We start from the raw sequence: 133,816 nt of genomic DNA, 5'->3' as shown, positions 1-133,816 counted from the left end.
CGCCACGGCCGCCATCTTCGAAGTCTCTTCCTCATCCCGCGTACACTCTTAGAAAAAAACGGGTATCGGTGGTCCTCCCTAAGGGGCGGAACGGTCTTGTAACTTATGTTGTTCTAGAAAGGAGGAAGCTTTCGCCCTTTAAGCAGGGGAACAAAGTTCCTCCGTCGCCATATACTCATTATGGCGGCCCCGAATCGAGCAAATTGAGCTCAATAAGGCTTAAAGGGGTGATGCGGCGATTTTTTGAGCTACCTCAACGAACTATATTTTCTGACTCCCCGGGCTTTACCCTTTCCGGTATGAAATATAGTATCGCGACATTCATAATAGTTACCGTCGAATCGGCAAATGAAAATGATGCGGAAACCAACATTCAAATATACCCGCACTTTTCAGTGCCGTGACGTCAGTGGCGGGCAGGCTTGCCAGTCGAGCGAGCAGTCTAAAAAATGGAATATGCCAATCATTTGTTCCGTGCTGCAGCGCGGGTTCTGGAGCGAGCTTCCAAAGCATTCATTTGACACCATGAAACTGCTTCGAATCAGTTGGGAACAAATTCTACAGTCCAAAGAGTGAACCACTCCACTTCCACTGACGTCACATTTTGTTGTTGCCAGTAGAGACTTTCGGTTTGGAAAACACGGTGAGGACCAAAATTGTAAATTCAATAACTTCGTGAAAAAAAGTTATTTACCTAATATTTGGAATACTACTTTAGCGATGTTGTTTGGCGAGTTTAGCAAAATTTCAAGCAAATCGGGGACCATGAAGAAATCGCCGGAGTACCCCTTTAACAGTGCCGCTTCGTGTCTTGTACGGGACGAGAGGAGAGGCAAATAAAAGTGTAACACGAGCTTTCCGCGAACTGTGTTTATTTCCGAGGTCAGCTTCCTACCGCAGGTAAAGACACTTGTGTTTCAAAAGCAGTTACTCAGTCTTCTCGTGAACAGCACTTCGATGTTGAACGGAGACACCGAATACCCAGTTATGTCAGGCACTTTACGTCTTACCTTTGCTATTCCTCGAGTCAATTCATTCGTCAACCGCATATCACGGAGGAATGGTAAACTAGTCCGCGATACCAAAAGCCGCTCTCAAAAGAACATACCCGAAACCGCTGTCGCACGGTAACCAGAAATTATCGTGTAGCGTGATAAAAGGTTAAATTGCTTGCCACCAGACGGCAGAGTCAAGCAGAGTAATTGCAAGTAGCTAGACTAGGTGGCGCTAGTTACCGCCCAATTCATGATCTACAAAAAATGTTTTTATCAATTAGGTGGACGACCTACGTCATGACTGCGTCGGATGTCACGTGCTCTAAGCTGGGCCTTCCCCGAGCGCTTGCCGAGAGGGGGCCGTCTATAACCAAAAATACAGCCGCCAGGCTCAAAATACAAACGAGCGATTGTCATTTACGAATATTGTGGATCATATTAAACCTATTTTTGAACACGACGGACGTATTTCAAATTTTGTTGAAGTATCCCTTTAACGGGCAAGTAAAACTCCCGAAAGCATGAGGTATCAGATGAGGAAAGGAGGAAGTACCAAAGATTATGCTAAATTCGTTCAGGCCGCAGCAGAGCACGAGCCGCGACGTGGATACATTACTAACAGAATTGTTCGTTATGCAAGGCTTGTTTGTTAAAATTCCTTATTCCCTTCTGGTCATTGTTTCAGTTAACGCCCAATTTATTACCTAAAAAAAGACACATTATTTTATTATGAGTCATACGGATACATTTTCTCGAAATTCTTTTGGCGTTGGAATTGACCGTTTTCCAGTAAGCTTCTGCGCATGCCTACACCCCCTCCCCTGGCTTTGCTTCCCGCTGTCGCCATTTTCGGAGGGCAAAGTTACGGCCAACCAACATATTTAGCACCTATCTTTTTGGTGGTGGTGGTGAACAACTTTTATTTGCAAGCAACCAGCAGTTGGCGGTAGCCCGTCCACACGCAGGTGGTGGTGACTAAGCGCGACGCGGCACGACCCCCTCGGCTATTCCCCTCCCACCAGCCCTCGGCCCCGGGCGCGCCCCTTTTCTCTCCGGGGCCGAGAGGGGGAGCCCATCGGACCTCCGCGAGCTCCCTCACCTCCCCCATCATCCCTTGCCCGTTGCCTATCTAGAGCGGTTGTGATCAGCCGGACGGCCCTATACGCTGAACCTCTAATTCACAGCTCCGCGCCGCGTGTTCGAACTGCGGGGGAATCGTCGTCTTCTCGCTTGCCTCTCTTGGCTTGAGTTCACACTCCCACAACAGGTACGACGCGGTGGCCCTCGCCTTCTTGCAAAGTCCACATGGGTCGTCCCCGTAAAGTCCTGGATATATGTGTTTAGCTAGCACCGGTGTTATTAGCGACCCTGTCTGTAATTGTCTAAAAATCACAGCCTCCTCACGTTTTAGCTCGGAATGAGGGGGAGGTACTACTTTCCTTCCTAACCTATACCACTTCACTATTTCGTTATACGTAGTTATGCGGTCCTTCGTACTAAACCACTCTCCACCACTTGAGACTGTCCCGTTTGTCGCCGCCCGGTTGGTGAGTCCTCGCGCTGCGACGTTGGCCGTCTCGTTGTGGTTGGGATTACCGTTCACCGACACTTCACTGCCCGTGTGGGCCGGGATCCACTTGACCACCACTGCACCATCACGATTACGTCCTGTCGTTGTGGCCGCTCGCAAAATGCGAGCCGCCGCACCACACACCCTACCCTTTGCAAAACTAAGCACTGCTGTCCTGGAATCACTGATCACCGTGTCGCAGCCTGGGTCGGCCACAGCTAGAGCTATGGCCACTTCCGCCTGATGCGAGTTGCGAACTTGGGTGCTGGCTGCAGCTCTGGTCGCTCCATTCGATGCGTTCACCACCACCGCCGTGTAGGCCTCTCCTCGGTTCTGGTATTCCGCCGCATCTACGTACACGTATTTCTTTTGCGTATTTTTCTTGCGGATTTCTTCTTTTTTTGCGTATTTCTTCTTTTTGGGCCATTGTTGTGTGATTGCAAGCCAGTCGGGGGCAGAAAAAGCAATTAAGTTCAATACAACCGCATGTTTCCAGTGTATTCTGTTCGTTTGTGGTTCGAAAACAACTCCGTAGACGGTGCTCGTTACTGAAAAGGGTGCATTAACGGGAGGGTGTACTTTTATTTTCAACGAGCCCAATTATTTCCTTGATAGTCTAGGCTTGAACTATTGTCACGACCCACTGATTACTCCAAAGTTAAGCTTTATTTGTGACAGAAAGGCTACAAATGGTAGATTGAGGACAGATGGTACGCCTTCCACTTGGAACCATGTAGTTTCGTCTGCTATTCCGCGCGGTTTTGACTAGGTGCTTTCTCAGATGCAATTTCCATTTGTTTACAATTCTGGTGATTCTTTTTCTAACATATGGAGATACGACTCGCGCTTTCCTTAGAGTAAGAACTTCGGCGGCAAAAGAGATTTATACCTCGTGTTGGCAGTAGATGGAGACAGTATGATAAATAAGTAAGGTTTACATATTAATAAATTACTTTCAAACTAGTAAAATTACTCGTGCAACTGCCTCGTTATAAATGTAAACAACCAATTACAGCCTTGCTCAACCTTGGTTTGAACTTATCTTTCTTAATTTTGTCTAACAACACTCATTTCCTCTAAGAATATAGCTTATATTCCGAATGGAGTTTGAAAGAGCGCAAGATCGGCATCTACTACTTGCCCAACGAACATGCTCACCTACCCAATAATATGCTGGCGATAGTCACAACAGCTAAGTCTAAGTCCCGCCAACTCGTTTCTTCAGTTTGTTGGGAGACAGCATTCGCCCTCTCTTTTGGTATTCACTCCAGACATAAGCATTGAGATTCACCCTGTCATCTCCTTTTTGCCAGTTGTTCAAGTTGATGTGCTATTTGTCCCAAAGAAAATGGACGAGGTTTTTAATTTTTATATTGCAAAAATAAACGACAGATTAGCTAATGCTGAGCCTCTACCGAAAATTATCGTTAGCAATCTAAACAAGATGCCAAAATTTGAGAATTAGTCGTTATCTTATTTAAAAGTTATGTGATTTCGTAAAAGTTCTGATGGAGAGACGGGATCTTTTTTTTTTGTAAGTGTCACCATTTAGCTCCATATATTCGTAGACAACGTCGGCTGCCATTTTCACATTGAAAATTCTAGAAAAGGAGTTACAACTTTTCAATAAGGAAACGGTTAATCCTGAAACTTTGACATTTAAATCGGGCCCTTAGCGCTACATCTGGGCGGAGAATCAGTGTTCGATGAAGCGTAGTTTGTTCTGGGAAAAAAACAAAAAAACCTGGAAGTTTAATTTTGTTACGCAGCAGTTTGAAGTGAAATAACAAAACGTAGAGTCGTGACTCAAATGGATTATGACTAACGAGTGATGGTCCAGCCAATGACAGGGCAACATGTTGCGCTGCAGACGCACAAACACAGCCGCGGCCGCCGTGCTCTCGACCAAGCCTACACTCACGGCCGCTTTGTTCTGAAACAAGGGGTGCGGCCTGCGAAATGCGCTACAAACGGCAAGACGCTCCTAGTTCCCCGCAGAGTGTCGAACCGGAAGCGAACCGAACCAGAAACCGTAACCGAACCGTTATTTTTAGCCGCACCAGGACTGGATCGAACAGAAATCTTCGCCGCTATCTTGGAACTGAACTGGAGCTTAACCGGAAAACAACTATAACGGTAACCGGTTCACAGGTGTTCACTGTTTTTTTTAAATTTTTTTTTACTAAGTTTTTTTTTGGTATCACGAAATATATATTTGAAAACAAACGAATTCGTATTTCTATGCATTGATCAAATCTTCGTATACAGAGTTGAAATGTTCGAGAAACTGGAGGTTTGGTGGCGCTTCAGTATTGGCACAGATTCATCATGTGTCCCTTGACATCATGATGCCAAGGCGTGTTTTCAAGTAATGCCATGTCACATGACCCGTGACGTCACGTGACGTAGTCACAGGGCTCACTGTGTCAAGGCAATATAATTTGATAGTGTCATAATATGTATTAGCTTTATTCGTACTTTGACGTAACCGGACATCACGACTTCGCACCATGACACGCTCAACTGTCAAGAGTTGAACTCGAACTATGTATAAAACTCAGCACATGCCATATGCTTTGCCAGTGACAGCGCATGACTATGATGAACACTGACCGTATATAATTAGCGTCAGATCACGTGGCCGCTTACTCTAGATGCGAGTGGGAGAGGGGACGGCTGTTTTTCTCTTTTTTTTTTTCTGCGTCTGCCATTGCGCGGAGAGGAAAACTAATTGGTGTTTCTGCAAGTTACGAATATCAGGGATTCGTTCTTAGTGGTACTTACTGAGAGCACAAAGTTGTTGCACGACCCACTTTGCATGTACATGTCATTGAAGCACCTATATGTTTTCTTTATTGTAGAACTGCCTCGGAAATTTTCCCCGAGAATAGAGGTACTGAAAGGACTAAATGCGACTTATTAATCCGAGTTCCAGCGCGTACAGCTATAGCTATATGTGTGTACAAGAGGGATACCTGAAAAGAAAGATCCTTATGGCCTCAGAGGGACAGCCATTCTTTGACAGCTGGTCCATGTCTGAAAGAATTGACGTACTTAAAGAGGCTCTGACAGGTGAAAATCATATTTTTTAGATATCTGAATCGGGTGAAAACGATGCATCGATATTACTCACAAATTTCGAAACTTTGGAAACAGGTATTTGTAAAAGAATTTCCCTACGCCGATTTTGAAGTTCCTGCCAAATCCGCGCTAGTGTAGTGACATCAAAGATTGAGTCCTTTTGCAACTCAAGTCTCTCTCATGCCTCCGAACCCTGCAGACCCAAAGTTTTGTGATCGTCCGCGTCCCGCCATCACCACGCTCTTCTCCGTGATTGCCGCCTACCGCTGTGAGGAGACGACGCTTCAATTTCGGGTTTTAAGTTATTTTAGGGCCCTTTCAGCGATTTCAAAATCTTTGAAACGGTGTGAGGTCGAAGAGGACGTGCAGGATACTCTTGTCAGCGACGTGAGGGTCCACGATTCGCCGGTTCTGCGTGAAAGGCTGCGCCGGAAGAGTCAGAATTCAAACTACGGTACAGACACCAAACCCATTTGTTTTGACCGTTTGACGATTTACTTTTAGAAGTCTGAGAGTTCTTCGGGCACCTAAAAACGAGAACTTCGTCGGATTCCCCGAATCACCGATCATCCTCAGTGCTACATGTGCCGAGCTCCGTCAGCGCCGCCATGTTTTCCGAGCGAGGATGAAAAGTGAGGACGCGACATCACTTAGGACTCCGATTTTCGGTGCTACTAAAATAAGGGACGTAGTGCGTTGGAACCACGTTAAAAAAAAGAACAAACATGTTTTACGAATGTCGTTATCAAGTATTAAAGAAATGACGCTTTCAAAGCTTCTAAATTTCGTAATTTTTGACGTCACAGATAAAAAGAAGCGAGGAGGTGAGAAGGGGTAGGGCCCGATGGATTAGGAACGAAGTCTATTAGCGTTTGCGAATGGTAGTTTATTTTAACGGGTAACAAACAGCACAGGGACACGGTCAGAGAAGACGACTGAAGACAATCAAGGTGCTGACTTACACCGGAGTTTTAATGGATCTGACAGCGCGTACAAATACAAAATATTTCTACGCAGTGAATGCCTGCGGCAGATACAACTTTATCGAAGGTGTCCACAACCCACGTCTGCTCTCTGATGACCGTTCGCCTTGCAGTTGATCACGGTGCCTTGAGCTCTCCCTACGATCGACAGAACGGTTGGCTTCATATTGCATCTAACACTGCCTCAGCTTCGAGCAGGCATCCCTAAGACACCGCCTGCAGCTACGAAAAACAAGGTCCACAAGTTGGGAGGCGTCTTCCTTTGGAAGCGAATGGAGCACGTCTTAATTAAGCAATGTGCTCATGTTAGCCGTCGAGCCAAGGAAACCGCTCAGACGAGTGTTGGGACGAGAAATGGAGTGAGCACCGAACATATATGTTGTTGAATGGGAAAACCGAAGCATGCAAACTATGCAAAGGGCTGAATCTAGATAAAGGTGCCCTACCTGTTGATGGGGAGGAAAGGCCTAAATCTAGATTTATTCTTTTCAGCCAAAACACACAAAAACAACCGTCCGCGACGCGTAATAGTATCGGAAAATGGTACCTAGCAAAAATCGGAGGCACTATTTTTGCAGACAGAACTGAACGTTTTATCTAATGACAATCCTTTTCAGGTGAAAAATACAGAACCGATGTAGACTTTCTAAAACGATGCCAGGACCACCGGGTTCTGGCCTGTTCTGTAGACATTAAGGATCTCTACTATTCGATTCCACGCTCGGAGTTTTTAGTGTGCGTTAAAGATTGTGTCGACGACTGCGTATACGTAGCTTCTCAAGATGTCTGTGGTCTAAGGGTGAGCGATTTCATATAGCCTTTAACCTTTGAGGTGAAGTCGACGTTTTTTAGTTGGAATGAAGAAACTTTCATTGAAAGGAACGGCGCGTGTACCGGCTCCTGATTAGCTCCCGCGTTAAACAACATCTACCTCGCGTTTTACGACAGACATTTATCTACGAAACTAAAGGTTCCAAAGCAAAGAATATATTTAGTTTCGTAGATGACGTCTCGGTACTTCTAGACTGTGATTCAAAGCGTTCTGATAATAAAATATCCGTTCTTCTTCCTCTTTTAGTGGATGCTTGGAACCATTCATTCTCACGCACAAATTCCTGGTGAACGGTTACGTAAGACTTCTAGACCTGCAGCACCATTGTCATCTCTCACAAATGTGCTGTCTTCAAGAACCCAGAGGGAACAAATCCCTCTGGGTTCTTCAGCCCATCAGCCCATTGTAAGCTGATGGAAAGGGAAATAATCAACATTTGTTTTAAGAATGCACTACATGAATTTTGCCTTCAATAGGTCAAGAATAGTTTTAAAAATCAGGTAATATGATTCATGGCAGCAAGCTACCCATCGCACCTCCAAACTGGTCTCCCAGAGACTCTGCTAAAGAGAAGACGCATCTAGAACGATGAACATGTTAACAGAAAATGACAGAAATATCACCATACTACCGCGCCTACACTAGGTTACCAACAATCTGAAGAAAGCGGGACGTCGAGTCGCTGCTCATGTGGTCTTCTCGGCTCCGGACAAACTTTCTAGAATGTGCAAAAAAGTGGATTTGCATGTAAAAAAAAAAAAAAAATGCGCGCGTGGACTAAGGAACACCAAAACCAGTTTGTGACAGGCGCTTTGGACGTTGTTTATTCTATTCCCCATCTTGCGCCTCCAGATGCATAGGACAGTCAGGACGCTGTCTTAATGAGCGGTTAAGTGAGCAGAGGTACAATATATCACAGGTGTTGTCGGGGCATCTTGGTGTGCGCTGCCGTGACTGCGGATGTGCTCCAGCCTTTAAAAGATGAACGGTTATGGGTAGACAAAAGGGATAAGCTCACGCGTGACATTATAGAAGTGGGCGCTATCGCACAAACGGGGTCGAAATGTGTTAGTGCCCCGTCACTTGCCTTGTCGGTAAAATTGTGCAAGTTTCTTTGCAGGTTGGAGAGCAGCAGTGTGCGCAGATGACTCCAGAAATACGCGTAGACTTCCTTAAATGTTTTTTCCCCTTCTTTGCGTTTGGTTCGGATAAATTTTGTATTTATACGCGTTGTCAGATCTATTAAAGCTCAGTTGTAAATCAGCGTTGTGTTTGTGTTCCGTCTTCTACTCTTTCGGTGTTTCTGCGCTGTTTGTTACCCGCTAAAATGTATATGACCGAGGTAAACAAATGGATGCTGAGTAGTATAAACATAAAGTTTCCTAACGCAATATTCTGGATTAGCTCGAACATCGAATATGCCTTGTCCCTAGACATGACAGTTCACATAGCATTCGTTTTTGCTTGCTCGTTGAAACCAGTGATGTCTTTTACCTTTTTATGCGTTGTCTCACTGCAACTCGTGATTTCTTAGACGTTAGGTTGTCAAAAATCATATATCTCCTTCATTACCGACTGCGTGCTCACCCGTTACATATAATTGCGCCGACGTTCTGCTAAATGACACACTGAAAATCTGGTTTAGGTTCCGCTTTATTTAAAAAAAAAAACAAGAGTTAGGCATGCACATGACTTCATTAGCTATTATTTTACCACTGACTTCTGGATGCAACGCATGCGTCCGCTAGCCCAGAACACATTCTACCTTGTGTGTGACTTGTCAGCACAAAAGAGCGGCAGCCCTGCTCGCCACGGTTCAACGCTTAAAGGAGCTGTGCAACGATTTTAAAGTTGAAAGAATTGGCATCTTCTACTTTTGACATTGTTTGTCTTGTCACAAAGGACAGCAAACACACCTTCTTCTTTCGAAATGTTGCGATTCCGCCGCGTAATCGCGAGGCAAAAATTAGAATATTCCCCGACCTGCAGCCGCGAGCGGCGGCCATGAGAACCACGCGGCATGACGTCGATGGGGGTCTTGCAGAAAGATAGAAAGTTGTGTAAACACCTGCTCAATAAAAGGTAAATCTTCTATAAATCTTGTTGTTCCAACATGAATATAAATGCGTCAAAAACCTGGTATCATTGACAAAACGTTTATTATAAGAAGTTTTAGTGGCGCCATGTATCCCAGGTCCACGAAACGTCAGGTCTATCTGCTATTGCAAACAGCCGCCAGAAGCCGGAGTGGAAGGGTGACAGAGCCGGAAGAGGGTGGCCGAACCCGGATAAGACTCGTTCTTTCACCACATTGTTCGCGCTGCGCCAGCGCGCGGTCACGCGGTCGGGAGCGGATGAGTTCTCGCTGCTCACTGATGGCTCTAAAGAGAGAGCTTCACCGGAACCCCGTGCGGCCCCCTTTGACGTCACAGCGCACGTGATTCGGAAGATGGTGAAGGAGTGGAGAGGTGCCAAAAACCTCACTCTTTGTCTATTTTTAAGATACAAACTAGGACAAGCAGGCAAAAGCGGCTTTTTGCTCTTTACTTCGGAAAGGTCGTGGCACCAACTCCAAATTATTTAAGCAAGTCACCGAAATTGTTGCACAGCTCCTTTAAGGATTTTTTGTTTAGTTGAAGTTGTTTTATGATGTAATTAACACCTACCATATATGTTTAATCTAACTCCCACATTGGTCAATTAGCAGGCTTAATATTTCTGAAATTTTTAAAGGTTTAGTCTTGGGGAATATTTCAGTGGCACGAAATCTTTAGATTTAGAGTGATGCGTTACATATTCGTTACCGAAAAAGTGACAGCTAATTTTCGCGGTATTTTAAAGTCGTGGAATCAGCATATGTTTACTGCTGGTTGAGGACTAAGTTGTTTACAGCTCGAATCGATAACAAGTTCAAAGAACAATTGGGTAAGTACGACACCACATTAAAGTTAACAAACGGCAACACATACCTTCAGCGCGTTTTGTATTCTAACGTTTTCTTAATGAGTCTTTGCCAATAGCGAGTTAGGCACTTAGTAAGTGTTTTCACTATTAAATTCTAACAGTAATTGGATTGATTTTTTTTTCTTCTTTAAGGTTTACATGTGATGTGTAGAGGCGGAAGTTGAGAGGTGTCTCCAAGAAGTATAAGTTTGTTCATCTCTTATAAAAAAATCAGTTGCCTTTTTTTAGTCGATCGTTCGTCACTTTTTTAATGTGAGGGAAATAGTCTCAGGAAGAACAATCAAGCATGATCCCGTGATGACGTCATCGTCAGTTATATGTGTTTCTTTTTTCATCTTTCAGAAGTCAACGCGCCAGACGCATGGATCAACAATAAAAATACGACCGCGAACGACGTAGGGGAAGGGCTGTTTTGTGTTGTTTTTTTCTTGAAGAAATTACTTAAGTTAGAACATCTGGACAGCTTAGGTCGCACACGGAACTTAAATGTGAAAATCTGATGAGGCACGGCTTCAACATTTTGTCTTCAATTACGCATACCTCGTAAAACACATGCGATGGCAATTGTGTTGGTCCCTACGGCCCCCGCACGGGGCACCTGTGAAAGCAGGTGTTTGGAGAGTGGCGTCTCCACGGACCCCGAGCCATGCGGGTTCGCCCGCCCACGTCTGGCTGTGCGTGGCTTTCCCTCGTCCGGTGAAAAGGGCATCCTGGTGGTTGAGCCAAGCTCGGGGTAGGTTTGGACCCTTCGGGGCCAACCGGGCGAGGCAATACACCACTTCGGCCCCCGCTTCCCGTAGAAGGGTGTTCTGGCTTGGCCCGACCAGGATGATTCAGTCAGTCGCCACTTCTACTATCCCCTCCCTTCTTTCACCCTTGTCTTCTTCTTTTCACTCTCCTCATTTCTCTTATTTCCTTTTTCAACTCCTTTGGAGGCAAGGACTAACCTTGGGTTGCGACAGACAGTGGCGTACCAACTTGTTTTTGAGTGGGGGGCAAACCTGTTCCCCCCCCCCCCCCCCCCCCCCCTGGGTCGCATAGTTTTACTAGTGATGGGCCGAACTTGTGCCGATTCGAAAATTCGGTGCAACTTTTGCCGAACTTTTTTAAAGATTTGGCAATGATCTGGCAAAAATACAATGTTACCAGACTCAACATTGATATTTAGTTTTTTTCTTAAGAAAAAAAATTTGTTTTTTCTTCTTAAAATAAATACAACATGTAGTGCCTATTGAAACAGTTATGACTAAATAAGGTGATATTCTACAATATAATTCTATCGATGCCGCTTTTGAGTGTTTACTGGCAATTTTAGTGTTTGCTTGCAGAAAGTTGCGTGCAACGAGGTTGGGTAGCAGCCGGCGCTGTCACGAATCACGCTACGGGAGTTTTGATTTTGAGGCTTCATCAGCCCACGCCTGCAAGTGTATTTACATTGCTAAAATAAACGCAATCGCTGCGTTCTTACTTTCTCTGGGACTCACAATTTCGTGCGCCAAAACGAATGCAACGATTGCTGAGCCTTCACCAAAAGAGATAGCAATAGTGTAAATATGCATGTTTTTTCGATTTGAGTCACTTGACGTCAGCTTTGCATGAAAGTGTGCGTTCCATATTCGCAACGTGCCGTTTTTAACCTTTAAAATTCCGGTTTCTGGTGCTAGGACACACACGGATGTTTAGGAACATGGGGCTTGTTAGGAATGTTGGATTTGCAACGTCGCGGCATGATAGTTCCGTGTTTAGTTTTATGCAGATACATGAAAATCAAAAAAATTACGCGAACTAAAAAGCAATATTATTCTGTTTTGCACAAACTACTTGAGAGCCGAAAACAGGATTGTTATAATAATAATAATAATAATAATTATAAAAATAATAATTTTATTTGCACATACTGGAAGGGGCCCATGTGGTGGTGCGCGGGGCTAGGCAGATAGGTGAAAACCCTTACGCAGAGCGCCTGTCAGCCAGATTTGTATGTAGTTCAACTACTTTACTCAAGTTGCTGTAGTTTAACTACTTTTCTGGATAGTTTAGTAACTTTCAATTACATTTCTATTTTGGTAATTAGTAGTTTATTTTAACTACTTTTCCGAGTGACTTCCACTAAACTTGCGAATTACTTTTGAATTTTAGTGGTTATTTTGCCCATCAACAGAGATAAAATGTTGGAAGATCAGCTGATATTTGCAGAGGGGGAAGCATGTGGCGTTGAGAAGAGGGGGGGGGGGGGAGGAAGAAAGTGATTTGGATAGTCCACAACCCCCCAAAAATTTAACGAGCCCCCACTGCCACAATACTGCTACGAGGCAGGGCAGTGAACAGACATGACGCAAGCGAGGCTGAGTAACTGTGGGATTATCGCCGAAGACTGGCGTTCCTTTGTACCCCGAAGCTCAAGGAGACGACCCATTTGAAGAAAGCGCTTGTCCCCGCTTTTTCCCAATGTAGGAATTGTTGCCCTCTACAGGAGGTATACACACCACATCCTCGCTCAAAAAAAGTAACAATGTGTAGCAGCCGCTCTGAAGTTGATCTGGTGCTCCTGTATAGCTTGTGCTGTTTTTTGAGACGTCATCTGGTCATTTCTCTGAGTGAAGAAATCGCGGCTATAAAACCGACACAAATGAGTGCCTTATAAGTTGATTGTGTTAAATGGTTCGTCAGCGAGAATAAAGCAATTACTCTTATGCGTATTAGCTGCCGCCATTTTCAAAAAAAAAAAAGAAGAGAAACTGATGCACTTCCGATTTTGCCGCCCTTCCCGAAATAAACAGATGCACCACCGATTTCCCCTAAAGCAATGCACACCGGCCAGAAAAAAACAACAACAACAACAACCGCTGTATAGGGATTGAAAGGGCATTCTGAAAGAGTGTGTTAAAAAGCACTTCTACTTTACTTTGGAAGTTCATTGTATTTAAAGTATGTTCCTTAAAGTACGTTGCACCCTGTGTACTTACTACTTTATATGAAGTACATAACCTCTCATTTACATTGAACTTCCAAGTAGTTTTTAGACGTACTTTACGCAACACTGTAAGCAATCAAACACTGTCTGCAAAATGAAGCTGAGGCGGTGCTAAATCTCAAAGGTGAAATGATACATCCGCAGTACATCCTTGGCTAAAGAGAAGTACACAACAATTAGGCACGCAGAAGCAGAACCAGCTATTAAAGCATTTCTGTGAAAACACGAGCCGCTTTATATTCGGCTAACACAATTTCGCTAACGCATAAATGTAAGTGTATGTAAGTACTTCCTTGTTAGCATGAAAAAAATAAAAGTAACTGTAAAAGTAATTCGCTACTTTTTTACGGTAATTAGCAATTTACTGAATTACTTTCTGTTTGAGTAATTTCTACTCTACTAAAATCACTTTCGAGGCTAATACTCAGTAACTTAACTTAATTACTTTTCTTGGGTAGCTTGTTCATGTGTGCTGCCAGCCCGCCACTACATATGAAAGAACAAAACAGACAAATAAATGTACACAATATACACAGTACAGAAAGTATGTAAAAAGGAAAGAAACGAAGGGAGAAAACATGGATCACAATATGACGAGGATGCCAGCTGCATCTGATGCATTCTGGCAAGCTCTCGTGACTCTGCCCCGTTTGTCGGCAGTGGGCTGCGCACACTGAGCGTAATTGTCAGTTGTCAGTCAATGTTTCAACTAACTCGTTGCATCAATGGAGAGGTCAAATGAAGATCACGTTATCCAGAATGCACCGCATCATTTGTCACTTGCGCAGTGAACTACGTAAATTACTGGTTGATCTTCTGTTCTTTAGGCAGAAAACATTGAATAGAACCACACTCGCAAAAGCTCACAAACGCACACTTACCGTGCAGCCTACTCCAGACCTCGCCGTAACCGCTGGTTGTACTAAACTGTGCGATGGTGACCGCGCGACTGCGCGGCGTCCATTAGCGATCCATGGCCCCGTCGCGTTCGTGCGCGTGCGTAGACATTTGCCAAATTTTTGCCGAATCTTTGCCAAACTTTTTTTCAAAATATCGGCATGTGCGGAACTTTGCCGAATCTGAAGTTCGGCAGATTCAGTCCATCACTAACTTTTACGGCTTGTGTGTGTAGGCATTGTAAAAGAGAGTGTGTGTGTGGGGGGGGGGGGGGAGGGGAGGAGAGGGCCAATTGCGTGTGCGCACTGGGCGCCTTGGTCACTGGCTCCTCTTACGGCGCAGGCGATAGACCCCTTGCAACGACGCTCACGCCGGATTGGCTGCTCGGCAACGCGCGGCAACTTAAATTTCGGATTCGGACGGCGCGTATATCACTCGAAGCGCGTTAACCCACCCCCACGCCTGCGTTCACGCCGATTTGCGGCGACAGTGTGCGACTGCTAATTACAAATCCAGTCGGCAACCCAAGCCCCGCTGTCGCCCATTCACTTCCGTAAATAGAGTCCCATACGACTTAGTCCAGCGATGTTTGGTCAACAACATTCGTTTTTTTCAGTGCTAATCGTAAAAAAGAAATGTCGTAAATATCGCCAAATGCCTCGACAAAACAAAATGTTCGAGAAAAAAAATAAGTAACCCCTACCATAAATAGAACCCGGGTCTGATACGTATGAGGCAGACATCTTACCACGAGGTTACGCTACCTCACTGATCTCTATGACAATTGCTGGATTGCGTTTGCCCGCTCCGCGAATGCGGTCACTGGCGGCCATCTTTAGGTAGAGTTATATCACCTCTAGCCAATGTAAGCTGCTGCAGCCGCTATCATCCATCCATGGCAGATAGCGTTTTGGCAAGTGGGTTGGCAGGCTGCGGTCAAAATAGCGTGGGTGATATTGCGTGCTTGATTAAAATTATTGGACGAAACATGTTTTTGAAACATGGCGTGAACAGTAGTCCGGTTTCTGAGGACCTGGTAAAAGTTTCACGAAATCGCAGCACCGGGAGAAAAGCAGTACAGCACGTATCGAAAGTCGCATCGAAAGAAGCATCGAAAGCACACGACGGTACGGAGTCTGCTTTTGATGCGAGCTGCGCTGCTTTCCGCCGGTGCTGCGCTTTCGTAGAACTTTTTCCGGGTCCTCAAAGATGAGGCTACCGTTCACGCCGGGATTCAAGAATCTGCTTCGTCGAAGAACTTCAATCAAGCACGAAATGTCACCCACGGTACAGTGTACTAGATCTACGGCTATTTTTATGGCAGCCTGCCGCCATTGCACTGTCCGCCATATTCAACGAGGTAGAGGGGCTTAGAGCGATAAACCGGGGTTCCGGTCTGCACTCGAAAGTGACCCCCATAAGGAGGCTGCCATTGTACGCAAATTTGACCACACGTCACATGACCAAACCAAATACGTGACGTCACAGGAAAGATGGCAGCGCCCATGAAGCGGCTGGCCCCAGCTGGGCCGGAGCTTGTCGGATGCTTTGTTGGTTGTCGTTCGTCTCGGCGAGTTGATTTCAGACGCGGAAGCCGTCATATGAGGCCGGTCGAAAGCGAGTTCAGAGTTCAGCGTGGTGTTTGACGCAGGTATAACGTGAAAATACGGAGAAACGGTGTGCATTTCGCTGGTGACCGACCGGGATATTGCCACGGAAGAGACAATCTGACCTACGTTGCTCGGACCTCGGATTGATTCGGATACCGCTAGGATAAAATTTAAGGCGATGTTTCTGTGCTCTCGTTGACCATCGGAATCTTCGAGGTTTGCAGTGAAGCGTGTGCAATATATTTGGATACACAGTTTAGCGACGGAAATTGCGTGAGTCGTGCTTGGCGGTGTGCAATCGCGGTGCAGCTTCGATCAAATGACCGAGGGCTCACTTCGGTTGTGCGGCGCACCGGAAGGCTGCCTTGAAGCTGGTAGTTCCCGTGCCCTGCTGAATGATGCTGTGCTGCTTACAAATTGTTCCGGCGTAGAAGTGCACTTTCACGGAGCACAGGTGTGCGGCGCACCGAAGAGCTGCCTTCAAGCTGGTAGTTCCTGTGCCATGCTTTAGGTGATGCTGTGCTGCTTCCGAAATTGTTCCGGCGTAGACGTGCACTTTCACGGAGCACAGGTGTTGCAGTTGGTATTGATCCCGCTGGTCTGTCGCACGTTTCGTCAACACAAACGTTTCATCCACACTCGTTACGCGAATTGCAAGCTGTCCGGACATTTCACCGAGCGTGTTACGTACCCAGCTCACGCCGCTTTGTGGCAACAGTCTGCAGTGGCTCATTACCAGAAAAGTGGTCCCACATCCATTTCAGTTCAGTTCGTCCACGGCAGTCGCCAAACCCCGAAGGAGAGGATTTATTCGGACAGAATGCCACTAAAGCAATGCAGCTTCTTCAGTGGTCAGGATAGATTCTCTTTTGCTAGTTTTGTTATACTTTCACGGATCCTTGTTCCAGTCCTATCTTCTATCAATATTTACTATTCTGGGACACTGCAGGTCATGCTCAGCTGTAATTGTATGTTCAGGTGGAAGTGCTGGGCACTTTACCCATAGCCCTTCACTCTGTGTGAACCCGGCGGCTCTTCAGCCGAGTTACCCGATAATGGGACACGGCTGGCGGACTATCCTGCGTCTTATACCCCTGTCGAGCCGTAGGCAAAGTCCTGACCCGAGCCTGGCAGAACAACCGCAAGACGACCGAGTACCACAAGGAGTAACCTCGGAAATACACCACGAAGCACCTGAAATCCGAGCCAGTTGCTGCTACCAGGAAAAACCACCGGAATTCGGTCTCCTGTCAGAAAATCCGAAGCTGACTAAGCCAACAATGATAAACCTGTAGCAGCAAACCGTGTCCCCTCCCACCATTGTTTGCATGCCCGTCGCAAATCACACTCCGACGCTTTTTCACGCAAGCTGTATGAAGACGTCAAGGACTGGATTGAACAATATGACAGTGTCGCCCGCCACATTGGGTGGGCAGACAACCAGCTCCTGCAGAACCTATACTTCTCGTGGAAGCAACTGCCGGCGCTGGTCTGAGAACCATGGATCCTCCTTAACGTCATGGGAAGTTTGCAAGATCAAGCTGAAGCGCGCATCCGTCAGCCAACATCAACGAAAGAGAGCCGCATTCTTGATTCTGTCCAGGACACTGCCCCAATGAGCGCCACCGCACTCGTGGAGGATGTTTTGCGCTTGATCGAGCGCCCACGCCCACGCCGACCTTGATGCTACAGAAGGCAAGAACCTAAGAATCCGATGCGCCTCACGTGATGGACAACGCCTTCGGCAGCCTTGTCCGCAACCCCCCAACAACAGTCGAAGTGTTCATATCACTGAGGCTTCCAACATGGAATGTGCACTGCATGCCCGAGCCTGCCACTATGAACAACTTCCCGGCGTCTCGACCCTCGAGTTGTCCAGCTACTACTTCGACGCCAGCCTCCCAGGCATCCACGACATCATCCACGACGTTGTCTGGGAGGAGATCAGGAAGCTACTTCCTGCCATCAGTTGCCCGGCTTTTATTTTGATTGCCGAGATTGTTTCGGAACAAAAGATTGACAGGTATTTCAACCGAGACTTCTGCGAGCGAAGCGGCATCTGACAAACCAAGGGCAACTTACGCCACAATGGCACGACGACTGCCACCGGCTGCCCCTTAGTATTCAATGCCAATTCAATGAGACACTCTAACGCCGAAGCATTCCCGACATCGTGTATAAGACTGTGCTCAACAAAGTACACCGAGGAAAACGTAGGTGATGCGAATGTGCGATTGAAAACCACTTTGCTACCACTGCATGAAGCCGACCATGTCTACCAAAGCAGCCCGTACCAATGAATTGGTCGGCGAGGGTTCGTGCCAAACGACCCTCGATTACGTCTCGAGGAGAGACCACAGGAGATTAAGGATTACCTTCGGCGACCTTTGTCCCTGATGCCGAAGGTGCTGAATCGAAGATTCTCTATTCCTGATTACCCCAAAGCTCCTCATGTCCATAACCTCAACAAGAGGTAAGCACGACAAAGCAGGTGAGCGGCGATGCAGTGACGGTGGATTTGGTGTCGTTTGTCGTCCAAGGACAATACCTAAAAATTTGCTGACACCAATTTTCTGTGTCCACTCCACGAAGCACACAATTTCCAACTTTGAGGGAGAATGCCCCTGAGTGACTTGAAGGAATAGAATGGTTGGTTGCTCTCAAAAGTGAACTGCAAGCATCACCAGACTTGGATAGCAAACAAAAATTGTTGCCAACTTTCAAGTCAACGGTACAGCAAAAGGCACAGCCACGTACGCAATACATGCCCGAGCTTGCTACATTGATGCCGAAAACTACCAGGAAAATTTTCGGATTAGAAGCCAGCCCTGCAGCTTCAGTGCACATGACGTATGATTACGAGACAGCATCAGTCGGTCAAAGTTGCCACTCGACCAAACTGAACACTGACGTGCCAGGAGCGTCATCCGACAACAAGGTCCACAGGTACTACGACTGGACGCCTGACACGAGACTGTCGCGGAAAGAGCTCGTTATGGAACCATTTACTAAGAATCAATAATTATGTAATCAAGTGGAAATAAACATATTTGATACACTAACCAGATAAACATATTTCCGCTTGCCTTCATGCCTTGAGAGTCTACACACCGAGAATTGTGTCCATTGCACGCTCTGGACCTTACGAGGACACTCGCTTCTCTGACCCTTCAATATTAATTAAGGGGTCATACCAGACTGGCAGATTTCTTTCAAGGGGCTGCACTCGTTCAACCTTTCCCGAACATGTGGTGCATCCGAAAACCAACTCCAGTGATGTGAAAATGTTATTTATTAATTTATTCCTTCCAGGGGCCTTCGTAGGCACTGCAGAGAGGATACTTAAAACTACACACATGATAATAGCATTAAAGCACACTGCTGTAACTATTTAATTGGAAAAACAAACACACCTCTGAGCATATAGTTTAATAGTATGTGTTGATGCATTGTTATATAGCATGACACTTCCTATATGTATGACACAATAGACCCTTTGCAGAACCTTATCAAGCAACACAACCGTCACCATTTTTTTCGGCGCAAAGCACACGAATGGGCCCCAGTTCACGTCGAACGCCAATGCAGCATTCGAGTCCAATAGGTGCTGAGCCGAATTCACAGGGATGGCGGACATAACATTCTTGTCGAACAAATACCCAAAGTATGAAAGCCTGGGGTAATTACAGTAGTAGCTACTGTAATTTGTTTCACTAGAATTTGGCAGACGGCAAAGGCTACGGTCTCGGTGAGTCAATACACACATTGGAGAGAGGCACATGACAGCATATCACCAGAGTGCTCGTCTGCACAGATTTGTCACACACCTTCGCTCCGTCTCTCTGATTGGCTCGAGGGGGCTGTGGCGGTTGGCCTTTTCCAAGTTACGGTGATGCGAAGTATAGACAGCCCACACTTTTAAAAAGAGTCTATTGAAGAGACCGAAAGGAATGGTAGTCAACATTTTTCAACAGGACTGCTCTCCAGGCAAGGGATGAACACAAATATGAATCATCTTATCCAGGTAATTAGAACAATTAAATAATTGACCGACTAATACAATGCACTCTTGATGGAAAAGAGTATAGCTGCAATAAATCCTACAAAACAGAAAAAATGCGCAGTTAATCTATGCATGCACCAAAACAGTTGTTCTTACAGCAAGTCGAATAGCTTTGAAGCAGGTGCCTGCAACGATTTATTCTTCCCCGTACTCAATAAAACGCCAACCTCGTAGCTGAAAATAAGGGTGCACTTCGCACTCACACACACACACAAAAAAAGGAAGAAAATCGATCGAATGTAGAATCGTGGATTAGCACAAAAGGTTAAAATCGCAGGAGCTTCCTCGCTAAAAGTTGCTATGGTTGTTCGGTGACGGAGGGCTGAAACAACTTCCCTTAGGCCCTAACGCGACGCATACATTTCGCGTAGATTCTCAGATATTTCAACGTTCAAACAAAGCTAAGAGAATGCGAAAATTTCATGTTAAAAGCACTCAAAGTTCTATCGATCCTCGGACACATCCCGGAATCCAAGCACCGGTACGGCGATGCAGAGCTGATGTTGTCTCACAGGCGTTAATATCCAGATGATCCAGAGCGATCTTGCGCAAAAACGGTATAAAGTCTCATTCCTTCATATTTTCACATTATACCTGCGTCAGCAAGCACGAAGAAGCCCGAAGTCGTCGGAAAGCAGCTGCACATCACGGCTACCGCGCACCGAACAAACTCGCATCCGCCAGCTCTGGGCGCTGCCATCTTACCTGTGACGTCACGGCTCTTGGGAGGTCACGTGACGAGTGGTCACATTTGCGTAAAATATGGCGGCAACCGGGGGGGTGCCACTTCCGAACTTCCGGTTTACCACTCTAAGCCCCTCTACCTCGTTGGCCATATTACTATGATGGCTAGAGATGATATAACTCTACCTAAAGATGGCCGCCAGTGACCGCATTCCGGTCCATAGGAGGAGCTGGTCAAACGCGATCCAGCAAATAGACATAGAGATCAGTGCGCTACCTCTTCGGAAACTCGCATTGTATCTGCTGCCTATGTTGACGGCGGCAGCGCCTATCCCCACGAGCCAGGCAATCCGGAGTGAGCGCCGTTGCTAGAGTTTGTATCGCCTGCGCGTTAAAAAAAATACCCGCGCGGCTCGGCGGGAGGTGCCCTTGGTATTCCTTGGGCGCCGCCGGCCAGTTGTGGCCCTGCCCAGTGGCGGCCGTTTCAGGGGGGCAAAACACATGCCTTGCCCCCCCACTCTGAGAACTGCGGGGGCAAGCACCCCCCTTGCCCCCCCCCGGTTGATACGCCCATGGCGATAGAACTCTCCTTTTACCCACACTTGGTTATGGCATCCTAGCAGCACTGGTAGAGTAACATACTCAGACGATCCAGCCCTGTTATGAGATGTTACCTATCCCCTCTTTGGACTCTGTAGTGGGTGGCGCGCTACAGATGCCGAAGTTCTCGCCCTTCATATGGCGCCCCTCCTCTCTAAATCCGGTTCAAGGCAGGCTTCTAAGAGGCCTCGCCCTGAACCCCGAGTCACTGAAAAAGCCCCTGAAATAGGAACATTTGCAAAGTTTTTTTCATCCACTCGAACCTTGAAGACAAACCAGTGTCGAAATTGGCCCCCACAAGGTAGCCAAGGTGCTAGAAAACCTCATCGGGTTCTCATACAAAGCGAAAAACCTCCACTCTGGCGACCTTCTCGTTGAAGTAAATACGAAAGTTCAAGGTGAGGCGCTCTCCAAGATGACCAGCATAGTGGACGTCGAAGTGTCCGCGAGTCCTCACCGGACGCTTAACACGATCCGTGGAGAAGACTTCCTCGATGCTAGCGAGGAAGAAATTCTGGAAGGACTGAAAGATGCTGGTGTTGTCGCTGTCAAACGTATTATGTTCCGGAAGGATGGCAAGGAAACCCCATCAAAGCATGTGATCTTGACCTTTACGAGATACACCCTCCATGAAACTGTGAAGGCGGGTTACCTCCAGTGCCGCATCCGTCCCTATGTTCCCAACCCGCAATGGTGCTTCCGCTGCCAGCGCTTTGGGCATGGGTCAGGCAGTTGCCGAGGAAACGAAACTTATGCGAAATGTGGAAGCCAGGAACATGTTGCTGACATCTGCGAGGCAGCGGCCCGCTGTAGTAACTGCAGTTGGCCCCACCCAGCTTACTCCCGCACCTGTCCCCTTTGGCGTCAAGGAAAATAAATTCTTTCCTTAAAGGCAAAGGAGAATGTCCCCTACTTGGAAGCTAAGAAGAAGCTGTCGTCCCTCTCAAAGGGAGGTTGCGCCGAGGTGGTGCGCAGGGGTCCTGGACCACGCTAGGAGACTAGGGCCACTCAGGTCTCTCCTGAGATCGTGGCGGCTGACCTAAGGGCCCCATCCCATCAACAGGAGCGGCATGCTGCTCCCCTGGGCAAGGACGGGCCAGCAATAGCCGTGCCCGCCCTCCCCTTCAAGACTATGGAGCAGGGTCAGCAGGCTCCCCCTTCTCGCGGGGATTGCGCCTTCACTGCTTCCTCTGCTCAGGACAGTCCAGCACCGGCTGCACCTGTCAATACTGCCCGCTCTCCTAAGGAGGAAAAAAATCGAGGCCCTTGGCCTCAGTCCCTAGACCAGCAACCAAGAAGATGCGTGGGTGTCATGCAGCCTTTCTGCCGGGAAAAGAGGTGGATCAGATGGACGGGGTAGAACCCCTCCCCAGTACATCAACCACCTTTCCGCCTGGTTCTGGTCCTGGCCACGGATTGGGGCCCCGCGGCACAGACCCTCCCGGGCCAGCAGGAAAGTCTGCCTGCGGGTCTTAGGAGAACACTGGCACTGCCTTGTCTGCCCCGCCATCGACTCCGCGTTCTGACCAGGACGAGATGGAGTGGCAGACCACAAAGAAACAAAAATCTAAAAAAAAAACCATAACACCTCCAAAGTAAAGTAACTGATGCACTTTTTTATGTGCTCCGGTTTTTGTCCACAAAATGGTTTCAGTACTCATACAATGGAACTGTCGTGGCTTTATAAGAAACCTGGATGATGTAGAGCGTCTTCTGGAGGAGTACAAGTTACGAGCGCTGCGCCTGCAAGAGACTCATTTGAGTCCCAGCCGCATCAATTTCCTCAGACGTTACCAGGTTTTCCTGGGGGATCGTCCGAGCTCCGTCAGTTCCCCTGGGGGAGTTGCGGTGGTTCTCTCGAGAGAAGTTCTCCTGCACAGAGGTTCCACTGTCCACACCACTTGAAGCAGTGGCTGTTCGGTTCATGCACCGTAAAGCTCTTACAGTATGTTCTTTATATCTGCCACCTTCTTTTACTTTGAAATGTTCAAATTTTAACTCACTGTTAGACCAGCTTCCTGATCCTTTTCTTTTGATGGACGATTTTAATTGTCACAACCCTTTATGAGGGAGCACATGTCAAGATGTCAGAGGAAAAATAGTTGAGTCAGTTTTAACCACACGAAGTCTTTGTCTTTTTAATAAAGGCCAGCAAACCTATTTTAGCCCATCCTCTTTGACATCAACTTCCATTGACCTTTCAATTGGTTCTGCTACTTTACTTCCAGATTTTTCCTGGAGTGTGGATCCCAATCCAGGTGGAAAATATAATTTTCCTACTCTTTTAACCTGTAGCGTAGCCCCTCTTTTAATTCATACGCGCCCTTCTCGTTGGAAGCTTGGCAAGGCTGATTGGGGCCTTTTTAAGCAGGCATTCCTTTTAGCATATTCTCGTCTGAATAGTCTCACAATTGACGAACTCAATCATCTTTTAACCAAGCACAAAATAGCAGCAGCCAAGCTGTCCATTCCGCAGACAACTCAATTTCTCCCTAGGAGGCCCAAGCCTTGGTGGAATTCGGAATGTGAAGAGGCACGCAAGAAACAAAATCGGACGTGGGGTATTCTGAGACGATACCCCACTAGAGACAACCTCATATCCTTTCGGAAAATGAAGGCCCGTGCACGCTACGTCCGAAGAAAAGCCAAACGAGAAAGTTGGCAAGGCTATGTTTCTACAATAAATAGCAGTACCTCACCTAAGGAGGTGTGGGATCGAATACACAACGGTTCCTATCATGCATTTAAGATCACCCTGCTTTCTAGGAATGGAACATGTCCAGACACACTGGAGGAACAAGCTGATATTTTTTAAGAACAGTACACATCATCACTCATCTACTTTTCATCAACACAAACTGAAGGCTGAGAGCAATCCCTTGAAAACTTCAGGAGGTGAACAGGAGGGATATAATGCTACATTCAGCTTGCACGAGCTCCTCGCTGCTCTTCATAACACAAAGCCCTCAGCCCCTGGACCAGATGGTTTACATTATTCAATGCTACAGCATCTTCATCCTTCCACACTCGGTGTCATTTTATATTTTTATAACCGCATATGGAAGGAGGGCCATTTTCCAACATCTTGGAAGGTAGCACATGTCCTACCACTTTTTAAGGCTGGTAAGGATGCTTCTTGTGTTTCCAGTTATAGGCCCATTGCTCTTACCAGCTGTCTCTTTTACTAAGTGGGCTGACAGTAATGGGTATAAGTTCTCTCCTGAAAAGACTGCATGTGTTTGCCTCACCCGCAAATGTGGAATCCTTCTTGAACCATCCCTAACAATCTACAATAGTAATGGTAGTGTCCAACCTCAGCATAAATGTTAGGGTCTTACGTTTGATAGTAAACCGAATTTTATTGGTCATTTAAAAAGCCTGAAATTGGGAGCTCACAAATCTCTCGATATCCTTAAAGTTCTCTCGCACCGGTCTTGGGGCTCAGATCGATTGTGCCTCCTGCGGATCTATCGCTCTTTGGTACGCTCCCGACTAGACTATGGCTGCTTTGTTTATAGGTCTGCCAGACAGTCTGTTCTCAAGATGTTGGATCCCATTTATCATCTTGGGTTTCCGGTAATGTTGGATCATGTTTTGGTGGTACGAGACGCTGGCTCTAAGGGCAACTGAGATTTATACGCCGGCATGAACAAGGCACCGCTAGAACCCCTCCGAAGTGGCTTCCCGATTCCCTGAACGCCGAGGGTGAATGCCGAAGGTCCTTCGCTACGTTCGCGTTCGCGAGACACACCTGTGCTGCGGGTGACATCTTCTCCGTCTGACTCTTTTGACGTACCTAATGCTCGCGCTCTCTGCTGAGAGGCACGTTTTTCTCGTTAGGCACCCGTTGAGGATTCTCGTCGAGACGGTCTTGAAGGGGCATACCTTTTGTGGCTCATAAACAAACCAGAGCTTGTTACTTTTAATATTTCAGCTGGAGTCGACCTTCTTGTGTTGACCCTAGCAAACGGTGGTGGTTTCCGTCTGATTTGTCGGCCGTGCATCGGGATCCGTACCAAATGGAATTCTAACTCGACCTTGATAGAATGGGACAGGTTTCGGCGCACTGCCTCATCCCTTGTGGACAAGTAGTTCTTTCCCGCGGTTCGTCGCGTTACTTTTGTCATGAGGGACAGTCCCTGCTCTGCGACTTAGCTGCCGTCCTAACCATGCGCCGAGACACGCTTGACGCCGAGGTGTCTATTATGTTGCAGCCCTGGTCGCCGGCATAGCGACCGCGAAGAAGAGATGCGTACGCCGCGAGCTTCGAACCCAAAATCTGATCTTTATCGCGATGTGGATGCTCTATATACAAAATGACAATGTTGCCGACACAACATAGTCCCTCCCTAAAAACAACAACCCAAGAAACTAAATACAAAGAAATAAAAAAGGAACAGTGTAACTGGTAGCAAAGAAATAACAGTAACATAGTTAGTTCATTACAAAGTCTCTCTGCCAGGCAGGCTTTCTCCTCAGCAGAGGTGCTCTCGTTGTCCTTGTATTGACCTGGGCCGAAGCTGCCTCTGACTCCGAACAAGCCACTGAGGTCTCGGGTACCGCCGGCAGCATTGAAGCCGAAACGGAATCCATCTCCGCGGTCTTGGTTGTCGCCGAAGAAGCCACGGGACCAGTCTCTGGGATCTCGGCTACAGCTGCATCAGCCGACTCTAGCGTTGACGCCGCTTGCTGTGATGCTGCCGACAGGCGCTTCCCCGCTTCTCCACAACCGGAAAGCTTCGACGCATTCCATGTCCGGTTGTCGCTGAGGATGTAAGAACTTGGTCCATGTGTACCAGTAATAAGCATTGGGCGCGTATAGTGCGATGTCCCTTTCTTCGGTATGTTTGGCTTGCGAACCCTGACGAAATCGCCCGGCTTCAAGGTGGGCGCCCTTGCTCCCCTCTTGGAGTCTGTGTAGCGCTTGCTGTAAGCCTGCCGCTGCTGTGCTCGAGCTCTGAGGTCAGCTAATTCAGAGCTAGGGTTCACAAAGAACTTTGATGACGGGAACCCCACAATGTCCAGCCTCGACCGAGGAACTCGACCATGCAGGAGCAGAGCAGGCGGCACCCCCGTTGTGGCATGAGGTGTGCACCTGTAAACGCCCAGGTACTCCAGGACGGCCACTTCAAGAGGCCTGTGCTCCAGAGCTGCCGTCTGGATGAACCCCTTGAAGACCTTGTTAAACCGCTCCACCTGCCCGTTGCACAGTGGGTAATAAACCGAGGAGCAGCGGTGAAAAATTCCTCGTTCTTTCAGGAAGTCTTCAAAGGCTGCCGACTTGAACTGCGACCCATGGTCCGTCAGAAGTTCATCTGGGTAGCCTTCTCTGCTAAACGTAGCAGATAAAAATTTAATCACCGTCTGCGTTGTCACAACTGATGCGAAGCATACCTCTGGCCACTTTGAGTAAAAGTCTACCAAGGTAATGGCATACTCGTGTCCACTCCCAGTTCTGCTGAATGGCCCAACAATATCCACAGCCAGTTTCTGCCAGGCCCGTTCTGGAAGCGGAATTGGCTGAAGTGGTGCTGTGACGGGTTTGGCAGACTTGTCTGCAGACTGGCATTGACAGCAGTTCCTGATGACTTGCTCCACCCGTTGGTCGAGACCCGGCCACGAATATCGCTCGCGCAACCTTTGCTTGGTTCTGACAATGCCAGGATGGGTCTCGTGCGCCAGCCCAATCATGGTGGCCATCAGCGACGCTGGGATGACCAGTCGTTCTCCTCGCAGCAGCAAGTTGTCCACCACTGCCAACTCGTCTCTCACTCGGAAGAATGCGAGTAACTTGGAAGTCAAGCTTTTCTTGTCTGGCCACTTGGTTGAAATGTACTTCATGACAAGTTGTAATGTCTCATCCGTCTGTACAGCCTCTTGTAGTTCATGCTTTGTGATGCAAGATGACACGAATGATACAATTTCTTCCTCTTCTTCATCACCGGTATGTAATGGCAACCTTGACAGAGCGTCTGCTACTTTGTTGTCGCTTCCTCGGTGATATGCAACTTCGAAGTTGTAATAAAGAAGGCGAGATGACCACCTTGAGATCCTCAGTGGCCTTCGGCCATTCCCTTGAGAGGATAGGAGAGTTACTAGCGCTTGATGATTCGTGCGTAGCTTGAACCGCCGTCCCCAGAGAAACACGTGCCAATGCTCGCACACCCACACGCAGGCAAGGGCCTCCTTCTCTCCCACGGAGTACTTCCGTTCAGCCGGCGAGAGTGTTCGTGAGGCAAACGCCACTGTTCTCAAGTCATCGCCAACACCCTGCTGAAGCACAGCACCGAGCCCATGCATGGATGCATCTGCAGTGACAACTACCGGTAGTGCAGGATTAAACATCTTAATAGCACCGCATGTTGAGAGCGATGTCTTGACTTGCTCGAAACTCTGTTCTGCTTCTTTGTTCCATATAAATGGGACCTCTTGACGCAACAGCTTCCTTAGAGGCTCTACTACTTCTGCATAATTTGGCAAAAATCTTGCGTAGTATCCGACAAGTCCCAAGAACGACCGCAAAGCAGCTGCATCTTTTGGTACGGGAGCTTTTGCCACCGCTTCTACTTTGGAGTGAAGAGGGGTTAGTCCTCCTGCACTCACGGTGTGTCCCAGGAAGTCGAGTGCTTGCACGTTGACCTCGCATTTCTGGTTAAGCTGAAATCCAGCAGCAGAAATGCGATGTAGAACTTCCTGCAAATTTCCCCTGTGCTCTGCTTCGGATTTGCCGAATATGATCACGTCGTCAATGTAACATAGCACCCCCTTACAGCCATCCAGGATCGAGGTCATCATTCTCTGAAACGCCGCCGGAGCTGACGACAACCCAAAGCATACTCTTCGAAAACGAAAAAGTCCGTCATGAGTGACAAATGTCGTCAGCTCCCGGCTGTCTGCTGTCAGTTCAACTTGGTGATAGGCCGAGGCCAAATCTAGCTTCGAGAAGTGAGTCGACCCTGCAAGTTGGTGAAGAAGCTCCTCTGTATGTGGGAGTGGAAATCCATCCACTAAAATGGCCTTGTTCGGCTCGCGCAAATCTACGCACAGCCTGATAGTGCCGTCCTTTTTCTTTACGACCACAATTGGAGATATCCATTCAGAGGCTTCGACCCGCTCAATGATTCCAACTTGCTCCAATCGGCGCAGTTCCACGGAAACGGCGTCCCGCAACGCTAAAGGCAGCCGCCGCAATTTTGCCGCCACGGGCTTAACTGTTTCCCGCCTCTTGACCTGGTGAGCGAAGCCCTTCACCAGACCCAGCTTGTCGGTGAATAAGTGTGAGAATTGTTTCTTCATGTCAGCAGGTAGCGGGTTCTCATCGGTTTGCGTGTGCAGACATTGCAAGGTTCCTCCTTCAATCTGAAGTTGTAAATTGCAGATTGCATCTAATCCGATGAGGGTCGTCCCCTTCGCCACCACGTAAAATAGTACGCAAGTCGAACGCTCTTTGTAACGAACGTTGGCGAGGAATCGTCCCTTCACTTCGATCTTGCATCCCGAATAGTCCAGCAGGTTGACAGACGGCGGTGCCAAAGCCAGTCGCTCGCGGAACCATTGCCGATAAATGTCATCGGTGATGATTGACACTGAAGAGCCTGTGTCTACCAGAAAGCGCAGACTCACTGTCTCTACTTCCAGATCGGCGTAGATGCCACGTTGTCCGCTGTCCGTTTTCACCTGAAGAAGCACGACGTCACAATTCGTAGTCTCGCTGATTTCTTTCACGTCCAGGTCCTGAGTCGTGGTGCTTTTACAAACCTTATCGAAGTGCCCGGTCTTTTTGCATTTCCGGCACATAGCTCGTCGCGCTTTGCAGCTCACTGAACTTGCCACGTGACTTGCCGAGCCACAACGGTAACAACGACGCTCCGTCACCTCCTCTTCATATTTTTTATACTTGTCAGTAACGCGATGCACCGCCCCCTCAGCTGCAAATTCTTTCAGGTTGCGCTGGGTGTCCTCGTAATGCGTTGCCATTGATATGGCCTTTTCTAGTGTCAGTGGTGCTCCTTCAAACAGCAGACGTTCCCGAAGTCTGCCAGATGAAATGCCTGATACGAGCTGGTCCCGAATCATCACGTCGGTGGTGCTATCGTACTGGCATTTGGCGGCCATCTCTCGCAAGCTCGTGATGTATCCTTCCATCGGCTCGCCTGGCTGCTGTAATCTCTGCTTGAATCGATGTCGCTCAACGAGTACGTTAGTTGTGGCTGCAAAAATTCTCCTTACGAGCTTCAGCGTAGTAGTGAACTCGTCCGAGGTATCCCCACTGGCAGGCTTGCTTTCTTCCGTCGCACCAGCAGTAGCATACTTGCCTTCCGCCTCTGTGGTCGGCTGCTGCTGAGGTGGTGTCGACGTGGCCACGGCGTTGTACTGCCGTTGTCCCTCCACTCCTAGACAGTGGAGCAGGATGGCTGCACGCCGCGACGCCTTGAACTCGTCCGCGCCAGAAGCCTCAAGAAACCTAAGGAACGTTTGTTCCCATTGCGGCCATGGAAGGGGAGGCTGGCCTGGCGTTTGCAGAAACGGCAGCGGCGGCGTGAGCCCGAAGTTCATGGTGGCTTTTTATGGTTTTCTCCTCGTCGCCAATATTATGTTGCAGCCCTGGTCGCCGGCATAGCGACCGCGAAGAAGAGATGCGTACGCCGCGAGCTTCGAACCCAAAATCTGATCTTTATCGCGATGTGGATGCTCTATATACAAAATGACAATGTTGCCGACACAACAGTGTCTGATTTTGTAAGTGTTTAACTACATAAGCCGTGCGCGGCAGTTAGTTAAAGTTTTAATGGTTGTACTATATTCCTGTAATTGTTTAGGCAGCAGTAAATTATATTTTCGCTTCTTGTGTTCAATACACCGTAGGCGTCCACGTCGATTAACTCTCCGCCGTCGGCCACGAGAAGTATTCAACTCCACCCAGCACATAGATGCATCTTCCACGATCACCCCCGAACCACGACGGTAGATACCCTCCAAGGTGTCTATGGAGGACCGGGACCAAAACAACCTGTTCTCTCTCCGCTCTTTGAATTTTAAAGATGTTTCAATTAAAAACACTCTTTATTTTTTGAATCAAGTAAGTACAGCCGTTTTAGCGCAAGTGCATGGGGGCATCATATGCACTAGATACTTGAAAAGACGATGAAAGGATAGTACAAATTGTTCCGAAAGATGTCGTGGGCCTCCTTTAACTCCTTCACCTACGGTACACGTGCATCGCATAAACTATTTACACAAACTCTCACTCTCTCCTGAATGTTACTCCTCCTCAGAATGCAGCCAGTGTACATGTCCGACATATTCCATTATCGTCACACGCCATTCCGCTTGGTAGCGTTTTCATTTTGTGTTCCAACACTCTTCATTCCACATTTTAGGGTCCACGGCTTCTCAAGCATAATGGTTGCTCTGGAAACTTAGATAACTCGCATAATTCCAAGAAACCCTCGATGTCTTTCCAAATAGCGTTAACTTATCTTCTCTTCCTTTGAAGTGAAGCCACGGGCATATCGCGTTGCGCCAAGAGAAAAGTAAATAAATATCGGACCGGCAGCAGAGGTTTCCGCTCCCAGCGAGTGTTTGCAGGCTGCTGTCATTAGGCTGAACAACGTAACCGAGATGTTTCTCCGACGTTTCGTTATGAGTGCATGGGTGTTGATGCTTGCTGTATTGTTTCGCGTCGTAGAGGGAAGTAACAGGACGGGTGAGTGATGATGTTCGGTTTATTCCCATTAAAACGAAGAATGTTCCGCATAGACCTGAAATTGACATGTCGGTAACTTTATTAAGAAGTGTCTGAATAGAACACAGTGATACCAGAAGATTTAGTCTCACGACGTTGTACCGTCTATATGTAAATTTATCGTGTGCGTGTAGCAGACAGTACAGCTGTCACTGAAAGCTTTCTTTGTGTGAGAACTTTCCAAGAGAGCTTTACTACCGAAGAAGGAATTAAAAACCTGTGATTCAAATAGGTAACAATTATGGACTATCGAGTAATTTGCGTATCTCTTCTCCACGTGGTCAATGTGCGTAAATGAACGTAATCGTGCTTAGTGTGAAGCAATATGAGCACAAGGTCAGCCCATTTCCTCTTTTGTTATATTCACAAGTATATCCGCGCAGAGACGCCTATAGCCACTAATACTGATAACAAGAGATTCAGGGAGTGGCGATCTCCTGCACCTCAGTATCACTTAGCAACACATTGCCGCAAGGGGCGACGTCCAAAAACATACCACGAAGCAAGAACAATAAACATAGAAAGCCACACCCGTTGTTACTTATTCGGTCGGTAATTAGAGACAGTTCTTATAATATCTTATTTGCTTGCCGCCTTTCTCTCTGTTGTGCTATGGTACAATTTCCGAGCATGCACAGTGACTCTCTTCTGCGTAATATTGCCGCTTGCGTGGGGAAGTTAGAAGAGAGCGCGCGTTTAGCCGCCGCTCTCGTGTCACGAGCTGTACAAGGGGGGGAGGGGGAAGGCCGCTTGTGCACCTCGGCGCTGAGGAACATGGCGGCGCCTGAGACACCTAAATTGTCGGTGGCCGCAACCTCGGCAGTAGCAAAACGTCGCCGCCCACGCCAGTACACCGCGGACGAACTATAGGGAAGCGGAAGAACGGCATTCATGCCTTTGCATTCACAACTCAAAAGAAGCGCCTTGGTATCCTCGGAATATTTATATTAACTTTATGATCGCGATAGAAGAAAGCTTCGTTTCCCAACTAAGGAATTATGGTCTGCATTTCGTGTCATGCGAGGAGTCTCTTTTGCGATTGACTAGGACAAGAAAATATTCTGAAATGGTTATACAAATATGGCTCTATGATTCTGCGACACAACTGCTGCTGCCATAAGACGCCGCATTCCTCCAACATGCAGCCAAGGCACTGATAGCAGGCGACAATATTTGTTTCAATTTCGAGTCAAACCGGAAGTGACGTCAGGTGCGAGAAGCCTACCTGACACCTCAAACAATGTCTGCACCTTTCCTATTACGGAAACCTCGAAGAAAGGACGTACTCTGCGAGAAATAGAAACAGGCTGTGGAATAAGAAAAAAACAAAAAAACAAAAAAAAAACAGAAAAAACAGGGTGAACATTTGGTGATTCGACAAATAGCATCGTCAGTTCGTATGACTCAAGAGATAGACCTTCTCTTCGGTCGAAATTTCTTTTGGTCCGGTCTCCCACCCGAGACATCAGAAATTCGTGCTACAATTTGTGAAGCAATATATTCAAGGGCTGCTTTACTTTGAGCCTAGGATGTGCGTTTTATATACGAATTTAGCGACAGCAAATCTAATTTTTGCCATAAAACCCCCGGAGGAGCAAAGAAAAAAAAAAGAATATACTGCGAAAATGCGATAGGTAATGAAAGCTTAACAAGCACAGGGCCTGGCTTACTATGATTATCTTGCTTACTGATTTGTTCTTCGGTGTCCTTATCTGTCAATGCGGAAAAATCAGTTGCTGCGAAGCGATCATAGCATGATTGAAACTAGAAACGTCCGGAGTTTCTCAAGTTGTCGATGACTTTACTCACTAGAAAAACCTGCAGTTCCCCTGGGGGTGTAAGTTAGTTCAAGGAAGGCCAAAATAAGTACACGTAAAGCTTTTATTTTATTCGAGTTGGCGGACTGTACTCTAGGAGACTCATTTAAATAGGAAATCAAGTTAATGTGTGCAGCGATTTGCGGCAAGCCCGAGATAAAAGCTTCGCTCGAAGTGGATGACAGGATCATCGGAGGTCAAGAGGCGGTGCCCGGCAGCTGGCCCTGGCAGGCAGCGCTGCACAAGCCACACAAGGGCCTGAGTTGCGGCGGGGCTCTCATCAGCGACAGGCACGTCGTCACAGCCGCGCACTGCGTGTGGTGCGTGAGACACTGCGGAAATTTATAATTCATTGGCATGTTTGACAAGTTTGAAACAATAAAAACAGAATGATCAACTTCAAGAGTGGGAAAGGAAGTAAAGTTTCTGCTTTTATAACGGAAGTCCCTACTAGAGTCAGTGACAGCTGTAGAAATGCTTGGATTTTTTAAGCAGTAAGTTTGTGATTTTCTCTTTGGTATTCTTATCGGCTAATACCGGAATCTGACTGCGCAGAGATAACGAGATCTCCCGGAACCCTGCTTCCTTACGTAGTCCGTGACTGCACCAGGGATGTGTCCATCGGTCCGTCCGTGCTTTCCGCGCATACTCCATGACGCGTGACGTTGCGGTGTCGCCTAACCACGTAGAACGACGTCGGGTCACCTGGCGTCATTGTGTTACGTGGTCCAAAGGCGTGAACTTGTAACCTTACAAGACCTTAAATATCTCGAGCGAATTTAAAGGAACCCTTCTAATATACCGCCTCCTGTGCATTATAAAACTTTGTCAATAATGACCGGAATACATATTTTGTTTAATTCGGTGAAAATTGCGCGTGGCTAACTCAAAGCAATTGGCTACTCATAGAAAGATGAGCAGTAATGTAACAGTAGAAATTGATCGATGGAGGTGAAAGAAGCGATTTGCTCTGACATCGGCATTCACTAAAAGAAGAAATTAACGGCGTGACGTACAATTAGGTTATTATCTTCCTGACATATAGGTCATAATTATTGAGTCAAAATATAAATAACTTCTTTTGATGTTTCTTTCTTCTGCTAGGATGCCGTTACAAGCCCAGCGCTTAATGAAGGTACAGCTGGGAAACCACAGAATCGACGTTGATGAACACGACGAGGTTTGGGCGGAAGTGGATGAGATTTGCGTTCATGGAGACTACAACGAGCGCCAAAAAACGGTGAGATGATAATCAATTTATTATTTTGGCTACAGTTTAAAAATGTCAAAAATATTAATTGAGTCGTTGTTTTCGCGTCATTTCTGTGTGGTTTAACCCACCCCATCCCTTGTTTCAGGGACACACAGAAAACTATTTTTGAACCAGTGTATTAATTTATCTCCTCAAACTTCCACGTAAAAACTGCTCGTTTAATTTTGTTTTCCCGAAATAAAATGTATTATTCTGTTGAGCAGTTGTATCATTTCCTCCTGTCGTATATGTAAAAAACAGCAATATCTCAGCAAACTTACTACTCCAGTTGACTCAACATCTTCTCTGATTTATTTTTTTAATAGAAAACTTTTTTGACGCATCTGCTAGTTGGACCTCACCTTTTTCAACCTAAAATATTTGTTATCGTTTATTTTTTTTGCCAGTTGTTCGTTCATTTGTTTCATGGGCTGCCGTTTTCACGCATCGCTATTTTCTTTATGCAGTATTTAGTTTCTTATGTTCAAACAATTATGCTCATTCATCTGAGTGTTTTAATTTATTTTAAGTCTTTACCATTGAATAATATTTCTATCTTCTCTATTTAATTAAAACATTCTGCTTAACATTTTGCATAACAGTTCGGTTTCGTACTTTCTTGCTAACACACAAGCAAAAACCTTCTGATCTTCTAAATACCTGAGTGTTTATCTCACTTCTGGCCTACCATTGACTTCTCAAAGAACATCTGTGATTGTTCATACTAACCGTACTCTCTGGTATGTGCGCTTTAACCTCAAACTTGCTACACCCTCCCTAAAACGACTAGCGTAGTCTACTCTTATAAGTTCCAAGTTCGAATATGCCTCAACTATATGGTCTCCATAGCAGTGATACCTCACAAATCATATAGAATCCGCTGAACACTAAGCCCTTCTTTTTATTCACAATAACTACTCAACATATACTAGATCATCCAAATTACGCCAATCAACAAACCTTTATTTAATTTCCCTTTGCCGCCGAGTGTCACGCCTCTTTCTCCTTCATCAAATTTTCTATCACAATACCCACTTTATGGAATCATTACTCTGAGCTCCTGTAGTATTTTCCCTCGTTTAGGTCACCCGTTTAAATAACGTTGAAATTGATCGTTGACTGTTTCTTACCAGACTTTCAAACCATCTCTGGCTATCAAGAATTGGAATTCACTACCACACAACATCGTTTCTAGAAATGACTCTAATAAATTTGCTGAATTCATTACCCTCTTTCTAGTTACTTAGCTAACTAGCTTACGGTGTTATATTTGTGTTCTCAGTACTTCTTCGTTTTATTGCCATCCCCTTGTATAGTGCCCAAGGGCCCTCAAAGAAAATAAATAAGAATGATGATGAGGATTTTACTTCATTTGAATCGAAAAGTGAGGTCTATGAAAAGTGCTCATCTTGTGACGGAAATAATCCCTGGAGAAGGGGAACAAGAGGGACAAAGGAGAGACACAAATCTCGAAACACGGCTCGGTGACTAGTGCGCGACCGAAAAATATCCGCCTGGTCCGGGTATCGAACCCGGGACCTCTCCAGGTGGAGAGGTCCCGGGTTCGATACCCCGACCAGGCGGATTTTTTCAATCGCGCACCAGTCACCTAGCTGTGTTTGGAGATTTGTGTTTTTCCTTTGTCCCTCTTGTTCCCCTTCTCCAGGGTTTATTTTCGTCAGTCTTGTCCAGCTCACTTGCACCTTTGCATTTAATTGCATTATAATCAATGCTCATCTTGTGTTTTTGTACAATAAGTTTACCCTGGAAACCAAATCAATTGTTGCTGGCCGCCATTAAAATGTTTCTGGATTTTGAGCTGATCCCTGCATTATGCCGATTTTTGTGTGTTCTTCGTGAGATGGTCTCCTATATATCTGAGTTTTATAAAAATGCAATTCAATATGAGAAGAGTAGACGACTCTAGGTTAATTGTATTACAATGTATCATGTTGACAATTGTAAAATACAATAAATAATTAAAGCTAACGTTTCGCCTGCTGCTTTAGAGCCTCAAGGCCGACATTGCAATTATTAAACTCAAGCAGCCCGTAAGCATGTCCAGCAGAATACAACCAGTGTGCCTGCCTCGAAATTACGAAGAACTTGCCGAAGATTCTGAAGTTTACGTCACAGGCTGGGGGCACACCGATGGTAAGCGCTGCGAACTTTCACTTGCCACCGCTTTCGGAATGCTTTCGGTACTCTTGTTCATTAATTGAAGCAAGTGCAATTGTAGAAATTATTTAATATAACTTTTGAATAGCAGGCAGTAAAACCACTCGCACAATCACTAGTGTTACCTGGCAGAAGTACGCCGCTTTTTCTTCACGCTCCTTAGCGCGTTTCGCCGTCAAGTGTAACCGCTCGTGCATTATATTCAGGGCTGGCTGTTATGTCTATTATGTCACTTTCCAATATCAAACTATAAGACCGATAATAACGACTTACTTCTGGACATTCTTGAATTGTAAGAAAATATTACTAATTTTATATATCCTAAAAATAGCTCTGTTTAAACATTTAATATGTGTAGAAGGTGCGGTATATGTTACCGCTAGCTTTAAACTTGAATAATGATAAGGAAACCTGAATAGAAATAGTCGCATACGCATATGTGTAACGTACACTAAAAAAAAAAAATATATATATATATATATAAACGAAATAAAAAACAAACATAAAAAAACAAAAATAAAATAAAATACGCAGGCCATGCATCGATGCTCAGTCGAAGATCTTGACAGAAAGATACTTTCGAGAGCCTTTTTGACTGCTCGCAGTGAAGTAATAGACAGAAGCTCAGGCGGCAGTTGAGAAAAAATTTGCGGAACATAATATGCGCGCGTACTTTCGCCATAGCGAGTATGAACGCGGCGAATTTCATAAGGCTGCACATGACGCAGGACACGAGAGGGTGTACTAACTATTTTAAATTCGTTGCTCCAGAAATGCCGCAATGCAACAGTATGAACGTATAGCGTTTGACAGTTAGGAAGTTCAAGAAGATCGAAAAGGGTGGTGTCGTCAGGCACTTGTGGCTTGTAAGAAACGCTCTTAAGAATTGCTTTCAGGAGGGAGTCTATTCTCATTTTCCAGAAAGCTGAACAATTCCCAAAAAAACATTGATGCCGTAGCGGAGGACACTATACGCAAGGGCTTGTGCTATTGATTTTCGAATGGATAGTGGCATAAAGCATTTAGACCTATACAAGAGACAGCTGGCGCTTGTCAGTTTTTTGCATACATAAGGTATATGAATATGCCATTTCAAGCTACCATCAAAAAATATTCCAAGGTACTTAACATTATCAGCATATTCTAAAGGCACGCAGTTGCGCTCAGTGCAAGCTGATGAGTGCAAAACTAATGGAAAATTAAGCCTGGCTGTTTTGAGTGGGTTGTGGAAGCATACCAGTCTAGTTTTTTTTTAACATTTACCGAGATAAGGTTTCTCTCAAACCAGTTCATTAGCGCAGCCGCGTGACGTTGCAATTGGCGGATAGAGTCTAAGTAATTAATGTGTTGCGACATGATTAGTGTGTCGTCTGCATACTGGTATATTTTACATCATGGTACAGATTCGTCGATGTCGTTGACAAAGGTATTGAATAAAAGGGGTGATAGAATTGAACCCTGCGGCACACCTGCTTTTAGTGTAGTTCGAGAGCTTTGGATACCACCGGCAGACACCACCTGAAAGCGATTACCAAGATAATTTTCAAAAAAAGGAAAAAAAAGAGCCCCGGAAGCCTATACTGTACAATGTTTTCAAAAGTAGCGTGTGAGTGATAGTGTCAAATGCTTTGGACAGGTCTAAGAACAAGGTTAAGGTGACAGGTTATGATCGAAAGCAGAGTAAAGTTTGTCAGCGAAATCTTCAAGCAGTAGTTGTGTGCCCTTCCCCTGCATAAATCCAAATTGTGCAGGTGACAGTAGGTTGAATTTGTCCATAAAAGATGTCATTATACGGTATATATGCTTTTCAAGTATCTGCGCAATGATCGGCCGTATAGAAATAGGTCGATAATTTTCGATATTATTTTTGGCTCCAACTTTGTATAAAGGACGCACTATTGACGTTTTGAGGTCGTCGGGGATGAATTTAGCTTCAATAAAGCTGTTCAACATAAAAAGAAAGACCGTTTTCAGACTGCCACAGTTTCTTCGCAGGTCAGAGAGACAAATCTCATCAATACCGGGTGACTTGTTTTGCTTAAAACTGAATATTATGGAGAACATAATATTAATAATAATACATCCTTTTATTTCAATTCATTGATGGCTGGGACCGAGGGAAAAAGCTACCCACAGGCCGCAATGCACACCAGGAAACAATAATATGACTTTAGATAATAGAACAATATTGGAAGCTAACCTTGTCTGGGATGTTATATAGGGGATGATATATAGAAATATAGCGGTGGTAGGAGTTACGTACATTCGTTTTTTTTTTCGCTCGTAGAAAACCTGCTGTGCCTTCATTGATAAACCACTTCTCACCATCAATATTTCTAATTATAACATTTTATTATGTGAAAAGAGGTGATAGAGTAATATCACCTGCCCGTAATTGTAACTAACTTTTCTGGCCTCAACGTCAAAATAAGCCCGCTCGTCCTTGTGATCAAACGATATTGTTTTAGAAATAATATGATCACAATTGTATTGTGGTAATGCCGACTCTATTAAGGAAAAATAGTCGCACTTTAATGGAATTTCTTCTCACCATAAAAAAAAAGATATGATTAGGGGCGGATTCAGAAAAAAAAGGGGGGGGGGATTCCGGAAGTCCTGACCCCCCTCTTGAATTCTGCATGTGTAAAAATTTAGGGCGTGGAAACCGAAGGGGAAGGGGGGGGGGCTTAGTGATATGATACGCTGATCAACACCTGACTCCCTACTCTAGAAATACCTGCGTCCGCCCCGGAATGTGGTTATGTTTTGATTGCAACTAATACAATGCATATTTATTTCAAGACAGCTAGGGTCAAAAGTGAATCTAATCACTTGAAGCAAGCCATGACGAGAGTGATAAGCAACGAAGCCTGCCGAGGTCACAGCGGAAGAATGGTGCCACCAAGTATACTTTGCGGAATACATGACTATGGATCTTCGTGTGAAGTAAGGAAATCTTAAAAATAGGTTATCCTTTAGTTGCTACTTTAATAACTCTGTTTGTATACAAAGAATAAATCGTTCCTTTACGGTCAGAAAACTAACGTACATGTTCATGGCCGTTTATAACGTTCAGCATACCTTTACATACCTTTAGAATACAAACGTTTAAAAAGCTGACATACGCATACATGAATGCTTAGAATATTTATCTTTTCGAAATAGATGTGATTTCACGTCTAATCTATATCAAGTGAGCTTTATCTCTTCTTGTAGTTTTGACATGAAACAAAATTATCTAATGTTGGGATAAGTAGTAATAAAACTAAAAGTTTTAATCGTATGGAAATAATAATTTACTAAACATTTTCCGGTTCACCCTTAAAAAATCATTTTCATTGACCAGAACGCATCGAACATTACAAGGGGAGGTATAATAAACCGTTCTATTGCTGTGCGTTCATTTTTACTCTTATTGTCACATAAAAATATGGTATTTTACGTTAACAAGAAGGCAGTAGAACCATTCCGTTCTATGAAATCAATTAAATGAAATTTTAAAGTGCCTTAATTCGACTATATACTATGTATGCAAACATGCGTCGCAAATAATATACTCTAAAGAGGGGTAGCCTGCAACATTAACAAAAGGGATTACTGCCGTAACAAACATCGGCGGAGTGAAGCGAACCAAACAATTTCTAAAATTAGCGTCATGCCACGACTGTGGTCAGTTTTCGCAACGCCGTTTGAAACATGTTTCCAGACGACAATATGTGTTTCAAAGAATGACCGCGGTCCTCGTATGGTGCTAGTATCGGAGGTTCCCCTTAGGGAGCCTAGATAGAAGAGGGGGCCCACCTCAAACCATGGGGTAGTGTTTGCAATTTATTGGCGGACACCTCATACGCCGATTGGTCGGAAGTGCGCATGCGTTGCGTTTTAGCGTGGCGAGGAGGAAAGTAGGAAGAATGGCGGAGGCTCTTGCAGACGATCAACGCTTTCGTCACCACCTCGCAGCTCGTATAGTAAGTGCGGCCCATAGACCACGTGACTCCGATCGAGCAGTTGGCAACTCTAAATAATTCAGGTTCTCTAGTTCACTTTTGTCGTTCGCTCCTCCTCCTTTCTTATGGAGGCTAAAAATATATTGTTTTCGTGACAAAGATTCTATATAGGAGTAGTTACAATATTTAGCGCATTTCCGCGACGAATATCGATGAACTGATTATTAAAGGTAATGTTATCTTAGAAAAGTTTCTCTTATGGTCAGAAAAAAATGGCCTCGAAATAAATACTACCGAAACAAAAGCGATTTTTTTTAGACCTGTAAATAAACATGTTGATGCTAGTTATGCTCTTAAGATTGGAAACAAGGAAATTGAAATAGTAAGTCATCATAAAACGCTAGGCATAATTTTTTCAGAGTTTATGCAATGGGGTCATCATATAGAATTTCTAACTCACAAAATGGCAAAGGTAGCTGCCATCATCAGTCACTGTCGCTCTCTTTTGCCTACAAAAGTTAAGATTCAAATTTATCATGCTCTGTTCGGCTCACAAATCAACTACTGCCATTCAGTTTGGGGCACAACGACCATAAGTAACGTCAACAAACTAATTACTCTTCAGAAAAAAATTATTCGTTTCATTGCTAATGTTCCGTACGACACACATGCTGAACCATTATATTTGAGCTACAATATCATGAAAGTTTCTTGTATGTATGACTATCGTTTGCTATTTTCTTACGCCTTTTTAACTTTGGAGTTTATTGCTTTTTTGTCACAGCTAGCAAACCTGACTGAGCGTGAATCAGTCTTCGATGTTCGTCGTAGAGAATTCTGGAAGGTTCCCCATTTCCGTACAAATTATGCACTGCAGTCTCTTGCTCATAATCTACCTATATTGCTTAACAACATTGTAATGAACCGCATCGATATTCATTGTATAACTAAGAAAACATTGCGTACTTTTTTGTGTTGTTAAATTAAGAAAAAAAAGTATTCTCTAATGTCGGTGATTTTAAAATTTTATTGGAACATTTTAAATTGTTTGATTTGAATATTGTAAGAAATATTTAGGATTGTTTAAATATGATTGTGTTCCCTGTACATGCAAGGACACCGGACCCAGTCAAGCTAGCTTCTGTTAGCTTTTTGTCCGGTGTCCTCGGCATAATGTTGCTGAAATAAAGTCAAAGTTCAAAGTTCAACTGTACGCTTTTACATGGTTATAAATAGCGAAATGACGGAAATGCAACGGTAAAATGTCAATATCCGCATTATTTTCCGAAAGTAGGGCATTGCAGTGGAGTAATGTCTAACAGTACGACAGCTACTGTGCTTCGAATCGGTTAGGATGCAAAGTATAAAATACTTATATGTGCCGAAAATACACCAATCATCTAATAACATGGTTAGCATTGAAACAAATCAATCCATCAACTTGAAAAGCTGCGGTTTCATTCTCCCAGCGTTGAGTAACTTTTATTTTGTAAACATTTACGTTCAAAATTTAATGCATAAATTTTATCCCCGAAATGCAGAATTCGGGTAAGAATGTGTTCGTTTGTAATTACTTGATTTGTAAAGACTTGATAGTAGTGCTCAGCTTAAGCACGTACATTGGTACGTGCTTAAGCTGAGCAAATTGGTGAATAAGAACCTGACGACTTACACAAATAGGAACAGCATTTTTTTTTTCATTTCGACACGCAATTTCGCATTCAACTGCAAAAACTGTGCCTTCAGTTTAATAATCCCGGCGTGTACCAGAGGAAAAAAAAAGGGGGTTTAAGTGCTCTCCTTTCCTGGTTCCTCGGAGTCCTACTTCTTGCCTTATACTTCAATAGTTACTAAATATGCATTGGACCTGTTTTAATGTGTCCTTTCAGGGTGACAGCGGCGGACCCGTGGTGCGCATTTCGAACGCAACTTGGACCATCCATGGAGTGGTGGTTGGGGGACCAGAGGTCTGTGGACAAGATGATGAGCCCATGTACTTCACGAAGGTGTCCTATTACATGACGAAATTCATCTTACCCTACATAAACCCCAAGTCTAGCAGGCAAACCCTCCAGAAGATCTGCAAGTCTTCCTAGATCAATAATAAAGTTACCGAATTCCGTCATAAAAAAACGAGCGCCATGCTTTGTTTTGTTCGTAATGTAGGTTTTTTATCAGATCGTGGATCACGCATTGCCATGCAAGGACAGTGCCTTTTTCTGTCAAGGCACTTACAGGGTGTGCGGAGGTAAACAAAAACAAGCATGACCGAAGTTTCGGAACGAGTATGCCGCTTTCGATTGGCCGTTGTTTTTGTATGCTTGAGAGCGCGCAGTGAGTAGCGCGTACTTAAAAAGTGTCACCGCTGAGGACTAGCTACGGAACTTTCTAAAATTTACTTATACGAACCTGGCATGCCTTTCTGGTCCCATGTGTGAAAACGAAGGGCACTGGTTCCTCAAGGAAACGACATATATGCCAAAGATATCACGGGGACGTTTTCACAAATATCTATTCGAGCCATTTGGTCTATATACCTGAGAACGACTTAAAACCTGTAAGTCCTTAAACCCGTGCAACTACTTCGTGAACGGCAGGGTATTGACGATGGGCACCTGCCACCCATAGACTCCGAAGATACGCGCAGAGTTTCCCCGCAGGGGTACGTGAGTTGGCTATTGATTTTTTTGACAATCTCCATAAAGCTTTTATTAGGCTTACTTCAGCTTGACGCGAGTATCACTAATACACAATGCCCGAATGTTTTGTCTTGCAATTGGTATTGATTTTTTTTCCACAGAGCACCCTTTCAGCTTGCATTTATACATGCAGTAATGACCCGGATAGCAACTATCGTTCTACGGAGACGCTCGGTCGAAGGTCCGCTGGCGCCGCATATTCCCGTTTGTCGCGTTGCGCCATCTGTCGGCAGCACATCGAAGTAGGCGAGCACCGTCTGCGTAGCTGCGATCACCGAAGCCCCCGGGCGTCGGTGGCGTCGCTCGTCTCCAGATAATCCAAATAACTTCGCTTAAAATATTTTGTCCGTGCCGGTGCGCAACGGCAACTAAAAAAACAAAAAAAAAATCAAACAAAAAAACCCCACAAGATTGCGGCATTATTAGAGCTTATAGCGTTCGTGCAATTGCTCGCTGGTGAACCAAGAGTCGTCGCGCACCCACGCAAACGCAAGGTAAACATTGGAGAACCGGAAATATCTATCGCACACCGTTATGGCGGCCGCAAGTGGCGCGAACACCCTGTTCGCTCACTGACAACTTTAGAAACACGGGGCGTGGTTTATTTTGTTTAGATGTTTTACCTGATTATTTAGTCGCCTTAGTTTATTTCCAGTATATACATGCGGCAAGGGACAGATAAGTTCTTTTTTTAACACTATATGTGTTTTATTATTTCTATTTCGTTAACAAATTGTCAAGGAAAGCTGCCACGAAGACGCGTCACTTTAATTGCCCCCTAAATTTAACGTGGAAATGAACGTCACGTGAACACGTCATGTGACCTGAAGTCACGTGATATCAATATCTGCGAGGTAGGTTCCCGGCGACGTGGTAGTCTACGCTCAGCACACTGTGCGTTGCCCAGCCTTAGTCAGCTTGATCAAGTAATTTTTTTTTTCTATTCACAAAAGCGGTTCTTTGGCGCAGCAGAGGCTTTGTGTTGTGCGCGATAAGATACGTGACAAGAGCAGCAGTTTCCGGAGCCCTTGTTGGCGACGTAATTTCCTTGATATCCGCTGTCCTTGGAAGGGATATCACGCCCGCGTCGAAGCTTCACCGGATTGACCTGATTCATTCCCATTTCTATCTCACTGCAGTCTGCCACCCCTTAGAGAACAAGTATCTGGCTGAACAGCGCGTATTCCTGTAGTGGTGGTGACGCAAGTAAATGTTAAAAATGTTTTTTGTGTATGTTCTCACGGCGTCTTTGCAAGTTCTACGGGCCACAGCTCATTACGACGGTGAGATGACGTTTATGCACTCGTTTTGTATTCATAGGATATTTCTGTATATAAATATATTTAGAAACTGAAATTCGAGATGTGGGTAATTTTGAAATTTTGGACTAGTTTGACCTCAATGTTCCTAGTAAGTTCATGGTGTGCGCAGGCACGATGTGAAATTTCTGCGTGTTTAATGATGCCGTGTTAATTCACTGTAAGAGACAGACTTTTGAAATAAACTGTATTTTTTATATTTTGCGCGGATATCTCGTACGCTCTAAATTTCAGAAAGCCCGTGTCTGCTGTTGAAAGACAACAACATCGATAAGAATAATACTACCGATGCTCGTCTCCTTCTAGCAGCTACGTACATGTTCCATGCACCCTGAATACCAGTTGTAAAAGAGCAACTATTTATAAATGTTTTATTAAAGAACAGACAGTGGGGCTCTTGTCGATAGGAGATTAGTTTTTCTTGGCTGCCCGTTCCAGTAATGTACGCGAAAATACTGTAAAGATAAATAAGAGTCGAATAATTTTTTAACACGTCAGTCTATGTTAGGTCAGGATGAAAAATACAACGTTCAAAAATCACGGACAGCTTAAAAGGAAGCTGAAGCAGTTTTGGAGACAACATAGTTTGGAGCAGAATTCCACAGTCTTCTGTCCCGTGAATTCGATTATCCTTCTTGAATTGGCGTGACGTAAACTTAAAGTGTTTTTCTTGTGCAAAAAAAATAAAAAAAATAAACAAAAAAACAAAAAACGTCCAGCGATTTCCGCACGCCATGCAGCGAGCCTCTATGCCAGTGGTCTCAAACTCATTTGAGTGTGGGGGCCAGATATCCCACACCTGAAAGGTCGAGGGCCAACGTAAGACGGGCGGGGAGAAGGGGAGGGGGAGGGGGATAGATTTTGGGCCTTGACCTGATGTGATAAGAATCAAAATGACACCGCTCCGCCAACGTGCTGGCATTTTTAATAGGGCAAGTATGCTGTCGCTCCCGTTGCTCAATTGACCCATGAATTAACCAAGCTCGACATGTCTCTAAAAACAAAGGGTTAATATGACAGTTGTTGTTTTCCTGGTGATTTTTACTACAACACTCTAACAAATATTTGTCTTTTAATGGTCATATCTTTTTAAAGGCGAGGATCTTGAGCTCGTAGCTTTATCTTTGCTAGTAGCTCCTGCTGATCGAGAGTTCGCGCAGCCGAAATTCGTCCTTCAAAGAATAGCTTGCGCTTGCAGTCTAGTAGCGGAATTATCGTATATTACAGAAAGCTGTGAAGCAAAATATTATGCGAAACAAAGAGCAAATGAACGCAGATAAGTATAAACTATGTGAATACGCCAAAAGAGCAGGTCTACTTTTCGAGTGAAAATGAATCGGCGAGATGAGATCACAATGGCACATGCCATTTCTAGCGCTCGAGACAATGGGACCGGGACTCGTAGCCGGTTGCCTGCGGGCCGCGTCCCAGCAAGTCGCGGGCCGCGTGTTTGAGACCCCTGCTCTATGCCACCTGCTATCGGTAAAAGTTGTCATGACGTCATCGTCTGTATCTCAGCGCCAGCTTAGCGGCGACCAAGGGTCATATCAGCCCTCCGCTGTCGCGCCCTTCGTTAGCTTCACCCTCCGCTGTCGCGCTCTCCAGCGTTCAGCATGCAGCTATGGGCGGCGCTACGGCTGAATTTTAATTAGAGGTTACGTAGCTCCTGCCGATAAAACCGAAAAAAAAAAGCTTTGTGCACATAATTTTTAAGGTTTCTGCATCCAAACTTTCACAGTTGTTGTCTGAATTAAAAAAAAAAAAAAAAAAAACATCTACAGCTTTCCTTTGAGAAACCCAGGGCATATGTCGCCTCCGAGACATCTACTTTCCTGCAGCACACATGGTACAACCCGTCGCTGCATTCTACGGAGGAAACTCGGGAAATGAGAAGGCTGAAAATGGAAGAGTGAACTGTCTGGGGTGTGGCACACGAATAGCTCTGATAGCCACGTCGCTCTGATAGCCACGACGCTGGCCGTCTTTTAAAGTCCACACTTAATTTCCGCCTCTTCTTTTGCCGGGCTCTTTCTGTAGATGGCTGAGATTTCCTCGTCAAAGTGCTTTTCGGGAAAGTAGACGTTCTAGATTTTCTTGAGGTGATTTGATACGTCTTGTTAGAAAGTAGTCATTAAAAATTGTGGTGCGAAGGTAGAGTGCAGCTCTCTCCGCACCATTCATTTTCTTGCCTGCGCGTTCCGGACGTATACGCGAAAATATATTATAAAAAAAGCTTTACATTTGCAATTGATTCAATTGATGTTAAAGCAGGATAAAAATATAACGTACTATTACTGAGTGTTGTCATTATAAATGTTTCCAAAAAGAGACAGGCTACCCTTTTCTTTTCAAGTCGAAATATTTTTTTTTATTGTGTGAAAATTTTCTTTGACCAAACGAGCACTTCCCACGCGTCACTCTTCGTGAGAGTGATTCCAAACAAAGGATTCTTTTGCGCTTTCCTCCAGGAAGCTGTGGACAAGCCGACATCAAGCCCATTTTGTCAAACACGGATCGCATTGTGGGCGGTCAAGAAGCCGTCGCCGGGAGCTGGCCTTGGGCAGCATCCATTAACCTCAACGCTCCCATACTCAGTCATTTCTGTGGGGGCGCTCTCATCAGTGACAGGCACGTGCTGACAGCTGCACACTGCGTCACGTAAGTTCATTTTAAGCTCAAAGCGTCATCAAATATGCCTTTCTTTCAGCAAAAAAAGTGCACACGACTCCGGATAGAAGGGTTCTCTATCTGAACTCCTCTGCCTCAAAATTTGACTCAATCAGCCGCTGTGTCGTGAATTTTCGCGCCAAGACCAGCACTAAAATTTCACCTAACATCATCATCTGCTCGTAGAGCGTTTGTGCCACAGTTTCTGCGTACTTCGAGTAAGGCTAGCATGGGGTCAGGATGAGGCGCGAAGGTTGCCACCGATTTCTGGCTGGGATTCGCATTTGAACGGGACCCGAGTGCCGGCTTCAGCGAGGCACCTGGCCCTAATTACTTAGTTTGTGTTTCGCGCGCTTCGGTCCTGGGTGGCGTTGAGGGTCTGGCCTTGAGGCTTAGCACACAGGGCGTATCGTCTTAGCCTTTTCTTCTTTCCTCCCTCACGAATCTCATCCTTACGTTCCTCCTATGTGTTTCTTCCTCATATATTGGGTTTTACTTCACCAAATTGCTATGGGTGGCTTCCAGTGGACGCTGGCATCCAATGAACATTGCTTCTATTAAAATATTATTACTATTGGGTGATTCCACGTCAGTTCATGCAATGGTGGTCCGGGTCATAATTTTGATATTTTTGTTAAAAATATATATGAAAGCCATGTTCTTGGGAGGAACATTCCGCTATATATGAACGCCGTAACGTTTTTTTCGTTGAGATATAAAATAGAGAAGCTCGGAGGCGTGGAAATTGAGAAGATTTCACTATGCTACTTTGCACGGTCGTCATTTTTTTATCGAAGCTTTCACGTTACCATAACTTTTTTAATAAATTTCACAAGAGATATATAACACATACACAAAAAAGTAAAAATATCAATAACATATTTCTATGCAAACAAAAAAGTTAAACTTGGCATAAAAACACGTTTTAGAGACATATTCACAATTTTTTTTGCAAATAAACTATCTTCTATAATACTTCACAAAACATATCAAAATGCGCGCCTTTGAATTATCTTTACGAATGTATAAAGATAATATGCACACCCTTAATTGTCTTCATGTTATTAACGCGGATATGCGGCTGATTTCACAAAATGTGTCAAGATTGGGCGTCGATATTTAAAAAAACTCCATCTTTTGTATTTTTTAAACTCCCCTTGCCAGTTTGCAGTGACATGAAATAACCTATGATGGCAAAACATTGAGTAACATATGACCTCCGAACATGAAAAGCTGCGACAAACCTTCACTCGGAGCGAGCCGACGCCTCGTTATAGCGGCTTTGCCGCGTAACGTCCCCTTCATAGAAGCGTCAAAAACTGGAAAGCGGGACTCTGTCGTAGAGAGCGAAAAGCCGTGCTGTTCTGAGCATTGCTTTATCGTTGTGTGACTATACCCCCCCCCCCCCCCCCTCCCCCGCCCTGCCCTCTTCTTCCCGCCCCTTAACACGAGCAAGAAACGCCTGCGAACGTCACTGCTTGACGTAGTTAGTAATCGTAAGCACATCACATTGCCTTGAAACCCAAAGCTGTGAAGAGTCAGTTACGGCAAAATAAGGCGAGAGTAGTTGTAAGGGAAAATATGCATGTCAGTTGGTCAGGAAACATTTCAATCTAAACCCAGAGACGAGGAAAAACAAAAATAACGGACAGTGCGAAACGAACTCTCAAACGCAGCTGAACTTATTCACAAGAAGAACAACAATAAATGCATGTCCACGCGGAAAGAAATGAAATAGGGAAGATCAAGACATGCGACCGCAGAGATTTGACCGAACCTAACCAGACAAACTAAATCGCTCCAAGGTTAAGGACAGCAACGGGAACGGGCACCTCTCCCAAGGACCTGAAAAGATGGGTTGCACCCCGCTATGGGAACCGACCGAGACCGAACCCCTAACCCCCTCTTCTATTTTACTGCCGTAACCCCCTTCCTCAACACACACACACACACACACACACACAAACTACACTCCAACACCGAAAACCCCAAAAACATTACAAGATAAAAAACTTTTAGAAGGTAAAAAAAAAAAGAAAAAAAGACGGCTGACTATCGCTATGCTTACAGGAGACTCGGTGTCTTTGGTGCTCAATAAGTGGTACTAGAAACAAACAACACCAGCTTAACCATGCGCGACGCACCGATTATATCTACAATGGAAGACAGAAGTTGATAACCACAAGGACATTTTCTTTCCGAACTCTGACCGGATATTCGGAGCCGGGAGAGAGGAATTCAGAACCTCTCAAATAGGCGTTTGCGAGGACCTTTGAAGTTCTGTCATTTACGAAGCGAGTAAGTGTCTAGTGTCAAATCGAACAGCCATGGCCCAACGATTCAGCACCGTGCGATTGTTCTGTGTGGACTATCTACGGAGACACAAGAAGAAAGTGTATAGCAATAAGCACCTCGTATCGGTAGGGAGACTCAACAAAGTGCGGTTGGAAAAGCTACTGGCTCCACGGACAGTGAACGAATCTGACCTTTTATGCCAACATTGCTACAAATACCTCCAGAATGAGATTGCTTCTCCTCACAACGTGAGTACATCAAACACTTCTTTTCGGGACTCTGATCAAATTCTGGCTGAAGTGAGTCAAGAATTGCGTGCTGCTAGTCCGTCGGTAACTCCATTGAAACCACGTAAAACCATTAAAAAAAAAGGCGCGAAGCATATTTGAAGAAAAAACAAGCTCAAGTGAGTTCTTGGATTAGAAAAAACCTGTCAGGCGTTTATGACATAAAAACCGGCGAAGACAGTTGTGAGCACTGCGCGGAGTGGTTTGACGCGTTCCGCGAAGCGCTGAAGGCATGCAGTTCCCGCCAGGAACGCAAGCGATTGTACACGCTTCCGCCACCAAGCATCTCGAGAAAAGAAATATTGCGTCTTGTGCCAGAAGCGACTGCCTACATGATTGATCAAACAAGAAAACTGAAGCGTAAAGGTGGTGTATGGGCAACCCCTGATCCCTACATGGGGAAAAAGGCGAATGCCGAAGACGTGAGAGTTGCACTTGAGTGCTACACACGCGACGACCTCGCATGCTCCATTCAAAGCCCCAACAAAAAGGACGTCGTCAAAGCCATGATCAACGACAACAAGACCAAAGTCGTAAAAAGGTTTATGACCCGCTCTATTAAGGAAGCTGACCAGCTGTTTAGGAAGGACCATTCCCATCGAGAACTAGGCATGTCTAAGTTCTATTCCCTACGACCAAAATGGGTAAAAAAAGAGTCCCGAGCATGTGGTGTGCGCTTGCATATATTGCGTCAATTTTCAGTTGCTTTTAACAGCAATAACAAATGCCTCACAGGAAACATTTACTGAAGACGACTTCAAGCGCATCTACCTCTGCAGCGCTCCACAAAACGATTGCTTCCTGCGCCGTTGCGAAAAGTGCCCAAAAATGCAGAGCATCTCGCTACAGTCGCTCCATCTCGACGAAGACGAAGAGATCTATTACGCGTTATGGGACGCCGGCGAACTCGTCAAAAAGGTTATGGACACTTTCGCTTTCCTAAAGGAACTGGAGTCATGGAGCGAAAAGTATATGAGGCATTCTTACATCCGTGACCTTAAACGAAGCCTGATACGTGACACAAGAGCCGCCTTACCACCCAAAACAGTGATGTTCCACTTCGATGTTGCGGAAAATTGGACAGTCATCTTCGCAACCGAAGTGCAGAGTTTTCATTGGAAAAAAATTCAAGTGTCTCTCTTCACATGTGTGGTTACGTCCACGCAAGGCACGGAAAGCTTTGCCGTTGTCAGCGATGACATGACACATGACACAGCTCACGCTCTTCGAGCCACAAAAGCCATAGAAGAGTATGTTGATGAAGATTACCCGCTCTTTTCTGAAATAATTTTTGTATCAGACGGAGCGTGGGCGCATTTCAAGAATCGCTTGCAATTGCACGAATTATCTCGGAAGCCGTACTCTTCGGCAAGATAGATCGTTTCAGCCACTGGACACGGAAAAACGCTTGTGATGGAGTAGGTGGTGTTCTTAAACACCACGCAACGCTCACCAACTTGATATCTTCGCTTAGCTCAACGATTCTCACCGCTAAAGAATTTGTGGAAGTGCTGCGTGAAAAAGTAACAAATGTCTGCATGTTCCACCTGTTTGCGGAACGGGTTCGAGAGTTTCGTGCGGTGAAGCAAGTAGAGTGGGCCACCGTAAAACCTGTGAGAGGAATCCAGGCATCTCATCTGTGGAAGTCATCATATGCCGAGAGGCCGGATGTATACATGGCCACTTGCGCAACTGAGAGTTTTAGGCTTAGGTATGCATAGTTAGCGAATTTGCAGAGTGAAGCCGTTTTGTTTTTGTGAATTGTAAGCTAAGTAATGGTATTCCAGCCTAAAGTACATTTTCGTGTCAGTTATACTAACCCCTTCTGAAAAAAAGAATATGAAAAATATAAAATACATGCCATAACTAACGCTCAAAATATTTGGTGCTGTGCGGCAAAGCCGCTATGACGAAGACGTCGGCTCGCTCCGAGTGAAGGTGTGTCGTAGCTTTTCCCGTTTGGAGGTCATATGTTACTCAATGTTTTGACATCACAAGTTAGTTAAAGTCACTCCATCTTTTCCGAGCACGTCAGTTAAATTTAGCTTCCGTATTGGATACGAGTAGCGTGTCACTCGAACTGTCTCGCAAACGATGAAATTGACAATGAATACACTTGACGAAAACGATCGAGTTCAATAATCGTTTGCATAACCTGCAGCGTGAACAAGAGCGAGAGGGGATGGATGGGTGGATGCAGGATAAATGCTAAAGGATGTACTCCTTATAACGGGCGGTAGCTTGCGCCACCTAGCCTACAAAATTAAAAAAAAGCAAAAATATGATTTCTTTCTTTCGCCAGTTTCTTCCCTTGTGCGATTTCGTGACTATCACGAGGCAGCGTGGGATATTACCAGGATGACAATCGGGAAACCGGGCAGAAGAAACTAAGAACATCACCCCCGCCTCTTCTTTTCGGGTGAGGGATTCGCCAAGTTTCCTCTTATCGAACCTACTCGAAGTTAACCCGGCATTGGGTCCAATGGAAAATGGGTTGGAGACTTTGGGCCGGAGCCACTCGGAAAGCGGTCCCAATTTTCCTCTGTCCCGCCTGTCTCCATCTGTGTCAGTTAATTGTAAGTCATTCAATTCTCTACAGATAATTCCCACCAGACTTCCAATTTCCTCTTTATTATTAAGACGTACTTATCATCCATTCTCCCATTCTCGTCTGCACACCCCAGAGCTCCGGCTAAATCCATCGCCCCCTCGGCGAGGGTGACGGCAAGCCCTGTGCACCTCAACACAATATGTTCTATTGCAACACGACGCTTGACTGACGCTAGGTTTACCCTTTGTCTTGGCATACCTTTGACGACTTGTTAGTCGCGAGCTCATTCTTTGGAATATAACGCTGCCCACCTCCGTCTTCTCTTCGAACGGCTCGCCAAACATGGCATCATTATCAACGCCATGAAGAGCTAGTTGGGAGCGCCCGAACTGGACATTCTTGGTCACCGTGTTGATAGCTCAGGCATTCGACCTCTGCCTACTAAAGTCAGCGTTATTCAAGAGTTCCCGCGGACAACGCCACTCACCAGGCTCCGCAAGTTCATTGGTCTCATCAAAATTTACAGATGCTGTATTCCACACTGTGCCAAGCTGCTTCAACCAATTGACCTCCTCTGCAAGGGTGGACGGTCTGCTTCTCCTCTTTCCTGGAATGAAGCAACTGAGCAAGTGTTTCGCGAAGGGAAGCGAGCGTGGGCGTAGACCACTCTTCTGCAGCATTCGGTGCACAACGCTCCGACTTCAATTATGAGTGATGCGTCGGCTATCGCCGTCGGTGCGGTACTTCAGAAACGCATCGATGATCAGTGGCAACCAGTCGCCTTTTTTCAATGAAGCTGAAGCCCGTACAAACGAGCTACAGCGTGTTTTACCGTGAGTTCCTGGCTTCATACTTGACTGTTCGCCCCTTTGACACTTTGTTGAAGGAAGACCATTCACCATCTGGCCAGATCATAAGCCCCTGGCTCAATGCCATTTCCAAAGCGTGATCTCACTACTCACCACAAAAAAAAGAAAAAGAAAAGTAAACGTCAGTTGGTTTTTCTCTCAAAATTTATAACTTACATTTGACACGTCAGAGGTGTGGACAACGTCCCTGCCGATGTCCCAAGCTGCATTGACACCGTTTCGCTACCACCGGTCTCGGACCCTGTAGAACTCGCTTGACTGCAGGTCCATTATCAGCAGCTCGAAACGTTGCCCGCGCCATCCTCTCTGGAGCTTCAGGACGTCACCTTTCTAGAAAACATCATTGTCATTTGCAATATGAAAGCTGGAATGCCGCGGCCGTTTGTACCTGCCCCTCTACGTCGAAAACTCTTCGACGCCACTCACAGCCTGTCACGCCCGGGCATTCGGACAACACAGAAGCTCATGACGTGCTGTTATGTGTGGCCTCTCATCAAGAAAGGCGTCCGTACCTTGGCACACTCCTGCATTCCTGTCAGCAGGCCAAGGTACATCGGAACCCCGTGCCTCTGACCGGGACTTATCATTAGCCCGATGCCAGGTTTGACAAAGTTCATGTGAACCTGGTCGGGCCTTTTCCATCGTCGCAGGGACATCGGTATCTCCTCACCGGCAGTGATAGATTCCCGAGAGGGCCTGAGGCGTCGTGGTTTCCTAACATCGCTGCGTCCACTGTCACCACCGCCTTCACCTCCATGTGGGTATCCAGATTGGGATGCCCTTCCGAGATCGTCACAGACCGTGGACGGTAATTCGAGTCGTCGCTCTTTCCAGAGCTTAACCGTATTCTTAGAAGACTAGACTGGGAACTACACCTTACCATCCGCAATCCAATGGTCTTGTGGCATGTTTTCATCGCCATCTAAAATCGGTACTCATAGCCAGACTTCTACACGTTACTGAAGAAAGTAACCGATTACAATTACAATTCTTCACTATAAAAAGTAACCGATTACAATTACAATCACAGCATTAAATAATAATAGAAAAATTACTCTAAAGTAATGGATTACTTCCCACGTTACTTTTCATTCCACTTTCTTTTTTTATTATGGTAACATATTCCTTGGATTTTCGTGCTCAATTGTTCCGAAAAGAAAAAAAAAAAGCCCTGACCATTTTTGTTTAGAGCTGAGTGGCGCCAACACACCCATTTTCTCGCGTCAAAAAATAATAAAATAAAAAGAGCGCAGTTTGAATGCATTACTCACTGGCGGCTGGATAAAACGCCATTTTCCATACTAGAACGTAGTCTTCAGTGTACCAAAAGAAATGTACACAAGAAACGAAGCATAGTGAAAAAAAAAATTGACCTTTGCGCACAGCTGAGTGAGTCTAGCACCCTCTAACCTCTCTCCCCCCTCAAAAGAAAAGAACACTAGAAAAAGTGTAATGGGAAATTTTGTGATCGATTACAGCAAAAAGGTAATTCAAGTACAAGGATCGTTACCCCCCAAAAAGTAAGTAATTGAAGCGTTACAAAATTACAGTAAAATGTATCGATTATAAGTAATCTATTACTTGTAACGCGTTATGTACAAGTCTGCGAGTCATAGCACACCGAAATCCAAACGAATGGGTTCTTCAACTACCCCTTTTGCTTCTTGAAATCCGCAAGCTCTCAAAGAAGACCTTGGATGTTCGACCGCCGAGATAGTTTATAAAACACCACGCATGTTAGTATCGGACTTCCTCAAAGTGGACAAAACAACTTCAACAAGACCTGAAGATTAAATTGAGAGACTGCGACAAATCTTCGAAAACCTTCACAACAGTCCAACTCGGGCCTGTCCAACAAAATCACCATACGTGAGAGGATTTGAAAACTGCTACATACGTTTTCGTACTATGAAGACGGAGGAAGCCTCTACGTCCACAATACAAAGGATCATTCAGAGTGATACAGACAGAATGGACACCTTCATTCTCCATATAAACGAAGAAGAGGACGTAGTGTGCATACAACGCCTCAAACCAGCACACCTCAAACAGGCATCCCTAAACGAAATGCATCAAAGAAGAAAAATTTGAAGGCAGGAATAATCAAAATCACCCTTATCCCTCCTGAAGAAGCGGGAGGTGGAAACGGGTGTATCTGTAGTGGCTCAGTCACACGTAGTGCGCCCCACATCAGATAAAAGAAATGGAAGCAGATGCTCTGGGGGTGCATGATTCTCAGGTGCCTCGAGACAGAGAACACCAGGAATTCGTACCGGTCGGTTGTCTTCAGCACTTTCTCCACACATTAGTATTTGAGACATCTCAGGAGGTGATGCAGGTGTGATTTTATAGGCTGCATGTCCTACCAAGTTGTTCAGCTGCCCAGTAAAGGGTGCACACCTCCACAATTTTAAAGTACTGTTCCATATCTGACAGAGGAAGTAAATAACTACATTCTGGTTCAAAAGCAAAATAGTCGGAGAAGTTGAGTCTATTTTCCATAACTCTTATCAATATGAAACTTTCCTGTTTATTTAATATCGCTGTTATTTTAGAGCGAAGCTGTTTATGGCTAGGGTTCCGTGGAATTTTCATGAGCGTCAACAAAAACTCCACGCTCGCACCACCGCGTGTGCCGCACGCGCACGCCTTCCGCGCATAAAGATCCGGTGTCAATTACCAAATTAAAGCGTTGACGAACGCGCGCACAAGATACCCTTTGTTTTAGGCTTTTGTTTTAAAACAGTTACTTCCGCAGCCGCAGGCACTTGAGCGCGTGGAACACCATTTCATTAAAGCCACTCGATGTGTAACACATTTTTATCAGGGAGCTTTGCATTCCATGCATTCTTCTTGATGCTTGCGTAATTTAGCAATAGGTCTATTCAGTAGATTAGCTATCAATAGGCACATTTTTTTTAAAGATCAGTAGACTCTCAAATAGATAATAGAAGATTCTCAAAGATTTGCCGCTGGGCGACCCGCGTCGGCCATGTCTACGCTCGCACCGTTCTTTCTTTGTCGTCGTTCCATGCGCTTGCGTGCCTAGTTCCCTTGCCTTCCGCTCTCCCAGGGGTGGCAGTTACGTCGAGAGTGTGTAGTTTCCTTCATGTAATCGGGGCGGCCGACCAAGAGAATAATACATTTCCGTGCGCGCCTCCCGTCACTGTGACCACCGATCAAGACATTACATGTGACTGTACCTTTGTTCAAAATTCTGTGTCACGCCTGTGTCGTGTGCTAAACAGCTTCGCTGGTCATCAACCCTTACAGAGTGGAATGGCTCATGATTGTTTTGCGTGACCCACTATTTTTGTAGTGCATTGCTGCTATTTCGTGATTTTTCCGCTCATCCGCTATAAGTTTATGTAATAAAAAGAAAAATATTGTCTGTCCCACACAGAACCAAAATCTCGTCTGAAGTGCGCGTACACCTAGGATCCCACGCTCGCAACCGGATGGACAAAGGAGAACAAGCCATTGAAGCTGAAGAGATTTGTGCCAGTAAAGGCTATCATGGAGAGGATGAGGTAGGAGCTTAAAGGATGCAAGTTGGCTATTGACCACAAATCTTAGTTGTGTTGTTTGTTTTTCAAATTACATATTTCATTTCATGACACATCACTCACAACAATAAACTTATGTTTATTGCTGCAAATTAAATCACATGAGATATATTTTTTATATCTATATTCGCTTCACTTTTACACACAGGTTTTTCCGGACTATAGTTCGCAAACTACACACGTTTAAAAGTTGAAAATTTACAGGGAGCGTACTATCTGCCGATTCGAAATATACGATGATTTATATTATATTGTTCATTCTTACGAACCGTGACGTTTCTTTTGAAGGACAGAGTGTGTTAATTATCATTTATATGTGAAGTAAGTTTTTTTCTGAGCTCATCAAACAGGCACATCAAAATGTCGGCTGTGTGTGACAATTATGTTACGTGCGGTATATGCACCATCTACTGATTATCTAAAAAAGCTTTTTTTCAATTAAAATTGCCCCCAATGGACTAGGCACATGGTGAGGACTATAGTCAGAAATACACTGTACTTTGGCAACGCGTCCCGAAAGCACGTCCTTGCGGGATTTAGGTTCTTTTTTTTTCGATGGATATAAGTATATTGTCTCTGCTTCTTCATCCTTCTCCTTGTTTTTACCTATCGCGTTTCCCGCGCTTGCTAAAACATGTTGTTGCAAACTAACGAGAGATACTGGCAGTTGGGGTTTTTTTGGGAATAAAGTGAGAGCAGAAAATTGGCCCAGCTTTTTACCATTGACGTTATTTTTCACCAGACCAGACATAGGTGACGCTCATAATTTTTCTTCACTAAACTCCCTGAGATTCATTCAACGCCGTTTTTTAAAATGAAAACACACCTTCACCGCTTATAATGTGAATTCAACGGAGGTAATACTAATTATCGGTTGGTAGAAGAAAGAAAAGCCTGGTTTGATGCATGTCAGTATTGCACCTATAATAAAAACAGGGAGCACAAAAAGCTAAGACCAAAAGACGACACGTCCGCCATAGGAACGCAGGTTGGTCGTCCATTTCTTCCTTTGGTCCCAGTTGTATTTTTTGTGCGCTCTGTTTTTTTTTATTTGTTTCCTCGACTATGCCAGCCACTTTAAAAAAAAGAGGTAGCTTGCACGTCCTTACAAATTATAACCTCAGTAATTCTTCCTCTTCATTTATTAAAATACTCGAATTATAAATATATTCTTTTTTTTTTTTTTTTTTTTTTCAGAACGACATCGCCATTATTCGTCTTAAGAAACCGGTAAAGATGAGCGGCACTGTCAAGCCAGTTTGCCTCCCAAGGAGCGGAGAGGAGCTTCCCGATAATACCGAACTTTTTGCCATGGGGTGGGGACGAACAGATCGTGAGTGACACCAAATCTGCTCCCCTGATTTTGTTATGTTATGCGTAAAAAAAAAAAAAAAACAATGTAAGAGCGTATAAATGTCAAAATTTACTAGATAACAATGAGCATAAAACATAATATATAAATATATTACATGTGCTATTAAGGTCAGTTGAAAGTAGAGTATGGTGAGCAAACTATCCTCAAGGGACGCCGTGAAGCGTTATTTGGACTGCACTGATTTTAAAAGCAGCAGCTTACAACCGGATACTGAATAGTTAAAGCTCAAAATACTCCTTCATGTTGGAGACCAAGGAAAGCTTACTCTACGAATGAGCAACACAGAGACGATTATTGCCTTTTCTGTCTTAATCAGTCAATTGAATGTTGGATCTCTGAAGTTAGCATGTAACAGCTTCCGTGTATTCAAACTTAAGCCTTAAAGGACGCCTGTGGCTGGGTAGACAATATTTGAGCCGGTGTTTTTTCGCGCATAGAACGTCAACAAAAAAAATGTTGAAGTATCACTTTTTTAAAGACAGCCCAAGACAATCAACGGCGAATCGTTAAAGCGCTATCTGGGTTTCCTAAAAATAAGATGAGAACAGTCATAATGCCTTCTTACACCAATAACTTTGGAGCCAAATAGTTATTCTACAAAGCCATATCTTCTTGGAAAATTCGAGGTAGTACTCTAACCGACTTTACATTTCAGACGCTGTTTCAATGAAACCTGTGTACATGAAGCAGATGTCAACAAAGTCAATTGCGAACAATCGTTGCTTAGATTATTTCAACAAGACGGCTGACCCAAGAATCCTCTGCACTTCAACCGATGTAGCCTCTACTTCCCACGTACGTATTTGTATTCAGTACGTACCGGACCAGCCTAGAACCTTCCCATAATAACAAACACGTAAAGCGTTCGTTATACAACTGAAAGTCGATGACGCTTCAACTATTCTATCATTGTATGCTCAAGAATGTATTAAACATTTACAGACCCGACGCACACTTAAGTAAGCAGGTGAATCATTCCACGCCGGAGTTCCCTCTTCAATCCCTCGGGAAGGAGTATCTTAGTTAATAAACTCTGTAACTCTTTCATAAAAGTTGTTCGATAGAACGAATATTACACTGAATAGCACTAACTATAATTTTCTCGCACTTCATCTAAGTTTTTTTTTTTTTTTGCTTCTTCGTTTCTTTCCCTCTAATCTTAGCACATCTCTTTTTTTTTCTTTTTAAAGTGTTAAGGTGAACTATACTTCTTTCAGCTTAAGTCACTGCTTCGTTTTAGCTTAAGTCCATACGCAACCGACTCTACGAGCTAACGGGACCAACTAACAATGTCAAAAGTGCACCATCTTTGCGTTCTTCATATTTCTGTGCATTTACTATCATCGTTGAACAAAATTATAAACTGAAAAGGCCTAGTAATTCGCACTTTTGACGCTCCTTGATTTGTCCCATTACCTATCTGGTAGCGTCGGCTGCACCTGCACTTAAAACGAACAACGTAAAGTGGCAACTTGATAGGATGGAAGCTTGGGCGAGTTGGTGAACCATACTTGGTTCACCAGACGTTGAAGAGAAAAATGAAGTAGTCGAGTACACAAGAGTTGGAAGTTCAGCGCGTGTGCTTGTCTTCCTGAGTGTCTGGTGTGAGATTGATTTTTCCTGCGCTGTCACCGTCAAGTAACGTACAGTGGGTTGGGCATGATTCTTGTGTACTTGTTTGTCCTTCGCGCTGTTTATTTCTAATATATTTTTCATCCTTCCAATTTATTTTTGGTTTTTGCTTTGATACGTTCTCACTTCTGAAGAGAATAAAGCAACAAAGGTGGCCCTTAGAAATCCAAAAATAGTGACCTTTTGGTCCAGTGTACTTCCGTTGTCAAGACTTCGGTCTCGTGTCTACTAGTAAACAATGATTCAACTCGAAGCGTTCGGCAAAACGCCAAAATTGCTACGTCAGATAGTATCATACTTTTACAATAGCTTTTACGAAGGTATCAAGCCGGAATGAGCAAAATATATGCAAATATGTATCGAAATACAAATACGAAATACTTCCTCAAAATGTATTTAATTACAAATCTAATTACATTTCCAAAAAAGCATTTAAGCACAAGACACAAATACAACCAAATGCATTCGGTCTCCTCAAAATACTTTTCAAAATACATTCCTCAAAATTTGCGTCAGCGATTTCAGGGCACCTGCAACGGGTTTCTGGGCATCTCATTTTAATTTTTCATCGCACACTCGGGAGTTGGTGTGCGAGGCTCTAGTAACGTAATAGATATATATTCACAAAAAAAGCAATCAGCTTGGACGTAATAGGTAATACATTTTTGTATAGACCAACAAAGAACCGAGACGACCAAGACGCGCAGCACTAGCTAGAGAATTTTTTATTGTTGCAACTCGCATCCGTTACAAAAATGTGGGCGATCCGCGCATTTAGAATGGCCCAGGCAAAAATATGGATAGAAATCAAGCTGGAAAGCAGCACAAGTTTTCACAGGCACTTATTCAGCCAGTCTGCCTGTAAACGTCGATTTCGTCACTATTCTTGCCCTGGACTAGCACCGTAATCACAAAGTCACTAAACGCTTATGCTTGATTGAGAGACACTGCATTCGGTGCAGAATGCAGTTTTGTTTCTGCTCTGGACAGTGACAATAAATTTGAGGGATGTATTTTCGCCCACAAAATTGTATTTAACTACAATTGTATTTCAAATACCAACATTTTAGTATCTAAATACACACGTCAAATACATCACCCAATTTGTAATTAAATACAAATGTAAAATACACAAAGTATTTGAAATACGTATTTCAAATACTTGTATTTGAAATACTGCCCATCCCTGGTATCAAAGAACCAAGTCATGGTTCCTTAAAAGCACGACTATGGTTTCAAGGATTGAGGCTCCCATTGCCTCTCGCGTGGCGTGGTTCCAAGAAACGCTACCAGAGAAGCCCTCCCCATGGCGGTGCAGCGCATGCAGCGGCCCGGCCGCCGGTAACATGTGATGTCCTGGTCCCAGAGCCCGCATGGGCGAACCACGGAGAGGCTGCACGGCCGAGCTCAGCGCGGCGCGGCCACTTCACGAGAGCGCGCGCTCAGCCGTCGGCTGCTACCTCGGCAGTAGCGAAACGTTGCCGTCCACGCCACTACGCCGCAGACGAACTAAGGAAGCGGAAAAACGACATTCATGCTTTCACAGTCACAACTCACAAGAAGTGCTTAGGTGTCTTTGGAACGTTTTATTTTTTTTATACGTTCGAACTATCCAAGACACCGGGAGTAAAATAGTATGCCTCAGAAGCAACGAGAATACTTGTCCGTTATTGATATGAGCGTCATAGAATGCCAGATTCGCGTGTTTTCTGTCTCGCGTGTCACGTCACGTGAATAATTATTTTGTTAAAAGACGCAACCACAGATTGCTATAACTCGGCTCGCATAGAACTAATAAAGAATACCAATAAAATTAGAGCTTACCTTGACATAGTAGTCGGTGCCGACTGGGGTGTACGTCTCGAAGCGAAACTGGCGCTGAATTTTGCGCCAAGTTTGGCGGGGGGTAAACACGTCAACCTTAATTCTGCATTTATTTTCTCTGGAATATTCTTGCCGATAGCTCTCAAATTTACACATGCGAAGTGTACAAGTTACATACCTCTATGTGAAGTTTCAAGGTGCTCTAACCGTTTGTCCAGGAAATAACAGTCGCTAAACACAATCTGTTGCATTTTGCCCCGCGTCTCATTTTACCCCAATTTATGTTACCCTATTCAAAGCGTAAAAACACATACTCGACAGGATATGTTTTGTCCTCAATTTGCTTGTTCTTTAGGGCAAACAACTGGTGCTTGATTTTTAGAAGTCTCCATTGGTTGTTATATATAACTGAGAAGGATAAAATCAGACAAATATTGCTAATTATTCATTCGTGTAAAGCAGAATTGTCGAAGAATGTGTAGTTGGGCAAGTTGGCATCTCTTAAATTTGAAAAGCGCCTAAAAAATCAAGAACAACGGGAAAAAATTTTTCCAATTCTTTCTGTGGTTCTTGTTTTTTTTTTTGCTTTAATGAATTGAATAATTTCTCTTTCCTGCGACTACACTCCTTTAATCGTACATTCAACGAGGCTGAAAACTTGTATTCCCAGGAAAATTAAAGCGAAGCTACTATTTATCTTTGATGTCATTTTATAAACACTTGTGAAAAACAAATTTCACAAAATATGAAAAGAGCGATATCGGTTCCCTAGCTTTCTTAAAGCGCTGTGTCTGAGTACGCGCAGGAATCAAGTTTGCTGCTGGATTTGTCTTAACTGTTTTTGCAAAATAAAATATTGTAAGTTTATATATCACCTGTCACCCGGAACATTTTATAAATGAATAAATGCACTCTGGTTTCCACTCAGAAGGGCTGAACGAATAAATTAAGCTCCTCAGTAAGTTTTAAGATTTTATACAGCTGATGTTTAATCGGTCAGCTTATTGCACAGGATCAGTATGAAATTTTATTACTCCAATTCCCGAAATGCATTCTAATCACAACTATAATACTCTCTATATTCATTCAGTGTACGTGATTCGGGAGTGATTGGTCCTTTTCTTTAAGGTGCGGACAATACGGACAGGAATGTTGATGTCGACGCGTTGATAATTTCTAAGTTCGAGCTGGTGACTTTATTCACTCACGCAAATCTGTGAATTTAGGTTCCTCAATAATCTGTAATATGTGTCAAACGAAACACCTAAAGTGTAACGCGTTTTGTAATGTACCAGTTCAGCTCATTATTTAAATTGTGTTTTGTAAAACAACCTCCATCTTCCGATGCAGGGAGACAGCGGAGGTCCGGTTGTGGGGCTCAGAAACGGAACGACCTGGACACTCTACGGCATCGTCTCAGATGGCCCACACCTTGGAGGCTTTGAGCACCTTCCCCTGATTAATACGAAAGTTTCACATTTTATTGCCGATTTCATTAGTACTTACCTAAACTCACAAGGAAAGTCAGAGAAAAAGAAAATCTGCGATCTAGCCTAATATTTATAGCCGATTCATTTCGTAAATTTTTCGGTGTCATAACTGTGTTTAAGTAACTGTACTATGGCATGTCGGGGAAATTTTGGGGTCAGTGCCAATAAAACAATATCAAATTCAACAATTCTGAATGTATTTTTATGAGTTGTACGTCATTAAAAAAAGTGAACAGAAGACGCCACCGGTATAAATAACAAAACGGCCTTTTTGTTTTCTTGTTAAGTTGGAATAAAGCATCTTGAAGATTGCCTTTGTGTGCTACGCAGAAATATAAGCCGGATAGTTTTATTGACTGTAAAGATGTTGCTAACACTTACGTGCTACGTTGTGTATTTTAAAAAAAGATCATTAGTAAAGTACTGCTGAAAAAACACCTTGAAACGTTCCTTTAAATAGGACTTGCTATTAAAGTACTTCAGCAGGGCGTTGCTTTAGAGAACGCCCATCTAGGTTCTGCGAGTAATTCACCGTGTATCTGCATAAAATCTGGATCTTCTTAGTTAAGAAAGGCCTGAAACAAACTTACAGTATATTGAGAGACACCCGCAGGCTAAAGTATTAAATACTAATTTAGTCACCACTCGGAGAAGGAATTCATGGACCCCACCCGTTGGAAAATAATGAATATTTTTTTTTAGATTCTGACACCAGACTCACCTCCGTCTAATGCCTTAAACTCACCGAACTCTCCAACTGAACAATAATATGTGAGCACGGACTGAACCGTAGATAGAAATATAAGGAACATAACGACAAATTCATCAAATGGTTCAGATAACGCTTGAGGGAAAAAGACACATGTAGTGAGTACATGCCACTTCCATTCCGTCTAATAACCCGGACGCTGATTCAACGAAAGCAGTAACATCTGGCAGCCAGACCTTGTGATAAGGCATCTTTTTTTCCCATGAGAATAATATTATCGATTTATCTCTAGGCACTGCAGTTGCCCCACGTGTTCCTAGGAACGGTATCTTGAGACAAGAGGTCTATTTGAACAGGTTTCATTTTCTCTTAGGACTTTTACTAACACTCGGGCAAAAGGACGCCGCATTTTAGGAAACCAGTCGCCATGAAGCGATTCATTGTTTTATCCCTCTTGCTGGTGCCCACCCTGTCAAAATACAAAGGTAAGTTTTGCAAAATAATTATTTGGACATATTTTGTAATTTCCAGCTTGAACAGTTTTATGCGTTTAATTGTTTAATTGTAGTTATTTCCTTACCTATGATTTTAATTTCGCGTTTATAAGCTTTGCTCGTGTTCAAATTACCTCCCAACACTGCGCGAGCGCACCATGGTTTCAAGTCCTTGGCTCCGAAAATTCCTGAATTTATACCCAAGTTACATTGTATGACGTGGCGCTCATTCTGCTATAAAAACACTGAAAAAGGTATGAAGAGGAACGCTGTGACAATATAGAACAATCAAATCCCTGTCCTGGTTGATAAAAAAGTTACCTATAGTATAAGCTTCATCGCTAAAAAAGGATCAATCAAGGGCTACGCAGTCCAGGGGCCGCTTTAATGACAACCATTTCAGGTAGGGGCACCTCAATGTAGCGTTTTAGGGTTATTGCCTTTTAACCTGCTTATTAATGATATAGTCAGTATGGAAAGAATACCTCATTTTTAATTTATGTCGGTGATACTAGTTTATTTGTTTCAGGAATAATACAGACAGGCTAATTTCTGATCAAAACACCTGCCTAGCAAAAGCTCAGTACGTTAAGTGCCTTAAATTCTTTAATAAGAAAAGAAAAGTAAAAAAAAAACGATACTTTTTTATCTAAAAGGTACAGTATGCTATGCCACCACAAAATCGTGAACTACTTTGAGGTTGAATTTGTAACTACTTTAGGCGTGTTTTTCCTCTAACATATGTAATGGGAATTTTATATATAAAACCTTACACCTAACTAGTAAATATCATAGGTATTCTATACACGTATCGTCGTATCTTGCCGACTAGTCTAAAACTTCTGATATATAAAGCTTGATTCATTTCTCGTTCATCCTACTGTGACCTAGTTTGGGGAACAACGACAAATACGAACCCGAATAAATTATTTGCGTTGCAGAAGAAAGTAATTCCTATCGTAGCTAATGCCTCGTATAACGCATATGCTGAACCACTTTTTTAAAAATGAAGTCACGCAAAAAAAATTATATTTCATGTATATAGCTGGCGACAGTGTACGCTGCATCCCGTCAAATTCTTAATCATTCACCAAAAAGATTTATAAACTAACTTTAAGTAATATTATATAAGGGGTGCGCAGCGCCGGATCCTTGAGAGTGCCGCGTCTTCGAACCAATTAGGGGTTACAGATTGTTCAGCCCGCACTAACATCTGCAATGATGTTTTTAAAAAAAATTGCTTGTGTTGATGCAGTAAATAACAGAGCAATACGCAAAAATATTATCCTCTTGCGGATAAAGGTTTGACTATATATCACTGATATTTGTTACTGCCTTATAAGTTGGTATTTTTCCTGTCGGCCAACCTGTCAGAAAGGAGAAATGGGCTTCGTCATGCTGCACTTCTGCAACTTCTTTGCTGCCCCCATCACTCATTTGTAATATGCTAGTAAACGCAATTAATTTAATTTTATTTTTAAAATACTAAAATCACATACTTTTAATATTAGTACGCGATATGGTGTTCCTGCTTATTTGTCTAGTTAAACGCTAAGGGTGTCCAGATTTTTAATCGCCAGTAACGACGATTGGTAACATCTCATGAAATCAAATTTAGCAGCTATTTTTGTTGAGGACTACCGCAGTTTAGGAGTTCTTTGAGTGTGCTAAAATGGTTTTTTTCCGTTGCCGATCAGGAAAGGCAAAAAAAAGTCATATCTTAATGCATGCTTTGCAGATGATTAAAGTTTGTGCTTAAGTACTAAGACATGATGCGCCCTCTATAGGGTTCAAAGGTAATTGGAATAAATGAATAAATACATAAATAAGTAAATAAATAAATAAATAAATAAATAAATAGTTTCGCCCTCTTGCCTAAGAACTATTTACGTAAATATGCAATATGGCTAATGATATTCCAATGCCAGCACCCAACAACGCTGCATTCGTCTTTCATATGATGCAACATATGGATAAGTCGTACACAATATTGTATAAAGGTTGTGAATGTCTTGCGTTAGGGCTTAATCCGTGTAATGGAAGACGTGGCTTAATGTTCAAAGTTTAATTGAGTTATGCACCAGCTCGCTGGTAAGAAATCTCCCACATAGGGTGGTGAATTTTTTTTATTACTCGTTATGTTTATGGCAAAAAAGAACACACTTTCCTTGATACAAAAATTAACTCGAACGTAACAGCTTCCCTCAATTATTCACCAGCTTGCCTCCAACTGGAAGCAGAAAACGCAACTATTACAAACTCGCATCAAGAACAGATTTCGTGATTAAATGTAACAGAGAGGAAGCATATATGTTGCATTAGGGACTGAAAATTCAATGAAACTAAAGGTTTTTCTAGGGTCCTTTTTATTTTTTTATGCGCTTTAATTGAAATAACTTAGCTTCATATAAATAAAAATTGTCCCTAATGAATAAAGGAAACGCAGATATTTTCACTGCCCGTGAATTATCGTTTATGACAAGAAATAATAGAAATGACGTAGTCAGGTACGTAACGAGGATGTGGATACATGCCTTTGCGAGTTGAGTCTACTCAGGCCGGACCAGAATAATGTAGACGTCGAAAGAAAAAATAAGTGGACAAGGACAGCTGCACCTGTGTAAAGTTAAAAACTAATTCGCTTGAGGTTTTTTTTGTATTCACTTCTGGTGTTCACTATCATGATCAGACCCCTTTCGTCGAGGTCGGCTGGCCTCGATTATTTATCTTCGCAAAAGAGAAACAGATGTCCAGCGCGGGTTGACGTTTCGTTCCATAAAGTTTTTGTCTGCAACGACTAGATAGGGGTAGACAGGCATCAATTTAATGTATGCTCCCTCACCTTGCCAATATGGGGAATTTTCGACTTACCTAACAAACCTTTATAATCATGTTCTTTTTATATACTAACCCCAGCGAATCAACTAACGTCTGTAGAATTCATTTCGCTTTAACCCTACATTTCGGCTTAACAATAACACACAAGATGTTTCCCTTTGAAGATCATCACGGCGCTTGAGTTGACTTCTTTCGAGAATTAACCTTATACTGTATAAACTTGTCGTAGACCAAATTGTTGGAATATTATTCAAATTAAACAATTATCAGTTTTTTTTTTAATTACTGTAAAATTTAATCCTCTGGCAAACTTAATGTTTTTTTTTCGTTCATGACGCCTCAGAAATGTTTATTTTTATTTTTGTTCTTTGTATTTTTTTTTGAACTTAGGTCATGTACCTACGCATATCCCTAAATATCGGTGCAAATTGCACGCAACGAATTTAATAAATGTTTTTTTTTCCATATCTTTGTAGACGGGAGTCTCGGAATGTTTCTTCTGTCTTTTTTTATGGGAAGGAAAGGCGCATAACTGTGCTCAAATTGTTTGCCTTTCGGTGGGGCAGGGAAGTGCGGAAAACCTGAAATTCCGCCCGACACCGACGAGGGAGACAGGATCATCGGCGGTCGCGCTGCAGTAAGCGGAAGTTGGCCATGGCAGGTCGGCATCTACACGACCAAGTACTCGCACTTCTGCGGCGGTGCGCTCATCAGTGACCAGCACGTGTTGACAGCGGCCCATTGCGTCTGGTGAGAAAGGTTCCGATACTTTCTCTTGCAACGTGTCTTTAAGCCGCAATCAGACCTCTCATACGTAGTACAAAATACAAGGTGATCGTTGCACACACGATGACATAATTCGGTGCGGTCACACACCACACATGATCGAGGCATGTTTTCTTCATAACTATGCATACTTCGAACATGTCTGCAGGCAGTGTTTTTATCACCAATGAAACTTAGTTGTCGTACCAGAAAGAAACATGCACCGACATAGTTGTAGACTGCCTTTTGTATGATGTTTAGTTTTGGCACCGGTGGTTTAGAGGACCAGTGAACTGCGTAAGAAGATCGCCAACATCGCTTTCAAATACAACCATGTGACTAGTAAATAATGTCCTTCATAAGTTTTGCACAAAACTTACCCTTAAAAAAACTATCTAATGTCTCGTAGATGCTTGCGATTTCATAAGTGTGACAAGGTTATACATCCTGCATTTTGTTAACTGCTGCAATCGCATATCAGTGCTCTTCGAATGCTCTTAAATCAGTTGTTTGTTGTTACTTTTATTGCATTCTGGGGGCTCTTAATTCTGCAGCTTCGAGATACCATATGAACTCATAGCTCTCGTCATTCACGTATAATGCGGTGCGCATAAAAAGATTTAACAATTGCGGGAGAAAAAAAAAACAATTCAGAAATATTCCGAGCATAATAATCGTGAACTTTAAGAGCAATAAGTCTAAACAGCTTGCTAAATTATAAGCAATAAAACAAAACAAAAAATCTTTAAGCGACTGACGTTTATTTTTATCAGATATATTTATATGCAAGTCGAGTTAGACAAACACTGAAAAAAAAACACTATCATAACTTCAAGCTGAGTTACTCAGTCAGTACGTCCGTAGACGGCCTAGCGCAATGCCGAAGAAGTCGCTTCCAGAAAACTCCAGTGGAAGAAACTGAGAGAAAAAGATGAAAAGATCTCTCGCGGAGACGTGGGAGAGTCTCTGCTTCCCGCTGACGTTTCCGCATTTACTCCTACGCCCCCCCCCCTTTTCCCAGGTCACTTGTACAAACACATGCACACATACGAACACATTTCCACACTTTTTTTATACAAGCCCAGATTTTGTTTAGTCAATATTTGTCATATCCCAAACACAAACAAGTTCTTTATTACATCTTCACAAAACCATGATTTAAAATTAGACTAAATGTACATTACCAAAGTTAATTCAGGACTTTTCAGCGTATATTTTAAAACATTTTTTTGTTGTGCTCTTTTTGACCCATACTTGACTGTATGACAAGATCAGACAACACGCCAAAGAAAAAAAAAAGAGACTAACTTATCCAAGTTTATTTATTCATGGCGCCAAAGTGGGGCCTAATAGGGGATTCCTCCAACACGCTAGTTATTGCGACAGTGATTTGCATTCGTACTAACGAGCCATAAAAAAGACCAATTTTTATTTTCTTTAATTCGCCACAGGAGTGCCAAAGTGCGATTCACGAGAAGAGTATGCCAGTAATAACCGAATTGCCATGCCATGAAGCCTAAATAAGGTGTTTACTTGGTAGTTGAGGTAGGACCCCAAAAAAGCCATATATCAACTGAATATGCAAACAGTGAAGCCTAACCCTGGAGTTTTCTTGGCGATCGCGTACCAAAACTTTCGGTCTCTAGCCAGAGGACATCGGGTTTGGTTCCGCTCCGGCTTTTTAAAATTTTAATGCCTCAAATAGTTTTTGACAAATACCATATTTCGGTTTATTTCACCTCTGAAAACGTGAGCATCTTTTTGTTTCAGGGAAAGGATGACGACTGATATCAATGTTCACCTTGGCTCGCACCAACGCCTAGCCATGGACACCTCCGAAGTGTTTGTCGGAGTGGATGATGTCTGCGTGACTCCCAATTTTCGCACGACTGGAAAGACCGTAGGTTACGTTTTCCTGGAAAAAACTTTTGGAAATATTCCACGGTTGTCCGCAGGAACAAAGACACATTAACAAAAACTTCCTTCACTCGCGTGACTCAAAGGATGCACTTTGTTCCACACGCTTCCAAGTGGAATTCAGATGACGGATTTTTTTTTAATGCTAAGCACTTGTTAGCCGGGATTGCGATAGCCTGAACTCTGATAGGTGTTCAGAATTCACACCTATGTCTTGGGCGCTCCCATGTTGCAATAACACAGAAAATACTGGTTGCAAAGCGAACCCACCCTCTAGCAGTTCTTAATAAATAGAGCTAGATCTTTTAAGTTAGACCAAAATGACAGGGGTTTATATAAATAATCTTAATATTCCGTTTCAGCACACATTATATTTATGGTTTCATGCTTTCGGATGCGAGATTCTTGTGTCGGACGACAGCTCGGTGTTTATCTAATCTAATGGCAAAGAAAACAGGACAGGTTCGTAGAATTTCCCAACCTCCAGGTAACATGGGCATGATCCGAATCCTTACAAATCATATCGGTGCGATAAGCAAAACAAAAACAAGATTTGGACGAGGAGGGAGCAAGAGAAAATACTTAGCCCCGATGGAACTTCAGTGCGGTCCTTTTCCCGGGCAACCATAAAATAAAGCTGTGGCTAAAGATTTCTTTTCGTGAAGCCTGGGTTTTTCTCATCAAAACAAATCTCCATTTTGGGGTTTTTCGGTTCTCCCAGAGTTTTATCAAGCAGACTCGGTGATTTAATTTTTTACTAGTATCAGTATATAGCGAAAAAATAGAAGCCTAATCATATTAACTTAACATATCGTAAGTTGAAACAACTTAAAAAAAATTATATTGTGTATACCGAGGTTAGGTGAGCGCTAGCCCACTCGGACACCGATCCCCCTATTCAGATGACAGGATATTTGTTTATGCTAAACACGTATTAGCTGCGACTCTGACAGCCTGTACTCTCATAGGTGTTGAGAATTCACACCTAAGTCTTCGGCGGTCCCATGTTGCAATGGCACAAAAAACACTTGTTGTAAACCCAATCCGCCCTCTAACAGTTTTAAGGAGGTAGAGATAGATCGTTTAAAATAGATCGAAATACCAGGGGTTAATATAAAAGATCTTGACATTTCGTTTAGGCACACATTATATTTATGGGTTCGTGCTTTTGGGTAATAATTTCGGGTGTCAGACGAAAGCTCGGTATTTATCGAATCTATTGTCAAGGAAAACAGGACGCGGGCGTAGGATTTCCCAACCTCCAGAAAACATGGGCATTACCCGAATCCTTACAAATTATTTCGGTTTGATTGGAAAAAAAAAAAGAGAAAAAAGATTGGGAAGAGGGGGGAACAAATTGGCTCGGAGTACGTGGAGCTCGGAGCACACCAGCTCGGAGCACAGCAGCTCGGAGCACACCAGCTCGGAGCACACCAGCTCGGAGCACACCAGCTCGGAGCACACCAGCTCGGAGCACACCAGCTCGGAGCACACCAGCTCGGAGCACACCAGCTCGGACCACGTGGAGCGAAAGCTCGCGCTGCAGAACCCAGGGATCGTGGGTTCCATCCCCACCCCTGCCCGTTTTGATCTGGATGAGCATCCTACCGGCGTGCTGTCGTGTATCCCTTCAGCGTGGTGCACGTCAAAAGACGCCAGGTTAGCGCACTGACTAAATTGCTCGTCTACATCTAAGACACCAGACGCCCTCTAAGGCAGGAAAACAAACAGCGCAAGGACAAGGACAGAGTAGAAGGCGGTAGACACACACTGCGCTGACTTACAACTGAGCTTTATTGGCACTAACAACCTGTATAAATACACAATTTGCCCGGCCCAAAAGCCAAGAAAAAACACAAGAGGAGGACTACACGTGTTCCTAGAGTCATCTGCAGGCGCCGTTGCTCTCCGATCTAAGTAGAAAAATACACTCCTTTTCCGTCAAGGCAAGTGACGGGGCACTAACACACTCAGAGCCCCATTGTCCAATGGCGCGGGCTTCTATAATCTCACGTGTCAGTTTATCTTTTTGTTTACTGATGACCGTGCATCGTTCAAAAAACGGAGTACATCCGCAATCGCGGCAATGCACCCCAAGGTGCCCCGACACAACCTGAGACACATTATATCGATGCTCTCTTAAACGCTCATTAAGACAACGTCCTGTCTGCCCTATATATCTCCGGCCACAGGACAGGGGAATAGAGTAGACAACACCCGCAACGCATGTAACAAACTGGCTTTGGTGTTTCTTGGCGCACACCTGTCTCTCTATTACATGAGAGTTCACTCTTTTGCACATCATAGATAGCTTGTCTGGAGCCGAAAAGACCACGTGAACACCAGCTCGGCGTCCCACTTTTTTCAGATTGTGGGATATTTTGTGTAGGTACGGTAGTCGTTTTTTGAACGATGCACGGTCATCAGTAAACAAAAAGATAAACTGACACGTGAGATTATAGAAGCCCGCGCCATTGGACAATGGGGCTCTGAGTGTGTTAGTGCCCCGTCACTTGCCTTGACGGAAAAGGAGTGTATTTTTCTACTCAGATCGGAGAGCAACGGCCCTGCAGATGACTCTAGGAACACGTGTAGTCCTCCTCTTGTGTTTTTTCTTGGCTTTTGGGCCGGGCAAATTGTGTATTTATACAGGTTGTCAGTGCCAATAAAGCTCAGTTGTAAGTCAGTGCTGTGTGTGTCTACCGCCTTCTACTCTGTCCTTGTCCTTGCGCTGTTTGTTTTCCGCTAATATGAATGACCAACTAGCCCAATCGTCAACACTACTGAACCTCTAAGGCAGACTAACTTCAAGCTGTATGAACATACAAACAACAATTTCCTTTGAGGATAGGTGAAACGCAAGCAGCATTGTCAAGTAATGTGATACCAGCTCGTAAGAATATGTTTAGGTTGTCTCTACAACGGCTTTTTGTTGCAAATAGTGACATAATTATTGCTGGAAATGGCTGTCCTACACCCTTCAATATGTTTGCGTTCTTGTTTGATGTTAATGGTGCTTATAACTCGTATTTATCTTCGGAATTCTCGACGTATGAAACATTGAATGGAAAATCTATATAATCTACGCCCACAAGCATAAGTGAATTGCATGCTCGTGTAAAGGGGTAAACATCTGAAAAGAAAGTGTGCCTTGGCAAATGAATTCAATATTTTCGTGGAGAGAAGCGACATTCGGACGCACTTAAGAAAGATACAAGTGACTTGGGTAACACTTCGTTGAGTAGCACACAACTGTTACGAGTGTAGCATTAATTGACAAATTTAAATATTCAAGCCTGTCATGTGTTTTTTAAGCTTATTATCAGATTTCAAACCACTGTGAAAGGGGATTTTAACGCACAGAAAATCAAATTTGAAACTTAGGTTACCTTGAGAATCTAGCCACAAATTGTGTTTTCTTGACAGAAAATACTATGGTAGATACGTATGCATAATAAAGTAGTTACAAATTAGATAAAAAAAACTCAAGCTTCAATTTTTCAGCGGGAGGCCTGTGGACGGGAGTTCGGCAACGAACCTTCGACTTCTGTTATAGCATTACTCAATTTCAAATGTATTTATCTTACTCTATCCACATAAAAATAAAATGTATCAAGACATAGCAAAACCCTTGGTCACGGAAATTGCCATTCTAGAGATGATATTGTTTAAAAATTATTAAATACTGACGCAGTAAACACGGACGACGAAAAAGAAACAAACACGAGAAGACAATGGCTGACTCACAACTGAAGTTTATTCTGTGAAAATAAAAATCCCTGAAAAGATTACACACAAAGAGAACATAATAAGAGGGTTATCCAGCTTGTCCATCTGTCGCTGTCCCCCAAGAAGAGGAAAGCACGCTTCCTGTTCCTTTCGTCAGCTCTCAAGGCTGGCGATGTTTGACAACAGATTCACCCACTCAAAAAAGTAAAGAGGGCTATTGCCATTTCATGCCTTCGATCGGCCCTCAAGAAGTTGTGTGTTCACTGGATAAAAGAGTTTCAAGGGGCAGTTGACTTAGCATGTTGGGGTTTCCGTTGGGCCAATTGACCGAGGTAGCGGGTTCCCTTTTGAAACAAGCAAAATGCATAGAAAAGAGAAAGGCAGGTGTGGAAAGCCGTCAAACGGTGGTATTCCCATTACTTCATCTGCCTTGCCACAACCTAAATCAGGCTGGAGGTCGATATGGGTTCCTTTTGTGTTACACGTTCCACGAAAGATGAGCCACGTATGCGCGCGGGTCAGTGCTAGCGCTGACAAACGTCCGCAAGCTAAGTGCGCAAAAACATCAAAAATCGTTTGTGATTTGTACATCGGCTGTCTACTGGATACCCATATCGTGTGGTAGATCTTAAGTAGGCCAGACCGGAAGGTGTTTAAATGAAAGGTTGAGAGAGCACGCTTATTCCCTTAGGGCTACGGTCAGGGGACTTACCACTACCATGCCAGGGATTGTTAATTTCTCGCTTTTTTGAAAGACGCAGTTGTGGGCAGAAACCGAGACGAAATGACTTGAGAAATAATTAAAGCATCCTTCCTTTCTTCGTTGGCAGACATATGTGTTAGTGAACCATCGGTGGCGTTATCCGAGAATGATATAAAGTGTGATGTATCTACCGACACACGGCCGGCGGGCAAGTCTGCGAGCGCTGCGCACGAGCGCGTGGGTTTGTCTCGAGAGCTGGCTGCGCTCTCGTGAGGCACATAAAAAAGCAATCTCAACCGTTTCGGATGCTTCGAATGTCTGTCTCGTCATTACCCCAGCTAAGGTCGTATACCTAGCTAAGGTTATTCTACACTGGCGACGAGGTAGTGAATGAACGAACACGCATCTTCGGACGTCTCCACGATGCCAGCTACCCAGGGTAAGCTGGAAGAATTCGACGGCGCCGGGTGGTCATCGTGGGCAGAACGACTGAACTTCTACTTTGAAGCGAATGGGGTAACTGGCGTTACGAAGAAGAGGGCACTTCTCCTCACCTTGTGCGGCGCCAACACCTATGAAACGGTGCGAGCATTGGTGGCACCTAAGAAGCCTGGCGAAGTGGCATACGACGACATAATGAGCATGCTGCACACCCATTTCGACCCGCAGCCGTCCGAGCTCTTCAGCAGAAGCAAGTTTCAGCGGAGAGACCAGGAGACAGGCGAGTCCATCAGCGATTATGTTGCGGCACTAAGGAAGCTCGCCGTCGATTGCAACTTTGGAGTTCCGACAACCGCAACAGCCAGCACCAGCGCCAGCACCAGCACCAGTGCGAGCGGCGATGAGCCGGTCACCGCATCGTCCACAACAATGCTACCACTGGAGGTGATGCTACGGGATAGGTTCGTATGTGGGATTGCGGACGAACACCTTCAGCAAAGACTATTTGCAGAGCCGGACCTAACATTCCAGAAGGCGTATGATTTCGCATTGAGAGCAGAGAGTGCTGCAAGACAGCAAAAAGACGTCAAAGCTCAAAAGACCACCATTAACGCCGTAACCAAGGGTCAAAAATCAACAGTACGTGAAAACCGGAACCTAGGCAAGCAAAAGAAACAGGACTTCGTATCAAGTGAACAACGATGCCATCGCTGTCACGAACAACACGTCGCAGCTACATGCAGATTCCGCACGGCACGCTGCAATTTTTGCCGAAGGACCGGACACATTGAAAGGGCGTGTTATCAGAAGACTGAAACAAATCAACGGCGGCGATCAACACACGCGGTTAGTCATGATGAGTCGGCACCTTTGAGTGATGACGAGGATACCCAAAACTTATACGAGCTGAACAGCGTAAATTATACCACGTCGGTGAAGAAGTTCATGGTCTCACTCAAAGTCGAAGGACGACCCATGGAGTTCGAAGTGGACACCGGAGCTGCGTGTTCCATCATCAGTGAAGACACATACAGGAAAACCTGGCCTAAGAATGCCTTTTCACTGAACAAAGAACATATCACGCTCCGACCATGGGCAGGAAAACAACTACAAGTTCTCGGGTCGGCGGAAGTGCGCGTCCGACACAAGTCAAAAGACTATCTGCTCCCGCTAATCGTGGCCTCAGGTTCGGGCTGCAATCTGCTTGGGAGAAACTGGTTCCCGGCACTCAATATCAGAGTCAGCGGGATATACCAGCTTGACCAGGGCAAGACCCTTCATGACGTGTTACTGACACACGAGGAAGTTTTTGATCCAGAGATAAACGGGCACAAGGGCCACGCGGTACATCTGGAGCTGAAGGAAGATGCGACACCGCGATTTTTAAAGGCTCGACCGGTTCCTTTCGCAATGCGAACCGCAGTGGAGGCGGAACTGCGGATGCTCCAAAACCAAGGCATAATCGAGCCGACGCAGCACTCCGACTGGGCAACACCGGTGGTGATCGTACGGAAGAAGGACGGCACTATACGGATGTGTGGAGACTATAGGAGCACGGTGAACGCGGCTGCAAAACCAACGGTGTATCCAATGCCAACGGTAACGGACCTTCTGGCAAGTGTGCAGGGAGGCACCATATTTTCGACGCTGGATCTCACTCAGGCATATCAACAGCTCCACGTGACAGCAGAGACAGCAGATGTGCTCACCATTAACACTATCAAGGGACTATACAGGGTTAAACGAATGCCTTTTGGAATTTCGGCTGCACCAGCGATTTTCCAACGCTACATGGAGACAATCCTGGCAGGACTACCCGGCGTGGGAGTCTACCCGGATGATGTTATTATCAGCGGAACCACAAAAACAGAGCACCTTGAGCGTCTCGAGGCAGTTTTGAGCAGGTTGGTGAACGCCGGGCTTCGCTTAAAAAGGTCCAAGTGCCATTTCGGTGTCGAAGAAGTGAAGTTTCTGGGACACAAGATAAATACAACGGGAGTACACACAACAGAAGAAAAACTGAGAGCAATCAAAGAGATGCCGGAACCGACCAGCCGGGCCATGCTTCAGTCTTTTCTAGGACTCCTGGCATTTTATGACCGCTTCATTCAGAACCGAGCATCAATAGCCAAGGTGCTGTACATGCTACTTGAGAAAGACGCTCCATGGCAGTGGGGTGCACGACATCAGCAGGCGTTTCTGCAACTGAAAGAAGCCATCGCGGAACGTACAGTTCTAGCTCATTATGACGACAATAAGCCGCTGGTATTGTCGTGTGACGCATCACCCTACGGCATCGGTGCGGTACTGGCGCACCTAGACAAAGACGGAAACGAGTCTCCCGTAGCTTTCATTTCTAGAACATTGGGTAAGGCCGAGGAAAACTACTCCCAGTTGGACAAGGAGGGTTTAGCTATAGTTTACGCTACAAGCAGGTTCCACCGCTACATTTCCGGTCGACATGTTACCATCACAACGGATCATCAACCACTACTGGGTTGATGATCCGTCACGCATGAAAAGGTGGTGCGTTAAGCTCACGGCCTATAACTACGATCTAGTCTACCGACCAGGAAAACGAAATCAGAATGCAGACGCTTTGAGCAGACTACCTTTACCGGCAAGCGACGACGAGCCACACCCTCCCGGAGATGTGCTCATGCTGGAAGCGTTGACCAGGCCACCGATTACTGTCGAGAAACTAGCAGACAAGACAAAAGAAGACGCTATTCTTTCCCGTGTGTACGACGCAGTTCAGAGTGGAAATTTCAGGAACCTTAAGGAAGACATCTTTCAACCATTCAGGAACAAGCACACTGAACTAGCGACACAGCGAGAATGTTTGATATGGGTGTCGTATAAATAAAAGTATGACTGAACTCCGTTGTGTCTCAGACAGCAGTCGCTGACTCTTTATTTTCCTAGCCCTAACGATACAGTCGCAGCGCAGCAGCAGCGCTCGGAACCAGCACGCCACCGCTCCCACTCCCGGACGTTCGCTGAACCACTTAAACCCAATAATGATTCAGTAACACTACATCTTCCCCCCTTTAAAGTTCTATGGCCCTAATGTACAACTGAACTAGTCAGCTCGACGTTCAGTCATCAAATCCCAGTCTTTTGGGAGGTCTCACGATTCGACCCGACCGCGTATGCTGCAGTCCGACGGGAGATCTCGCTGTGTTCTGGTTGGCACTGCACGTTTCACCAGAGGTCTCCCGGGGCGAGTCCTGCGGCTGCGGCAGGGGAATCACCTGGCTGCGGTTTCTTCTCAGGGTTCCAGAACTTGTTTCGACGTACAAGGATCTGGGCGTTTGAGCATGGCCCACAACCGTGCCCGACGTGCGAAGCTCTGGAAGCCAAACCGGATCGTCCTCTTCGAGGGGTGCCAGTGGTCTTGCTCTGTGGCGCCTGTCATAATTCCGCTTCTGCCTTTGTCTCTGTTTCTGATCCTTCCTTTTCCATGCTGACTGGTTGAAGGTTCGGGGCTTCAGTTGATCAGGATACATGGGAAGTCTGCTGCGGAGCCTTCTTCCCATGAGTAGTTGGGCGGGACTGAGCCCTGTAGGGCCTGGCGTGTTGCGGTAGTTAAGCAGCGCCAGATAAGCATCTGCACTCTTCTTCACAAAGCTCTTGATTGTCTTCACCATTCGTTCAATTTCCCCATTGGCTTGGGGGTACCTCGGACTTGTTGTGATATGTTGAAACCCGTAATGCTGGGCGAAGTTCTTGAACTCTGTCGCGGAAAATTGCGGACCATTGTCCGTAACTAGGACCTCCGGTATCCCATGTCGGGCGAATATACTCTTCATTCGCTCTATAACAGCCTTTGCTGAAGTGGAGGACTGAAGAATGGCGACTTCAGGATACCTGGAACGGTAATCAACCAGCAGGAGATAGTTCACACCATCGAGCTGGAACAGGTCAGCGGCGACTTTCTGCCAGGGCAATTCTGGCGTTTGAGACGACAACATCGGTTCTCGAGCTTGATTCTTGTACATCGCACATTCTGCACACTTGTCCACGATGTCTACTATGGCCCTGCTGATTCCCGGCCACCAAACGGACTCCCTTGCCCGTGCTCGACATCGTACAATCCCTTGATGTCCCTCGTGGATCCGCGTTAGCATCTCTGCTCGAAGACACTTGGGAATGATAAGCCGGGGTCCTTTCAACAGTAGGCCTTGGCACACTGTTATGCTGCCTTGCTCTCCAAAGAACGGCTTCAGGTTCCATGAAAGTTTGCTTTTCGATGGCCAGCCGTCCTCACAGTACTTGAACAAACTTGCACAGTCTTGGTCCTCCCTCTGGAGCTTCCGGATCCTCTGAAGAAGGTCTTCCGACGCCGGCAGTGTGCTGATTGCCCCCAAAACAAATGACGAAACCTCGGCAGGGTTCAACATGCCCTCAGATGACGCATCTTCGCAGGGCGCTCTCGAGAGCGTGTCAGCTGTTGCCATGTTCTTTCCTGGGATGTATTCGATCTTGTACGAATATCGCATGAGGCGCATTCGAAACCGTTGCACCCGTGGGGGCAGCATATCCAGGTTATGCTGGCCCAGCAGTGGGACCAGGGGCTTATGGTCTGTCTGAAAAACAAACTCCAGTCCTCGGAGATACTCTTCAAATCTCTCAGCCGCCCATGTCAGTGCGAGGGCTTCTTTTTCGATCTGCGCATAGCGCTGTTCTGTTGGAGTAAGAGAACGAGAAGCGAACGCAACTGCACGGAGTTCACCATCTCGTTGTTCTTGAAGGAGCACCGCTCCCAGGCCATGGGATGAGGAGTCGGCTGAGACGATGGTACGAGCAGAACTGTCATACTTTGCAAGGCATCTCTCTGATGTGATCATTTGCTTGACTTTGTCAAGGGCTCGTTGTTGCTCCAATCCCCAAGTCCACTCATTATTCTTCTGAAGTAGTTCACGAAGTGGTGCTGTCACTTGCGACAGGGTGGGCAAAAAACGTGCAACATGGTTCACCATACCCAACACCCGTCGGAGTCCAGATACATCTGTAGGGGCAGGTAGAAGCTGGATTGCCTTGACCTTCTTTGGATCTGCACGGATGCCATCCTTGTCGAGGATGACTCCTAAAAACGACACCTCAGTGACGCCAAACTGACACTTGCCGGGGTTGAGCGTCACACCGGACCGGGCGAGTTGCTGCAGGGCTGCTCTCAGTCGGTTGTCGTGTTCTTCTCGCGTGGCTCCGTAAACCAAAACATCGTCCATTAAATTCTGGATACCTTGAAGTCCGTCCAGAATCTCTGTCATCTTTCTCTGAAAAACTTCAGGTGCCGAGGTTATACCAAAGGGCAGTCTCTTATAGCAATATCTCCCAAATGGCGTTATAAACGTGGTCAGCTCTTGTGACTCGGGGGACAAGACAATCTGGTGAAATCCAGAGTTTGCGTCTAGTTTGGAGAAAAACTTTGCTTCGCCGATGTTCGCCAGAACTTCCTCCACGGTGGGCATGATCTGTCGCTCTCGACGCACAGAGACATTCAGTTTTGTAAGGTCGACGCAGATTCTGATATCGCCCGATGGCTTCTGAACGGGTACGATAGGAGCGCACCAGTCGGTCGGGCCGTGAACTTTTCTGATGATTCCAGTGGCTTCGAGTCTCTGCAGCTCCTTTTCGACTCCTGGTCTCATCGGAAATGGAATTCGTCTTGGCGTGCTGACTGCAAATGGTTCCGCGTCAGGTTTGAGCTGAATTCTGTGTTCCCCTTGGATTGTTCCAAGCCCTTGGAACACTTCCGGACACATACTTTCGTACTTGGACCTGTTGTGGGAGACGTCGTTGAGAAAGCGAACCATCCCGAGGGACTCGATTGCTGGCATTCCCAGCAGTGGCATTTGGAGATCTCGAACGACGTAGATAGTCTCTTCTGAAACCTTGCCCTGCCACTCGACCACAGCCTTAAACTTCCCCAGTACGTCCAGGCTTTTCTTGTTCGGTCCCTTCAAATCCTCGGCTTGCAGAAGTCTTGGCGGCTTGCCAGCGAAGTCTTCTCCGACGACGGTGACGTCAGCGCCTGAGTCAATCTTTGCTCGGAGCGGGTGTCCGTTCACAGTCACCACAGCCAAATGCGCGTTCGGTCCGCTTCGGCATACGCTTCCGAGGAATGAACCGCTCTCAGACGCATGCCCTTCTGCAACGTGCGTCTTACTCAGGTTTGATAGCGCTCTTCGGCATTTCCTGGCGAAGTGTCCAACTTTCTTGCATTTCATACACGCTTTGTTTCTTGCCGGGCAGTCTCGTTTCTGGTGGGGACCGTACCCACAATTCTCGCATGCTTGCGTCGGCGGCCCGGCCTCGATCTTCGGTGCGCGTACATCTCTCTTGCGCGGCGGCTTGGAAACGGAGTCTGCATTCAAGGCCGCGTCCTCGCTGCGTCGCGAAGGCTCAGTTTTCGCCAGGTCCTTTTGCTGTTTTCTCACGGTCTCTCTGAGTCGGGCTTTTGCCAAAGCTGTGTCCAGCGTTAACTCGGCATCCATTTGAAGCGTTTCTGACAGCTTCGCGTCTCGGAGGCCCACAATAAACCGGTCGCGGATGAGTCTTTCTTTCAACTCGCCGAACTCGCACCGTGCCGCCAAAGTGTGCAATTCGGTAACACACTGGTCCACTGTCTCCTCCGCTTCCTGTACACGTCGGTTGAAACAGGCGCTTTCGTAGACGACGTTCTTTGAATGCACAAATTGGGCGTTGTACTTCCCCTTTACGAGCTCATAGTTCTTGAACTCAGCGTCGGTGAGGTTAAAGGTCTTCAATATTTCTCTTGCTTTTCGTCCCATGCAATATAGTAGGAATCTGACCTGTGCCTCCTGGGTTCTTTCGCTGAGTCCGGATGCAAACATGTAGTCTTCGAACTCGTCCAGCCACGCCGGCCACTCGGCCATGTTGTCGAAGTTGAAGGGGGGCGGTTGTTGGACGCTGCTCATGATTTTCGGTTGCGTGGAAGCGGAAGGCTTTTGAACGCTGGAGTCTGACTGGTCCTCGTCAGACATGCTTTCCGGCAACGGCGGTGGGAGTTGTCACTTCTGACACCATGTCGTATAAATAAAAGTATGACTGAACTCCGTTGTGTCTCAGACAGCGCTCGCTGACTCTTTATTTTCCTAGCCCTAACGATACAGTCGCAGCGCAGCAGCAGCGCTCGGAACCAGCACGCCACCGCTCCCACTCCCGGACGTTCGCTGAACCACTTAAACCCAATAATGATTCAGTAACACTACAATGGGGATCACGTGTCGTGATACCAGCGTCTCTGCGGCCTGAGTCCTTGACTCTTGTACGCTCAGGACATCGTGGAATCGTGGCCATGAAAGCCTGTGCCAGAAGTTACAAGTGGTGGCCAGGAATTGACAAAGATATTGAATTATGTGTGGCGGAATGTGCCCAATGTCAAACAAACCAGAAAACCAAGATAAAAGTACCGATGACAAATTGGGAACGACCATCAACAGCCTGGGATACACTTCACATGGACTTTGCGGGTCCAGTGGAAGGGAAAGTATTCCTGGTCGTTGTAGACGCATACACCAAGTGGCTGGAGGTGCGAGTAGTTAGCAGCATGGCATCAAGCGCTGTAATCAAGGAGCTGCGGGGATTATTCGCCACATTTGGAGTGCCAAAGAAGGTTTGTTCAGACAATGGGGCTGCGTTCATCTCAGAAGAAATTGCGACGTTTTACCGCATGAACAACATCATCGCAGTCACGAGCGCACCTTACCACCCGGCAACCAACGGGCAGGCTGAGCGGATGGTACAGGAGCTCAAACAAGCTGTATCTAAAAAAGGAAGGGAAGACCTGTCGTGCGTGTTGTCACGTTTCCTATTCAAGCAACACACGACAGTGCACGCAACAACGGGCAAGACTCCTGCGTGGATGATGTACGGCCGAGAATTGCCTTCTGCACTGGATCGACTCAAGTCATCCCTCTTCAAGCCGCTGCCTGAAGAAAACAGCGATATCCCCAAATTTACTCGTGAACAACCCGTGTGGATTCGACAGTTCCCGAACGAGCGAAAGTGGATGCCGGGGTCCATCGCACGCCACGCCGGACCACGATCCTGGATGATTGACACAGAGCGGAGTCAAGTCAGACGACATCTAAACCATATTCGACATCGCGCTCCGAATTCGAGCTGCTGGGAGACACAGCCGCCACCACCAGTTTGGGACATGTGCTTACACGATCGCCGGGGCACACATTCGGGCGCGAATGGTCCAGAACAAACAACTAAACAGCACAGCACAGACGACGACGTTCGCCCATTACCAACAGTGGGATCTGCCTTGTCAACCGCGACGCGGGTGAGCTCCCGGGCGCGTCGACCACCGGACAGATACGGTGCCCACGTCTAAGGAGGAAGGGGTGTGATGTATCTACCGACACACGGCCGGCGGGCAAGTCTGCGAGCGCTGCGCACGAGCGCGTGGGTTTGTCTCGAGAGCTGGCTGCGCTCTCGTGAGGCACATAAAAAAGCAATCTCAACCGTTTCGGATGCTTCGAATGTCTTTCTCGTCATTACCCCAGCTAAGGTCGTATACCTAGCTAAGGTTATTCTACATAAAGTACCTTCGGTCTAACGTGAGTGCTAATTTGTAAGCAAAAATATTCCAAAAGCCGGGAATCATAATGATCAAAAAAACTGCTCCGACTTTACTCAACAAGATTAACAATTTAATCAAACGTTTCGTCTCCCATGCAGGATACATCGTCAGTGAAACCTACTTGCTTGTAGGTTTCACTGACCATTCCTGCTTGTAGGTTTCACTGACGATGTTTCCTGCATGGGAGACGAAACGTTTGATTAAATTGTTAATCTTGTTGAGTAAAGTCGGAGCAGTTTTTTTCATCGCTAATTTGTAAGGCAGTATTTCTGCTTCCTCTAGCTTCCTGCTAGGTGTGCGTTTTAATCTATGTGTGTGTAATCTGTTAAAGAAGTTTCCTTTGTTTATTTTTTATAGAATGAATTTCAGTCCAGTCCGCCGTTGTCTTGTCGTGTTCGCTTCTCGTTCGTCGTCCGCGTTTATTGAGGCTGTATTTCACAATGTTTGAGTGCTGACAACTGGCCCAATTTACAACCATATACACCCTAAAAATGCCTGCGCGTCTATTTATTCGAAGAACTCTTAAAGAACTAATCTCTGCGATCTACGAAATCAACTCAGCGAATGATGAGGTGGAACATCTGTTTAGACCTAAATGCTAGCTTTCTCATTACGCAATGCAAGCATGACGCTTTGCATTTGCGTAATGTCACAGCGCAGACTTGATTTTTAGGTCTAAAGAGATGTTCCACGTCATTCTTCGGAGAGTGATTTCGCAGATCGCAGAGATTGGCTCTTTGAGTGTATTGTGGGTAAGTAGATGTGCAAGAATTTTTTAAAGTGTACTTCAGCCTAATATCCTATTCGTGCCGCGTATTGCGTCCTATGCGTATACCTGATGTGGGCTTATAACTGATCCGTGCCACCTGCTTCGTGGTTCACACACTTAGGCTTGGACGCGAAATCGCGTACAAAATGTTTTCAGAAATACGGCCGCATTCGCAGTAAAATATCGCACGATCTTACAGTGGCAAATTGTCGTTCTGCTTTTTTATTCAATATACCTTAACATGGTTTCGGCGTGGTGTAATCCTGCGATTGATCCCCGCAGGCAGGCTTCGAGGACATTGCCATCCTAAAGCTGAGCCGCCCTGTAAACACGAGCGCAACCGTGCAGCCCGTTTGCTTGCCAGCGAGCGGCCAAGAACTGACCAGTGGATCGGAGCTCTACATCACGGGCTGGGGTGCCACGAAAGGCGAGATATCACTCTCCGCATCACGAATATGCTGCGGTCACTGCGACAGCCATGGACGACTTAAAAACCGCCGGAGGCTTATTATCTTCACCTTGCTTACCTACCGATTTTTCTTTCGGTGTTCCTTATCGACTCACGCCACAGTTCCACGGGTTGTTGGGCGATAATAATTAGGCAGCTTGAGCCTCGCCGCGCCCTGTGTAATTATAGGTTACTTTGCATACTCCGTTTCACATTAAGCCCGAGCGCAGCCCACGCTACGTTCCGCTGGGACCGATCAAGCTGCGTCAAAAGTGCTTCGTCACTGTACTCGTCGTTTTTGTGTGTTTCCCATCACCGGCTTAAACCAATCGCATTCTAAAAAAATTACGCCGTGATCCCGCGCTTCTTTCCAGTGCGCGATTATTTTAGCCGGTGATAGCAGGCGCGCAAAGACAATCAGTTTCGTGTCGACGCACATTTGGTGGCGTATCTTGCATGGCCTGAAGTCCTTAGATAAGAGCTTCTTACAAATAGTGTCATATGGTTCTATGCAGCGCCGTCTGCGTGGCGGTGCAGGCTTTAGGAAGCGAATCGTGGCGCAAAGCAGAAGTTTCAACTGAATGCCGCCATCTTGTTCCATGGCAATGTGCTTTGTCATTCGTATTGGTTATCGTTGCTTGTAGAATAGATATCGAGGGACTTTAGCATGGGCCCCCATCGGATGGTAGAGTCGGCTGCACTCCGACTTAGTGTGAAATTCAGTATAGTCAGGAAGAGCTCGAGAAAAAGCCGGACGTGGCTTTTTATACTCATGTTTTCCACGTTTCAATGTGTTCTTCGGAGCTTTTTTTTTAACTTGCCGCAAATTTTATTGGCTTTTATCAACACAAAGTTGCCAGGGGTTCGCCACACCCCTTGCTCTGTTTTTAAGCTTTCAATGGCAAAGTAGCCTCCTTACACGCAAGACTGAAGCAACTACTTCTTGTTTTATGTTACGCCTTTTTGATATCATTAAGTCCCGAAGATATCATAAAGTGCACGTAGTTTAATTAAAACTTAAATTGCCTGCCTTATTTTTCGAAGTAACTTTCTTGAAATGTGTGGTTTTAGCGATAGCAGCGATGAAGGCGGGCAGGCGTCTTGAGCGGCGAAAAATTACAAACACGAATTTTGACTGATGACAAATTTTACAAATTTAAGCGCAACAGTTCGCTATAAAATAGCTTTAAGCCAATGCATATAACCGGATGCCCATTCATTGAGCTTTGTCCGAAAAATGGTATGGCACATTCCGTCTTTAAACTATTATTACAGTACGAAGCCCTCGTTAGATTTGAGCAGTTTTAAAGTTATCGTCAAGATTTAAGACGTTTCATTTCCCACTGTGAAATGCAATGACTTCATCGAGAGCCTCCAGAGAAACAACTTACAAATTCACACCACCAGCGTTTCTGCAAAACCTTGTGTACAACGGGCAATACTGCTAATTCTGAGGAAGGTCAGGAAGTTCACTTTCCTGTAAAATACACATAGTCAATCATGGCAATCAATGGAAGGATCGCAGCGAATGACGAAGCTAAGATTATGATTATATTAGAATAAGGGAATGGGCTCTGAGACCATAAGCAAGCGAAATGTAACGTTCATTGTCCAAAAAGTTAATTCCTCTGCGTTCATCGCTTTTTTTTCTCTTTTTTGTAAAATCTTATTTGGAGTTTTGTCACTTTCTGGGATACTGGTATTGTTTGCTCTGATTCGTTGTGTCGTGTTCTGCAGGAGATTTAAGCCAGATATTTTTAGAGTGTGTGCCATGAGCAAGCAGTTTGCAGTTTTTGCGTGTTTCTCCAGGAAGTGAACAGCTGTCATCAAAATTGTTATGGTGAAACAATTAGCGCATTTGGGACAACTAGTGACGCTGTCAAATTTTAGGTTTGCTTTTCGAAGCATTTGATAGAAACGTGAACAACGCCTAAAGTTCTCTTCATGTTGTCAGTGTCCCGCAGTGTGTGTGTATATATATATATATATATATATATAAGAAGAAAAGAACCCTTAGTGAAAACAGCAACAACGGACGATTTAATCTTCGACGTTTCGGCCGGAGTCCGGCCTTCATTAGGAAAAACTTTTACAGATAAACGCGGTTCGTATTTATACAATGCTACGGTTTGAGAGCATAACGCCGAAAGGGCATTTGCATCGATTGTACGCGAAGAGGAATCAAAGTGTCGGTGCAGGCGAGCTAGTTTAATCTCAGAGCTTGATGATGCAGCTCCCTTTCATTTCTTAAAGTTAGACGCCAAAACCAACTAGGACGCAAGAAGAGATGCTGACTGGACGAGGAGTACTTTCAACTAAACTTTATATATAAAAAAAAGAAACACAAAAAAACACACAAGCGCGAACACAAGTTGAGGTGCGCACGCGCATGGGAAATGTTTTGCATTCACCATGCAGATAAAGAAGTGGCGAAAACTAGCACGTATTTCAATGTGACATGCTCGTTTGTAAGATACGAATATTCCTTATCTGTCAGAGATAACAAGGGAGCACTGATACATATATTGGTTTCATGGGAACTAACCTTAAATGTTTCCAGAATTTCGCGCTAAATTTTTGTTCCTGTTACGCTCACAGCGATCACAATGTACAGTCAAGTAACCAGACGGAGATTGCCTAGTTGGCGCATAGTGTTCTTTGATTCCATCGTTAATGCATCTCCCCGTCTGGCCAACATACACCCTCCCTCATGACAGGGGAATCTGGTGAATGACGGCAGTGACACACTCGCGGTACTTTGCCACGTGCTCCTTTTTGTAAACCCCTTCTATCACGACTGAGTCATCAGGGTTTCTATTAATTTATTTTGCACAATGCAAGTAGTTTATTTGGAGCAGAAAGAAAAAAACAGGAATGCCTTACAGATTAGCTAGCTTCTTCAAGTTGTGGGAGAGTCTATGTGTGTAGGGTAATACCGCAGGTATGACCGCCCTCCTTATGCTTGCCTCAAAAACTTATCTGTTCTGCTTTTTAACCTCATTTAAAAGAGTTTCTGACACATTGCAAAGCACACTGGGACAGAAACCCGCCGCTGCCAATCTGCTGAGCTGAGAGTTTAATGATAAAGGCATATTTCCTTGTTTCCTCGTTGTTTTTGGCGTCTAACTTTAAGAATTAACACCCAAATAGCCGAACTCGCCGTTTTAACTCTCTGTCTTTGTTTATTTTATAGTGTATTACCAATTTGTAAATACGAAGGAGCTTGCCATTTTTATGTACACCTTTAATTCTTATTTTACAACTGTCATCTGATATAGGCTATCACAGAGTACATGCTTTAATCATAGAAATGCTATGCAACCTGTAATTAAACTATCTTTGTTATAATAGATTCCGGACCTTGCACAACGAGTTAAAATGTGTATTGCTAATTACACTACAAAAAATAGGCAGTGGGTACGAAAATAGATTATTTTTAGTGACACGAAAGTAGGGCGTTTTGTTTTTCGTGTGTGCATTCAAATGGTTTAAGCCAAATCACAGATGTGGCCAGTTGTGAGCACGAGCGAAATCAACATCGGCTTTTTTATTTTGTGCGTCATAAATATATCTCTTCTATATTGGACCATCTTACAGTATGGAATTTTGAGTTTTTTGTGTCATTTGTTTTATGCGTCGTTTTTTGTTTACCTTTTTGTTTGAATTTGCTTGAATCTGCTCGTACTCATTTGTTTGAATTCTGCTCGTGTGGGTAACACCGTTTGGTGTATGAAATTTTTCCCTCGTGCTGAATGTGAGGAGTGCAGAATATTATCTTCACTGGGAGCTTACGGCGGGTAGGGCCTGGATCATTATGTTTACGCGTCTTCTTTTCTGAGTTGTTCTTCGACATCCTTATCAAGTATTGCCCAAATATCGTTGGTGGTGGAGTAATAGCCACATGCTCGAGACTTGCCACGCGCTGAGTTTCTTAAGGTGTCAGTGCCTGTATATTATCTTGATATGGTAAGGCATGGGCCTGACTTTTTTTTTTTTTACTCCGCACCTTATCCAATCGACGAAAACAGAAAAATTGAACGTTGAAAAAACGTCGGTCTAAATTGTTTAATTTTTGGCGGTGTTCACTGTTTTCTTTTAGCGAAAAATATGAAGTCTAAGTCACTGGAACTCAAGCAGCTTCTGACAACAGCCATTCCAACCAAAGAATGTTCGAACAGTGATGGTGTACCAGCGCCCCCAAGTCGCTTCTGTGGCACCCACCGTTCCGGTTCATCCTGCTACGTGAGTCACTTTCCTTCGGGCATCCTGGTAGGGCCGTTCGCCGGACTCTTTGCAGGCTGTTTACGCGAAAGAACGAAATCTTCAAAATGGGCGCCTAAATTATACGCTTTAAAAAGAGACAGAATATGTAGAAAAAAGACTCTAGCAATCATAAATAGCTTTTTTATTTAGAAATTTTACCTTTGTACGATTTCCACGTAAGTTGAAATTGCTTAAAGAAAAACCTTTATTACAAGTAAGGTTGTAAAAATTTTCTTAGTTTTTTAGTACACATAAAAAAACGTTTAGGAAGGAATTTTTTTTACATATTTCCAGCGTATAGTGCTGCTCATTAAATAGTTCCCTGAAATTATTTCTGCTTTTATAGTCAATAAAAATAATCATCTCCAAATGTTCCAAATGCAAAAAAAAAAAAACGGTAAGTTAGCATGGTATTTCGCCTCGTCTTTTGCGTTGTATTTCTGCTGCTACGGGCAGAAATACAAGCAGGATACAACCATGTACAAAATAAAAACAGAATAGGAGCAGAATCCGAGCCTGTATGCTCGCATTCTTGATTATAAACTTTTTTTTTTCAGCCTTCTTTGTGTTTTGTAGAATGGAATAACTTTAACAAGAATAATTCCAATACCCATTTGTTCGAAACCCTTCGTTTCACTTTTCAGTAGTTGCGATATATGTTTTTTTTATAACTCCATGCTAGATGATCTAGTTTTAGGGTTTTGTTTCTTTTTCTTTCTGTTTACACAGGCTAAATGTTTTGTGACTCAATCGCGTTCGGGACCTAGTCGATCATCATGAAGTGAGGCAACCGTTTTTTTTAGTTATCGAAACATAGATTGGTTCTGTGGCAGAACCTATTCTCGTTTCTCTAATTATCGATTGGCGGTCCACCCGAAAGAGCATCTTTTCTTGGCACTGTTACGAACGCACCGCTCCACACCACGCATTTATTAATGGCAAGGGTGTGTTGCAAGAACGGCAGTACCTTTTGCCTGGGAAGGATACCGCCTGCCTGATATGTATCTCAATATCTCCGAGCTGTGAAGCGTAATGCCTTGAGGTACGGGCTCAAATTTCACCTTTTGCTTCCCACGTGAGTTTTCTTTATCTTGCTGAATTTGCAGTTGCGTAAAAAAAGGATAATCTATGATTTGTACATTGCACTTGATAATCTTCTGCAAGAATCAGCCACATGTTTGAAATCCAGGGATTACCTTCGACCTTATGATTATATCAGGAAGTCACTCGCTCTCGTGCTTTGAGTGCGTGGACTCTCTGTATTATACTACTGAAGTCTCCTGGCTACACCAAACGATGAAAATAGTAAAGTCAAGTAGCTACATTTGGAAGTAAAAACAAAATCGGCAGAGACATTTAAGACTGTTTACGTGTGGGAATGCTAAAGGGCATGACGCACGCACTAGACACAGCTTTAGTCAGCCAATAGCGTGGAGCCGCCGTGGCGTCAGGGGAGTGTTCTCGTCTCGCACCCTGGAGGCCCGGGTTCGATTCGCACTTAGACCGGAGTGTATACGGTTTTCTTTTCGAAGGCATTAATTTACTTTGTTTACAGGAACCTCCCTTAGAAATTTGAGGTCAATCTGAGCATATTTTACCTGTTTTTACTCTTGGCAACTTCGGCCATTTTTGGTATCATCGCTCGTGTACGCCGCCTCCGACGCCGGATTTTCGCCTAATAGGGCATGTAATGCTTTCGCATAAAAAAAAAACACACACAAAAAAAAAAAAAAAACGACCGCTTGAAGGTGTAGCGCAGCGTTTTCGGACTTTGGGCAATTAAACGGGAAAATCAGTCACTGTCAACACTTTGTGAGGTGCCCGTACTACAGAGGACTCTTCACCAGCTATCATCATCATTGTATGCGGCGTAGGGGTAGGAGAGACCAAGCAGGCTGTATAGATACCTAAGCTTTTCAGCTCGCTTCATTCGTCGTTTGGTAACGGGGGAAAATCTACTTCACGAGCTATTTTTATTTGAGGAGGGATATTTCTAGTATATTGCGTTTTATTCCGGCATGAGTACGTGGCGCGTGGTCGGGCTAATCAAACACTTACTTTGCTGAGGCGACGAAGTGCCGAGATGGTTGTTGACTATTCTCTACCTTAGCACTAAAGCACTGGAGAATGAAATAGCATATCTAGCGCTTTACCCCAATACAACACCTATCACGGCGAACAGCCCGTAATTTTATTATTTTCCGATCGAATGGAAACTGAGGAGGGAATGCTTCCTTGAGATGAAAATGGGTTCTCAAAACTCGTCTTCAGAACCCCCAATCTACGGGTGTCGACATGTCGAGGTATGCTTCATGCACAAAGCACCACGCCCAACACCGCCAAAGGTCGCGGCGGAAGGCCGTAGTCCAGACAAAAGAGAAAATGCCCCGGGTCAATGGATGGGGCAGCCAGCGGAAAGAAAATGGATTCGTTTAGTTCGGATAGATGGCGTACCAGAAACTTGTGTCCCAGAATATGGGACATGGTGACCGCCAACCGCAACTGCAAATTAAAAGATAATATATATATATATATACATATATATTGTGATTACGCGGAGAACCATTGCATCGAGCTATTATGTGCACCCTATATAAAAAAATGCGTGGATTAAGTAAGTATATAAATACCTTAATTAAAGCCTTTTTTTCTTTTACTTTCCGTTTTTTTTTCTCGTTATAATGCATCGTCCCAAGGCGAGGTCAATCACAAGTTTAAACATCTTAGTGAAAACTGTTGTTTCTTAAAACCGTTTATATATCCTACCGATGTTTACTGTATCTCTGCTCCGTTTCACTCCAAGTCCGACCGGAGCCGGCGCTGCGATCATATGAACCCAAATCAAGCAGCATCAAAAGTGCGTCTTCATGGTGCTCGTCCTCTTAGCGTTTTTGTTATCACCGACGAAGCCAATCACGCGCAGTGAATATGGTGTGGTTTTTAATGCGCGATAATTAAGTTAGCCGATGATTGCGAACACCCAAAAATGACGAGCGCTGGGAAGATACATATTTGGTGTTGCTTGATAGGCTCCTTCAAATCATTGCGTAGGCTGCGGTACGATTTAATGCGAAACGGCGTAGAGACTGGCGCGACGAAGGTCTCTTCTTAAGGGGACAGCAGCAGACCTCCAAAATTATATTTTCTTTTGCTAGCGATTAAATATACTGTTAGGAGACTACCCAATAAATATTTTGCTGCAGAGTCACGTGCATCTTTTAATAAGGCCAAAAAAACTCGACTGTTCGAAACCGAAACCGAAACACAAGCACAGAAGCTCATGGCCAGAAATCACGTGGCTGCGCCCGTCCACCGTTCTTCTTTCCCTCCGCTTCTCCGGTTTGGGAAGCAGACGACGACGACGAGGACGACGAAGGCGCATTTGCGTGCACCGTTTATCGTGCGATTGTTCTGCTCTAGAATGTATCCCTTCCGCTCGATGTTCTGTGCTCGAAGATCGATTGGACGGTACCACGAACGACAGTTCCTAAGTAGCGGTCCCACGTCCGTCGTAACGTTCGTCCGTCGTGCAGCGCCATCGCGTCGTCCAGCCCGCTGCACGTCGCCATACTCATAATGACGTGAACACGCACCTCCATGGATCTGTGCAACATTGTTTTTTTCGATTAACTTATTTGCAGTTTTTGAAGGCCACAGAATGAAGTTTATATTCTTTTCCATCCTTATTATTGGATGTGCTCCTTAGGTGACCCATGACTCTAAATATAGTTGCTACACATTGTTTGAACACCACGTGGCCATAGCAAAAAAAGCTTAAGAACGACTGAAACCAGCCAATTTTCGAACGGCTGATTTTGGGTGCCAAAAAAAAATAATTTCGAGCGGCAAATTGTGTTATGAGGAGTTGGGCTCTGATAGGTCCTATTCAAATGAAAATCTCGGCAAGCATCAGTACTCTGCCTAGTGTACCTTTAAGCCCGTCATCTGATTCATCAATCTTACCACATCCGTAATCGATGTCCGCGTAGGGTGACAGCGGAGGACCCGTGGTTCACAATGCCAACGGTACCTGGACCCTGCACGGCATCGTTACTGGCGGTCCCATCGTCTGCGGTTCAAACGCGGACCCGCTGTTCTTCGCCAAGACATCGTACTACATGGACCACTTCATCCAGCCGTTCATGGACCCGCGTACGCCTCGGAGGGATATTAGGAAGATCTGCAGGCTCACCTAAGGTGTTCATTTTTGCGAGCTGTGATTGTGCAATAAACATAATGGCGTGCAGTAATTTCTGTATTGTGCATTCGAACCTGAGCAAAAGTGTAATCGGCGAGTGACGGTATTCTGGGGCACAGTGCGTAGCATAAGAAGAATACCTGAGGGCAACCAAAGCTGTGCGTTTTAGGTCAATGTATGAGAAAGCAACTTGTTTAGTTCCACATTTTGTTATTTTCAGCACCACGCTTCTTTTATTGTCGCTGACAGTTTAAAAAACACCTGGCGTGTCGATTGTAGTATTAGATAATGAGAACGCGAATGAGTAGCGAAGCAGGAAGCGATAATATATGCCATGTCCTGTGTTTCTTAAGCTGACAGTGACTATCGCTGAAAATGGCGGGTGCACCTACGTCCTCTTGCATAAATAGATATGTTGTGCAAACTTAAAAGAAAAAAAAAAATCCCGCGGGAGACTTACAATATTTATGTTTATATCTACGCGGTTTCATATTTTGGCTTTCTTACTAACTAATACCGAAATCTCGTTGACCATTGAGTGATAATAAGAGGCTTAGAACTTGCTGCGGCGCACGCCTGTTTCTGATTGAATAGTTGATCTCATGATGTCGAGTGTCTGTGTTAGACAGGCAGAGCCGAATTCAAAAATTATGAGCGCGTAATAATTATCCTTGTGCCTGAAATACCAGTTTGCACCTCGTCGCTGGATCTCAGGTCACGTGTTATATTCCGAACGAATGTAAGCTGAGTTCAACGTTCTTTCAGGTAAAGGTGCCTTAATATGTTTCTGGGTACATCCAGGCCTACTTTAGATCATGTCGAATCTCACGGCAGGTGATACAGTTAATTTTAAAAAAAATGGGCGATTTCCTCTTTTGCACTTTTTTTAGTCCCCGTTTACTGTGCGGTGTTTGCCTTTTCGTCAGTGTGAACCAGCTAAGCCACATCACCACTCTTTTCTAGCCAAGCCCTATTAGGGAACCCTATGTTTTGATGACTACTCGGCTCTTCTTGAGGGGTGACTGTGGTGATAGCACTTGAGGAGCAAAGTTAATATTAAAAAAAATAATGGCACCACTGTAAAGGAAGACGAAAACAAAAACTGCCACTGAACGGCTATCGCCAGAGTAATCTCTGAAGAAAAGCCCAGTAGGCATGAAAATGTAGGGTTCTCAATTCAAGTTTAGATTGACGTCGCCAATTTGTTTGTTTCTTCTTGTTTTATGTTGTTTCATGCAACTAGCCTGATTTCAGTCGAATGTTGACGTTCATGTGCGGCGTCTATGAGGCTGTAAAGCTCAAATTAAAGTAATCACGCCTCAATGCTAGTGAAGTGTGCACTAAATGTGGGCGATAATTTCAAGAGCCTGTTGCACATGTTTAAGAAACACTAATACAGCCCCCCCCCCTTCTAAATTCAACTCATCGTAATCTTCAGTGGTGTTTAATGGCTACTTGACAGACATTCCAGAAGAGTTTTTGTTGTTGAAAACGTTTTATTTATGTTTAGGAGGGTTATTTCGCGGCCGGTTGCAGGCCTTGCCGCCAAGGGGAAGGGGAGAGGGATTTGTGGGAGGGGAGTTGGGGGGAGGGAGAACTATATGAGGCCGGCTACACAAGCCGTTCTGATATCAGCCAATACACCAACTCATGTTTACAAACAAATGGATGGATGGATGAATACGGCTGAGCCCTTTGGATCGGGCGGTAGCTTACGCCACCTAGCCATTTTGTTTTACCATTTAAGCTTAGAATATTTAAATGTGAAATCTATATTCACTCCGCAGTGCAAAGAAAGTGAGGCTATGAAACTCCCTTGCCATCAGTGGATAAGAAAATACCTAGTTTTCTCTCGATTTCTGCCACCATTCACTTAATCTTTGCTTGGTAATCTCTACAGTCTTGAAATCCACTCTCCCTTCGCTGTCTCTAAAACCCAATGACTTTATTAAATCTATGTTGTCTTCGGTAGGCATAGGGTGAAGCCCTTTACAGTAGAGTATCAAGTGCTCAGCCGTCTCGTCCTCCTCTCCACAAGCAGTGCACACTGTATCAATTTCCTGGTACTTCACTCTGTATGTTCTGGTTCGCAGAACACCCGTTCTTGCCTCAAACAGCAATGAGCTTCCCCTAGAATTGTCATAAATGCTTTCTTTGGCAATAACTCTTTTGTTTAATCTATAGCTTTCCAGAGCCGTCTTTGTCTGCATTCCCTCTAGCCACCAATCTCTTTCTGTGGCCTTAACTTTCTTCTTAACTGAGACTTGCTCTTCCGTATCTTCGCTATAGCCCAAAAACTTTCCTCTTAATTTCCTAGTGCGCTGTCTCCACTTTGTGTCTACACTCCTCATGTATAAATAGCTGAAAACCTTTCGTGCCCATTGCTCCCCGTCCATTTGCCTCAACCTATCCTCAAATTCTACCTTGCTCACCGCTTCCCTGCTCTCAAATGATGCCCATCCCATGTCTCCTTGTACTCCCTGGTTTGGCGTTTTGCAATGTGCCCCCAAAGCCAGTCTACCTACTCCGCGCTGTTTTATTTCTAGTCTCGCATGCACTTCGGATTTCATGCATAGCACTAAGTTTCCAAAAGTCAAGCCAGGCACCATGACCCCTTTCCAAATCTCTCTCACCACCTCATACCTGTTGTAATTCCGGAGCGCCCGGAGCGCCCCTAGCGGACGCCACCGGCGCCGCGCATGCGCGATGGGGGTATGGGCAAGAAGCTCGCCGTCGCCCATAAACAAACGATTGAAATGCGATGTTGTCGGCGTCGGTGTGAGTCCCCGCGCTCTTTTTCACGTTGAAATTGTTGATTCTACGTCCTCGAAACGATGTCTGATTACTTGAGCGGCGTCAGCGAAATTAACGAGGCTCGTTACACCGCAAAACTTCGCGTGAATAATCTGACATCCGGCGATTCATTCCGCGTGGACGCCGCAGAATGTACGCTAAAGCCTGATTCACATGATAAGATTTCGCTCAGAATTTTTAGTGGCGACGTCACTCGGACTGCAAAAGCGTGAACCGTAGCTGAGATGGTCGACGTCGATACTGAAAATCGCAAGCAGAATCTAACCAAGTGAGTCAGGCATAACAAGTTGGTGATGGCCACTGGTAACAATGATCAACACCTCCTTGTATCTACTGTTTACGTCAAACCTGCTTACTAACCTTCAAACTTAAGTGTTTCGAGGCCTGTACTTACTTCGTATCTAAAGTACCGGGCCCACGTTTGGTCTACGGGCCGGTGTCCTCTAACAGAGCAGACGACAAGCAGAAACGTTTGAAAGAGCAGACGACAGTTCGAACGATCAGGCGACCGTTTGAACTTGAAGACGCACTGAACGTAGTCCGCAGGTGGTCCGTACAACTTGACGGGTTTCCGGCGTTCATTTTGGAACAAAACAAATAAATCTGATGGCCATAAGTATCCGTGAATTCAACCCAAAATGCTTCCCGCCCAAGCAATCGTGGTCCGACGGCGTCTGGTTTTCCCTTTTCACGGCACATATCCGCGTTCTCGGGCGAACCGAGCGCATGAAAACTGACTTTCAAACCTTTCTCGACCCTTTTGGTATAGCCCCAGTCGCAGCATTTTGACAAGAAGGCAGGTTTTTGTCTGGTTCCTTTCAAAACAACGCAGGAATACACATCTCAGATGGGTACTTCCGCCCACAGCCCCGGACCGAAAGTGCTTCCGACGCGCAAACACCGCGCCGTGACGTAACAGAGATGAGTTCGTGTATAGCGAGTAGAAGACAAGCTTCCTTGCTTCGTTGGGGCCTGTTGGTGCCCTCCAAAAGCCTCTAGCGTCTAGGGTCGGCTCGCTGGGCTGAGCTTGACTAGTGCAGCCTCCCATTCCTGCCGCCTTTCTGCGCACTCCCACAGCAGGTGATGCGGAGCGGCGAGAGGTGCTGAAGGATGGTCGCTACAGGCTGTATGGGAGTGAGGCCTAGGTCCTCTCGGCCTAGACCTGAAGTGGGGCTCATACCGCAACGGTCACAACCGTTGCGGTACTAACCCCACTTCACCTCAGTAGTAGTATTATGGGAAGCTATTGTGTGAAGTAGAATAAACTTCCACACAATAGCTGTGAGGCGGCAAAGCCCCCCACGCTAGTCAATCGATGTTCCCCTTTCTCACGTTACAAAAAAAAATAATAAAAAGATGCGTGAGCTCAGCATTTTGTTTGTTTTTTGCGTAAACACTGCAAGGGAACGTGAATGACTGAAATTTCGCTTCTGCGATTAGAGCAGCTGTCCCAGTGAGGCACACTTGCGAACGAAACAATATAAACAATCATTTTTACAAAATATTATTACATTCTCTCTTTTAAAACCTTTTTAAAGCATGTGTATTCAATTACTGGACCATCCTAGTTCGCTTTCCATGTATGCCTGCGTAGAGAGCCGAAGCCTCAGGAAGTGAGCAACTTTCCTTGCACATGTTACGTGGTCAAGGTTTCTAAGACATTTAATAACGCTAAGTCCGAGGCCAGCCTTGCTAAGAAAAATACCCCAGGGAGATATAGTCACCTTCGAGGCAGTGACTAACACGGAAAGTCAATAAATCAAGACTCTGGCCTCAGTATATGTTTAACACAAAAAAGTCCAACTTAGAAACTGGAGCAAGTTTCACAACAAGTAGCATAAATATGCACCTTAATGTAACCGTGTGTTCCTTAGCTTCCGAAATGCTCACTTCCCACGTCAAAAAAAAAAAGGTTCATCAGGGGAATACGAAAACGTGGAGTATTACGCAATGGCAGACGAAACTTTCAGAATGAACATGAAAGAATCGAGTTTTTAGAAAGGAGCGTGAGCATCAAAAGCCACATCATGTGTCCTGAAACTGTCGCTGACTGTTTCTCGCCAAGCTGTTGGGCGAGGCAATCCTCGCAATATAAGAAATGAAGCTCGCGTTGAGTGGCATGGCCGAAAATGTGTTTTGAATTGAACCAAGCGTTCTGCGCTGCGACACTGAGCGTGATATTTCAGCTACTTTTATGCCACGCTCGGTGTTACTGTCAAGACAGTTTTTGTTTAGTTTAAAACATGTGTTCAGCCTCGTCACGCACCGGACTTCCCAATTGGATCACTCGAGTGCTTTGCGGAAAAAAATAGGCGCGCCATATTTTTTAATGCGTACGAAGTGAGGAGATACTAGAACCGCACTCAGTACAACTCAAGAGACCTACGCTAGTCTCTTGTACTCACGAGAAAGCTTTTTTGTTTTAGTTATGATCGCTTCAAATCCAAAGGAGATTGCGGCATAGCCGATTACAACGCCGAAGAACGAACCGCCCAGCAAAAAATGTGAACATATTAGTCAATGTTCCGCGTTTCTGAAGTTTTCAGTGACCTTTGAAGACGAAGGTTCTTCCATTCAGTAAACAAGTATGATTATTTTAATCTTACTAAAATACGAAGTAATCTTTTTTCGCTCTCACAATCTTTGTCTCTACAACGTAAAACAACAAAATAAATGATGATTTATTTAATGTTTACGGATTAACCAATCAACACCTCATCTATAATTGTGATGATTGCCTCAGTCAAGACTCATTTGGTATAATCACCGATAGATAAACAGAAACGCAGGACGTAGCTTTCTATGTTCGCAATTTTTACTTTGTAGTGATCCTTCGGCTATGACGTGCTCCCCCAAAATTTACAGTTTTTTTTTTTTTTATCGCAAAAATAAATTACGCCGTTTCCCCCGAAATGTAACGCTGTCAGTCCGAACCAGGTGACAAAGTTTCAACACCAACCGTTATAATATTAAACCGTTATAACGCATGTTTTAATAAGTCCATTGGGAAAATGGTGTTCGTTTTCGCCCGTTTTCCGGTGACTGGCGCCCAAAGAGCTCCATGTATTCGAGTGCACTGTCGGCCACCAGTTTCCCATTGCAAATTTAAGAAAATCTCGTATAACGTGTGAATAAAATAACAGTAAGTGCTGAAAATTTGGCATCTGGTTTTAACTGCTCGCTCTACAGTTGAGAAAAGAATGGGGGTTCGCCGATGCCTAGTTAATTTTCTCGCTGAATAAAACCATGTAAATCGTTTTGGGACGCCCACTATTGAGCTGCTAATCCCGCGTCATATTTGCTGGCGGAATGATAATAAAAATATTGTGAATGGCGACGCAATGTACTTCTTTGGCTGTCAGCGACTACAACGACCGAAACACGCTTACTAGATTGCGTACGCAATCAACCAACTTCCGCAATGGGTAGACGTCAAAGCGGGATGCGGAATTGCGAAGTGTGGTGTTGGTAACCACCTGTAATCATTACAGCCAGTACTTGTAAAAAAAGCGTCCCGCACCAAGGCTTCAAAACGATTCTCAATATGCCTGTGAAAACGTGTTTCACAACATCCGATCGCGAAGGAACGGCCAGAATCGAGGAGTCATTGCCGCTACTTTAGGTGCTTAAGGAGCCCCTCCTCTTCCTATCCCTGATTAATTGCTTGGGCGCCCCACGTGTCCTTGTACACGCGCGTTTTCCTGCGTTGCGCCAGGTCAAGCAAGTGCTGTTCAAGCTCAAAAACAGCAAACAAACATATCAAATTACTTCTTGTTTGTGAGCGTCCACCTGAGACCAGCTCTAACGCACAAACAGATGGTTGTGGCGAAACCCGTTCGGCGACCAGGCTTTTCAAGAGCGCGATAGAGAACAAAAAGGAAAGAGTGGACGAAGTCTTTAACACATATAAAAAAAGATCACTGATTCTGCGAAATGATGCCTACAGCCAAGGAGAAAAAAAGAAGGAAAGATATGGTGGCTGGCCCTTGGGACCGCACCATCTGCGAGGTCTCCCAAAGCGTTCTCAAGAGTCTCGGAAACTGGACGCCTTAAATACGGCTCCGCTGGTAATGAACTGAAGAGATCGTAATCCACAAGATGGCAAACCCCTCAGCGCTGGTGTTCCTGATCTTATACACGTCGTGCGCACTGACTCAAAATGGTGAGCGAGCTTTCTACACAATAGACCATTCGTTATGCCGTGAAATTTCATATTGAAGGTTGAAGGTTTCATATTGAAGGTAAGATAAACATGAAGATTCGGATTCTTGCTGTTAGGACGTGAACACCAGCAAGATAACTTTTCATTGTCAGGTTATTTTACGTTTTAAGCGATTTACTTTGTAAACCAACTGAGCATCTATTTTGTAGATAGCTTTAGCTTAGTGTGTTATTCCATAAGATGGAAGAAAGCTGGATGCGCACGCAGGGGGCGAAAGTAGTCACCAGAGTGTTTAGATATATGTATGTGGCTCTTGTTTTCCATAATTTCCGTAATATTTTGTGTCGTCCTGTGTATACTACCTTGTAGTACCAGCGTCGACGACGGATATCAATATTAGTGATCACTATCGAAACCTAAGAAAAAGGTAGAAACTAAGTAACAACCACTCATTGCCCATTGAACCATTAAGGGTTGAATAAATGAAATGAATGAAAATAAGTAGAACGAGAAAGCTCAGTATTTCTATTGCCCTTAAATTAACAATGAAAACATAAATTGCGCGCCGGACGACGTGAAGTAGAAATAGTGCACATACCAGTGCGTTGAAACCAGCCACTATATGGAAAGGTCGCCTGGTAATTTTTGCTCACCGTCGCATCCCTGTACATCAACGCTTGCCTCTCTGACGGCATTCATTATTGCAGCCAATGAAAGGCAAACCAAAGTTCCGCAGCGGTAAAACGGAATAGGGATCAACGTTGAGACTGGACCTCAATATGTAAATATGTAGTGAGTTTAGAAACTTTCCGGGTTGCAATGTTAAGTTTCTCATTCAAGTGTCCTACTGTTTGGGTAGTACTTCAAGAAGAGGAAACGGGGGTTATCAAATGACGGTCTAATAATTGCGTTTTGGCTCACGAAATATGACACTCTCAGCAATTTTTTCACATATCTAGAATTTTAGCGCGGATTACATTTTTAATGACCAGCGATGCCTCGTTAATCGTATGACTTGCTACGGATAGGCCAATCATTTGGCCTTTTCCTGTACTCCTCAGAAAACTGCTCTCCCCTTACACGTGCTGTATATTGTAAAATCGTTGACCTACCATTTGAAATAATCTATCTGATATTCGAAAGTACAAAGAGCAACGTTACATCAGCTCAGTGTAAGAAAACGCCCTGAAATATTTAGACAAATCAAGTTTTCCTTTCCTCCATAGTCGCGCCTGACGAAGAAGCCGAACAGGTTTTAAAACGTTGGGCCCCTGATTTAAGAATTGGTTGGTCGTCCTATTTTAATAATAAAGGGAAGTCAGTTTAGACTATTTTGAGCAGTTTAAAAAAATGCCTGTAACAAATCAAGTTGGTATTTTTCGGGCAATGAACTTTGGAGAGCCGATTGCTGCGCTCTGCGAAGTCGGCTCAGTGAATGACGGAGTCAAGGAAATGTTTATATACATGAAAATAAAAGTCAGTTTTTAATGTAACAGTGGGCTTGACGTTTCACCATGCTAAAGTAAAGCTCCGTTTCACATCTAAAACTTTATGATTAGGTCTAAAGATAGTTACAGGTTTGTCAATGGGCTTAAGTTGCCTCAATTTAATATAGAAACCGGATTTGCCGGCTACGAGTTTTATTTCGACACTTACTTGGGCAGCGTAAATAAACGCTGATAAGTGCATAGATTTTTACTGTTTGTGCTACCCGTGGTGCACACCCTTTTACAATTTAATATTTCCCACCGCCCCTCAATTGTTTGAAATTATGATTTTTCCCTCGGAGAATTGTAGAGTGCGGAAACAGGTTTACTTGGAATGTTTACTATCAAGATTCCGTAATTGCAATAATTTACGCGATGTGTTCTGAATGCAAAGAACCGTTTAACATTTTGATGTTTTGAATTCGTATACTTTTCCAACCTGCAAGAATACCTGAGATGGCATCATCAGTACTTGCAAATAAATCAATACTAATTTGCATAAGCTTGATCATGCTGACAAAAACGTGGAAACGCGGATTGTGTTGTGAATGAGCTAGAGATGGCAATGTACGCGTGACGTTCTGTGACGTCATGTGATTCTTACACGACATCACGTCATGATTCAACGTATTATTACAACGTCACTAGGACGTCACCGAGGCGTTATAATGACGTTTGACGTCACGGTGATGACACTGTCACGTTCAAAATGCCTCATATGAGCTCCCGACGTCACGGTGACGACTTAATTACGTCATGACGTCACGTTGACATCATAATGACGTTATAATAATGTCATCATCATCTTTTAAACACGTTATGACGTCATGTTCACGTGACGGTGCCACGTCACGTCATCGCTGTTTTTGGAGGCTCTAGATAATTCTTCGTGATGGTTTGCCATGGCGGTTCTTAGCGACGGTCTTCTCATAAAATTCAGCTCATAAAACACATTTTGTGCTACTAATTCGTAAACTAACTCTGAGCATTGAAGATATTAATTATTTGATAGTATGTCGAGAAAGTGAACGTATGAGCATTTTTAGAGTTAATAAAACGTCCAAGAAAAACTTATTTTTGTATTTCTTAGAAGACAAGTTTTTTTTTTCTTTTTTAACAATATTTAATTTTTTTTATTCGTCTACCTTTCTAGTTCCTTCCTGCGGTGTTCCCAAAGTGGAGCCTCAACACGAGTACGAGGACCGCATCTTAGGAGGAGACACAGCCGTCCCAGGCAGCTGGCCCTGGAACGCGGCCATCCACACCAAGTCCAACTTCAGGCCTGAGCAGTTTTGCGGCGGAGCTTTGGTCTCGGATCGACACATCATCACAGCCGCGCACTGCGTCAGGTATGTCTTACAAGGCCGAGCTTATTGCACCTTACTCGGTTGCGAGCAGTGACATCGACTATAAACCATTAGCTGAACTATGGTGCGTGAAACGAGTCTCTGATGGGTGTCTTTACCAAGTCCTTGTTTCTTGGTGCCTCGATTTCTGCCTGATGGCGTCATAGAAGCCTCACATTGTGGCCTACCGCAATCCTAGCGGTGGCACGACTGCTTAGGTGTAGGCAGCAGACGTACAGCTGCTCAGCTGCCGCCCATTATGCCCCACAGTCGACTGAAGCTGAGCAGACACGAGACAAGCCATCGCAAAAACAGCGACCCTTGCGTCCACTCGTCTTTTCCTACAGTATTTCTACTACTTTTGATAACCTTCTAATCTCTTTCGGAAAACCGGACCGACTGACCCGCACGCGGAGGCGTTGGGCTTATGTGTACCGGGCAGGTCCTTCAGCAGGGTTCAGATCCCTACGACGGACAGCAAGACATGCAGGCTCCTGGGACGTAATTTCTTCCCACTTCAGAACCGATTTCGATGGACGGGAGTAAAAGGTGATAAAAACATCAACCCAAGGCTTGTTCCAGTTACCGTAGTCGAACCGGTACGGACTCTTAGGCCCCTCAGTACGCCGCAATTCACTCTACTGCATAGCTAGTGGAGAATGATTTCGATATTCCTACTCATTATTTGAACTGAATAATACGCTAACGATTCTAGGTGATTCGAGTGTATCATGGAGAAATATGCGTTCAGGGTTTAAGTACATGTTTATTTAGAAAATAACTGATACATATGTAGAGTAGATGACACCTGCCAATAATTTTTCTAGATTTGATCCATTCACAGACTACACTCTATCGCTAATTCCGCATAATATTTTGAGGAACTTCAACTACTGCATAGCACCACGCAATTTATTGATAGGCGAAGTATACTATATTGGCGTCTTTTTTTTTTAGATTACTTGATGCATATAGTAATATTGCAAGCAACTTCATTTTAAACATATTAAGACCTCCGTCCTATGGGCGTAGTATATAATTTCCAGTGCTTCTTAATAAACAACAACAACAAAAAAAAAACACTTAAAAGAAGTGGATTTTCTTGTTGTTTAAACTATCGCAACCATTCGTAATGCTGTATTCAAATATTCAATGTGCAAACATGAATTGTCTGCTAATATAAACCATCTAGTCCTTAACTACGGCAAACCATTATTTACGAAGGTTGAAGCCATTTTTTACGACCTACAGCAGTCGGTTGCTGCGTTCAATCTTTTGGGTAGTAAGCAAAAATTAATTAAGAAATGTAACTGCCCAAATATTAAGAGTTGTTTCTCAGTGCGAAAAGCTTTAATAAGTGTAATATACAAAAATATCGTGTGGTCAACCACAGTGCTTAACGAACCCGAGAGTCGAGTTGCTTTAATGTACCTTTTAGAGTGAACAAGTTAAACGGTTTTGAGCTATACTGAATATTAAACAAAGAAAATAAGCCAGAAAATAGTAGTGGATTCCTTGTAATAACCTACATCCGACAAGCTCGAAAGTATTATGTGATGTATTGCAGGATTTATATCGGACATTTTTATGACTGTTTGTTTGTGTGTGATATTTAAAAAAATTGGACCATACTTAACAACCAAATTCTGGCCAGAAATATTTCCTTCATTGCATTTTTTGCAGGGCACAAACCTCACAGACAATCCGAGTTCACCTCGGTTCCTACAAGAGGACTTTTCTCGACAGCGGAGAAGTAGCTGCTGACGTTCAAGAAGTCTGCCTTCACAAAAATTACACGGGTCACGTAAGTCACACTTTTGCCAGACGGTTCTTGAGTAAACAAATGTGTGCGCATATAAAAAACACAATTGCAAGTGAAGTACAGAAGCGATGTTACAGTATTGAAAGCCGCACGATACATCGACTGTTCTCGGTTCTCACGAGCGGCAAGATATTTTAAGGTTTTCGAAGTAATGCACTCCTTTTTTTTTGAAAGCCTTCAAGGTTCCTACAATAAGATTATTGATTATACCCAGATGAAAACTACTAAGTAAGATGACGTTACTGCCTCCTGGTTTTCGTGTTTAGGGAGAAATCATCTAGTGTTAGTTCATATACACCGCATATCTAAGTTGCGAAACGAGCCCTTCTACTTAAATTTTTTTTCTAAAACTATAGTCTACAAAAGAAGTGCCACGGAATTCAATATTACACTGTTCTTTAAAATGGGGTTAATAATACTAGAAGCAACAGAGGTTGTTAAAAAGCTTTAGAGGGTGCAGATGACCGTCTAAAGCTAATTGCGGTGATATGCATGATACACACTCAAAACGTTTTGTCATAGCGGTCACAAAGTATCTCCAGCAAACCGTATCTGTTAACTTGTATTTGAGTATCAAGTGTGAGTCTTTCTTTTGAATGGTGGAATGCAATATAAAACGGAACATTTTATAAAAACCAATTTGTCGCAGAGCCTATAATGTATTACACCTTTGTAACATAACTGTCTCAGAATTGTAGAATACCAATCGCAAATTTAACATATCACTATTAAGACAGTTCTGCTCGTATACTTCTTATTTGATATAATTCGGCGGAGATGCATTTTCCTCTTCTGGAAATAGTATAGTTTAACACTCCGTGAAATCGTGTTACCTCGGAACAAGATGCAGAATAAAGCTGTTTTTCCTTCAAGATTACTACATCATGAAATTTCTCGCAAGGCATGATTAACTTACTAGCTCGTATTTTAACTAAAAAAAAAGTATTATCATTTTGGCCGGAGCAAACCTACCGTTAAATCAATCGATGTACGTTTTAAAATACGAAATCCCATTCACTACGCTCTCACTTCAATTTGTTCGGTTCATTCAGGAAATATGAGAATGTTGTGGACGTAGTACAGGGTACTATACCCTTGAAAGTAAAGTTGCGGTTGTCGCTATCTGGAAACTCCTAAAACAAAGCATACTTGATACCAAGAACAGATGGTTGTTCACAAAATGTGTAAGTAATCATTCCGCCACATGCAAGACAAAGACGATTTTCAAATTAAAACTGGCTTGAGTTGTGTAAATGTACACGTGCAAATAAAACGTCATGACAAGAGAGGAAACGCAGATCACCTTAGAACGATACTTGGACCTTGTAATTAGCCAAGGCCTTGGAGATTCAGACGCCTGGGTTTTGGAATGTAGAGGTCAACCTAACATAGATATCGCCACTACCTTGTCTTGCCATGCGAGACTCCGGTGCAGACCGTTCAAGAGGTGACCTCGTCCTTGTACGCATAGAACTAATGATATAAAAAAAAACAATTAAACGCCCTGGGGTTTAATTGCTCACTATTATTGATGCAATCACATTCTTTATAGATTTTCAAATTCGACACCGATACAACCACACTGAATACATTTCAACCAGGCTCTCACCTATTTCTTGGCGTAAAGGATGACGTGCAAAACACCTATAATTTGAGCCAGTGTTACATCAGAAGTATGCTTTTAAAATAAAGCTAAGACCCCCTCCCCGGTTTTATTTGTAAAGACTACATTTTTTGTTTAAGGTTCTAAGCCATGCCATTATGGCCAGTCCTGATATACCCACAAAATTGTATTTTTTTCCATGCAGAACGACATTGCCATCATCACGCTGAAACGGCCCGTTACCTTTACGGACCATATCATACCAGCGTGCTTGCCGAGGAGCGGCGAAGCAGTAGAAAGCGGCACAGTGGGCTATATCACCGGTTGGGGAATTAATGATCGTAAGTGCTTCAATACATCTGACAGCTAAATGCATGGTCTTGAAACCTCCTACGCTGGTGAACATGTGGCGCATACCATGGTATTGTTATATCACTCTCTAATGCAACACATTGATTGTTCCTTATTTTTGCCTAGTAAACGTTGGCTGATCACAGAAAGCATATGGCTTTAAAATAATTTTAGAGTTTGCCATGCTGGAAGTTTGTGCTGAGGCTATTTGAGCTACGGCTTATAGATGTAACAAGCTTGGTTTGGTAGACGTTATGACGTAAACTGCCGACGCGTTTTCCGATTTCATCGTTTGCTGTTTCAGCTAAAGGAGTGCACGCCTCACCGACATTGAAGCAGGTAAAGACGCGGTTCCTGAAGCCACAAAAGTGTTCCGTCGACTTCAACCTGACCATTCCGGGAACCACGATCTGTGGCACGCACGACTACGGTTCCACCTGTGAGGTAAACGATCTAAATATGCGCGCACATGAACCTAGCTCTCAACAAAACACACGTTAGGTCAGTTACTGTGATTTAGAAAAATCGCTTATGAAACAAATATTGAGCCCAAAAAGGAAATTTGGCCTGAGAATACTAAAGCGCTGGATTAATTTCGCTGACCATACAAGTACTGTCAAGTTGGTACACAGCGCGACCCTCTTAAAGCAGACAAACTGCTAGTTTTCTTTTTCTCCTCCTTAAAATTGGACAGATAATATAAAAAGTATTAGAGGAGTTAAAAGTCCTCATTCAGGGGAGTAACCTCGTTGAGGAAGTTTTATTCTCGCCAATACACTGTCCGAGCAAAACGCAGAAAAGTGCCGATGTCGTCTTTGAATGTCGCGCAGTGAGTGTGGCCGCTACGAATGTGATAGACAAATCGGGGTGCTCGTGTTTCCACGTGGAAGGCAAAATAAGCCGAAGAATGGCGAGGCTTGGCTCACATACGGTAGTAGCGCTCATTCCATGATAAAAGGATGTTGGTACTTTGGTAAATCGGGTTATTTAACGCTTTAGAAATGAGTACAGCTAATCATATTTGCGCTTCGTCACATGCAGATTGCTATTTTGAGTCAACCCGTTTCGACGCCTCGTCGCTCGCTCGACAAGGCCCAACTTTATCAGTCCAACGTGCATTGTGTAGAGAGATGGACAATCAACTTTTTTAAATGAGCTCGATTCCATTGTGAACCCTTTTCGGCATGACATTCAGTATTGTAGATTTATTAGAGAACAGAAAGTCCTAGTTAAAGCATATGTGTTAGTGGAAAACTCAACGGGTCGTCCGTTTTCGTTTAATACCCTAATATGCTCTCGGCAATGATACACTGGAGATCGCTTTGTCAACTCTCAAACAAACAAAGTTTCTCGGGCGGAGCCTGGGGCCCGAGTAAAATTCTGATGCCAGCGTGTCATAACCGATTTTAACATGCTCTTAGCAATTCGCTGAAGCTTCGACTGTATTTTTCTCTTCACTAATACGCACGTTCACAGCTATCTTCTTTTTGCACATTGTTTTGAACACGAGTGTTTCAATCACGTTATATAAATGACAAGCTCTAGAACGTTCAACAGCACTCTCTTGTGTGTGGGTGTATGTTTATATTATAAATGCGTAAAATGTTCTGGTGTGAATACAGATACATTTTATTTTAAGTGCCGCACGTCGTGAATCCCAGTGGCCACTTTTATAATAGCCGAGTTGCCCGTGTCACATTTTTACATGAATATGCAGACACTCACGCGTGTGCAACACGTTACGTCGTTGATCTGTTTACACTCCGCTTGAATCTCTTATGCAAATGGCTCTCTTCTTCTTTCGTGTGTAAAATACAGTAGGGTTTGGCATTAAAATGGATTTCACACACTCTAAGGAATATGAAGCGTCTACTTTCCCGCAAAGAACTTTGAAGAGCTGATTTCTGATATCTACGGAAGCAGCTCAACGAATGGCGATGTTAAAAATTGGTTTACACAAAGGAAAATAGTCTGGGCAATGACACTGGATAAGAAATTTTATCTTCAATGACAATTACAATGATAATAACTATTACAATTACAGCGCAGACCGGGTTCTGAGGTCTTAGCGCGTGTTGAGTTTCGCCATTTGCCGTAGAATGTAGCGACTGGTTCCCGCATGTGCACTGCAGGTTGGTAGACACCCTAGATTTCTTGGGGTGCATTATGATTCTCAAATGTAAAGCAGCGCTCAATTGCACCCGACAGGGTGACAGCGGTGGACCCGTGGTGCAGAAAAAGGACGATCGTTGGCTTCTCCAAGGTGTGTTGTCCGGAGGTCCCCATGTCTGCGGCGACAAGAAGTACCCAATGCTCTTCACCGAAGTGTCAAGTTTTCTGGAGGAGTTCATCTACCCGTATATGGCAGCGGAAACGCGGAAAAAAAAGGCACTTCTATGTTCGCTTTTATGACGAGGCGATGCGATGAGTGTGAATTTGTGACGGCAACGGGACCTTTCTAATATTATCTGTTGCTCGACTGAATAGCAATAAATGTCGAAATAAATAGGACACTTGTACATACATAAATCATGCACTTTATGTGGTCGTTCGTTTTCCTCGTAATTGGCTCAGATAGGGTCATTGCGCCCAACCACTAATTGCGGTCACACTCAGAGTGTTGTCACCGAGGTTTCGGGAAAAAAATAATAATATATTTTTAGAATGAATTGTGATACTTTCGAGCACGATTTAGGGTTTTTCTTTGAAGGTACTGTGTAGACCAACACAGTGCCGACAAACGAGTCCGCATTTTCCCACACCCCGTGTGGGCTATGCGCGTGCGCAGAAACCAGACCCGCGTCAAGTGATACGTCTACGCATGCGCCGTTTCAAGAGCAGCGCCACGGCAGCAGTGTGACGTCAGATATGCGTGTTGTTGTATTATTACCTGCTTCCTTCCTCTATAAATCTTGATGTCCTTATTAAACCCAGGATAATTGGCGTCTACTAGGAAGGCCGGAGGCCCATACCAAAAGGCCTAATACACCTAACAATAAAAACTGTGCAATGGGAAATGCACGCACACTCATACACACACACACAAGAAAGCATAGTAGGCACACGCGCGTAGAAAGGTGAAGTATGAAAGGTGATGAGGGAGCGGTTCAGAGAATTCGAAGGGAGTGTCTAGCGTCCCTACTATATTCCTTGGCGTTCGTCTACCTTGCCAGGATACTGGCCGTCAGCGTGTTTGGCGGTGAACGCAATAGCTGCAGAGTTCTTATACGAAAGGATTGTCGGTGATGCTCCGCACGTGCCAACTGGGATTGAAGTGCACAACTACAGTTGTATCGGATGACGCATGTAGCTCGTAAGTCAAGTTTAAAGTCACCCAGAAATAGCTGCCACACAAATATAGCTCTGTCTCTTTCGTCAAACTGCCTCATTCACTGAGTCTCCAACAAGCGTCATCATGCAGTGTACCGTCTATCGATGTAACCAATGCCATATTAACTTCACAACGGGAAAGAATCACCGCGCATAACATTCAGCAAATCGACCGGGAATGAAATGCTGAAGTGCTGATACTGTATTACTATTATTAAGCATGTATTTATTTACCAGTTTCTTTCTAATCTATGTTATACTTATATTATAAAGAGGGGGAATTGGAATGTGGTCAGGAGGGGGGATATTGAAGACTTCCGTCTTTATAAAGATTCTTATAATTTTGCTGCCGCGACGAAGGCGGTGCTGCGACGTGTGCCTCGGGCATGTACACTCACCAAGGGAACTGGGACGTAGCTTGGGCGGCAGTCTTCTGATCACTTCTTCTAAAATCCGGTTCTGTTCCGTGCAGTACCATAAAATATTTGCGCTTGTGTATTGTTGCCCACTTGCGCATCGACTGCAGGACGCGTCATCGTCGCGTTCTTTTTCGTCAGTGTTCTTCAGTACCTGGTTCTCAAATTCGGCTCGGACTGCTGGGAACGCGGCCGTTACGGTTCGGAATCTCCGGAGATGCACAGTAGCTCTCCAACCGTATCCGTTCCGTAGTGGGTCAGCGTGTTCCTACAAAAGATCACGCAGGACCCCTCGTCATCGTAGTGCTCTTGGGTTATTTCTGGCGGAGTGTGGTCGCGATTTGCTCTTTGGCCTGTTGTGGGGATGTAGGGACAAGAAATGAGCTTCCGCGCAGCCTTCTGCGCTCTCTCGTTCCCCTTAATCCGGGTTTCACCCAAGTCCCAAGAAACGGTTACTCTGATTCCTCTGGATTTGAAGGTCGTCGGTCTTGCCTTGATCTTCCGGCACGTGTCTACGTCCTCCTTAGAGTCTGTATAGATATATACGTTTTTGAAACCCTCTGGGGTTAGGAACTCGGCTTCCACGCAAGTAGGATAGATCAAAGTACTGAAACACTAGATCACGTACATTTTGCCTATTTCACCTCGTACAAACATATGCTAACACAGTGAAAAGCCTTGCTCTGTTTCAGTATATCTACATACTCGAGGCCGAGGATTACGGCACCAGGTTACTTTATGTCAGTGTTAAAATCGGCTATCATATTCCTTCACGTTGTACCTATCAACGCACCATTTTTTTTCTCGTGCCAACATAGTTCATTCATTAAAGTCTTATTTTTATTGGGCTAAAGTGAATTCTTATAATTATTTTAGCTGATCTAATATTAATAACGAAATATTTAAATGCATTTTTGTACTTTTGTCTCTTCTCTGGGATATATACTATAAATATTGCGGTCCAGTGCCAGTGTCTATGGACTACCAGTGTATGTCATGGGCACATGCAGCGGCTATGTGATTTCGTTACTGACGTTTCTGCAAGATATTAGTAAATTCGCGTACTAGAAAACCATATTTCTAAATAAATAAAAAGTTAGCGCATTTCAGAAGAGGCGCAACTTAAGTATTGCTAAGATACATCAGTATGTTAGAAGTCGTTGTGTGGCAGTGATGCTGCCTTTAGGCTATTCTTTTTGTAACATGCGTGTCGCACTGGTACCGAATGAGGTAAGCATGTTAAACATTTATCGCAGAACATTATTGCCAGCTATAGAAGCAATGAAGGTCCTATGTTCTTTTATCGGAAAAGAGGTACCAATTTCAGGTTATCAGCTCATGTTTGTTAGACAATTCAGACTTGTTCAATAAGCAACGAAATGGGCTCGTGTAAAAAGACGGTTAGCTTGCAACTTGAGCTATATCTTTTAATGAATAACGTCCCAAAATGACAATTACCTTGAAGAAGTGCCACCAACAAAAAATAAACAGATCTCAGTGCATAAACATATCGGCGGGATCAATTCTTCACACACACTGCTATAAAAGCTAGAAGGGCAGATAAAACACCCGGTTTCTGTCTGATAGCGACACACCCAATGTCGCACGATAAAACGACTTATGGCGCTCTAGCGATTGCTTCATATAAAGGACACCATATCAGAACTCGCAGGGCAGTCTTATCTATAAGCGCAGGCGTGTGAGGTTCCCAAGCAAAAACATTTGCACGGTGGTTCAGAAACTGCTCACGTGCTGAGAATAGATTCAGGCTATGATTATGAAACCTCTGTCCTGCATTTTTTTCTTCGAACACCTGCTTGTAGCACTTGGACTGGAACTAGGTAAGTTCCATTCATTAATTATCCATTTATTTATTTACAGTGTTAGATTTTCGGGGCTGTTAGAGGAGTGTAGATGTACACATGAAAAAAAGACTTTCTTACGCGTCGCATAATAATAAAAAAGACAAACTGCAGTCGAAGCACGCGTGAGTATAAAAACATAGTAAATTTACAACAAAAAAGAATTAAGAAACACGTGCTATATATGGATGACGTACCAAACGTGAACTCTAAGTGTAGAGTCTCCTCTACACGACGATTGCCAACCGTGTTGCGGAGTTGCCACCCCGGAGTTGGAATGATTCCGGAATCATTCCACATTTTCGCGACCCCGGAATGGAATGGGAATGGAATGGCGGCAACGTTGAGGGGAATGGAATTAGATGCATTTTGCCCGGAATGAAATGGAAATGGAATGGGCCCGGTTCTTTGTATTTATTTATTTATTTATTTACTTTTTTGGGGGGGAGGGGTGGAGGGGGGGGGGGGGGTTACGTTCAGCTAAACAAAGCCAAGTCAGTTGCTGGGACGAAAAAAAAGGATGCGCGGGAAACTGCTAGCAATGCAAAGTACAAGCGTCGGAGCAAAGGCCAAAGGGGGGAGGCAGTGGCGGTGGCGCCTTTCACGGACGTGCAGACGACGGGCTTCACTGGTGTTACACGGGAGCTAAACAGGAAACCAAGCACCAAGGAAAAGAAACGAAGGAAGCGCGGCAAAGCAAGAAACCGCCATGCACGGCTCCTCATCATGCTTCTTGTATTGCTTTTTTTTCTTTTTTTTTTTCTTCTTTTTTTTTTTTGTGACGGCATGGCGAATGCACGCGCGGATACAGGCTGAGATCTGGGAGCGGGGGGCAACTCATAACTCGCAGAGCTGTGATAACTCGTTGACACGCACGCCACCACAGAAAGATGATCGGTTATTGTTTTCTTATAGTTCGAGGACCGTTGTTTATCAGGCAGCCAACCCTGCTGCCTTCCACGTTCATTCGCGCGCACTCCTTTGAAGTGCGAAATCTATGTGTGCTTCGGCATTAAAAAAAAAAAAAAAGCGAGATTCACTTCTCACTTTTCTCTCGCGCCTTGCTCCGACGCTTGTTTTTTTTTATACTGCATTTTTCCGTATAAGTCCGCCTTTTACTTGGTCTTTGTTGGGATGCTTGTTTTCTGTGTTATTTGTTTTACATTCAAGTGGGTTTGGGTTACAAGCAAGATAGCGGATGCCCACTCATATCTTTTTTTTTTTTTGCTTTAATCTCTGCATACCTTGTTTCACCTTGCGATGGACCGCTGCGGACGCTTCGAGTCACCCCCGGGCAATCCCGCACCGTGAGCTTAGTAAGATCAGTGCTTGTTTGAGGCATTTAGCATTTTTTGCTATTGTGTATATGCGTTTGACAATGTCAGCTTTAAGGCCTGTTCACACATACAGCGGAGCGCTAAGTTTGCGCTACGTGAGCGCTCGAAGGAGCACTCATGTGGCGTTTCCTAGCGCGTGACTTCGTTCTAATAGAGCGCGTGAATAGCGCTCTAGTAGCACCTTGTTAGCGCTTCAGTAACGCCGCGTTATCGCTTCAGTAGCCCTTCTTGTACCGCGGTGCTGCCGATTAGCGCGTGCGCCGCGGTTCCGGTTCCTGTGGTTGGGTGTGCATCAGCAGCACCATGGCGGACATGTGGGATGCTGAAATAAAAACCCGACAAATGCTTTTACATACGCAATTAGTGCATATGTGTGTGGACGACTTCACGCCTAGAAGCATACAGAAGAATTTTTTGGGTGCGCGAAATTTTTCGGCACCGAGACCGGCGGGTATCCGGCGAACCTCACTCCCAAACTGAGGGACCGAGACAGAGCTCTTTTGAAGGTTTTTAACTGCGTGTCTTTGAAACCAGGGTCACGCATATCGAATAGAAAGCGATGAGATCGTACCCAATAAAGTAGTCGCTCAGAGTCCATGGCTCTGGATCGCACTGCCCGACCCTTTACTTGGAGAGCGGCTCTTTTACTTTCTCTTCTTTCAATTCCAAAGGAAAAACAACAACAAAGGAATCGCCGTGCACGCGCTGTTCCGCAGCAGCAAGCACGGCACAAGGAGCGTGAGAGCGCTTCTGTAGCGCTAACATAGCGCTTCTGGAGTGTTAACAGATCGCTGCTGTTGCGCTAACCGAGTGCTACGTCACGCGCAAGGAAGCGCCACACGACCGCTCCTTCGAGCGCTCACGTAGCGCTAACTTAGCGCTCCGCTGTATGTGTGAACAGGCCTTTATGCTGCTCATGCAGAATGTAGCTGTCAAGTGCTAATTTTTACGGATAGGAATTAGAGGAATGAAATGGAACGGTTGAGCCATTACAGGAGTGGGAATGGGCCCAGTTGCCCCAATCCTAGGAGTTGAAATGAATTGAATTATCGAAAACACTAATTCCCGGAATGGAATTAGAATGGAATGGGGGTGCCCAATCCGCAACACTGATTGCCAATACACATAAATAAATAAATCACAATGGCAGGAATAGTTAGTTAACTTCCAATCTACGACTGACTGAATTACCTTCCAAACACGTCTCTATTGACACTCTTCACTATTTCTTGATGCAAAGAGTTTCAATCTAAAATATTCCGCCAAGGAAGCAGGAATATTTAAAGGTATCGTCGTTCCGCTCAATTGCCTTCAATTTCTACTATGGCAACACTGAAAACAGTTTTTTTTTTATTTAAGGGGGGGGGGGGGGGGAGGGGGTGTTGTATTATTATTTTGCAATGTCCTCGTTCCGAAGATATGAAATATAAGAATGGAGGCAAATTTCCAACCTCCGTTTCACACCAAGTCCAAGGGCAACCGACTCACCAGTCTGATGCAGCCAATCAAATAGCGCTAAAAGCGCACCGTCACGGCGCTCGCTGTTTTGTGCGTTCACCCACTGCCCGTTCGCGTTCACCCACTGCCCGTTCACCCGTTCGAGCACAGAAAAAGTGCTCGACCACGGCGGACTCACTTTGCGTCGTTGGTTCAACCGCTGATAGGAAACGCATCAAAGCGACGAACGGCGTGATGGTGCACTTTTGGTGCGGTTTTTGGACGTAGTGTGAAATACATTGTCGACTTTTGCAAAAATTGCCTTCTGCGCGCTGCCCTCTTTTTTGTCTGCTGGGGCGCTAAACTCGTCAAACGCAAAGTCGGGGCCGAAGTTCAAGGAGGGCACTGATTGGACTATCTTGGCGACGACTTGGCGCTTTTTTCGCCGGCGTCCAATCAGCGCGCTCCGCGAACTTTGGGCTCCAACATTGTGTTCGACGAGTTTAGGGCCCCTGGGCTGTGGAAGACCTGAGCAAGCGCTGTTGTTCTGGTTTGCGGTTTATCAGACGCTGCGCGTGCTTCCCCATCTCAGTGACTCGGCGTTTATCGCCCGGTTGATAAGCGATAAAAAAAGTCTATAGATATCAAATTGTGATGAACTCTGATCACAGTATGGAATATGGGAAAATTGTGAAATTTCCTAGCTTTGAATCGAAATCCTTTGACTACTTCGGTTTACTGTCGCACGTGTGAAGTCCCACAGATATTACGTGGGTACTTTCGCTTGTATATAAAGATATAACGAAAGTCCACGTGTTTTCTAGAACCATGTGGTCGTCCTCGGATTCAACCTGTCCTCGACGAAGAAGACCGCATATACGGTGGACGCGAAGCCGTGCCGGGCAGCTGGCCCTGGCACGCTGGGATATACACCAATGCGCTCTTTCCGTTCTTTATATGTTCGGGTGTTCTCGTATCTGAGAAGCACGTGGTAACCGCCCGACATTGTCTGTTGTGAGTACCTTTCTATCCGATTGTGCCTCTTTGGTATAGAATCCATCTTCTACATCTACGCGTTTTTGCATGCAAATATTGTTCCCTTTTGAGGCATGCCATTAATTATGCAATTAAAACTCTACTGGACGACGTACACACGCGAAACTCTAATACCTGAGAAATCCTTGGTCATGAATCGAGTATTGATTAAAGCGTGCTTTATTTATTTTGAAATCATTGAGTACGAAAGGATAACCCTACCGAAAAACTCAGTATCACTTTCCCTATCTGGATTATAAAACAGGATATCTATTTCTGGAAATGCGAAATACAAATTGCAGACAAAGGAACATTTTCTAAAAACTGGAAATCCAGGGAAACTCCAGATAGATTTCCAATTCCAAAGCCTAGACAGCGAAAGGTTATACTAAGTTTTTCGGTAGGGAAGATTGTTTTTTTAAGACATCTTCGTGCGCTCTCAAGCACCCCTTACATTTCGTACATATTTTTTATAATAAAAGGAGCACGTTGTGCTAAATTGCTGAATGCATAACCAAAAATTTCATGGCAAGAAAAAAATGTATGTTTACATAGTACGCTCTTTATGGCAACCTTACTTAGGAACACGGACGCTTCATCTAATAACCAAAAGGAAACGGTACTAAACCCTAATGAGTCTAAAAGCTCCCATAAATGCTTATTGCATGAGGTGTACCAGCCCTTTGACTCACTGTTCGGCACAAGTGCACCGACGCGTCACCCCTATTGATTTGCCCCAGTTAAACACGCGTTATGCATTAATAATGCCGAGAGTTTGGAACGAGAGTAGTGGTGGTCTCCAAGGAAGTGGTGAACCCGGCAACACGTCCAGCCGCGAACGCGTATCACTACTCATCTATGGTAATATTGGAAAATGTTTTTTTTTCTTTTTATGTATATTTGGAGCACCTTCACACATATCGAGAGAGGGCCCTGTTCTTAATACTGTTTTATCTTAGCCGAATTTGGCATGTAAATATTTTAGAATAAGTAGCATTCAGCGATCTAGGTTTGATAAAAATCTATATTTTTATATTTAGGAAACATTTTGGAATCTTTTGTTAGCCACTTGAGGGTGACGTTTTGCTATGATATTTAAATATTTTAAAATAAAACGAGTCTCCCACACCTTAATTTCGTTGTTTAATGTACTCAGTGCTTTAAAAAGACCAGATTAGTATATTTTACTAGGCTCGTTTAAGTCTGTAGTCATGTAATACGTGTGCGCGAGAGCGTGCTCTTTTTTTTTCTGACGTGCATCTGATCTAGAAAATAATAAACAAGCGATATTTTATCTAACAAAAGATTTACAAAGAGAAGGTCGAGTACTATGAATTGAAATTTTGACTCAGTTATCGTAAATATTTTTTTAGAGCTTTCCCCTGGCGCATGTGACTAATTTTTCTAAAGAACGCGGGCGTAGCCAATTAAGTCAAACAAAGGAAACATCCAAGCAAATGACGAAGCTGGGTCATTCCATGCCAAAGGAGACGGCAATTTTCGTCATATATTGGATATGCTTGAAAAAAATAATATGAATAAAGACACATTTGAAAGTAAGGATGGCTAAGTTTGAGGGCTGAATTATGTTTATTTTTGCTGACGTCATGCTCCAATGTGCCGCGAATTTTAGAAAACCTCCTGTATTTCAAAAAATTGCTGAACAAAAGCTATCCTTACAACATAATTTTACGTTTGCATGCAATCAAGCATAAATATATTCTATCTTACCTTGAAAGCAAAACACCTTACGCCGCCATTTTGGGTCCAGGAAGGCACTCCAAACCGAAGCAAATTTTTAAGATTTCTTGATTTTTTTTAGACAACTTGAAATTAAAATTTGACTAAGAAATTTTTCTACTTATTTTTATAAACATTATACTCAACTAGGTTGCATTACAACAGTAAAAAATTATTCGGACAGTTTTTAATTAAATGGTGAATATGACACTTTCTTCAAAAACTTCCCTATAGAGGGTAAAACAGAGCCATGTGGGCAACGGTGCTCGCATTTTCTGAAATAGCCAAAAGTTTAACCGACCCCATCTGTTCAACATATCAAAAAATTGGAAAAGTACTTTTTGATATTTTGGAGAAATTATTTTTTAAATATGAGGCAGAACAACATCGCCTCCAGGTGTTTACCTCGTCGGCAACGCACGCCGTCGTCTGGTACGGTCGAGCGAAACACTGCACGGGGAACTTAATTTCGTTAACTATATTTGTATAGCTAACGCTAAGAATCTTGGCATTATGACATGTCTATTTATAGTGACTAGAAAGGGGTTATTTTTTTTTGGTCTAAACAATATGTTTGGGTGCGCTTGCAAGTTGAATAGCGACAACTCGAATACTGTTTGGGATACTTCTTATCAAAGCCGAAACAAAGCACATTTGTAGTTCATCGACATTTCTTTTTTTCTGATGTACATGAATGTAATATATAGTCCAGAAATACTATGTACAGATGTCACTCAGATAAGATATCAATATACTAGAAAGGGCAGGCGAATACTCAAATTTAGGGGTTTTCGATAGGAGCACAACACATAACTTTTTTTCATATAGGGGAGACATATATTTTACAAGTGGTAAACACGCAACATGCTTTTGTTGTGTTATAACCTTCGAATGGCCGTTGGCCTGAATATCCACTCTTAGTTTTCTGCTTCTTTTAATGTTTCCCTCTCTGTATTTCAGTTGCACTATGTATTTGCACCTCAATACTTTTTCGTTGAAAAGGAGGAAAATCACCGTTATCGCTCGGCATCGTTGACGAACTCCAGCGTTCACTATTTCATTTTTTACAAGTAAACGCAGTATGACCAAAAAGGGAAGACGCGCCGTCTGCTAACCAATTTGATGAACCGTCTGCGTTCGCAAACTCGGTTAGTAGACGACGGCTTTGTCTCCAGTCACCTAAACACATGTAAAGTGGAATTAAAGCCTTCAAATTAGCGTGCCAAAAGAATATTATTACGTGGTGGCTAAAATAACACCCACGTCCATCGTAAAGGAAGTTTTCCATGCGAATTTAAGAAATCGCGGCAGACGGTTCACAGCCGTGACGTTCCAGACGTGCGCAGTGTTCTAGCCTATGACATGAACTGAAAGCTAATGAAACACTGATATTCTAAATGTGATATAGTATTTCTTGACTATATTTTATATTTATCTACATAAGAAACAAAAACGTCGGTGAGCTGCAAATGTGCTTTGTTCCGGCTTTGATAAAAAGTATCCCAAACAATATTTCGAGTTGTCGCTATTCTACTTGCAAGCGCACCCGGACATATAGTTTAGAGAAAAAAAAATATGCACTCTCTAGTCACTATAAATAGACATGTCATAATGTCAAGATCCTCAGCTTTAGCTATACAAATATAATTAACGAAAGTAAGTAAACCGTGCAGTGTTTCACTCGACCGTAGCAGACGACGGCGTGCGTTCCCGACGAGGTGGACGCCTGGAGGTGATGCCGTTCTGTCTCATATTTAAAAACTAACTACTCCAAAATAACACAAAGTACTTTTCCAATTTTTTGATATGTTGAACAGATGGGGTCGGTTAAACTTTTGGCTATTTCAGAAAATGCGAGCACCGTTGCCCACATGGCTTTTTTTTACCCTCTGTAGGGCAGTTTTTGAAGAAAGTGTCATATTCACCATTTAATTAAAAACTGTCCGAATAATTTTTTACTGTTGTAATGAAACCTAGTCGAGTATAAGGTTTATAAAAATAAGTAGAAAAAGTTTCTTAGTCAAATGTTAATTTCAAGTTGACTAAAAAAAATCAAGAAATCTTAAAAGTTTACTCAGGTTTGGATGCCTGTCTGGACCCAAAATGGCGCCGTAAGGTGTTTTTCTTTCAAGATAAGATAGAATATATTTATGCTTGATTGCATGCAAACGTAAAATTATGTGGGGAGAATAGCTTTTTTTCATTAATTTTTTTAAATACAGGAGGTTTTCTCAAATTCCCGGCACTTCGGAGCATGACGTCAGCAAAAATAAACATAATTCAGCCCTCAAACTTAGTCATCCTTACTTTCAAATGTGTCTTTATTCATATTATTTTTTTCATGCATATCGAAAATATTACGAAAATTGCCGTCTCCTTTGGCATGGAATGACCCAGCTCCGAATACGATAAGAAAAAATCTTAGCCCTCTACGCAACTACAAACATGACGTTTCACTTGAGCCTTGTACTTGCACACATTGCATATTTTCAGATTTAATTGTATTCTTAGCTTCGTCATTTGCTGGCATCTTTATTATGTTCGGCCTGACTGGTCGTCTTCGAGTTCTCTAGGAACGTGAACTCAGAAACTACCTTAGAGGTATACAAGCCCCTACACCACATATCCTTGCCTTTGATTGTTTCGAACTTGTTATCCGAATAGATGGAAGTACAAATTTCCTCACCAGAGGTATTTTGAAGGCACCTACCACCGCGTTAAACATTTCCTGGCATTTGGTAAGTGCTCCAGACACGCAAGCCCTCCTCGTCATACCGTTTGTGTATAAATGTGACGCCGTCTGTATAGAGGGCAAAACATCTGAGTTTTTGTCACATTCTTTTTTAAATTAATATTCTGTTTTCGTAATTCTACTACATACCATAGAAGCCGTTAGCTTTAAGGATTTTATGCTTTGTGACGTGGAATGGCAGCCGTAAGACGTATGCGGAGAGCAAGTTCGTCTGCTTTTTGCATAGGGGTTGCGATAATGCCAGAACGCCGAGCTCTTATTGGCTGATTGAAAGAAATAGTGGGTAGATCTCAAGGCTTTTAGCATTCAGGTATGCCTAAGATATTTCCAATCAGAGCCAATCAGAACTCGGCATTGTTCTGACGTCACCGCAACCCCTGCAAAAGAAGAAACGACTCGCTGTCCGCATGACCTTTATGAATCTCTGTTAGGTCTGAGTGAGACCTTTTGCAGTTTCGACTTTGATTCACGCGTGAGCGTTGCTGCTTCTCTATTGTGCAGAAATAAAAGCCCAGCCACGATCCGTGTCCACCTTGGTGCTCACATGAGGGACACGGAAGACGCTGGAGAGGAGTCTTACCTCGTGGAGGAAATATGCGCCCATCCGCTATACCAGCCGCCCAACACGGTACTTATTTCGGAAAGTTCGAACACCTTTAAGTTCTTGTCAGATAGGGGACGCAATTTACCCTTTCAAATATAAATTCCCAGCGTAGGTGTGTCGACCAAAAATGCATGTGTCTTGGAAAGTGATTTTTTTAATAAACACGTTATGAGTAGTGATGCAAAATTATCGATAAATTGACTATCAATACAATTGATAGTTTTTCCAAGACTATCGATATAGTGTCTCAGAACTATCGATAGTACTATCGATAGTTTTTCGATAGTCAACTATCGATAACCATGTTGAATAACCTGATACTGGGGCAGAAGTCAACAAATAAGTTGAAGGAACAGAAAAGGACCGGATGACGTCTCAAACTCAGCTACCAGGTTTATTTAGTCCATCTCCTTTTATAGCCCACAATCAGCCACCACCAACACAAAGGGGCGACCTTTAACCAGTTCCAACGCCAAACCCTTCAATCAGTAGACACGGTCTTTGGCTCGGATTTTAAACTCAGTAGATTGACGCCATCTCAAAAAGGTGCGAATAACTGCGAAAAGAACCATCGAGAAAAATCCGTAAATTCCGAGAGTGGTGTTGTGTATGAGATACCACTGGAATTCGGGTTTAAATATTTAGGACAGACATCACGATGTATCAACGACAAATTAAATGAACGAAAAAGCAAAAAAAAAACGTGAACAACAATGCACCGAACTCAGAAATCGCAAAACATGTACACGAATGTAATGACTGCACTGCGATTTGGTCGGGGACAGAAATCATCCACAAGGAGAGGAATGATGCAAAAAGACTATTAGGGAAGACTGTGCGGATAAAATCTCTAGGCAATTGCATAAATCAGGCTTTGTTACAGTTCGGTAAAAATTCCAAAAGTTTTTTTTTTAAGTATAATTTTTTTTCTTTTTCTTTATGTGTGTACCTTTGCCCCGTTTTAGATTAAGCGTGTGTCATCCCTTCATCGCTGGCAAAAAAGTTTTTTTTTGTGTGTGCGTAAAGAAAACATTGTTTGTGTTTCTGTAATGAAATAGGTACTGATTCTTTTGTTAAATTTTGGGTGAGATTGTAGAGTTATCTTTGTGAATCGGCTTGAAGGCCGTCCATAGTACTACTTTGTGTATTAGAGGCTTTGGCGTTTGGACTGTTTAGAAGTTGCCCCTTTGTGTAGGTAGTGGCCGATTGGAGGGTTTGGCGTTTGAACTGGTTTATTTATTTCATTTATTTCAAATACCTTCAAGGTAAGTACATTGAAGAGGGGAGACAGCTGTAAAATATTAACTATAAAGTGCACATATTAGTAATAGCATTTTTAAACAAAACAATATCAGTAATGTTAGCAATCGAGGCGGGAAGGTGGTTCAAGTCTGTAGATGTTTGTAACATAAAAGAATATTGAAATGATGAAGTTTTAAAATTTGGAATACCAACCTTATGGCTATTATCAATGCGAGCAGATATGTAGAATGGTCGAGTAATTAGTTTATGACGAAGGGTAACAATATGATGAAATTTTTATGAAAAAGACCCAAACGAGAGATTTTTAGGCGGTGAGTTAGTAACGGCAGACCTAAAGTATGTTTTATGGTAGTAACGCTGCCAGTGCGATGATAGTTTGTCAATATAAAACGAGCTGAGCGGTTTTGAATGGATTGAACATGAGTAATTAGTGACGAGTGAGCGGGGTTCCACACAGTAGCAGCATCCCTACTGAAAATTTTCATTTGTATGAGAAATTTCTTGTGTCCAATAAACACATATGAATCATACAAGATATATAAGAACATATAAGAACCGTATAAGAACCATATAAGAACTATATAAGAACTATATAAGAACTATATAAGATATATGAGAACACACAAGCACCATATGAGAAACTAGTGGGAACTTTCTTATAAGTTTCTTATGGGGTTCTTATATATCTTATATAATTCTTATATAGTTCTCATATAATTCGTATATGGTTCTTATATGTTCTTTTATGTTCTTATATATCTTGTATGATTCATATGTGTTTATTGGACACAAGAAATTTCTCATACAAATGATTTTTTTTACTAGGGATATTGCAATTTTTGAGGGATTAGTGTTTTGTACATGGTTAGTTCTAATGAAGACGGAGCGAGGAAAAATATTTTTCTTAAGTGTCCTAACATACGGTTAGCACTGTTAATTACATATTCAATATGAATCTTTCAAGAAAGGTTACAAGTTATATGAACACTAAGATATGTGTAAACAGACACTGAAGCGAGGGGATTACTGTTTTGATGATAAGTATAACTCACCGATTGAGCACCTGACACTCTCATCGATTTGCCTTTGTTAGTGTTCAATTCCATTAGCCACTGGTTACACCACAGTGATATACGATTAAGGTCAGATTGTAGAATAGAGTCAGATATATCAGTTATTTTCCGGTAGATTACGCAATCGTGAGCAAAGAGGCAAATAGAAGACGACAAGTTCTGCACCAAATCATTATTGTAAATAAGAAAGAGGAGCGGACCAAGCACTGATCCCTGTGGGACGCCCAAGGTTACTTGAACAGTACACGAATTTGTATTAATAACTGCAACGAATTCTGGGCGGTTAGTTAAAAAGGCATGAATTCAGTTTAATATACAGGAGTCAATGTTAAGTGATTGTAGTTTATGAAGAAGGAGTTTGTGGGAAACTTTGTTGAAGGCTTTTGAGAAATCTAAAAAAACACAATCGGTTTTATTATGATTATCAGGAGAATTATGGAGATCATGCGTAGAGGATAGTAGTTACGTCTCACATAAAAATTGTTTTGAAAGCCATCTTGTGAACTTGTGAAGAAGTCATTAGTTTTAAGATAATTTATCAGCTGTGAGTAAATGACGTGTTGAAATATTTTACATGGCACACATGTTAAAGAAATTGGTCGATAATTGGATGGGTTTTGTCTTTCGCCAGATTTATGTAAACGTTTATTTAACCTTCCCAACCACCCAATCGCTCGGGACTACGCCATGGTTAAGAGACTGCATATAAAGTTTTGAAAGAAATATTGAACAATAAATATTACAATTTGTAAGAACTTGCTGTTAATCCCATCTATTCCGGCGCAGGACGAAAGCTTCATATTAGTAATAATGCCAGCAATACCTATCGCGTCAACTGCCACTGGGTCCATAGGCAAAAAATAAAAAAAATGACAATACCGGTACTTGGTTAACATCAGAGGTTGTAAATGACAAACTAAAAACATCATTTAATGCACTTGCACTTTCAGTTACTAGTATATCTATACCGTCAGATGATTGAAGAACAATGTGGACTGACACTTGAAATTAACTACATTCCAAAATTGTTTAGGATTAGTTGATAATATGATATTTAGTGTATGATTAAAAAATGTGATTAAGCTTCCGTAAGAGCTGATGTATATTCTTGATCTGCAGTTTTGTACGCAGCCCACCATGCATCAGCGGATGATCGTTTGGCAGCGCGAAACAGTCTTTTTTTTTACTATTTCGTAGGCGCCTGAGATTAGAGTTAAACCAAGGCGAGTTAGTGTTGCAACGAATCTTCCTTGATGGTATGTCTTTTCAATTAATATTACAACATTTTTAAACAGCATCGAATTAGACTCAACGGAGCGCTCTGAAAACTCAGGTAAGTAATCACTAAGAAACTCAGACAGGTACAAGTTAATTGACGTAAAATCAGCTCTGCTGTAGTCACGAATTAATTTTATTTAGATTTTAGGCGCAACAAATGAAATATTTAAGGAAAAGTGAAGAACTGAATGGTCACTGAGACGTGGCAAGTGTGTTAGTGATGATATGACGCTTGGATGCGTTGTTGCTACGAGATCGAGTATGTTTGATGAACGGTTTGTAACCCTAGTGGGCTCTGAGACAAGTTGAGAAAGGTTAAATCAGAACAGAGTTTAATAAACTCGTTAGCTTCAGTTGAGAACGGGTTCAAACCGGACATACATTAGACCAGATAATGTTGGGGTAATTGAAATCCTCCATTAATATGATTGGCTTTCCTGGATATTGGAGGGTGATTTAGTTAATTCAATTATATAACAAATTCCTAAATTAACAACTGCTAGTGGGTGGTCGATAATATACGCCCATTATCGTTTGTTTATGTTTAAAGGAAACGCAAACCCCAAAAAGCTCTAGTTCACAAGCTACAATGACAGGGTAAGAAACTAATGAGTCAGCAACCGGGAACAAACCACCACCGCCACTTGTCTCATGCCTATCGCAGCGAAATTTATTGAAACGTTTTTTTACAATAAAACAGCTCGCTACCAGACAACTGCTAGAAAGCCATATCTCTGTGAGAGCAATGACGTCGGCGTCGCATGAGTCGGCAACTGAGCACAATTCATCTCGTTTACGGATTAGACTGTGAATGTTAGTAAATAAAACGGGAACGCTTAAAAAAGGGCCAAACCACTTTTCTGCCTGATGCTGATTGTTAAGGTTACATAGAAGTAGACGCTGTTTGCAAACCGGATAGTGGTGTCATAGAAGAAACCTCGCGACGAGGTATGACTACTTCAAAAATACAGTCTCCGATTTCATTGTGCGCATAACACTGGTTATTAACACAACGTTTCTTTTAACTTAGCTTAAACTGGTTTTCCTGGCTCTGTCCATACTCCAGTAGTTTGCACCGAGCTAAACGAGTTGAAAAGCTAAAATCTTCTGAAACAGAAATAGGGCTGGTTTTTAATTTTAACTTGGTTTGCAGGACACTTTCTCTAGTTTTAAAAGATTGAAATTTCACTGAAATAGGATGACGCCTTCCCATTAGAAAAGGCCCCAAGCGATGAGCACGCATGATTTGTTCACGCGATATAATACAGGAAGCTAAATCTGAAAGTAAACAAACCACCTCCGCTTCCGCCTGGGCCCAGGATTCCCCAAGGCAATCGTCTACACCATGAAATACAAGATTATCCCGGCGTGACTGGTCTAGATCTCGTCTAATCTACTGCGCAAAGCATGATTTTCGTTTTGAATGCGCTGAACAGATTGGCTGGCACCAGCCAACTGGCGGTGTAATACATCGATTGAAGGTGACTTCAATTCAGTCGCAGAAACCTTTCGACTGATATTTTTCACCGTGACTTGTGGCTGTTGTGGGTTTGTTGTAGTTCGTTAATAAAGCTCAGTATTCTACTTTGCCCTTCCTCAACCCTCTGAGTTCGCGCATTTGTATCCTGCAACACCCGCATCATTTCATCAAGCTGCTTAGATAGTTCAATATTAGTTGGTCCGGGGTTAGTCTCTACATCCCCTCCAAGCAGCAGCAACAACACCCTGAACGAATTCGCCAAAGCTTCTGGGCATGGAAGCACTATTAGACAGACGTCACTAGAATTAAAACAATAAGAACCGTCATGGCTACTAACCTGCAGGGTTAGAAGAAAAAAGTTGACGATGCGCATCGTGTGCGTGCTTCCATGCGCTCTGACGATCCACGGTGACGAGGCCGGCCTCCTGGGCCAATCGATGATGCGGGTGTCGATGTGGCTGTTCCGGAATGACCGAGGTGAAGCTGGTTGATAACGGAAAAGTTAATTGCCTCGGTTGCCTGGCGCTTGTCTTCGTTTGTGGTACAGGAAACGTCGATGAAAGGAGAGATGCCATCCAGGTCGGTAGGATCCTTTATTCCAGACAGGTTCGCTTCCATGAAGCCAGGCCGGAGACCCAAGGCCGTCCCGCTCAAAAACTACAGGGTTAGAAGAAAAGAAAGTAAAAGCCGTTTACAACTCCGTGTAACGCCGAATTGGGCGCAGCTCTTGAGGAGAATGATGGAAGGGTACTGAGGGGAGGATAAGCGCCTCCTCCCTCCTCCTCACCTCCTTATCCTCCTCTTCCTCTCATTCTTGAATCTCCTCCGGGGGGGGGGGGGGGGGGGCGGTCACGTGACCTCGGGGGTGGGGGTCACGTGACCTCGGTGGAGGGGGGCACGTGACCTCGGGGAGGGGGGGGGGGGTGACGTGACCTCGGGGGGAGGGGGTCACATGACCCCGGGGGGCTCGGGTGGTGCATTATAGGACATTTCCCATAATGCACCGCGCGGTTACGCCGACGCCGCTCAAGCCGGAAACGGGCGCCTAAGAGCTGCGCTCTAAAAGTTGACAATGTGTGTAGTGTGCGTGCTTCCACGCCCTCTCTAGAGGTTGCCCCTTTGTGTTGGTGGTGGTTGATGGTGGGCTATATAAGGAGGCGGACTAAATAAACCTGGTAGCTGAGTTTGAGACGTCGTCTTGTCCTTTTCTGTACCTTCGACTTATTTGTTCACATCTGCCCCAGTCTCAGGTTATTGAACATGGTTAACATTCACCACCTCGCCCGCACCCTTACTATATTATCTCTGACTATCGATAGTTTTTTTAGTATCAATAGTTAGATTTCTGACGACTATCGATACTATTGATAGTGCTATTGTTAGTTTTGCACCACTATAATCCGTCACAATTCAAGAAGGTAAGGGGAGGGTAAGACGGGCCGGGGAGGAGGAAGCCGACGGAACACTAAAGAGAAGAGGTTTTCCCATCTCTTCAGCGTTTTTTCTGCTTCCTCTCCCCCATCCCGTCTTACCGTCGCCCTACCTTCTTCAGTTGCAACGAACTATAGAGCGAACACAGTTGCCGCACCGCCACTCGCCTCCCTTTCTCCACTTCTCGCCCAAACTCCCGTCTTCGCCATCCCTAAAAGCTGAACCAATGATGGCATGGTAACTAACTGCCTGGGCTAGCTGGTGTCCCATTTGAAAAAAATAAAGCGATAGAAAGAGAAGAGGGAGCGACGCAAGCTACTAGTGTTGCAAAACTATCGATAGCAAATCGTCGACAGTACCATCGATAGGTTTACGATAGTCGACTATCGATAATTTTCCGATAGTTTTTCGATAGTCGACTATCGATAGTGCTATCGACAGTCAGATTTCTGACGACTATCAATACTATCGATAGTACTATCGATAGTATTGCATTCCTAGTTATGAGCTAAAATACAGACTGTGATTAGAAACGTATGACTCACCATAGATGTTTTGAGTTTTTAACAACTCTAAAAAGTCCGATGCGTTTACTTCTCCGCAAAGCACTTGAGAGAACCAATCGCTAGATTCCGGTCAACCGCTTCCTCGAGACATATGTTTAGCATAATACAATATCCCCTGTAATAGTCATCATGGCGTTTCAAGTGCTTATGTTAGGCTCAACGTCAAAAAGAAGAGTGTGTATTTAGGGCTAAAATTTTTCAAACTTGCAAGCCTTTTCATATATTATTATTAGTACGTTTATTTTCTATCACAGCGGTAAGGGAACTTGGAGAAAAAAAAAAGTTGAAGAAACAATATGACAAGCTACCTCCTCCCCAGAACTCAATGTTAAAATTTACGTTCAAGAAGCGTCCTAGGTCTAATTGCATATCTTTGGAACTCTGTGTCACCGGTAGTCGCTCTTACTTTCAGAATGACATCGCAGTGCTCACTCTGCGAGAAAAAGTCAAATTCACCGAAACTATATTGACAGTGTGTCTGCCTCAAAACATGGTGGAGATTGTTGTGAATTCTGAAACCTATGTTACTGGCTGGGGACGATTTCAGAGTAAGTACCGTAAAGTACGAACTTCCGTGTTGACGTCAGGTTTAATGTAAAATTAACATAAAAAGAGAAACATTTTTTTTTTCATTTTTTTCATAAAGGTTTAGGTGGATTTAAATATCGTTTAATGTTTTTTAATAATTTAATTGTCTACGAAAAACTTTTTTTTGTGTAGTATTTACGTTATTAGACTAACGTTTGGTGGAGGTCATGGGCAGTTCTAAGCACAGCCCACAGTTCAGTGGCCCCCTTCCATTACTACTGGATTAGCTTGGCTTCTCGGACGAACATGCCAGCAAGCCTGGTGTCTCCCCTTCGCGAAATCCGGTGCGCCCTTCAAGCACAGGCGCAGCAGCGTGTGGCATTGTGTGCTATTCCACCGCCGTCTATTGCCCCCTTTCTCATATTTAGATTTTTGCTAACAAAATTGCTTTACTCTAATTTATGAAATACCTCTTTACAAAAATAATGGCATCGAATTTATCTGTTTCTTTTCTAGCCAAAGCATTTTGGTGCACTACATTTTATTGCACACACATGGTAACTGTAGCAGAACATGCCAGGAATTAAATACAAGTGTGACGAAGAACGATAAGATAATTTACCCCGAAAGTTTGATCACACATTTTTTTTAGATATATTATATTCTTGTTCTTCGGTTGTGTTTATTTTCAGCAAGTTTATTCGTGCCTAGCCTCTATTAATGGCTGTTGTGCATTATTGATTTTCACATATGTGCTTCTGTGTTATGTGGGCGTTTAACAAAATAACCAAAATAATCCAGACTCTTTTCTTTTTCTTCCAGCCAGTAAGGTTTCACTTTCACGCAACTTTTAAACGCTTCTGAGATAAAGCGGGATAACATTAACATCCAAACATCTTTAATGTGGAAGTTTTTCATGATCCTTAAAGAAAGCTTGTTGGGAACTCACAAATATACAACATTTAAGGTAACTATTTTATGTGTTTGTTGATTTTGATGCATTATAATAATGCAGATCAAGGACGAGAGCTGTCCCCGTATTTGAAACAATTCCGCACGAAAATCGTATCAAACAAAACGTGCAACCAAGTTTACAAAGGCCAGATTCCTGAAAGTGTTACTTGCTCTGGTCACGACTTTGGATCATCTTGCAAAGTAAGCTATCCTTCCTGCAACTTACAGATATTGCAGTTATTAGAAAGACACTACCCGGCGTATATCAGTGACAGAGTAGTCATGAACGTCAAAATCTTTCTTCGAAGGTAGTAATTAATCAAAAACCGTTAAGCAGAATGTACTTTCAATTTAACTTAATTTGTTTTTCATAAAACACTTTTTCAAAGAATTGCTTTGTAAATTTGACGGCGTAAGATAATACTCAATTAATAGGCGAAAGATTTTATTTCAGAAGACTTCAATATTTTTAGTACGAATATTAGTGTACATATTATAAAATTAGAAATATACAGTATATTTTGATGAGCTTATAGTAAGGTTAAGTACTAAAATGCGTTTAAAAGAAAAGCACTGAATAAACAGAAACCATGAGGTAGAAAGATTAACCGCACTAACAACGGAAATATTATTGATAGCAGGATATTATTAGTACTGACTATCTGGGTGCTCGTTCAAGAGGAAAAACGCTGTATGCCAGCTATTGCGACGGCGCGAAGATACACTTGCTTTATGAAGCAAAATGCCTCGTAAGTATATCGGGTTGTTTGCTCTGTGGAACTCCCGAAACTTGCTGTTCTTTCCAATTCCAGGTCGCCTGGGCACCTATCTCAGCGCACTACTAGATTGCCCGACGACGACTGTATTGTAGACTACGCATGTTCTCCTGCGCTCTCGTTTAAACGGTGAGGACCATAAACGAGAGGGCATGAGAACATGTCTGGTCAACAAAATAGCCACCGTAGTGCACACTGGTAGTGCATTCCGATGAGTTCACCCATGCGACCCGGAATTAGAGATAACAACCTTTCTCGGGACTTGCGCAGATAGAACAGGTCGAGAAATTTACGAGGTATTTTGCATCAAACAGCAAGAGGAGAGCACAAGTATGAGTACGCCGTCACTTCCCCTGACAGAAAGGGAACATCCAGATAGGCGGCACTAATGGCATATTATTTTTAATAAACCTTCAGTTGTGAGTTCATTTTGGCTCTATTTATCGGTCCATGTTTATTCTGCATTGTTATACCTACCCATCTACACTAGCCCATCTTTTTATCCTAATTAAGAAGGGTTAAAGGGTGCCCCCCAGAGGTATAGACGTCGTTTTATAAAAGATTGTTTCTCCTACAGACAAAACGATGTACAGTAAAACATACCAACAAACAGCCTTATTAAGATTTAATATAGCCTCTTAGAAAGGAGAGATTCCTAAACATAAATTTCCAAGTCCACTTCATACCGCATGAATCATAATAATAATTTTTTGTATATATTTTTAAGTGTGTTTAGTTCTTTACTATATCGATTTTAGAACTTAATTTTTTTTTAGTTTCTGATCTTCCCGTTTCGTGATTACTTAGAATTCAAAACTTTAATGAAAGCAAAGTACGCTGGCTTAGGCTATCAAAACTCGAACTGAGGAACTTTCAAATCTCAATACTGCTGATTTTTAGCTCGGTAGCTCAATGGCCCCACGAAATGAACCGACTAATGACTGCATCAGAATTCCTATTTCTCGTTCATATTAAGCATAGGATCTGCAAATTTATTTGGCGGTTTTTTTTTCAGATGAGGGCTATGTCTACTTTCATTTTGAATGAAGCGTAAGTGAAACAAATAATTGCACTTTCCATAAGCGTAATTCTATTTTTCTTCAGGGTGACAGTGGCGGTCCAATGGTGCAGCTGTCTGGGAGCATCTGGCTTCTACAAGGCATCGTGTCCGGAGGACCATCATCATGTGGTCTCGACGACGATCCTTTACTTTTCACGAAGGTTTCTTATTTTGTGGACAACTTTATTTCATTATACACCAGAGCCAAGACTCTACAAGAAAAGAATCGTGTATGCGCGCTATCTTAGTAAAATCGTACTTAAGATATATAAAAGAATACGTAAACGAAAGGCTGTTTATGCGGTGAAAATTCCCCGAAGTTTACCTCTCTTTGTCTTGCGGATTCTTGGGAAATTTCTCATCAGGCGCAGAATTACGGTACCTGGAACCCGTCTTCCATAGGTCTGTTTAGTGTCCTATTCGATCCAAGCATCCGTCGGATGCTGCAATCTTGTCGCTCTAGTCCTAGAGGTTCCGGCAGAACTCACGATCGAACACGAGTGTTCCTGTCTTCGCGGCGTGTCCACCCCTGGCTGACGAAGCTTTCGTGGAGAGTAAAGCTGCAGAGTGACTTGCAGAGGAACAGGCGTCTGGCACATCCACCTGCGCTGCTGTTAATGCATCAAGACAAAAACAGCATGACGGTTTATGATGTCATGAATCGGCAATCGAGGGAGCAGATTTGAGGATGCTGTAGGCACTTTAAGCACCATAGTAGACGTAATTCCATCCTATGAAGTGAGTTTCATTTTCTGAGCAGCTTCGAGGCGCGTATCACAAGGTTGCGGATATTTTCTTCGAGATGCAAGTTCTGCAGCCACTGCCAGTCTGAGAACGGCAGGAAGTGTCTTCCGGAGGACCGGCCTGCAGCACGCGCTTGCTTGTTACTGCCGTGCTGTGGATTTTTCCTGAACGCTCCAGGTCTACTAGACGCTGTGGCGTTATCGAAGGTAGGAAGCTGGCGCTGAAGGCGAGACACCCGATGGACTTCCCGTCCATTCTTATCCTAATAGTGGTCCCTTAATCAAAAGTTTGCATTAACGGGTAGAATACGACTTCGCAGCAATACATTTTGCGTCCAAATATTTATTACACTCTCTAACGGAACGCTGTAAAACCACAAAGAAAACGTTGTGAAACCAGGGTTATCCCTGTAATAATATCCGCTATATGTTAAAAATTATGGAAAATAAATAAATTTTATATTAAATATTTAAAGAAAAGATAGTCCTGTTTTTATTCACTCCGGGTGAGTTCAAAGATTCAGGGCATGCGGTGTCGTCTGTATCTTGACAACCGTGAGGTTTTAGCCGGGCGAAGTGATGAAGGTAGGTGGACCAGAGTGGTGGGACGTAGGGGTGCAGCCTCCAGGAAGCAGTCTTCTGGGAGCGTAATTGATGCGGCTTTCTTGTAACTTGCGCCAAGCAGCCCAGTCATGGATTCGCGCGTGTCCCAAACGCTCAATCTTGGCCCCCGGCTGCTGGCTGTTCCGTCCTGACTCTAGTCCTCGTGCACTCGTTCGTGTGTACTTCCTCTCTGTCATCTCTGATTCTTCTAATCATATCTGCACCATCAGAGACAGCCTTTTTGTTGAGATAAGTTGCTTATATTTCTTACGGGGTTTTGGTGATACGGGCCTGCCTACTAAAATGTTAAATTCTTTGGACTTATTTTTAAGTTGCACTTCCTCAACTTTTCAAATTTTATTCAAGGTCACACGGTACCCCCAAAGGCGCACACTGCTCGGGCTACCTGAACAAATTGCATGCATTATCGATAAATGCATCGCTGTACAAAATTCCCTCTTCAAAATATTCCTTTATGTTTTTTTGTTTTTTTCAATCACGCTTTGACAGCTGGAGGGAGTTGGCCTCCACCTTTTGGCTCCACAAGCAACCCTATGGCCACTCCTCACCCTACACTTTAAGGACATGCTCGGGATGCAGTGGTGGCAAAGTTACGGGCATGAGGCTCGCTGTCTCACTTTTTATGGCTCAAATTGACAGATTAGAACAATATCTCTCGTTTGGCACCAAAGCCAGTGCGTTAGCACATTACAAATGCAAGTAAACGGACATCATATTTTCGACAATAGGCAAAATGGCTGGCAGTCGCCACGGGCCCTCATCGGCGCAGTCGTAGATTCCAGATCGAATATAACCAAATCCATTTCAATCGGACTATTAGTCAGGAATTTATTCTGTCTAAATAAATCACCCTGGTACTATGCTACCCCATGTGTAGAGGCCTGGATATCCTCGGATTAGGGGCCGATCACTACGAATATCTGCAGTAAACTGGCGGATACGGAAAAAAAATTAATCAGATTTGGCAGATTGCCTAGAGAAAATTACCCAGACGGGGATTCAATTTTCCCTTATACCAAGAAAGACTTGATTTTCGCCAAAATCGCTTTAGAGCATTCTCTCTCGCAAAAAAGTTGTCCCTAGAAAAAGATAAAAAAGTACAGGTTCAGAAATTGTCCTAGTAGAGCCTTTGCATGTTTGGCAGGGGAAGAGCAGAAAATGTGTTTTACCAAAGAAAAGCCAAGAACGTACAAGCCACAAGGAAGTAGAAGTCTCCTACCACGTGAAGTGTAATGTCTGTGTGCGTTTTATTTATTTATTTCTCGACGGTTGGCTCGCTGGT

General features: G+C 44.0%; 5 protein-coding genes across 5 annotated transcripts; all 5 read left to right on the top strand.

Moving 5' to 3' along the window:
* The first annotated feature begins 30,876 nt into the window (after window positions 1–30,876).
* Window positions 30,877–42,288, top strand: LOC120850871 (chymotrypsin-like elastase family member 2A). Its single transcript, XM_040223551.3, has 6 exons — window positions 30,877–30,959; window positions 32,952–33,135; window positions 33,920–34,055; window positions 36,077–36,221; window positions 39,052–39,191; window positions 42,082–42,288. The coding sequence occupies exons 1-6, from the start codon at window positions 30,896–30,898 to the stop codon at window positions 42,286–42,288; spliced, it is 876 nt and encodes a 291-aa protein (XP_040079485.2). The 5' UTR covers window positions 30,877–30,895.
* A 1,439-nt stretch (window positions 42,289–43,727) lies between these two features.
* LOC120850869 (chymotrypsinogen A) lies at window positions 43,728–62,957 on the top strand. The gene is made up of 6 exons (XM_040223545.2): window positions 43,728–44,174; window positions 46,679–46,868; window positions 56,283–56,409; window positions 57,643–57,778; window positions 58,476–58,615; window positions 62,627–62,957. The coding sequence occupies exons 1-6, from the start codon at window positions 44,102–44,104 to the stop codon at window positions 62,831–62,833; spliced, it is 873 nt and encodes a 290-aa protein (XP_040079479.1). The 5' UTR covers window positions 43,728–44,101; the 3' UTR covers window positions 62,834–62,957.
* An 877-nt stretch (window positions 62,958–63,834) lies between these two features.
* On the top strand, window positions 63,835–92,712 carry LOC121832844 (chymotrypsinogen B-like). The gene is made up of 6 exons (XM_040223546.3): window positions 63,835–63,960; window positions 67,374–67,557; window positions 69,343–69,472; window positions 84,034–84,178; window positions 88,299–88,441; window positions 92,452–92,712. The coding sequence occupies exons 1-6, from the start codon at window positions 63,903–63,905 to the stop codon at window positions 92,656–92,658; spliced, it is 867 nt and encodes a 288-aa protein (XP_040079480.1). The 5' UTR covers window positions 63,835–63,902; the 3' UTR covers window positions 92,659–92,712.
* Window positions 92,713–99,489: 6,777 nt separating this feature from the next.
* On the top strand, window positions 99,490–108,779 carry LOC115316318 (chymotrypsin-like protease CTRL-1). The gene is made up of 6 exons (XM_040223541.3): window positions 99,490–99,636; window positions 102,277–102,472; window positions 104,153–104,273; window positions 106,100–106,235; window positions 106,550–106,689; window positions 108,454–108,779. The coding sequence occupies exons 1-6, from the start codon at window positions 99,573–99,575 to the stop codon at window positions 108,655–108,657; spliced, it is 861 nt and encodes a 286-aa protein (XP_040079475.1). The 5' UTR covers window positions 99,490–99,572; the 3' UTR covers window positions 108,658–108,779.
* Window positions 108,780–111,662: 2,883 nt separating this feature from the next.
* On the top strand, window positions 111,663–132,390 carry LOC115316329 (chymotrypsinogen B). The gene is made up of 6 exons (XM_040223538.2): window positions 111,663–111,832; window positions 115,452–115,641; window positions 120,656–120,782; window positions 128,262–128,397; window positions 129,393–129,532; window positions 131,212–132,390. The coding sequence occupies exons 1-6, from the start codon at window positions 111,763–111,765 to the stop codon at window positions 131,413–131,415; spliced, it is 867 nt and encodes a 288-aa protein (XP_040079472.1). The 5' UTR covers window positions 111,663–111,762; the 3' UTR covers window positions 131,416–132,390.
* Window positions 132,391–133,816: the final 1,426 nt, after the last annotated feature.

The sequence above is a fragment of the Ixodes scapularis genome, unplaced genomic scaffold, assembly GCF_016920785.2.
Source record: "Ixodes scapularis isolate PalLabHiFi unplaced genomic scaffold, ASM1692078v2 PGA_scaffold1__304_contigs__length_218370807, whole genome shotgun sequence".
Classification (NCBI taxonomy): Eukaryota; Metazoa; Arthropoda; class Arachnida; order Ixodida; family Ixodidae; genus Ixodes; species Ixodes scapularis.
This window is presented reverse-complemented; position numbering and strand designations above follow the sequence as displayed.

Excerpts from the sequence above, each read along its gene's own strand:
- LOC115316318 (XM_040223541.3), top strand. The coding sequence starts at position 99,573 with ATGGCAAACCCCTCAGCGCTGGTGTTCCTGATCTTATACACGTCGTGC. Across the intron at positions 106,236-106,549 it reads CGGTTGGGGAATTAATGATC|CTAAAGGAGTGCACGCCTCA; the intron begins GTAAGTGCTTCA and ends TTGCTGTTTCAG. Across the intron at positions 106,690-108,453 it reads ACTACGGTTCCACCTGTGAG|GGTGACAGCGGTGGACCCGT; the intron begins GTAAACGATCTA and ends TGCACCCGACAG.
- LOC115316329 (XM_040223538.2), top strand. The coding sequence starts at position 111,763 with ATGATTATGAAACCTCTGTCCTGCATTTTTTTCTTCGAACACCTGCTT. Across the intron at positions 120,783-128,261 it reads TATACCAGCCGCCCAACACG|AATGACATCGCAGTGCTCAC; the intron begins GTACTTATTTCG and ends TCTTACTTTCAG. Across the intron at positions 128,398-129,392 it reads TGGCTGGGGACGATTTCAGA|ATCAAGGACGAGAGCTGTCC; the intron begins GTAAGTACCGTA and ends ATAATAATGCAG.
- LOC120850871 (XM_040223551.3), top strand. The coding sequence starts at position 30,896 with ATGAGTGCATGGGTGTTGATGCTTGCTGTATTGTTTCGCGTCGTAGAG. Across the intron at positions 33,136-33,919 it reads ACAGCCGCGCACTGCGTGTG|GATGCCGTTACAAGCCCAGC; the intron begins GTGCGTGAGACA and ends TTCTTCTGCTAG. Across the intron at positions 39,192-42,081 it reads ACTATGGATCTTCGTGTGAA|GGTGACAGCGGCGGACCCGT; the intron begins GTAAGGAAATCT and ends GTGTCCTTTCAG.
- LOC120850869 (XM_040223545.2), top strand. The coding sequence starts at position 44,102 with ATGTTAAAAATGTTTTTTGTGTATGTTCTCACGGCGTCTTTGCAAGTT. Across the intron at positions 46,869-56,282 it reads ACAGCTGCACACTGCGTCAC|AACCAAAATCTCGTCTGAAG; the intron begins GTAAGTTCATTT and ends TGTCCCACACAG. Across the intron at positions 58,616-62,626 it reads ATGTAGCCTCTACTTCCCAC|GGAGACAGCGGAGGTCCGGT; the intron begins GTACGTATTTGT and ends CTTCCGATGCAG.
- LOC121832844 (XM_040223546.3), top strand. The coding sequence starts at position 63,903 with ATGAAGCGATTCATTGTTTTATCCCTCTTGCTGGTGCCCACCCTGTCA. Across the intron at positions 63,961-67,373 it reads CACCCTGTCAAAATACAAAG|GGAAGTGCGGAAAACCTGAA; the intron begins GTAAGTTTTGCA and ends TCGGTGGGGCAG. Across the intron at positions 88,442-92,451 it reads GTTCCGGTTCATCCTGCTAC|GGTGACAGCGGAGGACCCGT; the intron begins GTGAGTCACTTT and ends ATGTCCGCGTAG.